This window comes from Blennius ocellaris (genome assembly GCF_963422515.1).
Source record: "Blennius ocellaris genome assembly, chromosome: 18".
NCBI lineage: Eukaryota > Metazoa > Chordata > Actinopteri > Blenniiformes > Blenniidae > Blennius > Blennius ocellaris.
This window is the reverse complement of record NC_137667.1, coordinates 25,629,825-25,774,003: the sequence shown is the minus strand read 5'-3', so window position 1 is coordinate 25,774,003 and position 144,179 is coordinate 25,629,825. Positions and strand designations below refer to the sequence as shown.

Genomic DNA, 144,179 nt, shown 5'->3' with positions numbered 1-144,179 from the left:
TACAACTTTTACCTGGCATAAACTCCTCTGGTACAAATACTAACTGGAAATACGATGTTCCCGGTGGTCAACTGGCCGGCTGGCATCCCGGTACAAATACCAGGAGTCATGACTTTATTGTGATTCCCATTCAATTTGAAATTAGACCATTCCAATTGAGATTTAAAGAATTCAAATTCACTTCCTGCTGGACCGAGGTTTATCCCATATCTATTGAAGGTTGTTTGCCAAACAGAAATGATGCTGCATTCAAATTAAAATAGGAAAGTAGATGAGAAAACAAGGAGGAAGGAAGGAGTCCAGTCTGCTTTCCTTTATTGCCTCCAGCGACAGGACAGTTCACCTGTCAAACATTTTCACCTGCGTGACTGGACGTCCTCTTTTAACACCTCCCCGTCACCGACACAGCCACTCCATTGCAAGAACCTCCGTCCAGGTGCCCACCACAATAAAATATAAAATAATGCTACTCCTCATATGGTCATTAAAAAAATGATAGCATGAGAGTGATTTTTGTTTTTAAAATTTTTATTTACAGGTTTCTGAGGTGGAAGCAGGGCACTATGTGTGTTTGATCTGAGAGCCGACTTGTGGCTGGAACTGTTGGATCCGACCAACATTATCCAGGTAAAAACAAGTGGGCTTTGGACCTGTGGCGTGTTTGTACCCTCATTACTGGTACGACCTTTTTCGTGGTCTCTTCCTCCCCTAAAAACAGAAAATACATTAATAACCAAGTTGATTTTTTTTTAAACAAACTCTTGAGCAGTTTTTGTGACGTCTTGTGAACATTAATGACTTAAAGGTGAGGAGAGAGTTCATACATAATTGGAGGCGGTCGACCAGCCCGGGTACTTGGCCTCATGCAGCTGAGCTTCGGCTCTGGCTGCCTCATAGTACCGCTCCTGCTGATGTCGCGAAAACGACTTCCACTGTGGACAGATGACGACACATTGTCAGCACAGACACACAAAGACAAGCCAGATTCTAAACATGAGTAATGAATTTGTGTCTCTAAAATGTAGGAGCCGACGACTTACCCTCTTTCCCACTTCGGTGTTTATAGTGGCGCTCCCTGTCAGGCCCAGCTCGGTGGCAACGATGGGCCTCTGCTCTTTTAAGAAGAGCATGTATGCATTAGGCGGTTTTTTGATGTAATGGCCTGCATCGCCATCATCGTTGCCCCGCCTTCGTTTTCTGCAGGCACCAAAAACAAATGTTCAGAGAAGCATTCAGGAAGATTTCAAACATAAATCGACATGTAATAGGATGTTATGGTGTTACACCCAAACATGTGATTCACACTCAGGCCTCACTGAGACTCAATAAACAGAGGTTTTCTAGCTGTGCAGTGGCTCAGAGCTTGAAGAAAAGCTCTGGGAAACGAGCTGAATGTCATGATGTTCATGCAGGTACAAACAGCCAGAAGTGTATTTAGAGCCAGAAGTGGAAAGTGAACTCACCTTGAAGGGCTGCTGACAGCAGGAGCAGGAGCGACACTCAGTGAGAGGTTCACAAAACACTGTAGACAAAGGAAAAGTGTTAAATACACAAGTTCCACAAGTTGAGAGAGTGTTAAGATCAACACCAAGAGACACCACATCACTTTGATTGTGAGGCAATACACATGTGTCGTGAGGTGATATTTAAAGGCTAATTGAAGGAGGAAAGGTCAGTTTTTGTGGACTGATTAAAGGGTTAAATAATCCCTTGCATTAAATTCAGTGTAATTTGGATCAAAAGTGTCTTTTTTTAAGCATATTTTGTTGTGTAATTGAAAGATGTATTTTATCGATCGCAATAAACGTTTAAAACTCAATGATCAACCATCAGTTGTGGACATTTAATTTATATTTCGTCTCCTGAACAGTCCCACATTGCTGTACAGCTTTAACATCTTAACAACTGAAATTACAGTCCAGATCAACACCCAGATTTCTGGCCTGATTTGATGTCCTGATGACATGGTGTCCAGATGAGCACTGACCGGACGGAGGACGACTGCAGCAGGTGGTTTGGACGTCGCCTCAGGAGGCTGGAGAGCGACGTCTGCCTGGTTGCCTCCTCCTGTTGTTAGAGTATGACGTTTTCTTTGACCTCCGAACTGTGACGCTTCCCGCATGGACTTATTCAAACTGTTAAAATGGCGGCGGACTGTTTTGTTATTGAGCTGTAGATGGTGGACAAATACCGAAATGCATCATGGGTAGCGTAGTTTGTTCAGTCTGTGTGAAGGTCCGCCAATAGGAGAGCACGTTGCTTACGCCTCCTTCTAGAGGTGGCCAATGGGAAGAGGGGATTTACCGCAGCGCGTGTTTTATATAGCGGAAGCTCCGGCTGCCTCACTCTCTCTGTCTTTTTCCTCCTCGTACTGAGCTCAACTGTTTCATCCTTGGCTGTTTTCCTTCGCGTTTATCGGCTAAGTATAAGACTAATCTTTGTTAGGCCAGTATTTCTGTCTTTTGTAATAAATTACTGTGTTAATCCAATCTCAAGGTTTGTTGAACTATACTTAAAGTTCGCCGTTGCTTCCTTTCATCAAGAGATCTGTCCTCTCTTTCTGTGTGGGTGAAAGACAACAGGACAAAATGGCGCCACGAACACGATTTTTAACGGAAGGGAAGTTTGGACGAATTGGTCCGGTGAGTGAAAAACGATTTTTTTCTGAACGTATTACTGAGCCGCCCGGGTTAAATTGAAAGGTGAGCAGTTTCCTGTTTAATCGAATGACTGTACATTGGACACGCAAAATTGGCTCTGTGGTACGTGAAGTTGAACGCCGTTTGATATTGCTAAATTTTATAGAATTAACGGTAAATATGTTAAAGTTCAAAAACTTGAGAGTGGAATACGCAGTTTTTTATGTATACCAGGTGTCAAAGACACGCTGAGGAAGGTCTGGGACCTTTGAATCTATCAATCCTAAACAAAGAACCGTACTGGGTACGTTAAATAGAGATTTTAAAGCCTCATACTATAAATACAAGTTCCTCGAACTTTAAATAAGGATCTGAAGATCGCTGTAGTCTAAGTTTAAAAAAAACTATAACATGGGTTAAAGGCCCGCAAAGTTTGGAGCTTGATCACTTGCAAACTTTGCCCCGCGTCCGGGACGCATTTGACTAGGAAAGCGCTATTTAAGGGAAACTGCAGTCATTTTTGTAATATTTTATAAGCATGAAGAGATTGTGTGAGTGGTTTGTATGTATTGTGCGTTTGCATCAGGCTCATGTTCTGGTAAAATACACAATTGTGTCGGTGATGCTGTGAGTTGATATAGTTGTGTTGTTGTTTTATCATAAGTGGAAAAAGTAGTTTTCAATCCGAGAATAACACTGTGAATGACTGTGTGAATGAAAAGTGTCCGAATTGAAACACTAGATGACTGATAAACCTTACGGTGCGGTTATTCTAGTGGAGTAAAGACAGCCTTTTATTGGAGATCTTTAGGCAGTTTGAAGTGAGACATTTCTCAGCTTTGAAACTAAAAAAGTGGCATTTTAAAGTATAAAATAAGAAAGAAAAAAAAAATGGACGCTGCGTGCTTTGTTATCTCCATGTGCTTGAATAGGGGGAGGAGAAAAAGTAGGGGAGAAGTAAAGCAGAAACCCCCTCTTCATGTAGAAAGTGGTTTAAGTAAAAGGACGAGAAATAGAAAGTGGTTTAAGTATAAGGACGAGAAATAGAAATGTGATTTATATTGAAGGAGAAGAGGAAGTGTGTTTTGAAGGAAAAGTATGTTATTTTGTTGGCTATTATGGAAAGAAAGGAACAAGGCAGGTAGAAAAAGTTAGCCCAGCAAATGAGAGTAAAGAGTGTTGGTATTGTGGAGAGATGGGATAGTTAGTATGAGAATGAAGGAAAAAAGTGAAGAATTTGAAATGAATTTGAGGGACATTTTAGCGGCATGTGATGAATTTGAATGCCCCTAACTGTCTCTCTGTCTCCAACAACCAGGGTTTGTTCATAGACAACCCCCGCAGCAACATTGGTACAGTTGCTATTGTAATGAGCTCCTTTGTTCTCTGCAGGCAGGCAGACTTGAGCTGCAAGAGCGGGAATTCGATTCCTAAACAAGTAATAGCAAGACACCCTGCTATTAACCTCAGATGGACTTAAAACATCGCTGTCCACTTAACAAGTACACTCGTATTAAATTTTGTGCACAATTTTGTCAGACACATAAATACGTTGAAACACTAGTAAGGATTCTGTATGACTTACACATAGTCATATAAATATACATTCACATACAGTGCTCATTGAGGTGACCCCCCTTCAACTTATTTTAATTACCAACCCTGTGTCTCACTAACATTAACTGGGACACAAGTAGTTATTTAACATCATGCCAGTATTATTGTGGTTTTTCTGAATTGTGTTTCATAACCTGAAGGATTGTTTTGTAGTACTATTGCATAGCAGAGATAGATTGTACCGACAAGGCCTAATTGTTTACCAGGTGTCCAGATGATACCACATGAATGAATTAATATATGAACTTTCTTATCTGTAGACTGAACATGTGTGCCCTCAGAATCATTTGTCGACACTGCTTCTGAGGCCACAGGGGGAATGTTGGGATTTCACAGGATCACAGAAGGATTGTTAATTTGGATTGTTAATCTTTAGCAGAAAAAATCTCCATTTGTCATGAGACGCAGCCATGACATGAAAAAAGACTCAGGAATGTGATTGACTATCGCACCTAGTAGGGGGTTGGAGGAGCTCCGCAGGACCTCCTTCCCCCTTCCTCTTTCTCTGTTTACAACATGTAATTAAGACTGCTTCAGCTCGCAGACTTTTCACACCTCTGGATGCACTCGTGTCACAGGGGGTCCTGGGAGCCTCGCTCAGAGGAGGTGAGTTACAGCAGTTCAACTCACCCAGCATTAACAAAACTAACATGAGGCTTTTAAACCAGCGACCTCCACTCCTCAACTTTGCTGACCCTACCATGAGGGTCAGACCTCCCACATCCAGAGACCAGCGATCCAGAGTCTGCTTTCCAGGGAACCGACCGGTTCTTCCAAGACGGGACCAAGAAAAGACATCTCACATAACTTCTTTGTGTTTTCCTCAAACAAGCAGGAAAACCGTCATAGCTTGGAGCCACCAGGTCTTCAGTCTGGAGGGGACCAACTCGGAGCTGTAAAGGACAGCTCCTGAAACACCAACTTCATTTTCTTCTCCTCAGCCTGCAGAACCAGCAGCCACAGTTAGCAGGAGCTGCTAACTAAAGGAGAAGACACCAGCTTCCCTCCAGCAAGACGACAACTGAACTGCTTTAAGGCAGTGGTAACAATTGGGGTTTAATTGAGATTAGTTAAACTTGATGATATGCATAGAACTGTTTAACTTTCATGAAAATGTGTTAATTCTGTTACAGTGATCGCATTCTTTTGATAATGATATTAGGAGCAGATAATAATGTGTAAACCAACGTTGACTCTGCCACAGACACAGGGTCTCCATGCTTATCTGTTTTACTAACTGGTTAATTCACAATCCTACACATATATCAAAGACAACATCACACTGCGACTGAACACCAGCTGATGACTTATGACGTTTTACAAGATAAATCGCATTCACATAAACTTATTCTAGAAATGGTGCTTTAGCATAGACACATAGGAAGCAGATGCTACGGCAAAGCTTCTATTGTTCCATTGTCATTAACACATGGTGGAGACCAAGGACAGTCCTCCTGCTCTCTGAGAACCGCCATTTGAAATGTAGTTTTTTGTGATCCACCATCTTGTTTTGTATTTCCATCACACATCTCACACAAATGCTCCTTTCAATTCTCTTGTCTCCACACACACACACACACACACACACACACACACACACACACACACACACACACACACACACACACACACACACACACACACACACACATGGTGTATGCAACCCCTTTGAAATAGAGATAACTCCTCAGCAGACGGCCCCGCCAACCACATCAAATAGGGGTAATAAAAGCTGGGTGGGATTGTAAACAACACCAGCTATTTACAAGATAAAAGGAGAATGCCTGTGAACGGTGACGCTTCCTGCTCACAGCAGGTGAGGAAGGACACTTGAGTCTTCCCCCATCTCTGGAGAATTTTTTGTAATGTTTACAGGAATCCGAGGTGATGGAGTCCATTCTGAGTGACGGAGAAAACATCACACGCCGTGAAGTTCGAAGGATATCGAGCGTGGTGCCATCTTCATTACTGCACCAAGGCAGATTCATCCGACAGAGAGATCATCGTTCCTGACAACGACTAGGAATCCAACGACCAGGAGGGGCCAAATGACAACGAGGGAGCATCCTACGCAGAATCGGCACCAGGAGGAAATCATCGCGACGACACCGACGACAAGAGATCCCCAGGGGTGCACTGCAGCAACCCCTGACGATTAAAGAGAAAACATTGTTAGGTTCAAGCCGGTCAGAAGATCGCAAAACATTGTACAACACGAAGAATCAGAGGAGCAGCACTGATATAGAAAGACGGAAAGAATTAATCAAGAATTCATCTTTACAGAAGAACAGAGGATGAAGTGGCTGAAAAAACTGTTTGAAGGTTCTGGTCATAGCCAGAGGTCCTGTATGTGTGAATCATGGAAATGTTTATGTAGATTAATACTTGCATTACTAATTGTCTTATCATCCTGGTTTTTGTACATGTCACTGCCCATCCCGCAGGTAAAGGTATTAGTTCTCTAACGAATGTAAACCAAGTAAACACACTTACATCAGCCACACGCTAAAATCACCAATTTCAAATAGTGAATCAATAGAAATTAAGGTAGATCTAACTAACAACCGTACTACTTTTCCCCCTGTTTTCCCTAAAGGTAATTTTGGAGTGTGTTGGGATTTCCTTCTATGGGAATTGAGAGATAAGGGAGATGTAGCTTTCCCAATAAAATTGTGTGATTACCTCTGCCAAAATAAAATAGGAGCTAAAGCTTGGATGTCTCCAGCAACAAAACGTGTAGGAATTAGGACCATTACTCAAGTTAAAGAAGTAAATGATTATTTCAAAATAACAGGAATTTTAGGTGACGTAAATAATTGGTTGCTAATGGCAGAGCAGGCTGCTAAAATCTCCCAGGACACAATTAAAGGTTCATGTTTGTGTATGCATGCCTGACCTCTACTTAAGGTAGTGCCGACTCCAGTAAACTCAAATTGTATAGTCAACTTAATGAATCAAACTATACCTAGTAACACCTGTAAGAAACTTTTCCCATAACTACAATATCTAAACTTAAAAACCCTATTTCATAGCACAGTGGCTAAACAAAACTTCACCTGTATTAAAGTAAATGCGGATAAAGTTGAACACAAATTAGGAACTCTTGATTCAACTTGGTGTGAAAAAAACACTTCAAGTTCCCATTGATTTCACGCCATTAACTAGGTCAGATGTATGGTGGTGGTGTGGATCAAATAAAATGTATGATGGACTCCCAAGACAGGCTAGAGGTTTATGTGCATTTGTAATTTTGATAATTCCAGTAAAAGTCCTGCCTTTAAACATAGATCACATTTCTACTCTAATACAACGCACTGAGGTGCACCAAAAAGTCATTTTCAAAACGTCACAAAAGAGATTGGAGAAGACAATCAAATCCAACTTGTATAGATGCGATAGGAGTGCCTGATGAATACAAATTAGTCGATCAAGTAGCAGCAGGTTTTGAAAACCTACCAATTATCTCAATGTTTTTCCGGTGACACCTAATAAAAATGTAGACAGGATTAATTATATTCATTAAAATGTTCAACGTTTAGGCAATTGGACAGAAATGGGTTTTGCAGCCGTCCACGAACAGCTTCAAGAAACCTCAACTATGGCTTATCCGACCTGCATAGCCGTTGATATGCTCCTGGCTGAAGGAGGAGTATGTGCTATGTTTGGTGATAAGTGTTGTATTTTCATCCCTAATAACACAACAGCAGATGGCACCTTAACTAGGACTCTAGAAGGTTTGCGTACACTCAATAAAAAAAATTATTCATCAACATTTAGGAGTTGATACATTCATGTGGGACGGTTTGGCTGACATGTTTGGTAATTACAAGGTTTTGGTAATGTCTGTGTTGATTTCTATTGGTTGTTGCATTCCATGTAATAGAGAGCTTCTTACTCGTTTGATTAACACTGCCATCTCCCCTGACAAACGGGATGTAGTAAATATGGCATTGTTAACTTCCACAGGTGAACCAGGTCATTTTGATCCAGAAGATGAAACTAATCTGTTCTCTTTTAATGTTTATTTGTGATGTGATAGAATCACATCAAGAGAGCTATTGTTAGAGTATGACGTTTTCTTTGACCTCCGAACTGTGACGCTTCCCGCATGGACTTATTCAAACTGTTAAAATGGCGGCGGACTGTTTTGTTATTGAGCTGTAGATGGTGGACAAATACCGAAATGCATCATGGGTAGCGTAGTTTGTTCAGTCTGTGTGAAGGTCCGCCAATAGGAGAGCACGTTGCTTACGCCTCCTTCTAGAGGTGGCCAATGGGAAGAGGGGATTTACCGCAGCGCGTGTTTTATATAGCGGAAGCTCCGGCTGCCTCACTCTCTCTGTCTTTTTCCTCCTCGTACTGAGCTCAACTGTTTCATCCTTGGCTGTTTTCCTTCGCGTTTATCGGCTAAGTATAAGACTAATCTTTGTTAGGCCAGTATTTCTGTCTTTTGTAATAAATTACTGTGTTAATCCAATCTCAAGGTTTGTTGAACTATACTTAAAGTTCGCCGCTGCTTCCTTTCATCAAGAGATCTGTCCTCTCTTTCTGTGTGGGTGAAAGACAACAGGACACTGTCAATATGAACTCGAGCAGTTCATCCGGAAACGGTTCTTCCACAATCGCCCTGCATGTGTGGTTAATTCTGGAGATGGAAAGAGCATTGAACATTAGGATGAGTTTCACAGTCACTTTAACGCTAACATGTTAAAGAATAATATGAACACTAATAGTTCTTAACTTCAGAAATGACTGAATTGATTATTTCACAGCAGTATATAAACACAACTGATCAATAGCTGTAGCAACGACGAATGCCGATCAAAAACACTGTGTTAAATGTTACTTGTGAACACATACTGTGGCAGGTGATGGGCCTCCTCCAGGACCTGCATCAGGTCTGGCACCAGTGGACTCTGCTGCTCTTCAACAGCTTTCATTCTAGAGATGGAAAAAGCGTTGAATGTTAGAATGAGGTTCAGTCACTTTAAAGCCAAATGTGTTACAAGAATAATGATATATACACTGGCACTAATATTTTTTAACATCAGAAATGACTGAATTTATGATTTCACAGCAGTATATATCAACACAACTGGCAACATTTCTTAATCAGATAAGTCAAACAAAACGCCGTAAAGCTCCTTGTATATAAACTTCCTCTGACACCTTATAACAGTTCAACCTGCCCTAACCCTAACCCAACCAGACAGCAGCACAAAACCTTTGGAAAATACTCAATCTGTACTCCACTTTTTATAGACAGATGTAGCTGAGTGTTTAAACACAGATAACAAAGGAGATTAAACATAATTTGGACATTAATTAATTTATTTTGAGTGTGGCTACCGCTAGGTGCTGGCTAGCATAGCCTCCATAGGGACACTGCCCAGTGAGTCAAAATAGCAATATCTCTTAATTTTTTCTGAGTGTGTCTGAGAGAGAGAGGTTGATACATATATGTGTATAATAACAACAATATTTGTGGAAAAAGTAATAGTGAGAAAGTAGCTGTAAAACTGCAGGTGTTTATCTGTTGCCTTGGAGACGGCCTCCGTTCATTGCATGTAAGCTTTAGCAGCTAGCATCAAACCTTGATGGATTTGTATTCTCAAACAAATGTTATTCGATAGTCGAGTAACCAATTTTTAAGGATATTTTAACTTACATCAGTTTTATAGTGTGAAATGATACTTTTCCCACTTTCTTAGTTAAAACTTGGATGTTTGCATTAAGTGACATAAGTTTGCATTAAGTGACATAAGTTAAATAAGTTAAAATTAATTGTAAATTTCAGTGCATCATCACTTACTTTGGTTGTTGAAGGCTGGAGGAAAAAACTGTTTGCTGAGAATCAAGTCTCAATAGCCCGTTCCGCACTGGTCGTGTTCTGCACCAAACGTTCCAATGGCTGCAGCGTCACTGAATGCTAGCGGGCTAGCAGTGTCCAAGTCTAACTGTCGCTTCGGCAGCTTCCGGAAGCTTCCGGAAGCTCCATCAGCAGCGATGTCTCGACAGTGAATGTGTCAAAAACATTGGTTTTCTGTAACTGCAAAGTCAAGATTATTTGGGGGAAAATTATGCTTTGAATTATTTATATTTCTGCCATTTTAATGTTTGGTTAAAAATGGAAACAATAAAAAAAAAAAATTCACATTTTTAAAAGTTTGTTGATATATATGTATATATTGATAATTATATGATTTATTTTCATTAATCATTATGCCATTATATTAATTCATTATAAATAATTATTATTAGGTCATATATGCGAGATCGCGCTGTCGGGTAAAGCACGGGCGGGCTGGTGTTTCGGATGAAGTGGTTTTCATGTTAACTGGTTCCCTACACAGGATATTCCACCCCGACAGAACTCGAAGGTCACTAATTAACAGGGACGCCAGATAATCAGAAACACCTGCGACAAGCGTGACTGAACAACTTACAGCGACACGTTATTCCTGTCAATGAGCACAACATCATTAATCCCTATCGGTGGGAAAACAAAAGTAAAATAAAATGGAGGAAGAAGGACAGTCAAAGGATACAGGTAAGACCGTTGTTGGTGATGTTTGCTGGATAGGAGGAGGTTTAACACTGAGTTTTCAGCAAATTAGTTAGTGTGTCCTGCTTGCCTTGTATACATGTTGTCTGGATGGTTGGATTGGTTTGATTAATGGAAGTTGGATTTTTTTAAATGAATATGTTACATGAATAGACAGCCTATGGCCATGAGACCGACTGAGTGCCTGCCTGGGGGGGAGTTGATACTCTTTGATTGTTCACTGTAAATTGTCTCTCAGTATTTTGACTCTAAACATTATTTTGTCAATATTTAGTAGTACTGTGACAATTGTAGTGTGTTTTATATAAGTCTATAATTACACGTGTGAAGTGTAAAGCTTGATGTCAACACACACACACACACACACACACACACACACACACACACACACACACACACACACACACACACACAGAGCTATCTTTGGCATCTCCTCTGCACTGACGGATGCAGTGCCAGTCGACGCAGGCAGTGATGCCATCCGATACAAATTGACACCACCACCAGCCCAGCCTTAGATATTTTAGGAGATGTGTCAATTGTATTTTTTTTAATAATTTTTTTGCATGTGAGAGGATCAGAGAGCTATGCATATTTTTCATGGCTGTCCAGCACTGAATAGATCTAATGTGAACAAGTGAGACAGCCACAGCAGTCATCATTCTCTCACATTTAAACCAGACAAGTCCTGCACATCCAGAAGCACAACACGGCCACTTATTAGGTAAGTTTGACTAAACAACCACCCAAACTGCAGCTTATCTACTGTGCTTTGTCTCATTTGTCTCAGGTGTTATGTGTGAAAGGCTGACACGCACACGCGTTGCTTCAGAACATACACACTTTATTCTCCCGTCTCCTGTGTTTTTCTTACACGTGACGTTGCATCCCATAATCCTCACACCATCTCTTAAAGGGACCGTAACCACTATTAAGCAACATACAGCAACCCATGTATCACTGTGTGACCATGTTATTAGAACATAACATTTTCCTCCCCCCCACGAAAGAGCAAACAGCATACCACCCCAACTAACAACCAACCCAAACAGTCGTCAGAAAACTGAACATCTAAGTACGATATCGAATGTCCTAGAACCGGCAAGAAACTGTGAAGGCAACCGCTAGACTAAGCATGGTAAGTCGCGACATAGTCCTGCAAGGCAACAGGCCGAGCCCTGGCCCGCACCGGCCTCAGGTCCGGCACCACTACCTCCTGGCGTGGCGCCGCGGGGGGCGGGACAGGGGCGGGGGGTGCAACCGGGGCCGGGGGCGGGCCCGGATCAGTGGCCATGTTGTAGGGGAATGGTGACTGGGCTCGTGCCGTGGCCAAGTGCTCAGAGAGGGGTGCTGGGACTTTCCTCAGCCTACTCGCATGCCACCGTGAGCCGTCGTCGAGCAGAAATGTGGCGGGGCCAAGAAGGCGACTGATCTGTCTAGGTTGAAACCAGAACGAGGCCAACTTGTTGTGCCGCTGCGGCCGTCGAGCCCTGACCCAGTCGGAGACCTGAAGGGACGGAGGCCTCGCCCTGCGCTTCCTGTCAACCCTTTCCCTCGTCTCCTGCTGCCGTGCAGCAACAGTCTCTCGGATACGGGCCAGGGAGGGCATGGGAAAGTCACTATTTGGTGCTCGGAGCCTGTGTAATGGCAGTCCCAAGTCTCGTCCGAGCATCAGAGACGCTGGTGACACAAGCGTGGTGGAGTGATGGCTTGCCCTGTAGTGCAGCAAGGTCTGGTTGAGTGCCTCCTCGAATGCACAGCCTTGGGCCAGGTGTGCACGGATCCCGTTCTTCAGTGTTGCATTAAAACGCTCTACTCCACCGTTGGCCTGTGGGTGGTAAAAAGCGGTTCGGATGTGCTTGACACCCCTGCTGGCAAGAAAGTCAGAGAACTCAGCAGATGTCATCTGCGGGCCATTGTCCGTTGTTATGGCCCGAAGCACGCCCCAACGGGCAAAGAGGCCATCCAGTATCCGAACCATGACGTGCGACGTCACCGTCCCCACTGGCACAACCTCCGGCCACTTAGAGTGGAGGTCATAAACGACCACCAGGAAGCGCTGGTGGTGGGGAACACCACGGCCATGGATTTCCCCACAGATGTCCAGCTGTACATGTTCCCAGGGACGTGAAGGCCAGGGGAGCGGTTGCAGGGGAGGGGTTGAAGGGGGTCCGGTTTTCCCACTGAGGAGGCACGCTGAGCAGTCCTGGACCAGATGTTCGATATCGCGGTCGATGGCTGGCCACCACACCAACTCACGGCACCGCTGCTTGAGTTTCACGATTCCCAGGTGACCCTCATGTGCCATTGACAGGACGCGTGCGCGCAAAGTGTTTGGGACGACGGTGCAGAGCCCCCTCGAGACACATGTGTCTGCCCAGCAGGAGAGCTCATCTTTCACCCGAGCAAACGGTTTCAACTCTTCCGGGATGTGGGACGGCCAGCCGTTTCTGATGTAGGTGCACAGCTTGGATAGTATCGGGTCTCTTCCTGATTCAGTGTTCAGTTCCTCCAGTGTGACTACTGGCTGCAATGGTGCATAGAGCGCTTGGATGAGAGCCGGTTCTTCATCGTGTGATGGTACAGAAGGGTTTGGGGCTGCGATGGAGCGAGAGAGGAGATCTGCCACCACGTTTTCCCTGCCCGGCGTGAAGATGAGGTCATAGTGGTACTGGCGGAGGCGTTCTGCCCAGCGATGGAGTCGGAGAGGCTTGTGTCCCGAACCTGACGTGGAGAGCACTGTTGTGAGGGCCTGGTGGTCCGTCCTGATGGTGAAATGACGGCCATAAACATACATGTGCCACCTCTCGCACGCCCACACACAGGCCAACGCTTCACGTTCACCCACGGAGTACCGCTGCTCAGTGGGTGTCAGGGCCTGAGATGCGAAGGCGATTGGCCTCTCCGTGCCGTCATGAAGCTGCGACAGGACAGCTCCAACTGCAGCCGTGGAGGCGTCGCAGGTGATGAAGGTTGGGCTTGAGAGGCTGAAATGGGCGAGGACAGGAGGTGAGGTTAATTGTTTTTTCAACATGGAAAATGACTCAGAGCACTGTGGTGACCAAGCCCACGGCTCCTCCTTCTTCAGGAGCTGGCGGAGGGGTGCTGTCATTTGCGAGTAGTTGGGCAGGAAACGCAAATAATAAGCCGTCATTCCTAGGAACGATGCGACCTGTGTGGTGGAGGTTGGTTCAGGGATGCGTTGTATTGCGTCAACGTTGGAAGAGAGAGGTGCAATGCCATCAGCTGAGAGGCGGAATCCAATAAAGTCCACAGTCGGTACTGAGAAGAGACATTTCTCCCCGTTCAGTGTCAGGTGATGTTTGGTGAGGGCCACAAACACTCTGTGTAAGCGGGCATCATGGGTGGCTTGGTCTGGCCCATGCACCACAATGTCATCCAGGTAAACTGCTGTCCCCGGGACCCCAGCAAGAATTGTAGACATGACCTTTTGGAAGCAGCTGGGGGCAGAGCTAAGACCAAACGGCATGCGTGTGTACCTGAACACCCCAGCGTGTGTCACAAATGCTGTCAGGTCCCGGCTGGCCGGGTGAAGGGGAACTTGTAGGTAGCCCTGGCGTAAATCCAACTTTGTGAAGACCGTTGATCCATGGAAAAGAGAGGTGAGCTCCTCAGCTGTAGGTAAAGGATATTTGTCTGGAATGATAGCTTTGTTGACCTGTCGCAGATCCACACAGACCCGGAGACCCCCTGACTTTTTCTGTGCGACCACCAGGTTTGAGATCCAGGGTGCTGCATTTATTGGCTCGATGATGCCCTCTTCTAGCAGGGAGGTGAGCTCTGCGGTGACACCCTCCCGGAAGGTGAGTGGCAGGCGTCTGAGGGGCTGAATAACTGGTGTCACGGCAGGGTCAACCAGGGGCCGATGAGTGAATGCTGTCAAGCAGCCCAGGCCGTCGAACAGCGCTGGTGCATCACCACTGCTGGTGCATCGTTGGGAAGACCTGCATTATAGCTCTTCCACTATTGTCCATCAGAGAGAAGCCCAGTGCAATGAAGAGATCGAGGCCAAGAAGGTTGGTTCCCCGCTGTGCCACATGAAAAGGGAAGGAGGGAAGGTGCGTCGTACCATAACGGACAGGCAGGTCAATTGTGCCCACAATCTCAATGGCAGAATTTGCATATCCCCGCAAGCTTGTGGATGGGGGTCCCAGTGGCATGCGGGAAAATCATTTCCTATATGTGGCCAAATTGAGGAGCGACGCTGCAGCCGCAGTGTCCAGGATGAGTGGCACGCTTACCTCCCCCAGCTGCACTGTGCAAGTTTTGAATGATACTCGTGTAGAACGGATATTACTAATTTCTGTGTATCCGGAAGTGGACTGGGGAAGCCTGTGCTGCTGTGCTTCATTGGTTGGCGCTGAACGACAGACTTTAGCAAAGTGGTTTAATTTAGAACAGTTTCTGCAGACCTGTCCACGGGCAGGGCACTGTGATGCTCTTGTAGCATGAGAACTGGATCCACAGTTGCCGCAATTGCGCCTGGAGCCCACAGCGGGGCGCTGTCTATTCATTTGTTGCACAGGCAGGCTGTCATCGCTATCAGTGGACGGGGAAAACTGAGACGTTTCTGCGCGCCGCAACTGTTGTGCTAAAGCTGTGTGGTGAGCAGGGCTGGTCAGTAGAGTAGAGCATTCAAGAGCACATTCCACTTGCAACGCTATTTTAATAGCATCAGTCAGTGTCAAATCATCAGGTTCCATAAGCAGTTTTTCGCGTGTCTTGTCACATGACGTGCCTTCTATCAGCTGGTCCCTGATCATTTGGTCATGCAACGCTCCATACTCACAGGCTCGTGCCAGCTCACGTAGGTCAGCTACAAAAGTCTGTATGGACTCGCCGGGTCGTTGGTGGCGCTTCCTGAGCCTGTACCGCCGTATCAGGACACGTTGTTTCCCAGAAAAATGGTCCGTCAGCAGCTTGACTGTAGCCTCGAAGGTTGTTGCTGAGCCGAGCGCTCCAAGAACACGCTGGCCCTCGGTACCGAGGCAGTGGACGAGGATAGCGGTCTTTCGCTTGTCGGGGAGCTCGTCACGGGAGAATCCGAGCGCATCAACATAGGCATTAAAACCTGTCAGCCACCGTGTCCAAGGTACTGCGGGTTCCCCGGGCACCGCGAGAAACACTTCGGGTGGGGGAAGGCTAAATCCAGCCATCCTTGTCGCCAAATGTTATGTGTGAAAGGCTGACACGCACACGCGTTGCTTCAGAACATACACACTTTATTCTCCAGTCTCCTGTGTTTTTCTTACACGTGACGTTGCATCCCATAATCCTCACACCATCTCTTAAAGGGACCGTAACCACTATTAAGCAACATACAGCAACCCATGTATCACTGTGTGACCATGTTATTAGAACATAACATCAGGGTCATATAAAAATACTGTGACCACTATTTTCAGCACTTTCATGCGCTCTCCTGCTTTCATACTAGTGATGATCAAATTTGAACGAATCGTTCAAAACCCGCGAGTCACTTTACTGAACGGTGACTCACGAGTTTTCACGTTCATTAACTCGTTCACTGAGTCATTTTTGCTACAGCCTCCTTGTAGCTGGGCCGCTAAGCACAGCAGCTTCCGGCTCCTGACATTCACATGAGGCTTTCAGCACACTCGAGTCAGCTTGTCGGTGTGGTTCAGCACGAATGACCGACTCACCTCCCCGCAATCGTTCAGCTCACATGCCCGAGTCAGCTCGCTCCAATCGTTCAGCTCACATGACCGACTCACCTCCCTTCAATCGTTCAGCGCACATGACCGACTCCCCTCGAAACTCGAAAGAGTCGTTCACTGAATCGGTCAGTAGCACTTCCGCTGTATCGTTCACCTCATGAGTGGTGAGCGGTGAGCCCTCCCCCCCTCCCTCACCTGAAAATCTGCAGCGGCGCTCCGCTCAGAAAGTTTCTGAGTGACAGCGGAGAAGAAAAAAAAAATACATTGTTTGTTTCACAAAGCTTGAAGAAATAAATACACAATAAATTATGTTAAAAATACGACTTTGTTGCCTTCAATGCTGTCCCCTATAATTAGTTTCACCCTTTGAAAATCACGTTATTTATTAATAGAAGTAAAACTATTTTTGAGAGTTGTGAGAAGAAAATCAAAATGCCGGAAGTGAAAGGTTTCTTATCTGAGCAACTCCTTCCCCGAACGGCCGACCTTCTTGTGTGGTGGAGATCTCGTGCCCCAGTGTTCAAAAACACAGTGGAGGTTATGAAAACCAAACTGTGCATCGTGGCAACATCAGTGCCTTCAGAACGGATCTTTTCCATTTACTTTGGAAGATTGTTTACGAGATTTGCACTAATTTCATAATTTGTGAAACGCCTTCATTTACATTTTGCACATAGTTATTTTATTCGTATTTATTCATTTAAGTGTAAGTTCCAGTTTCTGTTTACTTTCTATTCCAAATTTTCGTTTTTGACGTTTCAATTGTGATGTTTCACATTTACCTTTGAGGTTGTGACAGAAAAAAAAATCAACATTTGCATTTTAAGAATTTTTTATCTTTCTGTCTTTTTTCTGCTAAAAGCAGCTTGTAGCTGTAACGCCAGCTGCAAAGCACAGCAGCTTCCGGCTCCTGACATTCACGTGAGGCTTTCAGCACACTCGAGTCAGCTTGGAGGTGTAGTTCAGCACGAATGACCGACTCCCCTCGCTTCAATCGTTCAGCGCACATGACCGACTCCCCTCGAAACTCGAAAGAGTCGTTCACTGAATCGGTCAGTAGCACTTCCGCTGTGTCGTTCACCTCATGAGCGGTGAGTCCTCCCCTCCTCCCTCACCTGAAAATCTCCGAGTGACGGCGGAGAAAAAAATAATACATTGTTTGTTTCACAAAGCTTGTAGAGATAAATACATGAATAATACATGGATAAATACACAATAAACAATGTTAAAATACCACTGTAGCGTGTATTGTGTTACATTTAATATTGTCCCCTATAATTAGTTCTGCCCTATGAACGTCACATTATTTATTATTAGATTATTTATTAGATACTAGTAAAAAAAAGAAAATCAGAATGTTGGAAGAAAAAAAAACTATAAAAACATATGTATACATTAATATATACTGTATATCTGCCATTCTGGATGCCAGGTATTTATTCAGTTTAATCATTTATCTAATTTATTTTCTGATTCAACTAAACCTCAAAAACAATACACGTAATCTAGAATAAGGAGACCAGGATCACTAAAAACTAATGTGGACTTATTGTTTATTTTCCTCAGAAGTGTTTCATCATTTTACTATGAATACATGATTCTCCCCCTGGTTCATGTCGCAGTTCAGCTGAGCCTCCAGGTCCTGGAGCGGGTGGAAATAGTGCGCATGCGCAACTGAATCAAATGACTCAAATGACTCAAATGACTCAAATGACCGATTCACTTGGGTGAACGACTCAAAAACCCGTGAGTCCGTTCGAGGAGTCGGGTTTCTCATCACTATTTCATACTGAAGCCAAGTCTTTCATTATAGGGCCTCTGCTGCCATCTACTGATGGATGGTAAGAATAGCATTTATTCGTTCATATCAAGTGTAATTTTTTTCTCACAATAGGGCATGGGCAAATAGTAGAAAACATTTACATTTGTTCACATAGTGTCATCATTTGTGTGTATGAGCCCAAATTACATTAATGTCCCTGCAACTTTTCCTGACCGGGTGAATCCAGCATGACTCAACCCCGTCCTTTGTCCCAAATATCTCCAGGAGTTTTGGAGTGTGCGTGTCCAGTTTTGACCAAAAGGTTTGTTCCAGATGAGGTTCACTGCGATTACCCGTGTACGTTTTACTTCCTGGTGTCAGGTAGTAAAACGATATCTACAAACTGACAGCATGACTTTGAGGCAGTATCACCTGTATCTCAGCTCAGGACTGTGTTGCTTTATGTCTGGTACTCTTAAGAAAGCTGTAATAAAAAATAAAATGCTATCACGCATTTTTTTTTAAAATGTGTTTTGTTCTTTATTTTTATTAAGTGGCATGACTGACTAACAAATGTTGCCCTCTCATGGATTAAACAGTGGTGTACAAAATAACAGAATAGGGAGCAAAACAAACGTGTTGCGTTTCTTTTTTTTTTTTTTCTTTTTTTTTTTGTATCATGTATGATGTAACATTTTTTAATTTGACTTATAACCAAATGTATTTTTTATTTTATTTTTTTAATTTATTTTTTTAAAATACTTTACAGTCATTCCAATTTGCTGTTATAGAGAAAATAGAAAAGCCCAACATATCCACATGAGCAAGCAGGTGTGTTTGCGACTGTGGAAAGGAAAAACTCCCTCAACAAGGAGAAACCTTTGTAGAAACCAGAGTCAGAGGTGGCGGCATTCTGCGGACCGGTTGGGGTGAGAGGATAGAGGAGAGGAGAGGAGAGGAGAGGAGAGGAGAGGAGAGGAGAGACAGAGAAAGGCTTGGTGAAACAAAATAAATATAAAAAATACAAAATATAAAATACATACAATACCCTTGTTAGTGCTACATACATTTTTTTTTTTTTTTTTTGATAATACATTAACCACAGTGATCTAAATATTTTCCAACTGCCATGAGATTAAGACCAGCCTGGGCAACAACAGAGCAAAAGACCTAAATAATGACAACAATTATAACAAAAGCAAAAACAAAAAGGACATAGAACAAAAATAAATAAATAAATAAAACAAACAAACAAACACAACAACAACAAAAGCAAACAACAACTTGGTTTTGATAATTAACAGAACAATCTCGTCAATGAGGAGTGGGAGTGTGTGTGTGTGTGTGTGTGTGTGTGTGTGTGTGTGTGTGTGTGTGTGTGTGTGGTTTGTCTTCTGGATGTGAATGGAACTGTTGTGGGGGGGGCCGCAGCACCACCCCGGAGCCCAAGGCCACCAGGGCCGGACGCCGCCACTCCGGCACCCAGCGACCCGCCGGATCCAGGGAGGCCCCGACAAACCCCCCCGGAGAGCCACGCCCCAACCCGGAAGGCACCAGACGGAGCGCGGAGAGAGGACCCCCCCCAGGCCAGAGGGGCCCACAGGAGAAGGATAAAGGGCGCAGAGCCCCGGGCCCCGACCGAGCCGCCAAGCCGGGACCGGCCAGCGCAGCGCCCCCAGGCCACGCGGGCAGGAAGCCCCCCCGGCCCCGACAGCGGAGCCCGCCGCACCCCCGGGGGCCATCCCCCCACCATCCCGCCAACCCCCGGCAGGACAGAGAAGGCCCCAGCCGCCGAGCCCCAGACCAGCCCCCCCCCCCCCAGACCAGGAAGAGTGAAGGCCCAGCCAGGCCCGGCCGGAGGACAGCCACCCCCCCCCCCCCCCCCCCACCCCATCACCTAATCCCAGCCCACCCACACACTCACACCCAAGCATACGCATACACACACACAGACATACATACACACCCACACAGATACACACACCAAGCATACACATACACACACAGACATACATATCTACATATATACAGACATACGTACATACATTTATTTGGTTGGGAGGGGGGTGCCCCCCACTCCCCAGGCCGCCAGCCAGGCCCCCACCAGGCCACTACGGGATCTCGTCCTCCACCAGTCCAACCGTGAATAGGGAGGGAGAACCACTACCCAGCCCCCCCGGAGGTCCCACATGGAAAGAACCTATATAAACATATATGTTTTAATATAGGTTTTGATATAGGTTTGGCATATATGTGACATATATAAAATTGGCCGTTTTCCTATATGTTATATACATATATGTACATATATGTATATATGTATATATGTATATAACATATAGGTTATACCTACACCCCCCGCGCCATCCCGCCCCACCCCGAAGCGGCCGGCCTGGAACACGGGGACCAACACCCACTCCGACAAGGCACCACAAGAGGACCCGGACAGGAAGCCCCCCCACCCCACCCGACGGCCGAAGAGCAGAGTCTAAGACCCGCATGGCCCGGCACGAGTCCGGCCGGAGGCCAGCGGCTAGGGAGCGTACCTAGGGAGCGAACCCCCCCCACACACACTCACATACTCTCATACACATACACACACTCATACTTATATATAAATTACACACCCCCACACGCACATACACTTACGCTCACATTCACCGTCCCCCCACACACACAAACACACGTAGACACTTACACACACCTACCCATACTCGTACCCCCCCCCCCCCCACACACACACACACACACACACCCGGCCCCTGTCCCATAAAAACCCCCCCGGGGGTCATCTCCAGTCAGCTGTCCATCCAAACCCGGAGCCCCTACTGCCCTCCATCTCCCCCTGATCCAGGGGTGAGCGAGACCCGGAGCCCGGCAGCAGGGGCCACCCCTGCCCCAGCGAGGGGAGGGAGGCGGAGGGAGGACCCACCCCCGGCGCCGCAGCGGGCACCCCCACCAGGACCGGGAGGGCACCCAGCCCCCAAGGCCCCGACGCCCAGCACCCCCACCCCACCCCAGCAGAACCACCCCCCACCCAGAGCCGATCCCCCCCACACCCACCCCCCGGCACCCCCCAGCTCAGGCCGCCACCCCCCAGGATAGATGCCAGCACCCCCCCAGATCACAGGGCCGCCAACCACCCAAGCCACAACGCCCCAGCCACAGATGGCTCCTAGAGCCCCGAGGCGGAACTACCACCCCCCCCACAGGGCTACATGGTGTATTCAATTATTGGGGACCATGTCAACTCAAATTGAGCCGACTGATTTTTCCTACAAGCAGACATTCTCTCTAATGTGATGTGGTCTAGGAGTAAGTTTTTAAATAACTTTATATTAAGATTATGGTTTGATTTCCAGTTCATGAGGATTGCCTTCTTTGCGACGCTTAGGGAGACCAGGAGTGTGAAGGATTCATTTTTCTCTCTTTTAATTTCTGTGAGATCACCTAACAGGCAAAGTGCAGGTGAAACTGGAATGGGGAAGTCCAGGCATAATGATAAATCTTCACAGATTTTTTGCCAGAATGTTTGGACTGGTGTACACTGCCAGAGTGCATGTAGGTAGGTATCAGGGAGATCAGCTGTGCAGTTTGAACATATGTTAGATGAAGTGAGACCCATCTTGAACATGCTTTGTCCTGTGTAATGAACTCTGTGTAGGACCTTGTATTGTATAAGCTGTATATTGGTGTTTTTGCTCATTTTGAATGTATTTCTACAGATTTGTGACCAAAGCGTTGGTTCTATGTTAATGTTTAGATCTTCTTCCCATTTGGAGGTGGGAAGGGATATTGTGGTATTGGAACATGACAGGACTGAAACGATTTTAGAAAGTGGTTTTGGTGCTGAGATCTTCAGGAGGTTTGTCACTGTCTGAGGTAAGTTTAGGTTCATCTGTTCTAGTTTGAACTTTGTTTGTATTATTGACTTAAGCTGGAGATATTCCAGATAGTTATTTTGACTGATGCCATACATTTCTATTAGATCTTTAAATGGAATAAAAGAGTTATTAGAGAGAAGGTGTTCCAAGTTTCTTATTCCCTTGTTTTTCCAATTTGTGAAGTTTATTGGTTTCTTTTTTTGCAGGATGTCAGGATTGTTCCAGATGGGTGTGAGTTTGCAGGGAATGAGTGACGATCCATTCATTTGAAGAAATTCCCACCAAGCTGTGAGCGATGTGTTTATATTGATGCTTTTAAAGCAGGTGTGTTTGTTGATGACAGGACTGAAGAAAGGAAGGTCTCTGATTTGGAGATCTTCACAGAAGGTTTTTTCAATGTCCAGCCAGCCTTCATCTAAGGGTTTCTGATTAATCCATTTTATAACGTAAAGTAATTTATTGGCAAGATAATAATTATAGAAGTTTGGAAGTTCTAAGCCTCCTTGGTCCTTGGTGTTCTGCAGTGTTTTTAAACTTATACGCGATGGTTTATTTTTCCATAAGAATTTTGAGATATGGGAATCCAATTTATTAAACCATGTTTTTGGTGGTTTTGTTGGGATCATTGAAAAGATGTAGTTAATTTTAGGCAGGACCATCATTTTAATTGTTGCTACTCTCCCCATAAGTGATATAGGAAGTGTCCTCCACCGAGTGAGGTCCTCTTCTATTGTTTTAATGAGGGGGGTGTAGTTTAAGTGCACCAAGTCTGACAGTTTGGCTGAGATATTAATGCCGAGGTATTTGATGTTCCCTGGTTTTAGTGGGGTATTTGATGTGTGCTGAAAAATAGAGTTAATAGGCAAGACAACTGATTTATTCCAATTTATAGAATATTCTGAAATTGCAGAGAATCTGCCTATTAACTCTATTGTTTGTGGAAGAGAGTTCTGTGCGTTTTGTAAGAACAGTAATACATCATCTGCATAAAGACATATTTTATGGGTTACATTTGCTGTTTGTATTCCTTTTATGTTATTGTTCTGTCTAATGGCTGCTGCTAATGGTTCAATAAAAATTGCAAAGAGAGATGGTGAGAGTGGACACCCCTGCCTGGTACCTCTCTTGAGATTGAACCTTGAGGAAATTTGATCATTTGTTTTAACACAGGCACTGGGTGAAGTGTACAATGTTTTAATCCAGGAGAGGTAATTTTGTTCAAATCCAAATTTCCGTAGTGTAGCGAGTAGGAATTTCCAATTTACCCTATCAAAAGCTTTTTCTGCATCTAAGGAGGTGATAATGGCTTTTTGTTTATTCTGGTGGCAGTGGTCTATAAGATTAATTAATCTGCGTGTGTTGTTAGTGGAGTGTCGTCCTTTAATTACCCCAGTTTGATCAGGGTGTATTATGTGGGGTGTAATTTTTTCTATTCTGCTTGCTAAGGTTTTACTGATTATTTTAAGATCTACATTGATTCGTGATATTGGGCGATAGCTAGATGGTAGTGTAGGATCTTTATCCGGTTTAAGAAGAAGATTGATATTTGCACAGTTCATATGTGGGGGGAGAGATAAAGATTCTTTAATTTCCTCAACTGTTCTAAAAAAAACTGGTGAGAGTAAAGGCCAAAATTCTTTGTAAAATTCAGTGGTGTATCCATCAGGTCCTGGAGCTTTACCATCAGGCATGTGTTGCGTTTCTATTTTTGTTCGTTTGTGTGTAGATTATTATGCTGCCTCTACTGATGAATCAGAGATTAATCTGTTCTTTAACAAAACATCTTGGAAGGACCAGTCCTGCTTTAACAAAGATCCAGTTTTTCAGTGCCTCCACATTAAGCAGAATTAAAGCAACAAGCAGAGTTGTTGTCCCCCAGGTGGCGCTGTCTGTGATCACACATGTGCTTTTTGAGCCTGAGTGGAGCAAGTCCTCCTGATTTGAACTTTGAACACAGATGAATGCATGAATAAAATCTAAACTGTATTTCATTAAATAAATAAAAAAGAGTTCCCAAATTCATTCACTTTTCAGATTCACTTCTCTCCCTTCAAATTCAGTTTTACGATTCAATGTTTTGTGCCTCACATACTGGACTCTGTACTAGGCTAAACTAGTCAAACACAGATGAGAAGAAATGGCTTTTATGACAGTAATTACAACTTTTACCTGGCATAAACTCCTCTGGTACAAATACTAACTGGAAATACGATGTTCCCGGTGGTCAACTGGCCGGCTGGCATCCCGGTACAAATACCAGGAGTCATCATGACTTTATTGTGATTCCCATTCAATAGATTTAATTTGAAATTAGACCATTCCAATTGAGATTTAAAGAATTCAAATTCACTTCCTGCTTTTTCTTTACAGGAGCAATTCTAGAATATGTTGGAGCTCCAGGCATTGAACCAGAGGGATCTTTCCAGCTTCATGGACCATCCCATTCTTCAGGACCTTCTCCTGACCAGGAAGCAGTAGGACCGTCTTCATCTGCAGATTGATTCACTCTCATCCACAATGAACATTTGGAGGAATTGTAAGCCAGTCTGAGGATCGCCCTGAGAATGGCTTGTGACTGTGGCCTCAGCAGAGAAGAGCTTCTCAAAGCTGAAGCTCATCAGGACCTACCAGAGGTCAGAGGTCATCCAGGGACAGGATTTGTTTCTTTGTTTGTTTGTTTGAGCAGTAAACATTCTGCTCAAAAGGAGTGGGCTGAAGCAAGAAGCTTATCAGCGCCTACCCCCAAATTCACTGCAATAATAAGTACATTTTACACTGATATAAAAGAACAAAATATCAACAAAACATCAACAAAAGAGAACTTGTTACATTTCAAATGACAATATCAACATGGAACACACACATACACACTTTTGTCTTTTGTTTGTATTTATATTTGAACAGGTTGATGTTTGGATATCGTTTCAGCTCCATCTCCAGTTTGTTCCACAATTGTACACCATGAACTGTCGGGCTAAAACTTTTCAGGGTTGTACTATGTTTCTGAGTCGTAAAGTTTAATTCCTCACGTGATTCATAAGGACCAGTATGATCTTGGAACCTTTTTTGTATTTGTCTTGGTAACAATCTGTAACTTGCTCTATATAACATATGTACTGCTTGGAACTCAACAATGTCACTAAACTTCATGATCTTTGATTTTAAAAATAATGAGTTTGTGTGGTCCAAAAACCCAGCTTTATGAATTAATGGAATAGCTCTTTTTTGCAACATTACTATTGGTTTTACTGTGTTTTTATAAGTACTACCCCAAACCACAGTACAATAATATAAATAGGGCAAAATCAGAGAACAATATAAGGTGTGTAAAGCTTTGATGTTTAAAATGTGCTTTGCTTTTGCTATTATTGCAATGTTTCTTGAAATCTTTGTAGATATATATTTAATGTGAGATTTCCAAGTAATTCTATCATCTATAAAAACTCCAAGGAATTTGATTTCATGCACCCGCTCTATAACAACACCCTCTATCTGAACTGCTTCCTGCGATTTGGAATTACAGTTGCCGAATATCGTCATTTTGCTTTTAATCAGATTTAGAGATAATTTGTTTTGTTTGAACCACTTGTTGACACTCTTGAGTTCCAAGTTAACAATTTGACACAAGTTGTTTTAAATCATCTCCTGAAGCAAAAATATTTGTATCGTCTGCAAACAAGATGAATCTAAGAATTTGAGAAGTTTTACAAATGTCGTTTATGTATATGTTAAACAATTTTGGGCCCAGAATGGAACCTTGAGGTAATCCACACACAATTTCTAGACAACTCGACTTATAACCATCAATTTTCACACGTTGTTTTCTATTTTTTTAGTAACTGGTGACCCACTGTAGAGCTCCACCCCTGATCCCATAATGTTCTAGCTTATTAATTAATATATCATAGTTTATTGTGTCAAACGCTTAACTCAGGTTAATAAATAACCCTAATGCATAGTTCTTGTCGTCAACAGCATTAGTTATTTCTTCAGCTATATCAAAGAGAAGTGTGAAGTTGAGTGATTGTTCCGAAAGCCAAACTGATTATCAGAGAGTAAATTAAACTGTTCAGTAAAGCTGTCAAGTGTGGAATTGTAAACCTTTTCTAGATTGTAGAGAATTGCGGTAAGAGGGAGACAGGCCTGTAGTTTGTGAAGAGATGTTTACCTCCTGCCTTGAACAGAGGAATCACTTTTAGCTTTCATCCGATCAGGAAATTTGCCAGTTTGTAACGAGAAGTTACTGATGTATGTTAACGGCTTAGAGATACTTTCAATAACACTTTTTAAGGTCTTCATATCCATATCATAATAATCTGTCGAGGTTTTATTTGTACACCCTCTACCAATGTCCAGTAGCTCCTTTTCGTCAACAGGATTGAGGAACAGGGACAGAGGATTTGTGTCTATAAGCTCACAATTATATTTCTCAGCATTTGCTATTTTTGAGCAAGGTTCGGTCCAACATTTACAAAGAATTTATTAAAGATATCAACTACTTCATTCATATTATTTAGAGTTTTAGCCTCATCTTTGAAATAATTTGGATAATTGGTCGTTCTCAGTTTACTTCTAATTCTACTGCTTAAGATATTCCATAAGCCTTTAATATTATTCTTATTGCTATCCAACAACCTATTATAATAATCCTGTTTACATTTTCTAATTATACCCGTCAATTTATTTTTATATTTTTTATATTTGCCCTCTGCTTCTTTTGATCTATTATTTATAAATATTTTGTAAAGTGATTTTTTTCTTTTCTTGGATGCATTCAACAATCCTTTAGACGTCCATGGGTTTTCTTTACACTTTCTCTTTATACAGTATTTTTTTTTTTGGGACAATTTTTATCATATACTTTTTGGAATACTTGCGCAAACTCATCATCCTTATTTGTATCATTCTCTCTGTATACAATACTCCAGTCTTAGCTAATAGCTCCTTTTTAAATGCATCAATAGTTTTCTCTGTTTTTATCCTTCTAAACCAATACTTGTTTTCCTCTTCATTTTTTAAACATCCATTTTTGTGCAATACAAAGACTGGTAGGTGATCAATGATATCATTTATCATTAACCCACTGACTGTATCACATTCTATTTCATCTGAGAAAATGTTAGACAGAACAGATCGATGTTAAAATGTCCCCCCACAAACATGACTTTCTGATTTAAAACTGAAAAGTGTTCCTCCATCCGGTTAGAAAAACATCTATATCAGAGCCAGGTGTTCTATAAATACAACTTTCCACACTATTTGTCTTTTTTTGCCTTGTAATTTCTAGAGTAAGGCATTCAAGTGTGTCATCCACCACCATAGTCTTTTTTCCATCACTTTGTAACTATAATTTCAGTCTATAAACATAGCTACACCCCACCATGCTTGTTTCTTCTGTTCAAACTTGGAGAAATTGAATTTTCTATTGAGGGTTATGAATTTATGTCATCATGAGTCCATGTTTCTGTTATTAAAATTACATTGAATGGTTTTGAAAACTGTTTTAAGAAGTTCTTGATGTGGTCAAAGTTTGCATAGAGGCTTCGACTATTGAAGTGGATTACAGAGAATGCCTTAATGTTCTTAAGTTTATTATAGTAAAGAACCTCTGTATATTATTGACAGTTATTAATAGCTCTAGTAAAGAAGTTATTTTCAGGGTCGATGTCAATCTCAGTGGTCTGTAAATCAAACTGTGAGAATGTAAAGTCCAGGTTATTTGTTTCAGAAATTCTCTTCAATGAAACATCCAAGTCGGTGCTTCCTGTTGTACTATATGTGTTACAGGTCGTGAAATTATGTGCTTCTACATATCCAGCAGTTTTTCTGATGTTTACACTGGTGTACTTTGGTGTAGGGTCGCTTCACTGGTCCTGCAATAATCAGCATCAACCATGAGATGTCTGGTGTCCTGTCGTTTCACTCCCCAGCACAGAAAGAGAGGACAGAGCTCTTGGTTAAGGGAAGCAGCGGCGAACTTTAAATATAGTTCAACAAACCTTGAGATTGGATTAACACAGTAATTTATTATAAAAGACAGAAATACTGGCCTAACAAAGATTAGTCTTATACTTAGCCGATAAACGCGAAGGAAAACAGCCAAGGATGAAACACGTCGGCTCAGCACGAGGAGGAAAAGACAGAGAGCGAGGCAGCCGGAGCGTCCGCTATATATAAAACACGCGCTGCTGTAAATCCCCTCTTCCCATTGGCCACCGCTGGAAGGAGGCGTAAGCAACGTGCTCTCCTATTGGCGGACCTTCACACAGACTGAACAAACTACGCTACCCATGATGCATTTCGGTATTTGTCCACCATCTACAGCTCAATAACAAAACAGTCCGCCGCCATTTTAACAGTTTGAATAAGTCCATGCAGGAAGCGTCACAGTTCGGAGGTCAAAGAAAACGTTATAATTCTAACACTGGCATATGAGGACCTCATTGAGGACTTTGCAAGTACAAAAGCCTGGCAGCAGACATTTTGAAGGCAATACATTGTGACTTTAAATAAAATGTGTTATTATGTTTAGACACATCATGAATTACTTATTCTATGACAAGTAAGCATTAAAGTCTTAAAAACACTCAGTATCTGTTTTATTTATTGAGGTATGAAGGAATGTTGTTTTCCTTGTATTATAGTTTATTTCATCAGTTTAACTTGCCTGAGTGGCTCAAAATGAGCTTTTTTAATTTTAAAATGTGAAGTCATCAAAGGAAAATCTAAAGGATTAGGAATCTCCCCATTATAGTTTGACAAACCAAGAGTGAGATACTAAACAGTATCTCACTCTATGGACGAGTGTTTGCCCTGTCATGGATCACTTCCCTGCCTTCCCTGCAGAGGACATCGTCTAATTGTTGTCCCCGTGTTTCTTCTGTGTGGACTTTACATCTTATTACTGTGCCTGTGTGGAGTTTGTGAGGTTTTTCTTCCACAAACCAAAAATGTAAATTTCAGGTTCAATTAATTTGTTCTCAAAGTGTGTGAGGATGAAATCCCCTCCGGAATTTAAACTTTATTTCACGCCACCAGGCCAAGTGACAGTTTGGGAGCTGGAAGTCAGATCACATCATTGTTGTCGCATTATGAAACATGCTGTAAGTGTTCATGGTAGTTTAAATTCATAAGTGAAAAATCTTACCTATTTGTGTTAGAGGTTTGCACTTGAAGTACTTGGTAAGTCGATATATCTGTAGTGTTTCACCATTGTTACACAGTTTATGCTTGGAATTGATCTCCATTACACTGCTGACAAATTCAGTAATAAGTGTGACTGCTTTAATTTAATTATTCATGGTTTCATCCACCCCGGATTTGGCCTCGGTTCACAACCATGAACTGGATAAAGCAGTATGGAAGACAGATGGAAAGTTTTAACATCCAATTGCTTCTTTTCGTCACAACAATTCCTAATAGAAATGAGTTGATGGGGGGGAAAAATATCAATCTTGCTGGAAAAAGGCATGACTGATAGTCGTCCTGCTGCTTCTCTCCTCTAAACGTCCCTGGCATCCCCTGGGGGGTTTCGCCCACACTTTGAAAACCACAGTGTCAGTGGGGGATTCCAACTTGGCCTTAGTTGTTAACTTATGACCAAATGATTGTTCTTTGGGTTTTGTTTTTTTTTGCAGTGTAAGACCTGTGGTGGACAGATGACCTGCTGCAATACTTATAATACAATTCACAAAACAATGTTTGAGTTCTGGTGCTTCAGTCTCCTTCATTCTGAGTTGGATGTGTCATCCTGTAGAAAGTCTGGTTATACATTATAGAAGCGCAGCTGCACGATTGAGCTTCAGTCTCCCCTGAAACACCTTTTGAAGGTCTTTCTCTCAGCTCCAATCAGCAGTAGATGTTTTTGTTCATGAGAGAGAAACTGCAACCTGGAGACTGAACACTACCCAGGTTTTCTACATAATTTATTTCATTCAAAGGCACCTTGTAGAGAACTGCTAATGAAGCCTGGTGACATGTTCCTAATCGTGGCACTCTGACCTTTGTGCTTTGTCTTCAGTGTCTGTCAGAAGGACACGTTGATGTGGTCCAAGAGAGAGAGAGCAAAAAAGACACACACCAATGATTAAATGGGGTGATGTCTGGTTTGCCAAGCATGAAGAAGGGAAACACTGAAGAAAACACCTCAAGTCTATCCTGTTCTTTTCACTTCAGCTTGGGTCAGATGTAGGGGTAGTGCCACATTTAGACAGGAGATGGAGCCCAACATAAGGGGAGGGCCTGAGCTCTAAGCTCCTCCTGTGCGATTCCTACCCTGATTTAAAACCGATCGCACCTGTGTGGTTAGACACTCAGAGAATGCAGTGGAGGAGCTCAGAGACGTTGTTGGTGATTTGGTGAACTATTTTGATTTACATGTTAGTGATGGGTTGATGAGGCATCATGAAGCGTTTCGACACACTGCCACACTGTATTGATCGTGTCGATATTGTGTCACTGAATACTGCCCCCTGCTGGACCTTTAAAATCCCTACAGGCAACCAAGGAAAAAGATTCAACTAACACTGATTTGATGACCGAGTATATACAATAATATAACTTAAGTCTTTGTATTTTATATTATTTCATGTCTTCAACTTAATTTAAAATATCTTTGATATTTTTAGGCACAGTCAATAAATGATGTGAACATGTATCATAACATGAAAATCTAAGTGAACGCGTTGTGAATGACGATGCTCGGGGACTGGGATTTTTGTTTTTACAATTTTTATTCCAGAAAATAAGTTTTTCCAATGTTTTTTTTTTCCAAAACCAGCGAAGCTCTCATCCAGCTAACTCCTAAATTTCATTTTTTAAGTTTTTAGGAGTCATTTTCAATAAACAAGGACTTTTACTTTGAACGAGTTTAGGGGTGGGGGTATTTTCAAAGTCCAGCCATGCAGCTTGACTGGTCAGGGTTTGATTGACAGCTCCTCTCAGGTGAGTGATAATTCATTTGAATTGTCACTGAGTGGCAGTTACTGCCACCCACTTTGATATAATTACTGCTAATTGCTACTGTTGATAATGCTATGTAAACCAAAAGGGTATCCAGCCTCTCTATTGTTCGTTTGTTCCAAGTTCAATAATTAAAAATCAAAGAGGAGAATCACATGACTTTTATGAAAGAAAATCTGTATCTGCGTGTCTATTCTATAAAAAAATAAAGAAGAAAATAAAATTGAATTCAAATCCATTTTTAATTTCCTTAACAATTCTTAATTCTTTTTCCTTTGTTTTTTCCTTTTTGGTTTTGTATGAGGAGTAAGAAATTATTTTGCCTCTCATGACAGCTTTAGCTGTTGTTGGAATTCGTACCTGTGTTCCCCTGAATTCCTGCATGTTCGTTTGATCCGGGAGAGGCAGAAAGAGAGTTAATTTCTTCAATAATGCATTTAATAATCACACAAACAAGAGTTTACAAAAATGCATATCAGATTATACAATGCTACAAAATTCCATATATCAGAGATTACATCTATACGAGCTCGGACCGTTCTTCCTTGCAGACCCAAGTATATAGGCCAGGTTTACAATGAAGAAGGGCCCCGTTGCAACGCGGGGTTCATATTTATACATTTGCATATGACACCTCAACCTCACATTGGTCAGTTCCTCGTGATGTATGCGTTGCTATGGTGAAGTTGCTATTCCTTTGTCTCCAAAACTGCTTAAAACTGGTTTTACTCAGAGCTTGACGTTCCGTGGGACCAAAGTGACCTCTGACCTCTTATCTGTTCCAATCTTACCTCAACCATGAATTGTGCAGAGTGTAGCACTGAGGAGACATCACCAACCAACTTGGGATGTCCCTGAACATTAATTTACAGCTTTGTTTTTCCCAACTTTAGCAGTGGGAGAAATCCCAGCTGTGTAGGAAGATAACAATACAATGTGTTCAGTTGTCCCACAGAAATCAAATGTTTAACTTGTATATTCCTTCAATTCCCCCTTTTGACCTCTGACCCCAGAGGTCAATAACTAGCATCAATACGCATTACAGCTATTAGGCACTCTTCATATAATAGAGTTCATATGTAAGAAAAAGCAACAATCATATACTCAAATAGCAACATACAAAACTTTTAAATGATTGTGACTTGGCCCGTCACATGACGGAGTGGAGCGCTCTTTCATCTCCTCTCTTGCTGTCGTCTACTTCTCTGTGTTCTTCTTACTTCGGTGTACAGGGGTAGACTGCCCTGACAACCTGACTCTTACACAGGGATTATTCTGCCCTTTCACGTGTGGAGCCGTCTCCTGGATCAGCCGATCCAGGGGAAACTTGTTTCTGATGGTCGGAGGTCTCCTGTAGAGTGCGATGTGGTTCTCCCGCTGGAGTACACTGCGACAGATGGTACCAGGTGTCTCCTTTGCCACTCAGCCGAACAGCGTGAGACGTCCTCTCGACGACCTTAACCGGACCGTGCCACCTGGGCTCGGACCACTTCCTCTTTATCACCTTGAGAAGTACCCAGGGGTTGGGGATCTCAGCTGAGTCCCCCTTGCTGCCGGTCCCGGCAACCTGTGCAGAGAACCTGTAGTCCTCTCTGCAGTTCAAACGGGGTGAAACCTGTCTGGGAATTGACAGAAGATCTGACAGCCATTGATGCAATGGGCAGTGCACTTACCCAGTCCATCTTGGTGTCATGACATATCTTAATTGATGGTTTAACATTAAAAAACTGACATACTTCACAATCCTGTATGTATGTCTGAATTGTTTCCTTTATGTACGGGTGCCACCAGTGTGACAATCGTGAGATTACCTCTGTTTGACCCAGATGTGCTGGTCCATGTGCTTCAGCTATGAGATCTTTTAACAGACCTGCGGGTGGTATTGGTTGGTTCTCCAGTCCGGTCCACAGTCCATCATCCTGCCTCCGTGCTCCATGCTCCAGCCAGCCCCGTCTCTCCTCCGGTGCTGCCGCCTCCTGTTGTGTTTTTACTGACTGGCGGGTAATGTGGTCATGTAACCACATGACCACATTACCCGATTAATCAGTTTGTGGTTGTCAGTACTTACAATAATCTGCAGTTGAGGTGAATATCCTCCTGCATCCTTTGCAGCCTGGTCTGAGTTTTGTTGTCTTGTCTTTTTTTTTTCTTTCTGTGCAACAATGGGGTTCTCCTTCTGTGAGCCCATCTGCCATATTAACTCCTTCATGTGTGTACATTATATGTGGAGCAAAAACAGTTTTAGACATGTTGTTCTGTCTTTGTGATGACATTGTAAACGCATTGCTTGTGACAAATGCTGCTACACTGTGCGATGTAAGGACATGCAAGGTGTGATTTAGAACGATATGTGCAGTTGTCTTAAGGATTTTTGTAAGTCCTGCTGTATATCTGGCACATGGGGGTTGTTTGTCCTCTGTTGAATCTAAAATGACACTTGTGTACATTATTACACAACGTTCTCCCCCTTGTTTCTGAAAAAGCACAGAAGCAACTGAATGTGGTTGTTCAGAAACATCCAGATAAAATGGTTTGCTATAATCAGGAATTGCCATGTCAGATGCCTGGGAGAGAGACTGTTTCAAAGTGACAAATGATTCCTCTGCTTCATATGTCCAATCTAAGCTTAATGCTGTACATTTCACATGAGGGCGAAAAACTCACCATGGGAAGCGTGGTCACCAGAGGCATCTTTGGCTTGACGCATCATAGGACCCAGATCTTTTGCCTGACGTGATGTACCAATTTGATATGCCTCACCTGAGTGTCTGTACCACTCTACTTGTTCTTCAGTGAGGTCTACTCCTAAAGCGACTCCTTGCTTTCCTACATAGTGTTTTTACACTTAATGACCACACATGTTCATTTATTACTTGTTCAAAATGTTCTTCATATGTTAAATCTGAATCTCTGTCATAAAACAATGTGCAATAGTAGGGATCTAAGGGACCTGTATAAGGATTCAAAGATCTAATCCAGGGCGGCCATTCACAATAGGTCTGCATCATTGTTTCAAAACCAGAGTCACCAGGGTCCAGTTCTGCCCAGTAGATGTCAGCGGTCTGTGGCAAGTTCCCCTCATACAGTTCAGGTTGAGCGACTGAAGTCACGACGCCGTTGAAAGGTGTTGGATCAGGACCAACAGAACATCGATGTTCAGTGCCATCTGGAAACATCAATGAAAGACCGTCTGCAGAGCATTTTATCATTACTGCCAGTTTCAACAAGAGATCTCTCCCCAGGAGATTCACGGGACAGTTTTGTGAAAAAAGGAAGTTGTGTCTGTGACACAGCAACATCAGTCAGTTCAGTTAGTGGCAGTCTTTGTGGGATCCCCGAGAAACCAACTAATGGTACAGAGTCTTTGGTCAGCCTGGTGCCCGCTGGTAATTCTCTGATTGATGAAAATCGAGCACCGGTGTCCACCATGAAGCGCATTGGCTGTCCGTTTACCGTAACCATGAGACAAGGGTCTGCCAACGCCCCCTTTCCGGCTTCCCGTGGGCCCCTTCAGAAATTAGGTTGTTGATTCCACCCGAGGACTGGAGCAGCTTCTGGCTTTGGAGCGGCATGGAGCTGAGTGGGTGGAGTTGGAGTCGGCTCACACCCTGTGCCAGGCCATGGTGGTTGAGGGATGTATGGAGGATATCCCATCTGTGCTCCGTTTGTACATGTCCTTGCCCAGTGACCTGGTTGTCCACAAATCAGACAGTTATTGTGAGGTGGTCTGTTACCTGATTGTCTCCCGAATCCTCTTCCTCGACCTCTGGGTCGAGGAGGCCCCAATTTCTTAGCTGTGACCTTGTCGGTGGCGGTGCCATCATTTGCATTGGCGCCTGGAGGGCAGGGACCTGTGGACCTTGAATGCACTTCTCTGTATTTTTTCCTGTTTTACTGCGCTCTGAGTGTGTTTTCTTTTCATTTTCCAGCTGCATGCGCATCAGTTGTAATTTTAACTTTTCTACCTCACCCTTTTTTTCCTCTGCCTGTTTCATGTGTCTCACAAAGTGGTGAGTGAAATGTGTTGTCCATATGGTGTCGTCAGCCGTATGCATGTCAGGATTGGCTTCCATCGCCTCCCGTACAGGTGCTGGTACGCCTCTTAGTACAGCTGATCTGAAAGATAGAAGAAGAATAGGGGTCGAGCTGGGGTCAACTCCCGTTCTATCAATCCAATCCGCTCTGGCCCTTTTAACAAATGCCAGTGCGTCTTCTCCTTCCTTGGGGCGATACTGACACTCTGCAATAGGAGCAAGAGAAACAGGATAAAGTTTACGCAATGCATCACCAACTCGTTTTCCCATTTCACTGGTAATTGGGTGCTCATTTGTTACAACAGTGATATCAGCTTCTTGTTCAAATACATTCATTTCTGACACAGTCATTGTTCCTCCTAATAAAGCGCGCAGATCACCTAACGCCATTACAGCATGACCAGTGGCAGACACAACAGCCTGCATCCACTTGCTCCCACCCTGTGTGGGGGAGTTTCTCCTTGATGCAGTTAAGGTCCATGGGTTTCCAAGGTTTGTAGTCATAAGAGTGTCGATCCTCATTCCAAACCATAGGAAGTTGCAGATTATGCATGTCCCCGACAGCGGCGCTCATATTTACAGGAGATGAGTTCCGGGCTCCTGGTCTATGATGCATGGACCCTGTAGATGGTCCTGCTTCAGTCTGAAACAGAGGCTGAAATGTTAGTGGCTGACCGCAGTCAGAGGGTGTTTTCAGGGTTTTCTGTGTGTGAGAAACATGTTGCCCTCTCCTTTGAGGTGAGCTGCTACTACAGCGGTTGCGGTGTTGTGTGGACTGCCAGATGTTCACATCTGCGCTGCATTGTGAAAGTTGTGGTGGTGAAATACTACGTGTTCTGCGTCTCTGTTGCATCTCTTTCTCATATCTTGCCCCTAAGTTGACTGACTCCCTGTGACCTTCTTCCTGAATGTGTGGACGTGTTGTTGGTGATCTGTGGGAGCTGAGTGGTGCTGTAGAACCTTCATAATCAACATCCAATGTGCCATTGTTAACATAAAGTGTGGGCATTTGTGTAGCTGCAGAGGGTGCAGAGTGAGTGTGCAAATCACTCCGCTGCTCAAGATAAGGAGGAGGGGGAGTAGGAGTCTCCACTCCCTTGAGGGAGGGGGAGAGAGACAGGCTGGTCTGGGTGCCCGGACCTTCCGAATGTGCAGGCTTTTGCAACTGTGGAGCGGATAAATCCATTCTCCCCCTCTCTCCACTGGACGTATCCTGTAAAGACTTACACAAACTCGCATGAACACCCAGAGAATGTGTCAACCCTTGCATTTCTTGCAACTTCTTAATTCTTTTCTTCGATCCCCAATTCCTTTTTTTTTTCTTTTCCCCTTCGTCCTTACACATTCTCTGCACACATTTCTCAACCTCTATCAGTGTTTTAAACACGTCATATTTACTGCTATTAACAGGAAATAAACCTTCTCTCTGCCATTTTTCAACACTTTCCTTAGTCTTCTTTTTCACTTTCTCAGCCTTCTTCCTCGTACTTTCAGAACTTCCCATCTGATTAAATACCCTCTGCAATTGATCCCCCACTGTCATTTCCAATGTAGGCACATTTCCCCAGTCGAACCAATCTCTCTCTCCATCAAACTCACCGTCCATTTTTTACAGTTGTAATGTTTGACCACATGCAGTTCAAACAGACACACTATTCAGATCAGATGTTTGAAAAATTTAAAAGATCTCCCCTGTTTGCTCGCTGTAAGCTGTCCCGAGGAGAAAAGAAAAATGAGGGAGAAAATGCTAATTCTCTCTCTCAGGTCTTTCTCACTACAACCGTGAGCGGGGCAGACCACCAGTTTTATTACCCTTTGGAATGCGTGCCCACACACGCACACACGCATACACACACACACGCACACACACAGTCCAAGCACCAACTGACCCAGACAGCCTGCTGCACAGCCTGTCTGCCCTCAGCCAGAGCTCAATCAGTATGTGTGGATTTGGTACTACTGTAATCACTGAGATTTTGTGCATATAGACAATTATTTCTTCAATGGACACAGACTTGACAGTTTCCTTGAGACAAATTTAACAAACAGACAATAATTGTCTCACTCACTCGTACAGCAGCTTTTAAAATATCCCGGACTTCACACAGTTTTTCATTCGCTCGTCTCTTTCATACTTCTCAACACATGATTAGACAAACAGCAGCGCGTCGAGTGTCCTTCACTCTTTGGTGCGCTCCAGCCTGTTACTATCAGGCGATCCAGCACCGAACCTATACTTTGACATGCCAGTCTGGGTGTCCGAATCCCTATTAGAGAGGCTACAACCTCTGCGGTTGCGAACCGCTTACTTTTAGGTGCTCCGACACCGGACCTTTATTTTGACATGCCAGTCTGGGAGTCCAGATCCCGTTTTGGTGCGCTCCAGCCTGTTACTACCAGGCGATCCAGCACCGAACCTATACTTTGACTTGCCAGTCTGGGTGTCCGAATCCCGTTTTGGTGCGCTCCAGCCTGTTACTACCAGGCGATCCAGCACCGAACCTATACTTTGACTTGCCAGTCTGGGTGTCCGAATCCCATTTCGATGTGCTCCAGCCTTCTACTATAAGGCGATCCAACATCAATTATCTTTATAGTGCTCCAACACTTTTTAATGTCTCTGGTATATGCAATTTTATTTCATGCCAAATATAGCTTCTAAATCTGAGTTAAATTTAACAGTTATTTTATAGTGTAGAATTCAAACAACCGGACTCAAATTGAAGACTTTTCAAAAGGCGTCTTCTTAACTTCAATTGTGTGCACTGTTGAGTCCGGCCACTGGAATCCCCCACCTCTCTACAACCTCTCGTCGGATCACGTCGGGGTCACCAAACTGTTGGAATTCGTACCTGTGTTCCCCTGAATTCCTGCATGTTCGTTTGATCCGGGAGAGGCAGAAAGAGAGTTAATTTCTTCAATAATGCATTTAATAATCACACAAACAAGAGTTTACAAAAATGCATATCAGATTATACAATGCTACAAAATTCCATATATCAGAGATTACATCTATACGAGCTCGGACCGTTCTTCCTTGCAGACCCAAGTATATAGGCCAGGTTTACAATGAAGAAGGGCCCCGTTGCAACGCGGGGTTCATATTTATACATTTGCATATGACACCTCAACCTCATATTGGTCAGTTCCTCGTGATGTATGCGTTGCTATGGTGAAGTTGCTATTCCTTTGTCTCCAAAACTGCTTAAAACTGGTTTTACTCAGAGCTTGACGTTCCGTGGGACCAAAGTGACCTCTGACCTCTTATCTGTTCCAATCTTACCTCAACCATGAATTGTGCAGAGTGTAGCACTGAGGAGACATCGCCAACCAACTTGGGATGTCCCTGAACATTAATTTACAGCTTTGTTTTTCCCAACTTTAGCAGTGGGAGAAATCCCAGCTGTGTAGGAAGATAACAATACAATGTGTTCAGTTGTCTCACAGAAATCAAATGTTTAACTTGTATATTCCTTCACTGTCTCCCAGAGGACACAGGGAGAGGACACAGGGAGAGACACCAGGCAGATCATTTGTTTCTAGAAAAAGTGTCCATTGTTCTTTAAAGAATGTGAGGAAGTCTAGATCCTTGAGCAGTGAAGTGTTAAATCTCCATTGTCTACTAGGAGGGTGATTGTTCTATTAGTGACAGGTCATAGTGACAGGTCATGGGCACTGATAGTCATGGGGTGAATCTGTGTGTCCGAGGCGTCTTTAATCACCGATTTACTCTCCAGAAAGTAATCTAAGCGTGAATAGGATTGGTGCACTGCTGAGTAGAAGGTGTACTCTTTAAGAGTAGGATGAGAGGTGCGCCAAGCGTCGCAAAGACCGCAGTCACTCATGTACTTCTGGATTATATCTGGGGATTCCCAGTGTCTGGTGTTTGTGCTTTACTAACTCTGTCCTTTATGATAGAATTGTTTATTATTGCTGATTAATATAGCTACACCTCTCTTCTTGGAGTTCTAACCAGCTGAGTATGTGTGAGGGAATTGGGGTGAGATCAATTTGTGATGTCCTGTGGAAGGTGTGTGTGTCTCTGGTAATAAGACAATGTCTGCCTGTAGTTTGTCCAAGTGTTCGAAAACTTTTTGTCTTTTTGTTTGTGTGTCCATTCCAGGTGACAAATCTGAACATGTTTCAAGGATTCAAGGATTCAAGGATTCTTTATTGTCATATCAAAAGAAATGGTACGAAATTTGGACTCAGGTCCCGGTAAGCCAGTAATAAAATTAAAATATATAGAGCGTAAAAATATATACAAATATACAAGAGCAGAAATGTAAAGTGTAAAGTGTTGTAGTGCAAAATTGTGAGGGAGTCTATGGAACATGGCTCGAGTTCACTAGTCTCACAGCTTCGGGGAAGAAGCTGTTCCTGAGCCTGGTGGTTTTGCTCCGAATGCTCCTCAGCCGCTTTCCTGAGGGGAGGGGCTGAAACAGTCCATGTGCTGGGTGGGTGGAGTCCTTCATGATGCGGAGAGCCCTCCCCCTGCATCGTGCTGTGTAGAGGTCCGAGGTGGTGGGGAGGCCGCTCCCGACAGTCCTCTGAGCGGCCTTTACCACCCTCTGCAGAGCCTTCCTCTCAGCGGCGGTGCATCCGCCATGCCACACAGTGATGCAGCTGCAGAGGACGCTCTCCACCGCACAGTGGTAGAAGCTCCTCAGGACGGAGCCTCCCAGACCCGCCCTCCGCAACTTCCTGAGGAAGTAGAGGCGTTGGTGGGCCTTCTTGACCAGACGGGAAGTGTTGGCGCTCCAGGTGAGGTCCTTGGACAAGTGTACCCCCAGGTACTTGTAGCTGGAAACCACTTCCACAGCTGCTCCTCCGATGTGCAGGGGAGCGGGGGGGCACCTGACCCTCCTGAAGTCCACCACCATCTCCTTGGTCTTTTCCCCGTTGATGCAGAGGTTGTTTACACTGCACCACTGCATCAGGTGTTCCACCTCCTCTCTGTATTTGGACTCATCGTTATTTGTGATGCGTCCCACTACTGCTGTGTCGTCCGCAAACTTCACTATATGACAGCTGGGGTGTATTGCCGTGCAGTCATATGTCAGCAGAGTGAACAGGAGGGGGCTCAGCACACAGCCCTGAGGTGAGCCGGTGCTGAGGATGATGGGGGAGGAGACGGTGTCGTTGATCCTGACAGTTTGTGGTCTGTTGGTCAGGAAGTCCAGGATCCAGTTCCCCAGTGTGGGGCTCAGTCCCAGGGAGTGGAGCTTCTGCACCAGGGTCTGCGGGATGATGGTGTTGAAGGCTGAGGAGAAGTCCAGGAAGAGCAGACGGACGTAGGAGTTTTTGCTCTCCAGGTGGGTAAGGGTTGTGTGGACCACCGATGAGATGGCGTCATCAGTGGATTGGTTTTTCTTATATGCGTATTGGTGGGGGTCCACAGTGACGTCGATGGAGTCCTTGATCTGAGTCATGACCAGCCTCTCGAAGCACTTCATAACTACCGGGGTTAGGGCGACCGGCCGGTAGTCGTTTAGGCCTGTCACTGTGGAGCATTTGGGGACGGGGACAATTGTGGCAGTCTTTAGGCAGGTGGGGACAGATGACAGTGAGAGTGAGGTGTTGAAGATGTCTGCCAGCACCTCGGACAGCTGGTGGGCACAGTCCTTCAGTACCCGCCCCGGGATGTTATCCGGGCCAGCAGCTTTGCGGGGGTTAATTCCCTGTAGGGTCTTCCTCACATCTGCTGTGGTCACAGTGAGGGGTGTGTCACCAGGCGGTGGTGTGAGTCTAGTGCTGGGGGGGTGTCTGGATCTTCGAATCGGGCGTAGAAATTGTTGAGTGTGTCTGGCAGGGAGGGGTCACTTGGGCATTGTGCATTCCTGGTGTTGTAGTCTGTGATGCACTTGATGCCCTTCCACATGCGCCGTGGGTCGTTGGTGGTGAAGTGACCCTCAATCTTTTGGGAGTATGTGGCTTTGGCCCTCGCGATGCCTGCATTCAGCTCTTTCCTTGCCTCTCTGAGTGCTGGTGCCTCTCCTGCCCTGAATGCAGCATCCCTAGCCTTCAGTAAGGTTTTCACCTCAGCGTTCAGCCAGGGTTTCTAGCTACACTCAGCTTCGAGGTGTGTGTGTGTGTGTGTGTGTGTGTGTGTGTGTGTGTGTGTGTGTGTGTGTGTGTGTGTGTGTGTGTGTGTGTGTGTGTGTGTGTGTGTGTGTGTGTGGCTGTAACATTGTAGGTAGGTAATGTTATTAGTATGAATTATTGTGACTTCATCTGTACCGACACATACTCTAGTCACACAACAAAAACTTCTGACACTCCAGAAGAAAGCTATAAGAATAATTTCATGGTTGATAACAAACTCCCCAACAAATGCTGTCCAATAAACATGGTCTCCTAAAGCTTCCTGAAATTAATCTTTATCACATTGCATGTATTATGTATAATGTTGTTAACACCAACATGATATCAGAAAACTAAAATGTACCAGTTTTAGTATATTTCATAGAGGTCCAAACTTATGGAATGAGCTGGAAAGTAACTTAAAACAATCAGACACACGATCCACATTGGAAAAGAAACTACAGAATCAACTACTGGAGTTATGTTTACATGGTTTACATGGCTTCGTACTCACAGGGTTCAAAGTTTTTCTCTCTGTACATGGATCAAATCAATGTATATGATTTGCTGTTACATGCACGTAAATATAGTCATTTATTGTCTTTTGATTATAGGGCTGCACTTGTTGGGGAATGGGTTAGTTTTTATATCTATGTGTGTTTCATTTAGCCTTTATTTAATCAGGAGAACCACATTAAGATTAGAAATCTCTTGTATGAGGTCCCTGTAGGAGCTCAGGGACCTACAGTGCATGTTTTTTTTTGTGACTGGAGGGGGAAACATGCAAACTCCACACAGAAACATGCTGGATTTGAACCCACAACCTTCTTGCTGTGAGGTGAGTGCAAACCACTGCACCACCATGCTGCTAAGCATCAGGTTACAACAATGAATATATAATGTAAAACAATGCTACTCATCGTATGGGAATTAAAACAGATGATAGAACGGGAGTGAATTTTTTCATTTACAGAAGTTTGGTTGCTGTGGGGCAGCAGTAGGGGACTGTGTCGGGGTGAACCGAGAGCCGGGTTGAGGCTGGAAGTAATGCAGCCGGCCAAAGTTGTCAAGCCAGTAGTAGGCGGGGTCTCTTTTATGTAACTGGGGTGGAGGTGAGAAAGTGGGTAAATAAAATGGTCTGTATTCTGTTATATGGTATGTTTCTGAGCCATAGTCACAAACAATGGGTCAGTTAGGGTGAGGGTACCATCCGCCAGTGTTTACAATGGATTCACGCTCAGGCTTGTAGAAATGCTGTCTTAAAAAAAGTTTGAAGCAGAATCTGACCCTGAAGGAGAAGTGTGTTTTCCATCACCTTCAAAAAGTCTGTCCATTGACCTTTGAACTCTTCTTGTCCCAGGGAACTGCTGCTCACTGTTCATCTCCATTCTCTGGTATGCTTATGTAGGGATTTATTTCCTCATATGGATCACTATTTATGTTATGGTTGGGTATCGATAATGATTAATAATTATCCAAGATAGTAATTAATAATGTTGTTGAAATTTAATCTGATCTGTATCAGATACCTCGGAGCTCCACCAGTCTTAACAGGAAATGATAGCCAATTCATTTATAACAGTCTCATAAGATATACTAAACCGTTAATCAGGAATTTGAATTAATAGTTAAATTAATTACAATTACCAGAATTAACAGTAAAGCTTGAAGGATTTTGGAGTTCTTGACACAGAAGACGTCGACATTCCATTCACCTTTGTGCTCATTAATAAAACAGCAAGTATGATTCCAAAAATTATATTTATTTACAAGGAAAACAAATAAAACACAGATTCTAACTACCTATATACAGCTTGGTGTGTGTAGGTGCATGTGTGTGTGTGGAGAGAGAAAGAGAGAGAGAGAGTTGGAGGGAGTGTGTGTGTGTGAGACGTGTGATGGAACTACAAAACAAGATGGCGGATCACAAGAAACTACATTCCAAATGGAGGTTATCAGAGAGCAGGAAGTCTGTCCTGGGTCTCCACCATGTGCTGGGAAGCAATGGAAGCTCCTGTGTGTCTCTGCTAAAGGACCATTTCTAGAATGAGTTTATGTGACTGCGACTTGTCTTGTAAAACGTCAGGAGTCGTCAGATGGTGTTCAGTTACTGTGTGATGTTGTCTTTGATGTGATTAGGATTGTGAGTTAACTAGTTAGTAAAGCAAAGATTAGCATGCAGCCCCTGTGTCTGTGGCAGAGCTAACGTTGGTTTACAGGTTGATCACTGCTCCTAATATCATTATCTATAGAACTCAATCACTGTAACAGAACCAACACATCTTCATAAAAGTTAAACAGTTCTATGCATAGCATTAGGTTTAACTAATCTCGAGTAATGCCCAGTTGTTGTTACCACTTCCTTGAAGGAGTTTGGTTGTTGTCCTGCTGGAGGGAAGCTGGTGTCTTCTCCTGTAGTTAGCACCTCCTGCTAACTGTGGTTGCTGGTTCTGCAGGCTGAGGAGAAGAAGATGAAGTTGATGTTTCAGGAGTCCTTCTTTGCAGCTCCTGGTTGCCCCATTGTTCAGACTGAGGAGCGGGTCACTCAGGTCTGTGATGGTTTCCCTGCTCGGAGGAAAACACAAAGAAGTTCTGTGAGGCGTCGTTTCCCTGGTCCGTCCTGGAGGAACCGGTTGGTTTTCCTTGGAGAGCAGACTCTGGGTGCTGGTCTCTGGATCAAGGGAAGGTCTGACCCTTGTGGTTGGGTCAGCAGAAGAGTTGAGGAGTGAAGGCCCCTCGCTGCAGGCCTCTGGTGTTAGCTGTATGCTAACGCTGGGTGAGTTGAGCTGCTGGGAAGCAGCTCTTCAGCAACTCACCTCCGGAGTCTTCTTTGCAAGAGAGCTAGTGGAGGCTGGCTGAAAGCCTTTTGTTTCACGTGTGGATTTGGAGGTGACAAAACCTGGGAGCTTCAACCAATCAGTGACTGGCTAAATGCATGGGGGGAAGAGTCTTGTGAGCAGAAAGGGGGGGAGTAAGGTCCTGTAGAGACCCCCCCTCCCCCACTGGGTGTGAAAGGCAATCACATTCCTGGGTCAGAATTCAGGTCATGACTGCGTATCATGACAAATGAATATTGTCTTTCCCCAGAAATGAACAAACTTTCTGTGGTCCTGTGAGATCCCAACACTTAGAGATGGTTGTGTGTGAAAATGGAGCAGAACAGCAGTTGACATCAACAACCAAGAAGTCACTTCAATCACCATTCTTCATAATCCTCGTGGTCAGTTTGAGCTTCACCAGCTCATCTTCATCATGTAGAAACACTGCTGCTGACAGGAGACTGGCTGATCACAAATTTTTGTTGGTGGACCTAATAAAGTGGCCAGTGAGTGTTCATGAGTATATTTTAAAGAGGAATGTTTAAAGAATTCAGAAGTGCTTTGGGGAACCAGTGTATAACACTAACGTTTGGCTTCACTGGTGTTGGGATCTCACAAAACCACAGAAAAAGTAGATCATTTCTAAGAAAAGAAATCTTCATTTATCATGATAGTCATGACATGTGAAGTCTGATTCAGGAATCTGCCTGAGCATCACACCCAGCAGGGGTCCTGCAAAACACTGGAGTCCCATTCAAATAGCCCGCCCGCTCACAGGAGACTCTATGAGACTCTAGGAGATTTTATGGGCCATTGGGGTTCTGTATCTTCTGCCTGATCAACCAGGGAATACCAACCAGTTTCCTCAGGATGAGACCAGGGAAACGACAACTCACAGAACCTTTTTGTCTTTTCCTCAACAAGCAGGAAAACCATCACAGACCTGAGCGACTAGCTCCTCAGTCTGGGGAGGGGAACAATCAGGACACAAGACACAATCCTACACATATCACATCAAAGACAACATCACACGGACGTTTTACAAAGCAAGTCGCATTCACATAAACTCATTCTTGAAATGGTCCTTTTACAGAGACACACAGGAAGCAGACGCTAAAGACTAGCTTCCATGTTCCATTGTTCTCCAGCATATGGTGGAGACCCAGGACAGACTTCCTGTTCTCTGATCACCTCCATTTGGGTTGGGGTTAATAGTTTTTTGTGATCCGCCATCTTGTCTCACACACTCCCTTTAACCCCCCCCCCCCCCCACACACACACACACACATACACACACACACACACACCAAGCTGTATATAAGTAGCTAGAATCAGTGCTTTATTTGTTTTCATTGTAAATAAATATAATCTTTGGAATCATACTTGCTGTTTTATTAATGAGCACAATGGTAAATGAAATGTCGACCTCTTCTGTGTCAAGAACTCCAAAATCCTTCAAGCTTTTATTGTTAATTCTGGTAATTGTAATTAATCTTGCTATTAATTCAAATTCCTAATTAACTGTTTAGTATATCTTATGAGACCGATAGAACTGGATTGGCTATCATCTCCTGTTAAACAGGTGGTGCTCCTGAGGGAGATCAGATTAAATTTTCAATAACATAATTAGGAATCATGAAGTTGATGTTTCAGGAGCTGTCCTTCTTTGCATTATCGAACAACATAAATGACACCACCTGCTTGAACTCACTACGTAAAAGGTAACGGGTGATCCTTATGAGGTAGGAATACTACACTGGTGTGTTTTGATGAATTGGGAGACAGATGGAGTCCACAGTCATTCTTAAAGACAAACTGAGCCATCAGAAAGAAGCTTCTGGAACCACCACTGTGGGATTTTAAGAAAAAGAATCATATATGATATATTTCATCCTTTCACTGCAAGTAAGATGTAATGCTAAAGCAATAGCACAAAACATACCAATTATAATCCCAAGAAGAGTGAACACATTGCAGGTTCATCAAGCCCCTGTAATAAACAATGAAGACTTTAGTCTTCATCTTTTAAATAATTAGTCTGAGACAACAATGGCAAACAACTCTATGTGGTTGACATGTCATATTACAGCTTTAATTCAATAATGGGAACAAGCAGCAGCCGTGGGGTAGATGATAGTTATGTGAAAGAGGGCATGTGGAAGTATATGTGTGTGCTGAACTGATTACAAACAACAAAGCTTCCTCTTCTTTAAAATTCCATGATGCTCTGTACAGGAAAATTCACATCGATTAAAAGACCCCTGGAGGTGTTGTGGAAAGTGGAGTGCCTCCTCTGCTGGAATGAAAGTTCCCCCTCAGTGGACTGACGGGAAGAGAGGAACAGAGTCAGTGTGTGCCACTCCCTTGCTCCGCAATCCTATGGGGGGGGGGGGGGGGGGGGCAGTTAGCAGGAGGGGCGACTCGGGCACGGGTTAGCAGGTGGGGCACTTGGGCTGGGGCAGGTCACAAGTCGTAGTCGAACCTGTACTCGTTGGCCAGGTAGATGCGGCGGAAGATGAGCGCAGCCAGGGCCAGTGTGAGCAGCACAATGAGGACCACTGAGCCAGCGTGGCTTTCATCTTGTTGGGGCCGAGGGGCTGGGACCAAAGCTGGTCTGTTGGAGGGTGGCTCCCTCACCACATTTTCACCACGCTGCTGGGCACGGCGCTGACGAGGGCTGAGGGGTTGGCCGGTGGTACGGGGTCCATCTGCTCTGGTGGCTGGAGGTGTTTCTGTCTGTAAAGTGGAAAAAATATGAAAATGTAATGACTTTCTTTCCGAAATGGATCATTCCCCTCTGGGTTATTTAGAATCCCTGCAACCCTGCACAGAAAAGAAAAGAACTTTATTGTCTGTTCAACAGAGCAGAAATTTGTCTTTGAACATGGCTCATAAAACTCATCCTGTAAAAACACACACAACATCATTAAAGAACTAGAAAATTCCTGCAGGAAATGTTATTGTGCTCGGCACCTGCTGCCGACCAATGCCCGCGGTTCCTAAAGGGTACTATGGGGTTGGTTGTTAGGTGAAAAACCTGAAAGAATGAGAAAAAAGAGACAACCTCAGTATCAAGAGCAATAATAGTCACAACAATCAACATTTCTTGCGCAAGGGCAGAGAGTGAAGTCACCTCACAGCTCGTTAATCGATCTGCCAAGTTCTTCCCTCCGTTGCCCGTTTTTATTCACACCGTTGAAGTAGGCGGTTACATTCTTATTCCATGATACAACAAAGCAAGGTTAACACTGGTTCTCTGGCCTGTGTATGTGTGTGTGTGTGTGTGTATGTAAGTACATTTCTATGTGAGCTGAGAAGGTAGGAATGCCCCAATATATGATATTCGACCCGGAAATCACACAGATTACTTCCCAAGTGTTCCTGACCCGGAATCTGGTCTCATCTCACATACTAATCTACTAAGCCCACTAGCCTAGCATTAGCATCAGCATTAAAAAACATGCTATCAAGGATACTGTGTGTGTGTGTGTGTGTGTGTGTGTGTGTGTGTGTGTGTGTGTGTGTGTGTGTGTGTGTGTGTGTGTGTGTGTGTGTGTGTGTGTGTGTGTGTGTGTGTGTGTGTGTGTGTGTGTGTGAGAGCACAGTCTGGTCAACCATCATATCACAAGTCCACCTATCAATGGAACAGTTTGTAAGTAGGCAGAGTCAGTGCTGCAGTCTCTGATGGCAGCCTGTTTAGATGCAGCTGTGTCTGTTGCCATGGAGATGGAGCCTGACACAGGCTCTGCACCTGTTACTAAGTGGAGGAGGCTATGTCAACCAGGAGGAAAAGGTGACACATAGGTCCCGGACAACTGCTTATACTTCAAGCACTGTGACACATGGTTGAAAAATACATGGGAGCGGATGGGAGGAAATCCTGCATTTGCTGCCAATTAAGTCTTTTTGTGGGAGAACTGTGTCTTTCCCAGACAAAAGTGTCCCCTCTTGGGAAGTACAAGGCCTGTAGCTATGTTTTCATGCACAATATGTTCAGAAAGACGAAGAAATGTGGCTGTAGCGATGAGAGAGTAGATTTTTTTTGTAATCTGGCAGCTTCTGCCACTCTGAAAATGTCTCCACTCTGCAGTGGAGTTTCCAATGCACACCCATGTTAAACTAAAAAAAAAACAGGTGAAAACTTTATGAAGCTCACAGTTTAAAATTGGTGAGAGATAGAAAAAAAAGCACACATCTGAATAGAGCACAAGAGCGGCAACATTTTAAAATTAAAATCAAGTCTCTCGCTGAAAATTTGGTGACGTAATGTGGCGTGTGCACTATTTAGTACAGCGGCTGCAGATGGAATGAATGATTTATGGTAAATAGTTTTATGGGCCATTGGGGTTCTGTATCTTCTGCCCGATGGCAACAGAGAGAAGGAGTGATGCAGAAGGTGAGTGATGTCCTCAGTGATGAGGATTGCTTTCCTCTACACTGATCGACTGTACAGGATCACAGAGTGGGGTTTCAGGGGTTTGAGTGATCTTACTGGCCTGGTTTACTATTCTCGTGAGTTTTGTTTTGTGTTTGAGGGTGAGAAAGTTAAACCGGGAAGAGATATTGTATGCGAGGGTGGATTCAATGAGTGAAGTGTACACTAAAGATAAAATATCCTTGTTAATATTAAAAGATCTCCGCTTTCTGAGGAGGTGGAGGCACGGTTGCACCTTTTTAAAAACAGGATCTGCATGATATCCAAAGGCCGTGCATTTCTGACCTCGGCCTTCACTAGTGCTGGGTCAATCCACCCCTACCCCTCAATAACTTTTTATGGCTACACAAACCATGTTATGCAGAAATGCAGTAAAAAGAGACATTGCATCACAGATAGATACTTGTGTAGCCAGAATAAATACCTTCACTGATGAAAAAATATTGAGTTCACAAGCTGCAGCTACATTAAAAAAGTGGCTGCTATTTACAAAGATCGAGGAGGGTGACAAACGTCAGCTTTTCATGGTCTTGAAAATAATATGATGGCAAATAATATAATCCTGAATCCTGCCATGGCGTTTGTAGTGAGCGCAGGTAAATTGCACTGGACCTCCGTGCGCTCAGAGTGCTGCGATGCATTCAATGACCTCTTGGAAAAGTCTGTCTTGAAACTTGTTTTGACACGAAATCTGCAATCAAATGTCTTTATCTTTTCCTTTAGTCATGGTTGACAAAACCGCTATCAAATAAACACAACTATGTTTTTGTTTGTGCAGCTTGCTCCAGATGCAGCTAGCTAGCGTTGGAGAGGGAACTCTCTGACGATTCAATTAGAGTGCTTGAATATATTGATGTCACACGAGGCCTTCTAGGAGGCTCTGAGTCGCCAATGTCAAAATCTGATTGTTTGAAGCAGCAGCATGACCGACACTAGTTTTACACTGCAGACACCTGCAGAACAGAAAGTGAAGGCTTAAGACAGATTTCTTTACCGGGCAACAGGGGATGGCTGAAATATGATTAGTTAAAAATGTTGCCGGGGGAGAAGCTCTGAGAAGAAGCGGGCAGACCATTTGGAATTATTTAAAAAGCATTCATGGACATAATATAATCAATATCAATCTGTGATTCAGATATTTTTCTTAGGCCTGTAGAGAAGACTTTGAAGGACCTGACGTCCCGCCACTGGAAATGACAATGTCTGTGTGCAGTGAACCAACATAGGTATTACACAATTTGGAGTGAGACTGGGTGGTTTTTGTGAATCTTTCTCCCACAGATTCCAGCAACAGATGGTGAGCTCTCTGGCACTCCCGAGTTCATCCAAATGTGGAGGACTCTAATCTGAGTCCAGCCTCCTCTTCGCTCCTTCAGACTTTGACTTGGTGCTTCAGTGGGCATGGAAATCAATCTCTTAAGCCACAAAGGTTGACGGTATCATCAGAAGCATGGAAACACAGGCTCTAAGCACCGTAACATCCACTATGATGTGAAGACAGAGCTGATACATGTCGCATACTCAGGCAAAGCTCATAACGGATGTCAGGTTCAAACTGAAGTTGAAAAGAAAAACAACCTGTACAAGTGTCAATTGTGTTCAAACTCACATCCTCGTCAGAGTAACCACGAAAGAAAAGTAATTTAAGTGACATGACATGGCATGGATGTTGGTCTCTGTGTCTCACAAACTGCTGATCTGCTGGATTTGCACACACAACCATCTCCTGGATTTCCAGAGAAGACACCTTATTGATGCCCAAGGTCAGTGTGAAAACATTGTGGTGGGATTTTCCCCAAATGTTTGATAAATGTGTCAAAGATTCCAAAAAAGGAAAAGTAAAGACTGAAGCAAAGAAAGCATGCTTGGAACGCCATGTATCTGGTCCAAAACGACTGTTGGATCGACCTGAGCAGATCCAAAATGATCCAAAAGGTGTTGAAGACATGATGTTCCAGACACAATTTCTTGCCAGTTCACATCTTTTCTGTGTCTTATTTTTTTACCCGTATTAGTGATGAGAAACCCAACTCCTTAAACTGACTCAAGGGTTTTTGAGTCGTTCATCCAAGAGAACCAGTTGTTTGAGTCATTTGATTCAGTTGTGCATGCACACCATTTCCGCCAACTCCAGGACCTGTCGGCTCAGCATCTGAAACAGATGCCCTTGGGTCAGCTCCTTTTTTTAACATGACAGACCGATACAATGTCCTGCTAACTTCTGACGCTGCACTGATCCACCTGTGGATGTCACACTCCATCCCCCCCGCTCGTGAACAACACCCTGAGATACGTAAACTCCTCCACTTGGGGCAAGGGCACTCCACCAACCTGAACGGGCAAGCCACCTTTTGCTGGTCAAGAGCCATGGCCTCAGATTTAGAGGTGCTAATCCTCATGCCAGTTGCTTCACGCTCGGCTGTGAACTGCACCAGTGCACACTGATGGTCCAGGTTCGATGAAGCCAACAGAACCACATCATCTACTAAAAGATCCTATGGTCCCCAAAACAGACGCCCTCAAGCCCCTGGCTGTGCCTACAAATTCTGTCCATGTCAGTAATGAACAGAACCAGTGACAAAGGAAAGCTCTGCCGGAGGCCAAAGTGCACTGGGAACAGGTCCGACTTACTGCTGGCAATGCCGAACCAAGCTTGGGCGTACAGGGACCGGACAGCCCATAACAAAGAATCTGCTATATATAGTTAAAAGACAAGTTCCATTAGAAATGATTAAAATGAAGAAAAAGCTTTTAACTTTATTAGTCTAGACTATTTTAGCAGTTTAACTTTGCACTTTAGACTGTTTTATTATTTTATGATGCTTTTGTTATTCTTCATCTACTTTCAGTGGCGTCTTTCATCACAACTTTGCTCTCAGCTCATTTCTCTCTGTATATCAGATCAGGTACCTGCATCAACACATGTTACAGAAAGCTGAAATTTCTACGTCGTTTGATTTTTGAGAAGTGCAGTTAAAAAAAAAATGAATATGTGAAAAGTAGCTGGTCGGAGATCAAAAACTATTTAATGGTCTAACATTCTTCCGGTCATTGTGATGAAGTGAACACTCATGAGAATTGCTCCCTCATACATAAGCCTTTTTTTTTTTCAATTACACACCAAGTTCTGTTACAACTGCTGTGAGCAAGTCTCACAGCAGTCGTTGTAAAAGTCATCTTCAGTTCATGCAGCATTTCAGCCATCAAGAGAAGGATGCAAGCAAGAAGGCTACTACACGTGCTGCCGTAGCTAGCATGGAGCCGCTAACACTGGATATGCTTGTCGGTGAGCTGGACAAACTGTGCAAAGACGTTACAAGTGAGCTCACTGCTTCCCTGAACACCGCTGTGGCTTCAATCTAAGTATCCCTCAAAACGATTACCGAGACGGTAACTTCACACACTCACCCTCTCCACTATGGAGATGACTCTCACTGCTCACTCCGATGGAATCACCATTTTGGAGAAAGACGTGGCCACGCTGAAGTCGCTGCTGGAGACCGCCACGCAGGTGAACGAGAAACTTCAGCTGGCTGTGGAGCGACTGATCTCGCGCTCCAAAAGCAAGAACCTCCATGTGATTGTATGAATTCAACCAACATACCTTTTTACTTAAAAACACTTTTCCACTCTTCTCACGGAAGGCTTATCTCTTTATACTCTTCAATCTGAAGGAATAATATAGATTTTAAGTTTGTTCTTCACAGCAAAAAGCCCAGAGTTGAATTAACTCCTACCATGTTCAGAGGCAGATCTGTGGGCTTTTTGCTGTGCTGGTCTGAAATATATTTGATAATATTATATAGCTGTCACAGCCTACTACTACATACTGCATACTGTCACACCTTATTTATTGTATTAGTCACTTTTTATCCATATACATTTTTTTTTTAATAACATGGTAAATGTGTGTCATGTATTTTTATTATATTGTGGAAACAGTCCCGTTTGGGAGGTCTGCACACCCAACCATAACGGCTGCGTAGCATCACCACAGGAGAAGGTGCAGGTACTGGCACCGGGGTTAATGCAGGGGCCACGGACCCAGTGGCAGCTGACACCTTTGGGGGGTGCCAACGTCTTGGGGATTGCGCCACTTCCACTAGTTTCTCTGGCATGACATGGGCAGGTTTCAGCCAGTCCACTGAAACCTGGACCTGTTAACTCCCCATGTCCACAAAGTTCTTCGGCTCTGCCTCCAGGACATGAAACGGGCCATCACACAGTGGCTGAAGTGGTGAATGGTGAGCGTCATACCGAATAAACACGTACTCAGCTTCCATCAGGTTCTTTGGGACATAGGACCAGGGCAGGCAGTGATGTGCTGGAACTGGGTCGAACCTGCGGGGCACCTCCTTGAAGACTGGCTGCCTTGCTGTAACCAACCAGGGTTCGGATGGTTCTGGCAGGAAAACTCCGGGGACCCGCAAGGGCTCACCAAACACCAGCTCTGCAGACAATGAGTGTGGATCCTGCTTTGTGGCTGAATGCAGGCCCAACATGACCCGTGGCAGTCAGTCAACCCAGTTGCTGTCCAGAAGGGTGGCTTAGAGAGTGGCCTTCATCGTGCGATGGAAACGCTCACATAGTCCATTGGGTTGAGGGTTGAAAACTGTCGTCCGGTGCTACACCCACAGACCTTTAGCCACCTCTATCCACAGCTTCGAGGTGAACTGGGATGCAAGTGACATCCAATGGCATACCAAAATAGGCCACCAAGGTGGATATGAAGGCTTATGCTACCTCTGCAGATGACGTAGATGCAAGAGGAACCATCTGGGGCCACATTGTGATCCTATCCACCATGGCAATGAGATGAATGAAGCCTTGGGAGGGAGGGAGTGGACCCACCAAGTCCAGGTGCACATGATCGAACCTCCTCTCGGGAATAAGGAACGGCTCCAGGGGGCCTTGGTGTGATGGTGTACCTTGGACAGCTGACACGCCACACAGGAGGCCGCCCAGCTCCTGACGTCCTTCCTGAGGCCCGGCCAGACAAACTTTGCCCCCACCAGTTTCACTGATGCCCTCATGCCCGGATGTGATCAGAAATCTCCCGTCGCCAGTCAGCAGGTACCATAAAGAGGGGCTGCCCTGTAGACACGTCACAGAGGAATGTGGCGCCATTGTCCTAGAAGACCACATCCTGCAGCCTGTGGTGGCCTGGATGTCGGAGTTAGTCTGCTGGTCGCTGGCCATGGCAACATAGTCCACTCCAAGGTGCACAGTGGCCACATGGGCCTGGGAGATGCAGTCAGCCACAGCATTGTTTTTGCCGGCCACATGCTGAATATGTGTTGTGAACCCTGAAATATCCGAGAGGTGGCGCAGCTGCCGCCTAGACCAGTGGTTCCCAACCTTTTTTGACCAGTGTACCCCTTGAGCTGGTTTCCATGTGAAAAGTACCCCCTCTCTCGTGTGTGATTATTCGCCTTAATGTGTACTTATATTTAACCCTTTGTCTTTCTATCTATCCAACTGCTCATTTAAATAAAACAATTATTGTGAGTGTAAAAACATACCTTTTAATGAGACACTTGCGCTTGCTTGTCTTTCATAAGTCTTTCATAATTCCTTTTTTCACTGGGCTCCCCTGTGCCTGCGTCCGAGGCGACGGGAGCAGTAGCGGTAGCTGGACGTTGACTCCTGCCTAGCCATGCATCCATGTTTACAGTCGGCATGCAGCTAGAGCTAGCTAGCTTCGCGAATCGTGCGCGCCCGCAGCAAGAACGTGAACCTTTTTTTTTTTTTTTTTTTTAAAGCGCGATATACGCGCCACGTATGGCCTTACTAAAATTCATGATATAATACAATATAATATAGTATAATTTTTTTTTTTTGTGTGTGGATACTGTAGGCTAATTTATAATCTTTCTGCGTACCCCCTGCAATACCCTCGCGTACCCCTAGGGGTCCGCGTACCCCCGGTTGGGAATCACTGGCCTAGACCATTGCTCCGAGGTCTTGGACACGGCGAAGGTGAGGGGCTTATGGTCCACAAAAGCAGTAAACTGCTGGCCTTCCAATAAAAATCTAAAATGATGGGTGGCGAGGAAAAGAGCCAAGAGTTCTCTGGTTGGGAGTGCTACCGGTGCTGTTGAAGATGGGTGCGCAAGCATGGCGGTGTTGGAGAGCACAACCTTGGCCTTCTCGAAAGCCAAGATCCTTTCTACGGACCAGTCAACGTCCGGTTTGGCCTTTCCGCCCCTCAGCGCTTCATACAGGGGACGCATCAGGTGAACTGCGTGTGCGATGGAACAGTTGTAAAAGTAAACCATGCCCAGGAATTTCTGCAGTGACTTTGTGGCCTGTGTGTGTGGAAAATCAGCAATCGCTTCTACCTTAGCTGGTAAGGGCACCACTCCCCGTGAGGATACATGGCCCAAAAACTCCATTTCTGACAGCCCAAAACAGCACTTGGCTGGATTTACGATCAACCCATGCTCATTGAGTCTCACAAAAAACTGCTGCAGGTGTAACAAGTGCTCCTCAGGTGAGGCACTGGCCACCAAGATGTCATCCAGATATACGAATAGAAAGGGCAAGTGTTAAGTAAATTTGTACTTTATATGAATTATTAGTACTTAATATAAAGAGAATTAATACTTTGTAAGTCATCGTTGATTCATGCATGTTTGTGCTGAACACTGCTCACGACTGCAAGGTTACGAGCTGCGCTCACAAGAAGATATTTTGACTGTTATTACTCTGACATGTCTTCAAGGTATACACACACACACACACACACACACACACACACACACACACACACACACACACACACACACACACACACACACACACACACACACACACACACACACACACACACACACACACACACACACACACACACACACACACAGGCCTGAGAACCAATGTTAACCTGCTTTGTTGCATCTCTGAATGAAAATGTAACCGCCTACTTCAACTGTCCATCCATCCATCCATTTTCTGCCGCTTATCCGGGGCTGGGTCGCGGAGGCAGCAGTCTGAGCAGTTTCCCAGACTTCCCTCACCCCAGACACTTCCTCCAGCTCTTCCGGTGGCACCCCAAGGCGTTCCCAGGCCAGCCGAGAGACATAGTCCCTCCAGCGTGTCTTGGGTCTGCCCTGAGGCCTCCTACTCGAGGGACATGCCCGGAACACATCCCTAGGCAGGCGTCCGGGGGGCATCCGAAACAGGTGCCCGAGCTGGCTCCTCTTGATGTGGAGGAGCAGCAGCTCTACTCCGAGCTCCTCCCTGGTGGCTGAGCTCCTCACTCTATCTCTAAGGGTGCGCCCAGCCGGACACAGAATCTGGCCTACTTCAAATGTGTGAATAAAATTGGGCAACAGAGGGAAGGAACTTTGGAGATCGATGAAGGAGCTGTGAGGTGATTTCATTTCTCTGCCCTTGCAAGAATATCAATTTTGTTGTTATTTCTCTCGATACTGGAGTTTGTCTCTTTCTCTCATTCTTCCACGTTTTATACCCAACATAAATTGGTCCTTCGAGCCAGATCCCAACATAACCCGTTCCCTGGAAGGAGTTCAAATGGACGGCCGAAAACGTGCACGGCAAAGGACCAGTCCTTTGAAACAAAGACCTGCGGGTTTCCATTACCTGGCAGGCCGGCTCAGTTAGGGCCAGAACGTCCTCCCAGAGGTGGGCTCGATGGGATCCGAGGGCAACCCAGTGAGAGTAAGTGACTGACGTCTACACGACGACAAGTGTGAATGAATATTGCGGATGCTGACTTAGTGAAGGCGTTTTAAAAATTTTAGAACATGTGATGAACCAAGTCAATATTTGGCGGAGGAGTATTGGCGGGGTTGTGAGCTGATTTGGTGAAGGTACAGGAAATTAAACAACCAGAAACAAAATAAAATTATAATCAGAGGAATAGTTATGCGATGAACCAAATCATTACAGGCAAGATCTAATATTCAGAAGAGAAGTGTCCGCGGGTAAGCGTCATATAAATACAGGAGTCTGCGAGTTAGCGCCATATAAATAGAGGAGTCCAGGGGTAAGCGCTATATAAATAAAGACAAAAAGAGTGACTGTGAATGACGAATGGACTGTGTGTATGAAGAGTAATTATTTTCAAAACCCAGATGTTTGGTAAACCTAACGGTGCCAACTGAGATCTATCTGGGGAGTAAAAGATAACCTCTTACTGCTGACTCATTAGGCGAAATTGTGGGAGAATCTAAAACTGCTCTTACTCCTGTGACAGAACACCCAGTGGAAGACCGGAGCAAATAACAAGTTTGCCTAAGAAGCTTGTGTTTCAAGGAAGAAGTAGGGGGTCCATGAGACAGTTTCTCTCCATGAAATCGCACTGGCAAAATAAATTAAAAATGGGAAGCTGTTGTACAAAAACTAATGAGAGTAATGAAGTTGGTGACGCAAAATCTATGAGTAAAAGTCACCCTCGCTTGACTCAATATCTAAACTAATCTAACATGGTGACCAAACTAAACTAAACATTTAGATGAAGCTTGGAAACAGCCGGCTTACAAAAAAACTGTTAGAAGTTATGACGTTTTCTTTGACCTCCGAACTGTGACGCTTCCCGCATAGACTTACTTAAAACTGTTAAAATGGCGGCGGACTGTTTTGTTATTGAGCTGTAGATGGTGGACAAATACTGAAATGCATCATGGGTAGCGTAGTTTGTTCTGTCTGTGTGAAGGTCCACCAATAGGAGATTACGTTGCTTACGCCTCCTTCTAGCGGTGGCCAATGGGAAGAGGGGATTTACCGCAGCGCGTGTTTTATATAGCGGAAGCTCCGGCTGCCTCACACTCTCTGTCCTTTCCTCCTGTAAGCTGGACCCGTGTGCTACTTTGTGCCGTTTCGACGACTTTAGAATTGCACAATTCTTTGGAAGGCCAGTATTTCTGTCTTTTGTAATAAATTACTGTGTTAATCCAATCTCAAGGTTTGTTGAACTATACTTAATGTTCGCCGCTGCTTCCCTTCATCAAGAGATCTGTCCTCTCTTTCTGTGTGGGCGAAAAACGACAGGACAAAACAAAAAACAAAACCTCAAACAAGAGACTAAAAATAAGAAACTAATAAGATGATTCTCAATAATTTATTAGATAATGGACAGTTACAGTTGCAGAAACAAAATGATTATCAGACATAATCTGGCTAGTTTATGATGTGCTGCTATAACGGGACATGGAAGAGCTCATGTCTCAACAGGAGGGAAGACACACATCATAAACGGATTTCTAAACACTCGAAAACATTTACCCAAAACATAAATGATTTTATGACCTAATGTTGATTCAAAAACATGGAGATATGGAAGGGCCTGGAACATTCTACCCAACTAAACTTGATAGCGTATTACGTGCACTGCCTGTCTGTGTACAAGCGGTGAGAGCAGCCTCGGTGGTGCACTGCAGGCTTTATTGGTGCTGTTTCACCCACTAACATTGAAAGTACTGCACGCAGTGTCTGTGATATTACTTCAAAACAAACTATCTTATCATGCGAGATATGACAGTTCTACTGTCTACCCAAAACGTACAGCCTCGACCAGATTTAAAAGACGAGCCTCTGACAAAATCAGATTTAACAATGTTTGTAGATCATGTAAAAAGAACACAGATGATTAAAATGTCAAAAGGTAGATAAAACAGCGAGGTGGCAAAACAAAACCAGGAGCTAGATATTTATCTTCAGAATACAGAAGTAGATGAAGAAGTATTAAAAGATATGCAAAACTCAGCGCCAAAAACAGATAAACAATATTGGATAAAGAAAAATGGAGCACAACAGAAAGACAGTATCTATTTTTGACCAGAAGGAAAACCTACTCTCCCCAAATCACTATATATATATATAGGCAGCAATAATGAGCCATGGGCTTCGCCATGCCTCAACTGGAAGGATGGTACACCAAGATTATCAATTCTTACTCAAAACATTTTTGAGCAGTATGTCAAAATACTATAATCTGTATAAAACATAAGACTAAAAAGGAGGTAACTTTCTACACCCAGAATAGTAATAATAGACACATTCCCTAAATGTTGTAGAAATAATACCAACAAAACATCCAGATGCTACAACCGAAGCAAAAGCACTTTGCAAAACAATAATCCCAACATATGGAATACCAAAAACAATTTACAGCAATAATGGAAGCCATTTGATAAACAAATTCGTATAGAAGGAATCAGAAAATTTAGGAACAAAATAAAAAAATTGTTGTGCTTTTCATCCGCAAAGTGCTGATTTAGTGGAAAGACATAATGGTGTTGTTAAAAATAAACTTGAAAAAAACAATGGAAGAAACGGTCTTGGATTAATCTTTCCCAGGGTAAAATATTTAAATCACTACAACAGGCCGGCATACTTTAGGAAGGGAAAGGTAGTTAAGCACCAACGTCTGCTCCTGGCTGAGTCCAGCTACAAAGGGGATCCTTCCTGATAGTGGTCGGGTCGTCTGAACCCTGGTGAGGGTCAGCAGCAGACACTAGGGGGACTAAATAGGAGGACAGGGATAGCTATGGATGCCTTTGAGATAGAAGAATGTGAAAGACAAAGACCCTGGCACCCTTTCGGATAACTGGATATGGACTCAGATCAAACAGACTGCCAGCCATTACTCTAAAATATTGTTTTTAACTGATGTAGATTTGATCTAACAAGTAAAACAAATGAAAGAAATATGGTTAATATAAATTGATTAAATTAAATTAAATAAAATTAGAGTTATAACTTTCAACATGTTGGTTTAATTAAAAGAACTAACAGAACAGGTATTAGTTAATACTTAGTAAATAGGAGTAGAAGTCTCAGAAAGAGATCCTGTGGGTCTCATAACAATTAATATCAAAGACCTGAACTAAAAGTCCAAAAATAAAACCATCAGATGCAATTTAAACAGACCACCACTGGGGCAATACTTTCAAACTCCAAATTTAGTGATTTACCTGAACTTTCTACAGAGAAAGATAAGTGTGGGAACAAAGTTAATCAACCAATAAATAAACCAACCAGGAAAGAAGAAAATAACTACTCTTACGGTTTTATACCTGTTAAAAGTCAAACTAATGCGACGGACAATGAATTCTAATGATGATAATTGAAACTATTGATGCATCCTAGAAATGTCACCTCACCCTCTCATCCTGCTGACTATCGTTCTCCAGTCCCTCAACAGACTTAGACGTTGTTTGTGGTACGAAGGGAAACCACCTGCCTGAAAAGAAGGTTCAGGACAGAACGTGGGTTCTCTGCAGAGATTGATGCGAGGCATCGGAAATATCACAGACGAGGAGCATGAGGTGGAAACATGACCTTCTCACGAGACGATGTTTTTGTCGAGGAAAGGTCTCATGGGAGACGCTGACACAGGAAAACAGGAGGTGCACAGTGACCCAACCAGAGATGCTCTTATGTGTTGATATAAAATAGAAGATAAATGGAAAATACTTCAAATTAAAAGTAATGTTGAATTAAAGGAAAAAGATTATTTAATGTTTTCTATTTCTTTTATAAAAGGGTGAATGGCAATAAATAGATATAACAGCAATAAAAACATGATGAGAGTTAAAAGGTAATCTTCAAAGGACACATTTGATAATAAGGAGCACATGAAATAAATTCTGATAACAATAATTAAGTTTAAAGTCAGTATTTCTTTGGTGGTCGATCATTAATAAAATTATTTGACTATCTATAATCTGATGTGAGATGTTGCAGGTGGAGCCTGAACTGATGTTGCTGCACCGCCAACAAGATCAACTTAAATTGTTTAATGTTAAAAAATTCAGTTTCAATAACTGCTTAGAAAAAATAGATACTTAGTTTGCATTTAAATTTTAGGGAAAATAATTGTCGAGGCAGGAACAGTTGCCATAGGTAGGAAGTACTTTTGACATTTTATTTCTTTTTAAACATTGTCTCCTGGGCAGCATATGACAATGTGTTATGCTTGAACCTTTAAGAAATTTAGTTAATGAGTATGAGAATAATGCCAAGCGGTGAAACCGGACTGACACCTTTTGACATAATTCATGGCAGACAGTTTCAATTACCTCAGCTGCAGATGTTGAGACTACAAGATGAGACTGAGATAACACTTGCAGATTGCATGAGAAAGGCGTTCCAACAGAAGGAGGTGAAACAATCTAACGATATGCCGGACTCTCCATTCTCTCCCCAAGCAGGTGCAGAACCGATAAGAGTTGGAAACTGGGTGTTCATTAAAACAATCAAACTAAAGACCTGGTCCAGCCCTTGTTGGGAGGGACCGTTTCAAGTGCTGCTAACCACACCCGCAGCAGTTAAAGATCGCTGAAAGAGTCACACTGCAAAAAACAAAGATTCCTCAAGAACAGTTCTAGCCGAGGGGAACCTGACTACAAAGGGGCGCAGGGTAATCTAGAGCCTGCGCTTCTCAAACGTCAGTGAATAGAGGAGACCCCTGAAGATATGAGAGAACCTGACATCTGAGGAACCCACCAGGACAAGTACACTGTTAATTATAGAACCCCAATGACACACACACTTTGGGGTTTGGAGGTGATATGCTGGCAACCTCTCCCTTCAAGATAGATCATGACTGCCTGAGATGACACTGACAAAGAAGAGAGGTCGACTCCCACTGGGAGTCCCCCCCGGATGCTCACTTAGACTATGGGTAACTTTTGGAATGGTGATTTGTTGCTTGATGGTGCTTCATCTGCTGAGTGTAAAATGATGAAGATGCTATGAAAATGACCATGTTGTAGAAAATCTGACAAAGTTACAGCATGTGATGGAGCGAATTTTGGCATTCACCAACGATACACAGGAGGGAATGTTAAGTAAATTTGTACTTTATATTAATTATTAGTACTTAATACAAAGATAATTAATACTTTGTAAGTTATTGTTGATTCATGCATGTTTGTGCTGAACACTGCTCACGACTGCAAGGTTATGAGCTGCACTCACAGGAAGACATTTTGACCTAAAAATATCTACCGCACATTTTTCCAAAGAGCTTTAAATGTAATACAAAAAACAAGAAACTTATCAATTTTTGTTTGGTGCAGACAAAATATGTTATTGCTTTGAAATGGAGGGACACAGAAAGACCTGGAGTGAAACAGTGGATTAAAATGATGTCCAGTAACTTGGCCTTGGAGAAACTGACATATATTGCCAAAGGTAAACTGGAGGACTTTAAAGACATTTGGTTGCCCTTTCTACGCGTTGTAAAAGACTTTGATTTGTAGAAAATAATTTTGTTGTAATTGAGTGAAGGGTGGGTTTTAGGGTGGGGGGAGGGATTTTATTTCATTTTGTTGTATTTGTGTGTGTGTGTGCTTCATATGTTTTGTTCTTAAACTGAAAAAATTCAATAAACATATTTGTGAAAAAAATAAATAAATATCTACCTAAAAATTTTACCTAACAGCAAGCCCCTTAACACAGATTCCATCAAGTGCTGGAATGTTTGTGCTCCACCGTTCAGACCAAATGGCATCCACAGATACTCAAACAGCTTCCCAGTCTTTCCAGCACTCACAGCTGCTACCGAGCGCCAAGTCTGGCATTTCCCGAAACAGAGAAAGAGCAGGGCGGCATGTAGCGCTTAGCTCTGCGCCCGAAATGCCAATGGAAAAAGGACAGCTGCCCGTCATTCTTGTGGCGATCCACAACTGCCCCGACTGTAGCTGGTGCTGCACTGGGGCTGCACCGTCAGGACGGCATGCACTCTGTACAGCCGTGAAGCGAGTAGTATCCTATCTGCCTCTTCCGCCAGGCCACGATAATCTTTCCTGAGCACGAGTGGAGTTGGCCAGAATCGTGCACACCTGAGCAGGTAGTTGACACAGGAACAGCTGGATGAACAGGAACTCCACGTCACTTGAGCGCCACAGCGCCAACATGTTCTCCATCAGCTCCGTGAGTTTGCTGTCTCCCAAGTCCTTGAGAGATGGAAGGCAGTTCGCTCGCTCGCCGTCGGACAGCCGGCGGAGGTGAGTTTTGAATGCGCTGTATTTCCTGTGTGCCGGCGGGTCATAAAGCAGCCCCATTACTCGGCGGGTGGTGGAAGAATCCAGTACTGTACACAGTAGTATTTCGTGTCATCTGCCATAAAACCTCGGAGATAGAACTGAGCCTCTCTGTGTTGGCACCATGGCCCTGGATCGTGCGGCCAAAACTCTGGCAGAGCTCCCGCGCCACCGGCGATTGCACCACTTGTGGATTCGATGGACCAGTTCAGATGTCAAGGTCACCAATATGAAGGCAGAGTCAGAAGAAATGGACAAAGGAGTTGCTCGTTTTTTTTCTTTATTGCCTCCAAACAGCATGACAGTTCACGTGTCAAACATCTAACCTGTGCTTCACCGCACTTCCTCTTTTTAACACCTCCCAGTCACCAACATACCCCCACACGTCATCGACACACCCACTACATTCTGGGTGCGAGAACCTCACTCCAGGTGCACACCACAATATTAACAAATCGCTTCCGTCAGTCTGCCCATGGGCAGCTGTGGCTGCAGACGTAGTTTACCACCATCCAGTATGGAATAAATGAATAATGCAATGCAATGTAAAGCGTCTTTGAGTGCCTAGAAAAGCACTATATAAAACCAATGCACTATTAAATCAAATCCTGTCCCTGTTCCTCTTCCTGCTCAGTCAACTTTTCTTCTGAACCATAAAAAGTTATGAAACTTTGGGATTAGAAAGTAAAAATAATCAAAAATACGTCATTTTAGTTTATTTTTGTGTTGAATTCAAGTGAGTTTTTAATATGTTCCAATGACGATCTGAATGTTGACAAAAGTGAAAAATTCAAAATGGCGGACGGCAGGGAGTTTCCCCGACTACGTAATTCAACGGATTCCCGAGGAATAATGCGATGAGATCCAATCAAAATGCATGTTTTCCAGGTAAGAAGCAGCGTCACTGACCAGAATGGGGAACACGAATCAAGAAGAAAATAGCGGCCACAATCTTCACATGCATACGAAAAAACGTCAAAATATTGCCAAAAAAACACTATCCTTTTCGGGAAAGCTGGGTGGATGATTCACTTTCCCGAGCAAAGCATTTACTCGCACTGGACGTTTTGGAAAGCCTTATTGTCAAGCCCTGGTCTTATTTGGTCTAATTTTTGTACCAAGGTACACCTCTGGACGAGACCGAACGTGCCTGGACCGAGCGGTACGGGTACCAGTACGTACATCCTTACACCCTTACTGGAAACCCAATAAAAATTACATGGGAAGAAATTGCTCAAACTTAAGTGTTGAGGAGTTTCTTTGAAAGTTTGTAGGTGCTATTTGTAGTTTAAAACAATATATTTTGTATGAGAGGATTATTACCATCACATCAATGTGGAGTTTGCATGCTATCCATTGGCATGCATGGACTTTCGCTTCGGGACTTCGTTTTCGTCTGTTTCAAGTTAGTCTGAGACTCTAAACTGCCCATATGTTTGCTTTATGGGGGGCTGGTGGGTGGTGTATAGCAGTCGCTACACTGACCTGCTCAAACCGGGGCTGCTCAGTGTCTTCCTGGACTGTAGCTGAGGACGGCTCGCTCTCTGCAGTTCCACTCTCACTGGCATGTCTGGAAGCGCTGGACTCCGCCTGAAGAGAAACAACTGCTATCATAAACCACAAACTACTCATCAGAGCCCTGAGGGCGATTATCTGGATAAACAACAATAATAATTATTAAGGCTGTCAAAATTTACCCGTTAATGTTGATTAATTCATCATCTGAATAAAAATGTAATTAATCTCTCTGCAGTGCTAAATTAAAGTACACGTCCACAGGATTTACCACTTTCCATTTATTGTCTATGTGAAACGCACTGTGGTGCACGCCGAGTGCGGTGCAATGCATTTCGAGCTGCGTTGCATTGCCCTGGATCTCCACCAGCTAATTTGCAAAAAGCTGAATGCAACCACATTTATGCAAATGAGGCACAAAGAGAAGGCTGCAAAAGCTAGCTTCCACTGTGGTGTGTTTGCTGGTGGTGTGGGTCTCCTTCAATCCGCGACTCTGGGGTGCAGCCAACACGCCCGGGTTGCCGCTGCCAGCTTTTTTAATTTTGCACCTTACTGCACTATAACACATTATTCCATGGGTGTATTTTTATGTATTTTATGTATCCATGCATATTTATAGGTGTAAACCCATCATCCTACTGAGGTCACCCGCAACATGTACCCACAACACACAATATACCCACAGCACACAGCACAGCCCCAACAGAGAGCTTTAAACCTGCTGCAAGGTTAGTCTTCCTTTCATGGTTTGCAGTCTTTCGAGCCAGGCTGTAACAGTAAACAAATTGGACACAAGTGAAAATGTTCTGAAAATTCTGAATAACACCTTGAAGGACAAAGACCACATTTGATATGCAGTTATGCATATCAAATGCACGATCCAAATGTCGGCATGTCACCGCCGGGTTACCCACAGAGGCACGGAGTCAGGAGTTCCCAAAACCATAATTCTTTTATTTAAATAAACAAAAAACACAAACTCTAACTGTCACATGCAGACTCTGTAGTCCTGCCCGTCTCTCTTCTGCCTGTCACACCAGTGTCCGGGCGGCTCCTTCTTTATGGGCAGAGAGGTGAGGCAGCGGGAGGCTGGTTACAGGGGCAGCCCCACCACGATTGGGTCCCCCGGAGGAGGGGATGGAGCAAGCTGTGGACCACTCCATCTCTCCACATCTCCACCCATGTGGTGTGCGCCACCCTCTTGGACTCGGTCATCGCCCCCGCACTCTGGCGTGTCTTCACCTTCGTGGATTTAGCCAGCCATCTTGGTCTTGGGCTCGGCCGTCGCCTCCACCTTCTGAATTGACTCTGCACTCTTGGACTCGGCCACAGCCTGCGCCCTTTGGCGTGTCTTTACCTTTGTGGATTCAGCCACCCTGCGCTGCCCTCTCGGACTCGGCCGTCACCTCCGCCCTCTGGATGGACTCTATCAGGCACCTGGTCTGGGCTGGTCGCTGTCACCCCCGCTGTCGCAGCTGTTGGTGTGCGAGGGAACCGCCTCTGTGCCGTCTCGCTGAGGCCCAACCTTTCGCCGCGGAGCCGGAACTGGCGCTGAACCTGCCCGGCTCTCATCCTCCACTCCAAAGCGCCATCCATGGAATGGAACGGCACCACCAGCGTGTCAGTGGGTGAACTGTGAACCACTAGGTTACAGCCACCATTTAAAACGACAGGAAAGTAAGTAGTGGGCTGACGTGGATGCACAGGCAAGAATTCTCCACCTGAAAGGGTTGAAGTGAGAATTACCACGATCAGTAAAAAATTGACCACTACCCTGTTGAAAGGTTGACCAACGGAACCATAGACTACCCCACGTAGTGTGGTCCGTCCAAATTTAAAAACAAAATGGGACAAGGGAACACCAAAAAACCTAAACCACGCGATAAATTAACTTGTAAAGATTGTAAATATATAGAACGCTGCAGCAAAGAAAATTTTAAACATTTGGATAACTGGATTATAAAATACGGCTTCGACGGGAGCCTCAATACACAAAAAATAAGTTTTACAAGATGCCATTAAAGAAAAAACTAAAAAGGATCCTAAAAAGATGCAAAAAGGTTATGACAGCACACAAAAATGGGAAGCGCTATATAAATAAAAACAAAAAGTACTCGAGTGACTGTGACTGACCAAAAGACTGTGTGTATGAAGAGAAATTATTTTCGAAACCCAGATGATCAGTAAAACCTCACGGAGTCAACTGAGCTCTATCTGGGGAGTAAAAATAGTCTCTTATTGCTGACTCATCAGGTGAAATTGTGGGAAAACAGTAAAGCAAAAGAAATACGGATTTAAACGAAAACTGCAATCAGAAGAGTCTGTAAAAGTAGTTATACAACTTAAAGTACAAGTGTGTGTGTGTGTGTATGTGTGTGTTTGTGTTTTTGAGTGTGTTCAGTGTGTGTGCAGGAGACACGTCTCCACACTGAACGGCTTTAGACGAGATAACACAAAAACAAAACAAAGCTGCTCTAAGTAATGTGTCGGGACTACTTTTAATGTGTTTAGTGAGGAAATAAACTTATCTAAAGTAAACTTATCAAGTTATTTTGAATTTAAACTTAAAAAATCTATAAATAAAAATTGCTAAATTAACTGAATAAAATAAATGGATGAAATAAAGGAATCAATAAAGGAATCCTTGAACAAATACTTTGGGTGTATATGCATGAAGCAGAGCTCCTCCTTATCAAACAGCTGTTATGGAGACCAAGGACATTGAATGAAAACAGAATCCACAGCTCCGATCCCATTCTGCTTCTACCAGACGTTGCTGGTGGAGGAATGAGAGGCTGTGGAGGCAGTAGATTGGACTACAAACATGGAAACTCTCAACGTAATGACGAACATGCCGTGTCGCGACGTAAAATACACTTCAGCGTGCCAAGGTCGTACCATGAGAACGCACACACACACACACACACACACATAGTGGGAGAATGAAGGGATTCAAATACACAGTGTTGAACATTTCAGTAGGAACAAGTAGATACGAGTTTAAACTTGAGAGTTAGAGGATCAAAATTAGAATTTGATGTGTGTAATGAAATTCAAGACCTTTTACAGAGATCCAGGAATTAAATGGTTTATAAAAATCAACAATAGATTAGTGAAACTAAACTAAACTAACATGGTGACTAAAACTAGACTAAACATTTAGATGAAGTGTGGAAAGAGTCAGTTTACAAAAAAACAAAACCTCAAACAAGAAATTAAAAAATAAGAAACTGATCAAATTATTCTCAATTTTTTAAGATAATAGATTGTTACCTTTGCAGAAACAAAAGAATCTGGCTAGTATTTGTCTGTGATATTACGTCAAAACAAACTATCTTATCATGCGAGACATGACAGTTTGACTGTTTACCAAAAACGTACATCCTTGACCAGATTTAAAAGGTGCATCTAACAAAATCAGATTTAACAATATTGGATGAGAAAATAGAATGAAAAATAAATAAAAAATGTAGCACAGCAGAAAGAGATTTTCTATTTCTGACCAAAAGGAAAACATACTCTACCAAAACCACTATATAAATAGGCAGCAATAATGAGCCATGGGCTTCGCCTTGCCTCAACAGGAGGGATGGTACACTAATAATATCATCAATTCTTACTAAATAAAAAAATAGTTTTTTTTTTGGAGCAGTATGTATAATCTGTATAAAACAGAAAACAAAAAAGGAGGTACATTTCCAAAACCAGAATAGTGATAATAGATGCATTTTCTAAATGGATAGAACTATTTCCAACATAACATCCAGATACTGGAACATTAGCAAAAGCACTTTGCAAAAAATTATAATCCCAACATACGGAATAGCAAAAACTATTTACAGCGATAATGGAAGCCATTCGGTAAACAAATTCACATAGAAGGTATCAGAAAATTTAGGAACAAAATAAAATAAAATAAAAAATCGTTGTGCTTTTGTCCAGAAAGAGCTGGTTTAGTGGAAAAATATTCAAAAAAGCAGAAAGCCAAACTTAGATACATTTATCACATTGTAAAAAGTCATCATTGCTGAGTCTCCGACCCCACCTAGCGAGCAAAAGACTGATAATAGGGTGGATTCAGACGTTTAGAGCCTGGGTAGACCTGAAAGTCAGCAGAAGAACCATTACAAGCCGTGAAGTGACTTAGCGGAAGCCGAACTGAGCAGTAATGAAAAAGTCCTCCGGACCCTAACCGTCGTAGCAATCGAAATAATGCTTTTTTTTTTGCCTCAACACAGCGAAAGAAACCAAACCAGATCAAACACACTACCAGCCATTATTCTAAAATAATGTTTTTTAACTGATGTAGATTTAATCTAACAAGTAAAATAAATGAAAAGAAACAAGGTTAATATAAATTGATTAAATTAAACTAAATTAAATTAAATTAAAGTTATCACTTCCAACCAGCAGGTTTAGTTAAAAGAACTAACAGAACAGGTTCTAGTTAATACTGTCTACCTGGCAGACTCTGTCGTCTCATTTAAAAATGATTTGAAAACATGTTTATTTAGAAGAGCTTTTGGTTGATGGGTATTTTTTCACTATCAATCAATCAATCAATCAATCTTTATTTCTATAGCACTTTTTATACATTAAGCAACACAAAGTGCTTCCACAAAAATTAAAAACAGTGCAAAGATAAAATAGATGAATAAAAAGCAGGTGAACACACACGCACACATGCAGACACACACCATAGGTGAAGACATACCGAGTGATATGGAGACATGGCAGGACACTGAGGACTAAGGTGAGGAAAGGGACATATTTGGGCCGTCGACACTGGGGGCGGCACAACTTCCGACCACAGGGGGCGCCGCCCCACAGATCCCCCCCCAACCGGGCAGACAAGCCAATCCCACCGCATACGCGGGGGACCTGCCAGGTGCCCGGGCAGGGAAACCCATGGGACGGCTCCACCAGCGGCAAAAACCGGCCACCACCAGTGTAGCGCCCCCTAGAGGAACCACTGGAGATAAAAAAGAAAATTAGATAATTATCTGAAATAAATAAATAGAAGTAGATAAATACATTGATCAAATACATAACTATATACACACATACGTATAAAATCAGTTAAAAGCCTGATTAAAAAGGTGTAATTTAAGTGACACTAGTGTCACTTAAATTTTACACATGTATATACATTTTATATTGTTGTTTTTACCTTTTCTCCTGTACAGCACTTTGTGATTTTTATCTGTGAAAAGCGCTTTATAAATACATTTTGCTTAATTACTTACTTACCAGGAGTAAAAGTTTCAGAAAGAGATCTTGTGGGTCTCATAACAATTAATATCAAAAGAACTGAACTAAAAGTCCAAATAACAAACCATCAGATGCAATTTAAACAGACCACCACCAGGGCAATACTTTCAAACTCCAAATTTAGTGATTAAACTTTCTACAGGAAAAAGTGTATGAACAAACCAATAAATGAACCAACCAGGAGATAAATGGAAAATACTTTAAATTAAAAGTAATGTTGAATTAAAGGTAGAAGATTATTTAATGTTTTCTATTTCTGTTATAAAGGGGGGAATGACAATAAATATATATAAAAGCAATAAAAAACATGATGAGAGTTAAAAGATAATCTTCAAAAGACACATTTTATAATAAAGAGCACCTAGAATACATTTTTAATAACAGTATTGAGGTTTAAAGTCAGTATTTCTTTGGTGGTTGATCATTAATAAAATTATCGAACTGTCTAATCTGATGTGAGATGTTGCAGGTGGATCCTGAACTGATGTTGCTGCACCGCCAACAAGATCAACTTCTATTGTTTAATATTAATAAATTCAGTTTAAATAACTGTTTAAGGAAAAACAAATACTTAGTTTGCGTTAAAAATTTTGGGGAAAATAATTTTCGAGACAGGAACAGATGCCTTAGATAGGAGGTACTTTTGATTTTTTTTTTCTTTTCTTTTCTTTTTAGACATTGTCTCATTGTCAACATATGAAAATGTGCTGTACTGTTATTCCAAACAGACTTACTGACTACTTAACTAATGACATAAAAGATACACCGTAGCACCTCAGAACTTCACCTGCATAAACATCACGAGCACAAACCCTAAACATTTCCTTGGAAGCCTAAACAACTCCTGGTGCCTTGAAACAGTTCAAGCTCCAGCCAAATTCACACCATGAGCACGAGCAGACGTGTGGTGGTGGTGTGGCCCAAACAAAATCTATGATGGCCTTCCTAAGCCAGCTCAAGGATTATGTGCGCTGGTAACTTTAATCATTCCAGTAGAAGTCCATCCCCTGCATGTAACTCAAATCTCTGAGAAATTGTTGCAGACTGATGTTTACATGATTTTTCCTATCACTCCTTAAAAATGTTGACAGAATAAACTACATTCACTATAATGTTCAGCGTTTGGGGAATTGGACAGAAGTGGGTTTTTCAGCAGTTCATGCGCAGCTTTCAGCAACATCGACGACGGCTTTCCAGACGTGTATAGCAGTTGATATGTTGTTGGCGGAGAAGGGGGGTGTGTGTTCGATGTTTGGTGACAAATGTTGTACCTTTATTCCGAACAACACAGCAGCAGATGGAACGCTCACACGCGCCGTGGAGGGTCTTCGTACTTTGAATAAAAAGATGAAAGATCACTCTGGCGTTGACACATCTATGTGGGATGGTTGGGTTGATATGTTTGGGAGATACAAAGCTCTAGTAATGTCTGTTTTGATCTCCTTGGCAATCTTCACCGCCATCCTCACCCTGTGTGGCTGCTGCTGTATTCCATGTATCCGCGCCCTTCTCATCCGCCTAATCAATACTGCTATCTCTCCCATGAAACAGGACTTGGCGCGGGCTTATCCGTTGTTGGGGGGTGCTGACCATGACTCTGAAATTAGCGAGGATGATGACTTTCCATCCAGCCCGACCTTTTTTTTCAGACCCTGAAGATTACGAGTAACAGTAAAACATTAGAAACCTGAGTGTAAATGTTTGTGTTCTTGCGAAAATGATCTTGCAACTGAAAATCAATATTGAAGTGGTTGGTTACAAGTGGTGTGAGAAATTAAGCATAAGATATGACAAACAGGGGGAATATGTCAGAGTAATTTTATATATAGTTGCCATATTCGTGCTTAATTATATTCATATTCAAGTTCTATCTTATTTCGCTGTATTCTCTCTTAGCAGCGCCTCTCAGGCACTGCTCACTAATCATATGTTCTGAGCAGGTCAACCTGACCGAGGCTGATAAACAAGATGAGCCGCGTCTTCCACACAGCTGCCATCTCGACGTCCCATGCGCGGGATGTCCTTTGATTGTATTCATAGTTGATAAACTGTTAAAACTCACAGAATGTTTTGTTACTATGATGTGTATCCTGTAAACCCTCCCCTTTGTTTAATGAAATAAAAACGCAGGAGAATGGTCTGAAGCTCAGAGTGGGTAGGAGGTGTAGTCTGAACATGCTCCTAGGCCATTCTCCTCGCGAGTAACCAAAGCTCATTCGTGTTGTCTTCTTCTTTCTTGCAGATTTAATAAATGTCTGTAGCCTAAACCTGACACAGCGCAAGGGCAGCCCCCCCCCCCATGACAGCAGTGACTCGAGGTTGGATTGCTTTCCTTTCTGCATTAGGAGAGCCTCCATCAGCTGCTGATCATGAGTAGCTTGCTCCTGCTGTAACCGGGTGAAGTCCGTGAGCAGCTGAGTGAACGCCTCCTCCGCCATCTTCTCTGGGGACATTGCTCCAGGAGCACTCTTCCACGCTCTGTGGGTCTGATAGGAAGCCAGTGTGGCAGTAGAGCACATCACCATGGATTCCCCCACAGAAGCATGGAGTCAGGAGTTCCCAAAACCATAATTCTTTTATTTAAATAAATAAAAACCTCAAACTCACATGCTGACTCTGCAGTCCTGCATGTGTCTCATCTGTCTGTCACACCAGTGTCCTTTTTGGGCAGAGAGGTGAGGCAGCACACCTGTGCCCGTATTCATGAAGTGTCTCAGGGAATTCCTATCTTAGCAAGTTATTCTTAGCTTAAAAGTGACTCAGGAAGTGTTTAAGAGTCACTCTCAGCAAGGAGTTGACAGCAACATTTATCTTAGTGAGGAGGTGTGGTTGACACTGTTGCTATGTATAATGTAGTCTGCTGAAAGCTGTGATTGGTCGTTAGAGAGAGGAAGACACCCTGTGCTTCTTGCCTGTATTCACAAATGCTGGAGGATGTTGCAGGCAGCAGAACGTTCTCCACGGCATCTCCAGACTCTGTCACCTCTGTCACATGTGCTCAGTGTGAACCTGCTTTCATCTGCGAAGAACACAGGGCGCCAGTGGCAAATTTGCCAATCTTGGTGTTCTCTGGCAAATGCCAAACGTTCTGCTCGGTGTTGGGCTGTAAGCACAACCACCACCTGTGGACGTCAGGTCCTCATATTACCCTCATGGAGTCTGTTTCTGTCCGTTTGAGCAGACACATGCACATTTGTGGCCTACTGGAGGTCATTTTGCAGGGCTCTGGCAGTGCTCCTCTTGGTCCTCCTTACACAAAGGTGGAGGTAGCGGTCCTGCTGCTGGGTTGTTGCCCTCCTGTGGCCTCCTCCACGTCTCCTGATGTACTGGCCTGTCTCCTGGTAATGCCTCCATGCTCTGGACACTACGCTGACAGACACAGCAAACCTTCTTGCCACAACTCGGATTGATGTGCCATCCTGGATGAGCTGCACCACCTGAGCCACTTGTGTAGGTTGTAGACTCCGTCTCATGCCACCACTAGGGTGAACCAGCATTCAAAAGTGAACAAAACATCAGCCAGAAAGCATAGGATCTGAGAAGTGGTCTGTGGTCACCACCTGCAGAACCACTCCTTTATTGGGGGTGTCTTGCTAATTGCCTATAATTTCCACCCATTGTCTATTCCATTTGCACAACAGCAGGTGAAATTGATTGTCAATCATTGTTGCTTCCTAAGTGGACAGTTTGATTTCACAGAAATGTGATTGACTTGGAGTTGCATTGTGTTCCCTTTATTTTTTTGAGCAGTGTATATAAAAACATACACATATATAAAAATCAGTTAAAAGCCTGATTAAAAAGGTGAGTTTTTCTAACCTCAATGGACTGCAGCCCTGAGGTTACCCGGCAGGCTGTTCCACAAACAGGGGCCGTAGGAGCTAAAAGCAGCCTCCCCATGTGTCTTGGTTCTCGCTCGAGAGGCAATTAAAAGGCCAGTGCTGGAGGACCTCAGGGTCTGTGAGGGTCGATATGGTAAAAGTAGGTCCAGAATGAGGGTCCAGAACACTAACACCTACAGAACGGCGTTATCACCTACATTTAGGGAAACTTGAATTTCTAGCTTTAAGTGGGCAGTCTGTGAAAAGTTGAGACTATATTTTTTCTGCACCACACTTTACAGTGTACACGGATAACAAGCCGTTGACATATGTGATGAGTACAGCCAAAGTAAACACTGTTGGTCATAGATGGGTGGGTGAACTTGCCGACTTCCGCTTTGAAATCAGATAAAGACCAGGCAGAGCAAATATATACGCTGACACATTGTCTAGGCCAGCAGTCCCCAACCTTTTTTTGCTCAGCAGACCGGTTTAATGTCAGACAATATTATCACGGACCGGTCTTTAAGGTGCCGTGGATAAATACTACAAAATAAAATGATACGACAAACAGAAAAACTGTGGTATTTGGTAAATATAATAATAAATGTGAATCCACTGTTTACTTGTATGTCTTTCTACTTACTTGTACATCATTCTTCTGTCTCCTCATTGTTCAGACTCGGATAATAAATAAAACATAAATAATATATGGTATTTATGCTTCGTGTGCGGCCCGGTACCAGATGGCCCATGGACCAGTACCGATCCACGGCCTGGGGGTTGGAGACCGCTGGTTTAGGCTACCATTGGGTATTAACACATTTGTTGACGCATGCACCAAAGAGCTCTCCAGACACCATTCAGACTCTGGGATGGAAGCAAAGTGGCTAAGTTGAAAGAAGTTGCTTATGTTGCTGCCTTGGATATTTCACAGAATAGGCTGGCGTCTCATGTACAAAGCCCACTTCCTACCATAAGCTATGACGAGCTTGTGAAGTCCCAGCGGGATGGTCCAACTATCAGCCAAGTTGTTAAACTGAAGGAGACAACTGACACACTAACCCGTGACATGAGGAACAAAGTGAGTGGGCCATGAAGAAAACTTCTGTATCACTGGGATAAACTGCACTAAAAAGGTCCCTGCTCTACAGGAAGACAAGTCAAAGGTCTCAACTGGTCTTACCAGAATGTTATCGGCCAATGGCCCTGAAACTCATCCACAATGTCATGTGGGAATGGAAAAAGTCCTAACCCTGGTCAGAGACAGATTTTACTGGCCATACATGAAACAGGATGTTGAGGCTTACGTGACAAGAAGCCTGCCTCACACGTCAGAGCACCCATGGGGAGCATTACAACAAATTCCCCTCTAGAGCTTGTGTCTATCTACTACCTTCACTGGGAGGAGAGCAAGAGAGGTTTTGAATACATTTTGATTGTTGTCGATCATTTTACAATTAAGTAAAAATTATTTCTATAGCGCTTTTCAGGGTCACAAAGTGCTTCACATTTTACAATAAAAAAAAAAACCAAGAACACAGTAACATGCAAGTACAGTACAATGCCAGTAGAATGTACAAAAGGGTACATACAAAGGGTAGCTAGAAAGCCTCCCTAAAAAAGTGTCTTCAGTTGATTTTTGAAATCATCCAATAGCATGCAGAGTGTGTGTGGTAGATCATTCCAGAGAAGAGGAGCAACCACCTTGTTAGGCCTGGAATCCATGCTCTCCTTCAAGCAGTTCTCCCAAAGAGAACAGGCTACAAGAACAATGTAATAAAACAGCATGGTGGCGAGGACAGGGCCACAAGCCCCCAGTTGGAAAAGTCCATCATTGGTCGAACCCGACCCGGACACTGCAGGTGTCCGAAATGCAACTTGGTCAAACCCAGCTTGCAACCAACTGCCCTCTGCTTCTCAAACTGGTCTCCAAGCAGAGAGGACGTCTCAAAGTGAGTCACAAGAACCAAACCACGGTTCAGCCAGCTGGTGCCCAGAACACACTGTTGGACTATCCTTTTTCTCTTTTCCTTTTTTTCATTTTGTGGATCCTGGGAACCAGATGCAAAGCGTATCCCGCCGTCACGTGGGTTAATTGATTTGAGATAAGCTCGCCACATAGTCACATTTAGCATCCGAACTGCTAACTTGTGCTGCCGTGATACATCCATATCGCCACCAGAGTTTGGCTGCATGTCTCAACATCCAGGTAAACTCCGGCGTAGCAGTAATGGTTCGGCCCCGGTGAGACCACTTGCTCCAAGCGTCCCCCGCACCTACGCACGACGGCCATGTTGTTTACCTGGTCGCCGAGCCACCGCCGCTTCCCTAGAAATAGTGAGTCAAAGGCCTCGAGTGGCTGCATGGGTCATCACAATTTCTCCTTACGTCCACCTGGTGGTCGCATCGAGTCATTGTGCTCTCCCTCCGCGCACCTGCGCATTCCCCGAGTGGTCGTCACGGACACCGCCCCGAACCAGACGCCTGCCTCCCTCTGTCGTCTGTTCGAGATCAATACACCCACTCACACTGACCCTCCATCGCTGCATATATATATATATATATATATATATATATATATATATATATATATATATATATATATATATATATATATATATATTTTTTTTTTTTTTTTTATTAAATTTTTTTTTAAAACATACAATTTTGTTAATTGTATGTTCACATTTTTTGTGAGATGTTGTATGAATCTGAATCCATACTCCTGTGGGATACAGATCATTTCGATAGTTGAACAGATTCAGATAGTGGTGTACTCGCTCATCCTTAGCACGCACGCACGCACGCACGCACGCACGCACAAAACATTGAAAAACAGCACATATATCCAGGCCCGCCCCTCCCTACACGCCGAACACGCGCTGTGCGTAGGGCCCCGCGATCCATGGGGGGCCCCATTTTGCGCAAGTGAATTGAATTTCCCTCAATAAAGTACAATCATTCTCTGCAAATGCGCAAAGGATGCGCGTGCATTTTGCCGAGAGGGGCGTAGAGCACCGCCACCAAGTCAGCCCGGGGGAGGGGGGGGGTAGAGAGAGAGAGAGAGAGAGAGAGAGAGCTTCCAAACGTCAATACAATTCAGGAGCTAGCAAAAGAAAGAAAAAGTCCAAACAAGAAGAGGCTCGTGGTGGGTATGTTGTTTAAATAAAAAAGAAAAGACTTATGTCACAAAGTGTTTTCAGACATGTGCATCTGTAAAGTTATTGTTCCACTGTTGATCTACAAAGTTCTTGTTCCACTGTTGATAGAGGCTGTTCATTTGATTCGTTAGTAATTGTAATTTATTATTATTATTATTATTATCATTATTATTATTATTATGTTATTGGAAGGGGGCCCCCCCAAAAAAATCCTGCTTAGGGCCCCCATTTGGCCAGGGGCGGCCCTGCATATATCCACAGGGCTGCATTTTTATTCATTATTTATATACCTCATTTTTTCACCATCTGTCCAAGCGGATAGAGGGAAATGAGCTCATCAAGGGAGGAGAGTTCATCCCGGGTAGCCAGTTGGTCCTTGAGTCTCTCCGAGAGACCCTTGGGCTGCTGACATGGTGCTCTGGGAGAAGGAGAGAAGCTGCCGTGCTGCCTCCCTTTTCTTTACCGGTTGATCAAACGCCTCCTTAAGCTCCTCGGTAAAGTGGACCCAAGTCTGAATATCCGGGGAGTTGTGGTTTCAGTGTCGTCACCCGCCGAGCTGCCTTCCCTTGCAGGAGGTTGGTGGTGTTGGCTATCTTGGCCCGATCAGAGGGAAACTTGGAAGGCTAGAAGTCGAAGACGAGGCAGCACTTCAGCAGGAACTGATGACAGGAGCCCAGTTCCCGGCGTATGGTTCCGGTGGGGGAAACAAAGGGCTCCTTGCCGGGACAAGAGTTGTCCAGGTACCTTGGGGAGTGAGTGGCGCGGGAATTTGACGCAGAAGCGGCGGTAGAAGTCTGCTGGACCAGCCGCTGGTGAATGTCCTGGATGGAGGCAGCGAGCTCCTGCAGCAGATGTTCATGCCAACCGAGTAATGCTCCCTGGGAGGAGAGGGCTTCTCCCACCGAGATGAGGTCTGCTGGGTTCATTTTTGGGCCAGAAGATTCTGTTACGGCTGGGAGCCGGTGTGTAATGTTGTGAAACCCAGAAGCAGACCAGGAGGCATAGCAGGTGCAATTAGTAACAGTTTATTTCTATTGTAAAACCTGGTGAGAGGACCGCAGCAGGGAGGCACGCTGCACCGGGAGGAGGTGCACCGATGACACAAGAATCGATTAGTAAATCACCTGCAGGTGTCAGTGAGCGAGGATCCGGTGCTGGAGCGAGGTGTGTGTGTGTGTGTGTGTGTGTGTGTGTGTGTGTGTGTGTGTGTGTGTGTGTGTGTGTGTGTGTGTGTGTGTGTGTGTGTGTGTGTGTGTGTGTGTGTGTGTGTGTGTGTGTGTGTGTGTGTGTGTGTGTGTGTGTGTGTGTGTGTGTGTGTGTGTGTGTGTGTGTGTGTGTGTGTGTGTGTGTGTGTGCGCGCGTGAGTGAAAGAAAAATGTAGAAAATGCATTTAAGGAATTTGATGAGACCCCAGGAAGAATAGCGACTGAGATTTCCGAAGCTCATGGGGATCTTAATAAAATGAAATGAAATTGCCAATGGGCTGTCCACATCTACTCCATGTCCGTTTTCCGGTAGAGTTTGCATGGAGAAGAAAATGGCCATGTGTAATATTAGAGTAGAGCACTCATCTACTTGTGTGAAGGTCAAAGAGAGTATCCACCACCAGAGGGAGTGGTTATTTCACCACATGAGGTCATGAAGAGAAAATCTCTGATTCACCTAACGATGAGGACGCATCGTTAAAGAGTGGAGAAAGCAGGTCTGGGAGATGACAGATGTTCTTCACTTCTGGGGTCTCATACACAGGCTATCAAGATACGTATCACTGTTGGAAAAGCCGTAGAAAGTTTAATTTTTCATAATATAAAACCTTGAACACATTTTGTAATAATTACACAGATCATCTAAATGAAGATGAACTTGAAGCTGATTTTTAGATACGACATGCAGTAAAAGGAGCCTCCAGTGATCTCTGAGCTTGCCTTAACTTCAGCTGACCCAAACTGCTGACTGAAGCTCTGTGATGTAAAAACACACACAAATCATTTCATCACACGTCATTTCATCCACAGCTTGGTGTACCACTGGGCGTCAAGAAGAGATATGAAATAATTCTGCATGAAAATAAGAATATTTCACTGATATCGTATTTAGAATGGGAAAGCTGTGTGGGGAAAGACCAGTAGAAGGTAGTTGAACTCCTCAAAGTGAATTGATTTGGTTCAATGTGGTGTCTGCGGACAGTGATGATGCTATGAGAAGAAACAGTGGCTGTACCCTGGTTGTGACTGCAGTCATATTTAATATCTCACAGTGTAGTCCGCTGAATTACATAGCATTTGTAGAATCATGTAAAAATTGAAATAAGTGTCCATCTTTTGGATGCTGCAGAGCGAGGCAGTGACCGTAAACAAACTCTTCACGGTTAAACAGCTTACTGAACCCTTCGACTCACACAGCAGACAGTGAGTGTACCTTGAAGTTGATTTGCTGAGCCAGTTCTTTGGCCTGGTGGTCTTCAGCGCTGGGGTTGCTATTAGGGGTGAGGGCCATAAGGGCGGTGTGCATGGAGCAGCCGCATGTCTCGCAGCAGAAGTCCTGGGACCTGCCAAAGAACAGAGGAGGAATATCAGGTCCACTTTATTGGTTTCAATCTCCGGTTGAATAACAGAAGAAATGACCTGATGGAAAGCTCTACAGATGCTTGGCCTTCAGACCAGGCTACTTTAAAAAGGTGGAAGCTATTCCAGCTGATTTTAGAAGAAGGATGAACCGAACGGCTGCAATTACTGAGTATAACACATTGAGCTGCAGCACATGGAAGCTACCAGTTAATATGCAGTTTCAGTGATTAATAAATACTGCAGAACTTTAATCACAAAGTTTTGTGTTTCTGTTTGGCAATGAGAGGGCAGCAGTCAAACTACTACTGCACAGAAATGTTGGTAAAACATATTTCACATTCCCTATATTTGGTATTGAATTTATTTATTTTTTTGTTCACATTTAATTACACTGAATTTTACCAGAGCATTATTTCAACATATTTATTGAGGCCTCCTGGTTCAAAGTGCTGTGAAATGCAAAAGGAAAAAGAAATAAGTGTTATGAAGCATTCGACTGGAAGGTTTTTACAAACCCTCATAGGATGTTGGATTTGCTGGATTTGACCACTGCATTACTGATTGACTGGCTCATGGTAATAAATCTAAAATGCAGACTTCTCCAGCGAATTTCCCCATTGACCATAAACCATTATAATGATTAGTATGTGATAAGATAAAAACAATGAGACAATGTCTTATCCAACATGCTAATCTGCTAAGCTAACTAGCCTAGCAGGAACCAGCTCATTAGCTACTGATCCGTAACCCCCCCCAACATCAGCTCAATTGACTCAACAGACTTTGTTACTGTGCCAAATTACTGTTACATTATATTAACTTGAATTTTTCTATGATGTCTGCCATTTTGGCTTCACCGTTAGAGAGAAAAAAGCTTTGAATTCTGCCATGAGTTCTACCTCCATTTTCTACCATATGCCTTCAATGATACTCAAGCCTGTTGGGTGTCATCCCAGATAGACAATTCCCAGTTTGACGACAGTGTTTTTTTCCCCAGATAGCCGATTCCCAGATAGACAAATCCCAGACAGGGGACTTGGTTAAAAAAAAGTAAGACAAAATGAAAAATAAAAAGCCATCAATGAGAATAAAAACCTTTAGACAACTTATTTGTAATGTTTCAGTTTGGGGTCAGCTGGTAAGGATAAAGGGTTTTTGATGAGTACAAGCACGATATGAGTAAAACTCATCAATATCTGTGTTCGTGCTGAAGGAAAATCCTCATTTGGTAACTGACTGTCTTCACGGTCTGTGATTGGCCAGTCACACACAGAGCCCACCCCTCTTGACACACACACATCTGCAGCAGCTCTGCTCCACTGTCTCGCACACACACACAGTGACTGAACTCTCTATGCTTGGCTTGACTCTAGCTCAACTCCATTTCAGTTTGTATGATATTTAAAGTTACTTGGTGAAGTTGTTCCGTAAAGTACGCGGTGCATTTGACAAGACAGAGCTGAAAACGCCTCGTGTCTCGTCGGTCACTGCCTCCACTCCGGTCGCGTTTTTTTTTTTGTTTTTTTTTACCCGTCTGCTTACTCTTAGTTTGACTGGTGGTGTAAAGTCAGTTGAAAACTTTGCTCGTACTGAACATTGTGCTTTTGAAAAGAACACAGTGAACAAGGCTGACATATTATTTCCCTGTTTGTCTCCACTGGATGTTTACATGAATCACCAGGTTCACACATTAAAAAATAAAGTCTTACAGACCACTTACACACATACACACATATAGCTGAACACATAAAGTCGCCTATATCAATATGTTTATTGTATATGGCTGTTCATAAAATAAATATATTATAAATACTACAAATTAAGCTTTATACACTGTATATCGTATATAGTTTTTTTTATATACAAAACATCAAATCTCAATTCTGAGGCTGTTCTGTAGTAGTTATATAATAATAATAGTTTTCAAATAAACAATAAATAAAGCAGCTTCTGATCAATCCATATCTTTTTTTTTATTAATAAAAGACATTTTTAAATATATTACAGTCATTCCAATGTGCTTTTCAATTCAAAATCTTTTTATTAACATTTTCTCATTGTAACAAATGTGCAGTGCTGAATAGTCATTACAGAGACATGAGATAGACGTGGGTGTATATCAATCACATCATGCACAAATAGGATATATAAAAACAAAGACAAAAAAAGAAAAGAAAGAAATGTTTTAAAAGAAAAAAAAAAAAAAAAAAGGACCCCGAACAGAGCAGTCAATGGGTTTGGTTCCAGTTTGATGTTTAACACCCGAGAAAGTGTATGAAAAACCTCCCTCCAATATTTCTCAAGGCCTGAGCAGGACCAGTACATGTGAATAAGAGAAGCTTCCGCATGTTTGCATTTGACACAGTATGGACTAATATCCGGGTACATGGAGGACAGTTTTGCTTTTGAAATATGAGCCCTATGTACCACCTTAAACTGAATTAAACATTGACGTGCACAGAGGGAGGTTGAATTAACCAGTTTAAGAATGGAAAGCCAAGTATCCTCTGGTAAAGGAAAACCCAAGTCCTCCTCCCATGCTGTTTTGAGCTTCTCTGTGGGGGCACTCCTAAAATCTAGTAGCTTGCCATAAAGAGCCGAAATTAGCCTCTTTTTAAGTGGGTCTATAGAGAGGACAGTGTCAACGATGGTCAAATCCGGTGCTGTTATAGATCTGGTCGCCTGGGAGAGAAGAAAATGTCTTGCCTGAAGATACCTGAAGAAATTTGACTTTGGGAGGCTGAATTTTCTACTAAGCTGCTCAAATGATGCCAAATAGTTATCCATAAACAGATCCTTGAAACGTACAATCCCCTTCCTGTGCCATTCTTGAAAGACTGAGTCCTGACAGGATGGTTTGAAAAGATGGTTTGATGCAATGGGGCTTAGCAGGGAGAAGCTATGAAGACCAAAATACTTCCTAAATTGGGCCCAGATTTTTAGAGAGTGTTTAACCACTGGATTTCCGATTGATCTAAGTGGGGGAAGTGGAAGTGAGGATCCAAGGAGTGCAAGAATTGACAAATTGTTATTTGACTGTAACTCCATCGCCACCCAGTCAGGACAGTCAGGCTGGCCATAACAGGAGGACCAGAATGCAAGGCAGCGTAAATTAGCAGCCCAGTAATAGAAGCGAAAATTTGGAAGGGCCAGACCCCCCGTCGCCTTGGTCTTTTGAAGATGAATCCTGTTCAAACGTGGTCGCTTACCCTGCCATAAATATGAGGAAATAACTGAGTCAAGAAGTTGAAAAAAGGATCCGGGGATAAAGAGTGGTAAGGCCTGGAAGAGGTACAGAAATTTAGGTAGAATGGTCATTTTGATTGAATTGATACGGCCCACAAGCGACATCGACAGGGGCGACCATTGTGTTAGGATTTGTTTAGTTTGATTTAACAATGTGATAAGGTTCTCCTGGAAAAGATCTTTATGCTTCCTTGTCACAGATATGCCTAAATAGGAAAATTTGTTGTTCTCAATTTTAAAAGGAAAACTGCTGAGGTCTAAGGCACATGCTTCATTATTGATGGGAAAAAGCTCACTTTTACTGAGATTTAATTTGTAGCCTGAAAGTTTACCGAACTGACTAAGCAGCGACAGAACAGGGGGCAATGAAGCTGCTGGATAGGAAATGAAGAGCAGCAGGTCGTCCGCATAAAGTGAAACTTTATGCTCAATGTGACCTCTCCAGACACCAGATACATCCTTACAAGAGCGAAGTGCTATGGCAAGTGGTTCAATAACCATGTTGAAAAGCATGGGACTGAGGGGACACCCCTGACGGGTTCCACGATGCAAACTAAAGGGTCCTGACCGTTGAGAGTTGGTGCGAATTGAGGCTGTGGGATGCAAATATAATAGTTTAATCCATGAAGTAAAATTTGGACCAAAGCCAAATTTACTCAGCACAGTAAGGTAGATCCATTCAACGCGATCGAATGCTTTCTCCGCATCAAGGGAAACAATGCATTCAGGGACATCTTCAGAGGCAGAGTAAATAATGTTAAGCAGTCGTCTTATGTTGAAGTAGGACTGCCTGCCTTTAACAAAGCCTGTTTGGTCTTTGGATATGATTGTAGGGAGGACATTCTCCAATCTATGGGCCAGGACCTTGGCTAAAACTTTAGCATCTGTGTTTAGGAGGGAGATAGGCCTGTACGAGGCGCATTCCATCGGGTCTTTACCTTTTTTAGCAATGAGAGTAATACAGGCCTCAGAAAATGAAGAAGGGAGGGAGCCTTGTCTGCAGGATTCTGAGAGAACTGAACATAGTGATGGGGAAAGCAGCAAGGAGAATTTCTTTTAAAATTCTGCCGGGAAGCCGTCAGGGCCTGGACACTTACCAGACTGCATTGAGGAAATGGCTAGTGCTATTTCTGCCTGGGATATAGGTTCCTCTAATTTCTTCCTTAGGTCCGGTGAGAGACTGGGAATACCAAGACCGTTTAGAAAATCAGAAATATCATCGCAATCAGTCTGAGATTCCGAGGTGTATAGCTGGGTATAGAAGTCCCTGAATGCATCATTAATTTGTAAGTGATCTGTAGTTACATGGCCGCTTGGTAACCGGATTTCTGAGATATTTTGTTTAGCCTGGGAGCCTTTAAGTTGGTTAGCTAATAATTTGTCTGATTTGTCTCCATATATATAAAACATGGTTTTACTTTTTAAGAGTGATTGTTCTATTGAATGAGTGGTAAGGAGGTCAAATCTGGTCTTAAGTTCCAGCCGCTTTTTGTATAGATCTGGAGACTTTGTCTGAGCGTATTGTTTATCGATCTCTTTAATTTGGTGGGCATGGTCTGAGCGCTCCTTATAGGACTCTCGCCTCACTTGCGCAGTGTAAGATATAATCTGTCCCCGGATATAAGCCTTGAGGGAATCCCAAACAATTAGACTGGATATGTCCGGAGACAGATTAGTAGTAAGAAAAAAAGCTATTTCCTTTTCCATGAATTTAACAAAATTATCATCAGACAGCAAAGTTGAATTAAATCGCCACTGTCTGCCTCTTTGTGGCAGGTCAGGAAGGGACATGGTTAGGGCAATAGGAGCATGGTCAGAGATGACAATGCTCTGATAGGCACAGGAGTGAACCAGGGGAATCAATTTATTATCAATGAAAAAATAGTCGATCCTCGAGTATGTGTGATGAACATGTGAGAAAAAGGAGTATTCTCTGTCGCATGGATGCAGAGAGCGCCACACATCGCAGACACCAAAGTCAGAAAGAAAAGCCTGAATAAAACGGGCTGACCTACTCGCTGTGCTGGGGTTCGTAGAGGATCGGTCCAAAACCGGGTCAAGCCAACAGTTAAAGTCGCCACCAAGTATGAGAGAATATGTATTAAGATCTGGGAGCAGGGAGAACAATCGTTCAAAAAAGACTACGTCATCTATATTAGGGGCGTAAACATTTACAAGTACGACTGGTGTATTGTATAATTTACCGGAGATAATCACATATCGACCAAATTTATCAGAGATCACACTATGCAGTTCAAATGATACATCTTGACTGATAAGGATTGAAACTCCTCGGGCTTTGGCTTGAAATGAGGAATGGAATCCCTGTCCCGACCATCTTGAAAGTAGACGGTTATTGTCTGAACTGCGAATATGGGTTTCTTGTAGAAAGGCTATTTCTGTTTTAAGTTGTTTTAGATGTGAAAAGACCTTTCTTCTTTTAACAGGGTGATTTAAGCCCTTAACATTCCAGCTCGCCAGCTTCAAATGTCTACTCATAGCATTTGACATGAAAAGTTATGGTGTGAGCACAGTGACCTGGACAAAAAACTGAAAAGTGTTAGAGTTATGACGTTTTCTTTGACCTCCGAACTGTGACGCTTCCCGCATGGACTTATTCAAACTGTTAAAATGGCGTCGGACTGTTTTGTTATTGAGCTGTAGATGGTGGAAGAATACTGAAATGCATCATGGGTAGCGTAGTTTGTTCAGTCTGTGTGAAGGTCCGCCAATAGGAGAGCACGTTGCTTACGCCGCCTTCTAGCGGTGGCCAATGGGAAGAGGGGATTTACCGGAGCACGTGTTTTATCTAGTGGAAGGTCCTGCTGGCTCACTCTCTCTGTCCATTCCTACTCGTACTGATCTGACCTGTTTCATCCTCGGCTGTTTTCCTTCGCGTTTATCGGCTAAGTATAAGACAAATCTTTGGAAGGCCAGTATTTCTGTCTTTTGTAATAAATTACTGTGTTAATCCAATCTCAAGGTTTGTGGAACTGTGACTTAATGTTCGCTGCTGCTTCCCTTCAAAAGAGATCTGTCCTCTCTTCTGTGCTGGGGAGAAACACGACAGGACAAAAGAAATATATAGAACTAGTGTAAAGTATTAATTTCAAAAGAATAATTGAAACGTTTCTGGCAATGACATATCTCCCCACCCCGCCCTCCCCGACCAAGACAGCTGCTAAAAAAAAAAGCAGCAAGCTCTTCAGAACCAACATTATACAACAACACATCTTCCTAACTAGCACTAAACTAACTATTGCTCCTATATTGTGAACATTTATGGACTTAGAACCTCAAAACCAACGTGTATACTTAAGAGGAATAGTAAAAAGTAAGTTAGTAAAAGAAGGGATTCCCTTTCCAAAATAGGACTTTGACACCCTGATTTGAGCTCTGAAATATAATTACAGAAAGATAAAGCAGATACAAATTCCTGGCCCAAATAATGTAGTATTCAAATTGTCAATCAAAATTATTACAGAGCCAGCAGGCAAAGTGGTAGAACTTATGATACTCTCAGAAGGTGCACGTTATGGCAGAGTCAAAACAAATCAAGCTTCAAGCACAATGTCAATGCAGATTGTCCAAACAGCACAAGATTTTTTTCGCAAATTTGAAGAAAAGAAAAAGAGAGAAAGAAAAAAAGAAAAAAGTAAATAAAAAATTATCGGTGATAGTTGTCCGCAAAGGGGAGCGGGGAATAGATACTCACGTACTAACCAGATGAGTGAACATGCCCACCTATGTAATGTAAACAAACCACACCAACTAAAATGGCGCTGAACCTGCAGAGTGGCAGGGTCGCGAACAGTAGTGAGTTGTTAAACCGTGCTATTATGGCGACTTCGGAGACTTGCGGGGGGTCTCGATGTATTTCTGCGCCTCGTCCACGGAGCTGATCCACTTTCTGGCCCCACCGGACAGCGTAAGACGGAGCCGGGCGGGGTAGAGGAGAGCGGGCTTCAGACCCAGTTTGTAAAGTTCTGCCATTACTCCAAAGTATTCTGATCGCTGACTGAGAACTTCGGGGCTGTAGTCCTCCACAACGCGAACCGGCTGGCCGTGATATTCAAGTTTCCCTCTCCGCCGTGCCTCTCTGATGAGAAGATCCTTCGTCTGGTACCGGTGTAGGCGGAGGATTACTGGCCGTGGTCGCTGTCCAGGGGCCGGCTTGGATGCTAGAGAGCGATGGGCTCTGTCGATTTCTGGTGGTGAGGGCAGTGTGTTATTCCCAAATACCTCGCACAGCAGCTTCGAGAAGAACTCGGTAGGAGATCCACTTTCAATGGACTCCGGTAGACCCAGGATTCGTATGTTCTGCCTCCTGCTTCGGCTCTCCAAATCGTTAACTTTAGCCTTTAGCCTAGCATTATCATTGCGTAGAGTCGAGCAAATGCCTTCAAGGTCGACGACTCTTTGACTGAGGTCTTCTGTAGCAAGTTCGAGGGACGAGACACGTTGGCCATGGTCCTCCACTGCAAGCCGCGTTTGGTCAAGTTTCGAGTCGAGCTGACTGAATGATGTCTTGAACTCGGTGGCTAACGCTGCACGATGTTCCTCAAGCAGCTCGGTGATGGCTGCTAGTGTTAAGCTAGCGCTAGCTTCTTCTTTTCTGCTGGACTTGCCGCTTTTCGCAGTCATTTCAGAGGTAGCGGGACTTGTTTTGGCGAAACAAAAAGAGAAAAGAAAGAAAAGGAAGAGGGAATTCCGTTTGTCTTAAAAGTTTGAGGGCTAGGTGGTTTAAAAAGTTAGATATTCATGGGAGCACTCGCACAACACGTCTACGCCATCAACTCGCTAACCGGAAGTCATTCCAATGTGCTTTTATAAAGAAAATAGAAAAGCCCAACATATCCACATGAGCAGCAAGTTTGTTTGCGACTGTGGAAAGAAAAAACTCCCCCCAACAGGGAGAAACCTTTGTAGAAGCCAGACTCAGAGGTGGCGGCATTCTGCTGACCGGTTGGGGTGAGAGGATAGAGGAGAGGAGAGGAGAGGAGAGGAGAGACAGAGATAGACTTGGTGGGGAGATACATACAATACCCTTGTTAGTGCTACATGTATTTCTTTTTTTTTTTTTCATTATAATACAGTAATCACAGTGATCCAGATATTTTCCAACTGCCATGAGATTAAACCAGCCTGAGCAACAACAGAGCAAAAACCAAATTAATCACAATAATGATAACAAAAGCAAAAACAAAAGGTGTTGATAATTGACAGAACAATAGCAGAAAATAAGAAAAATCAGCAGCAAATCTCATCAATGAGGAGTGGAAGTGTGTGTGTGTGTGTGTGTGTGTGTGTGTGTGTGTGTGTGTGTGTGTGTGTGTGTGTGTGTGTGTGTGTGTGTGTGTGTGTAAGTACGCTTCTATGTGAGCTGAGAAGGTAGGAATGCCCTAAGATAAGATGTTCCTCCGGCCCGGCGGCCAGATAGCTTGAAGACATGTCAGAGTAATAACAGTCAAAATATCTTCTTGTGAGCGCAGCTCGTAACCTTGCAGTCGTGAGCAGTGTTCAACACAAACATGCATGAATCAACGATAACTTACAAAGTATTAATTCTCTTTATATTAAGAACAAATAATTCATATAATGTACAAATTTACTTAACACTTGCCCTTTCTATTCGTATATCTGGATGACATCTTGGTGGCCAGTGCCTCACCTGAGGAGCACTTGTTACACCTGCGGCAGTTTTTTGTGAGACTCCTGCAGGTAATCAACTAATTGATTGCTCCCAGCTCTTAAGCCCTGCAGTGAGGCGGGTCCGGTGCCAGAAGATTGTCTCTTGTACGAGTAACATGTGTGATGGCACTCCACGGCTTCCCTCTTGAAGCGTCCTCAGCCAGCCTCCTCGCCGTGCAGCTCTCCCTGCTGCGCTCCTCGTGTGCCCTCAGCACTCCTCCTCGTGGTGCAGCGCACCTCCCTGCTGCCATCCTTCCGCCTGCGTACTCTGCATCCCGGAGTCTCCGCTACCTCGTCTCCCAGGTCCTGGTTCGCAATAAAATCTCTGCCAATTGCACCTGTTCTGCCTCCTGGTCTGCTTTTGGGTTCGAGACACTCCACACACCGGCTTTCAGACGTAACAATTTATCCCCTCATCAAGAGCCCCCGGTAAACGAAAAACAGTACAGAAGTGTGTGCCACAATGGGGTCCCCCCCAAAAAAAAGATCTGGATGACTGCTTTCAGGCTACAGTTGAAAACTTTCATGGATGATTGGATTGATGGAGGAGGTAAAGGCCCTGAATGTCCAGAATGCTAAGAAGAAGGAGCACGCAGCACAAAGAGCAATCTTTCCAGCTCTAACGTAGCGGAAATGATTGGGACTATTTTCAGGGAGTTTTGTGTGAAGTCGGATGCAGCTTCACAGAGGTCTGAAGCTTGTCATTGTTTTGATGCTGCTCTCAGTGCTGATCCGTGAATTGTGGTGGTGTCGGAACCCGATACGGATACTGGATCGGATCAGCTCCGTCCCAACTATTGACTATGGCAAGAGTGTGTATTCCAAATTTAAATATTCACTTTTGTGACAATTATAATTTAATCGTAAATGTGCAAGAGAAGATATATTAATACTTAGGTTTTGTGTATTTAATACACTGGTTTTGCCCTTTGTACCAAATGAAAGAATTTTTCGTTTCTGGGTTTTATTTTCCTTGTAACCCCACGAAGGAATAGGGGCAGAGATATGTCTTCTGCTTTGACTGGAGTCCCAGAAATGGTAAAGGCCATAGCACAGGAAGTTCACCATTCATTTCCTGACTCATTAATCTGCGCCTCATTGAGACTCGCCTCCCTACAGGAAATCCAGTCCACAGTTTGCAGACAGCGAACAGAGCAGCGGCAGGAAAACACTTGTGGAGTCATTTCAGCAACAGTAAAGCAGACGAGTCTTCATGAATCAGAAATCTCCACAGGTTGGATCGGAAATTTTCCATCCACGTTGATATCAGAATCCGATACCGGTACTGGATCGGATCGGCCCCATCCCTAATGGCAGCTCAATGTTTTTGTCTCATCTACAAAACTACCATAAAACCTAACAAACAATGCTGCTATCAGGATATTAAAGTGGGAACACGTGAAAACTTAGCTGGGATGATCAGACAAGGCATCATGTTGCATCATCCTTCCTTCATTTTGACCTGAGAGGACGACATGAGAAAGTGAACTCTACTAACTTCCTATGACGTCTTCATCCTGTCATTAGCAAATCATGGAGCAGCTATGCTAAACTTTAAGAGTATTGAGGTGTACCAATATCGAGACAGTGGAAAGGTAGGCCGTGTGCTGTCACCCAGAGATGGAGAATTCACACTTTGAAGGCAGATGTGAGTCCATGCTTGTCAGCTAGTGCAATCCACCATGCGAACCACCATTCTACCCACAATGCTAACCGCCACGCTAACCACTCAGTGGGTGAAGCAGAGCAACCAGCTGCTCCTGCAGCGTCAATATAGTGGAAGGTTCATATCTCAGTGTATGTAATAAACCAAGATGAAACCCATTCACATTCAAACTTGTTATTTTTTTAATACAACCATGAGGTTGTAACGCCACTAATACTAAGTGATTAAATCAGTCATGGAGCGTGAGCTCAAGACCTTTAAAGGACAAGTGGAGATACTGATAACGCTGAGCAGCAGGAAAATATTTTCATCAAATAAATCTCACTTTATGGCCAGGGTCCTCCTCTCCTCTGGAGTATAATCAAGCGATCCGATTGCCCCCTCTCCTTTTGTTGGCATGAATCCGATGATGGCTATGAGGGCGGTGCGGACTAGAAGAGAGGAGAGAAACAAAGAAGAATAAACATGAACATGGTTTAACTTTGATGAAACTAAGGTTAAATTCCACATGTGGCTGTGTTACATAAGAAGGAATCATCATTTCTTTTCAGAGCAGAAAGCCCCTGTGTGGATATCTGTACTTCACAGATCCCCAGCTGATTTCTACAATGTGTCCAGGTCAGGGATTTGATGGTGTCTATGTTGTATTGTGACTGGGTCTGTGTTTGGTCTGCGCTCCAGTCCATCCTGCAGTGAGGAAAGCTCCCGTCTTCAGGAGATAACTCCACTTTAAACATTATACATATTGGGGAGGGGTCAATTGTGGCACAGGTGGCAGAAAGGGGTTGTCCTCATATTTCAAACTGGCTGTGTTTGTACCAGAAGCAAGTCCCTGCAGTACTCCAGTGCATTCAGAGCACAGGATTGATGTGTTCTGGTTGGTCACATTTAAACAAAAATCCTAATTTGGTACTGTTGGGATTTAGGTTTGGTCATAAACAGTAAATTACCCTAAGTACTAGATGACTGAAAGTAATAAATCGCTGGAAGTAATTTATGAAACATTGAAATTATTAATTGAAGGAAACTGTCATTTACTCATGAACAATTACAAAAGTAATTGATTCATTATTTAACGTTAATAAATTACTACAAATAATGTCTTTTTTAACAATTATTAATTTGAATAAATTTGATCTTTATTCATTAATAATTAAAGTGGGCATGACTTTGAAATCAGACTTCCGGTGCTGCACCGTGTTAGGGAAGACGGAAGGTAGCAGAGCTTAACATCAGAAACTTGTAAAAAGAGGCTTTTGCTCAATCTCATAACCGCTTTAATACGGCTCCTGTACTTTCCAAAGCCACCAGTCGACTGACATAGCCATATAAACTGACTGAGTTTAAAAAGCTAGAACGCCGCAATGCCTGACAAATGCAGGGCCACCAGCAGACAAGTTAATGGTAACGATAGGTCCCAGGCTAACTCAACCCTGAGTAACACTAAGTCCGCCTCTGATCAAGCTTCAATTATACAAGCCATACGTGATTTGAGAGACGAATTGATCAACAAGATCGACCAGAAGGCAGAAGCACAGAGTATGGAACTGCGCACTCAAATTGAGCCACTGCAGAGCGAGTTTAAGAAGGGTAATGAGCTATCCGAGGTCCGGAGTGCAGCACTAGAAGGATGCGTCGCTCAGCTGGAGACAGCGGCCAGCCAGCAGTCGGACACAATGACTTCGCTGGAACAGGAGGTGAAGATAAAGCTGAGGACTTATGGCGGGTTTCCACCGCACAAAAAGTGCAGGGACGGAACAGAGCGTTACGGAGCAGTCAGGCAAAGCGTAACTGGAGCCAAATCTGGTGCGTGTTTACACTGCAGAAAGTAGGTTAAAAAGTAGGCGGGGCTTAGAGCTCCACAGATATGTGACGTTACAAAAGTAATCTCAGCCAGGCAGTAAATCTGGACCTTATGAATCCTCCGTTGTTGTTTACATCCACTGCTTTGCACTAGTTGTTTAGCTAACTTTTACTTTTTGCAGCCACAGGGCTGCAGCTGCAACATCTGTGTTGGTCCTGAGAGAGCGAACACTCTGGTGACTCGCCTTGCAACCGAGCGCGCCCGGTGTGCACAGAGGTGAACCGGTGCACAGCGCCTGAACACGGCAACCACCCCAATCACCCAAGTCCTACCCGCACTGCGGGTCCACCCAAACACAGAAGCCAAGGTAGCCACATCCAGCGGCTCTCCACTACTCCCGTGGTCAGTGCCGCCGAATGCGATTGCGATGCAAAGAGAGATCCTGGGACTCGGAGCAGCCCCCGTGTCCAGGGGGCGCTGTCGGAACACACCCAGGTGCCACTGACCGGTCACATCCAGCAGCGCTGATCACCAGACTGGCTGCTCCAGTGTTTGAGCAGAAAGTGCGGATGCGATGTAAAGACAGACCCCGGTGCTCCTCGTAGCACCTGCTTCCGAGCCCCGGTCTCCCCCTGCCTCACGTCCACTCTTTCGTGACCAACACGAAAGTTGCACAGCGAAGAAAAAAACCAAAACAATCAGTGCAAAGCTGAATAGCTAACAACAGAGGATTCATACAGCCGACATATAAAAATATTGAGGGCGTGCAGTAAATCACTGACCAATCAGCAGATGGCTCCTCAAACTCAGACCCGTTCCATAGTCCCGGGTACCCCGACAGAGGGGTAGTGGAAAAGCGGCCACCTTTGGAGGGGTTGTTTCCGGAAAATCACAAATTCTCGCGGTGGACACCCGAACTGTAATGGACTAAACCTGTCCTGGGGCTTTAGAAGCAAGGTCACGTCTATGTAACATCCGAGCAGTCAGAATGAGAGAGGGTTGAGAGAGCGGAAAGAGGCTGGCCCGGTTCATCGTCGACATGCTCCAGGAGTTATGACGTCACCGGTCTATGATCGGGGTCATCGCGCTGTGGAGTGAGCAAAGTCTGGAGACTAGTTAGCACCTCTCGTACCCCACGGACCTCAGGATCACTCTGAAAGATGGAACGAGGATGAGCTTCAAAGATCCCGACAAAGCCAAAACTTATGTCCTGGAAAAAGGTACAACAGCCAACTGATTGGACAATGGTGAGATCGTACCCACCTCTTTACATGTTGTGAATATATGACACAAGCGGCACTAACAATGACACCCTATGGCTAAAACTAATATGAAGGCTATTCTATATTAGTTGCAACATGTGTGCACAGCCCTACTTTACTTGATTTTTTTGGAAGTGTTACAATAATTCCTCATAAATAGTTCTGGTTATAGCTCTAATAGACATAGTAAGCTCGTTAGTATAATTTGGAAGTCAATAGTGAAAAGAGTAGAACGTTCTTATCGATCTGCATTGCTGTTCAGTTATATGTTTGAACTTTTTGTATTCTATAGCAGTGTTTTTCAACCACTGTGCCGCGGCACACTGGTGTTCCGTGAGAGTCAGATGTGCCGTGGGAAATTATCCAATTTCACATTTTTTCCTAAAAAACACAGTGCTCTCACAGCCGACAGCGGCCAGCCAATAGATGGCAGCGCAGAAGTTTGCCGGTGAAATCGAAACTTGACCGACGTCAGTCTCGTTAATCACCACCACCTGCGGCTGCTCCCATCTTGTATCAGCGACAGTGATGGAGAGGTTTTTGAAAAGGAAGAATGCTCACTCCGATTTGGACCTTGGACAAAATTAGCCCGGGCCTTCAACTGAGCCAGATGACGGCCCCAGTATGAGTGGAGTTAAAAAAAAGCAAAGATGGCAAGCTCGAGCAAAGCCTCTGGCGCAAGGCAATACGACGAAAGCTATCTTTCATTTGGATTTACTTTCACCGGGGTTGCAACTACACCGTTACCATTGTGCCTGGTGTGTGGTGAAAAGTTCTCCAACAGCTGTATGGTCCCAAGTAAACTTAAACGCCATCTCCAAACAAAACATCCGTCGCTTCAAAACAAGAATGTGGACCATTCTCTTCGCCTGCGTGAACACACAGAGAAACAGGCAACTTTCATGAGAAAAACCACAAAGGTAATGAGAGAGCCCTTAAAGCTAGCTACCACATTGCTGAACTTGTTGCTAAAACAAAAAAATCCCACACTGTGGCAGAGACATTAATACTACCTGCCTGCAAAGCCATTGTGAATGAGATGCTAGGACCTGAAGCAGCTAAAGAAATAGCCAAAGTTCCTCTCTCAGATAACACAATTTCCAGATGTATTGATGATCTGTCTGCAGACATTGAAAGTGTGGTTTTGAAAAAAGATCTGTATCAGTGATAAATTTGCATTGCAACTTGATGAATCCACTGACATTAGTGGGTCCGATGGTTGTCGCGTGGCAAAGTGCTCGCCTGGGTGTACGAGCTGCGAGAGGAACTTAAAACGTTTCTGACAAATGAGAAGTCCGATTACACAATGCTGCTTACAAGTGATGAGTGGTGTGCAAAGCTGGCATACCTGGCAGATATATTTCATCATACATGAAATATATCTGAACACACAAGGCGAAATGAAAACATGCTTACAAGTACAGATAAAATAAATGGATTCCGTTCAAAGGTGCACCTCTGGCAACAACATGTGGAAAATGGCAACCTTGACATGTTCCCACTCACCAAGAAAGTGCAAGCTGACGTTCAACACTGCTGCATTGTGTGAGGTTAAACATTTGAAAACTCTTGAGTAGAGGATGTCATTTTATTTCTCTTCAACCTCAACTGAGACCCTTGACTGGGTCAGGGACCCATACAGCTCAGTATCAGTTGGAAAGGACATGACTTTACAGGAGCAGGAGGAACTAACTGAACTGAGACAAAATGGTGGTTTAAAGCTAAGCTTTGATCTGCCTTTGAACAGTTTTTGGTTGGCTACTGCCAAGGCGTACCCCATTCTGGCAAACAAAGCAATTTTGAGATTGCTCCTATTTTCCACAACATACCTGTGTGAGGTGAGCTTTTCAAGCCTGACTGCTATAAAAACTAAAAGAAAAGAGAGACTGAGAGCTGTTGAGGAAGAGCTTCGTGTTTGTCTGTCTTCTATTCCTGCCAGGATCTCAGCTCTTCATCCATCAGGTCCAGGTTTCACACTGAGATCGCAGTGTCCACTATTTCTCTGAGGGAAACTGAAAGCCCATGAGAGATGACAAGGTCAAGGGTGTGCCCGTGCTCATGTGTTGGTGCATTTACAGACTGAGTGAGACCAAAGGAGTCCAGGAGACCTTTAAACTCATTAGCTTGTTGATTTGCTGCACAACAAACATGAATATTAAAGTCTCCACAGATCAATAAATTATCAAATTTTGAGATTGAATCAGACAAGAACTCGGAGAACTCTTGAATAAAGTCCTTATTATATTTGGGAGGGTGATAGACTGTGGCACACAACACGGGGAAGGCAAAGTCGATCACAAACAGTTGCAGTTCGAAGCTGGAATAATTATTAGCAGTTATCATTTGGCATCTGAAGCTCTCCTTAAATATTTCAGCAAGACCGCCGCCACGACCAGCAGCTCGCGGGGTGCTAAAGAAGGAACAGCCGGGGGGGGGGGGGGGAGCTTGGAGAAGGCGCTGTTATCACCTGGTTTCAACCAGGTCTCTGTCAGCAGGCGGAAATCCAGGTCATGTGTTGTAAAAAAGTCATTCAAAATAAATGACTTATTTGTGAGAGATCTGGAATTAATCAGCGCCATATGAGCTGAGCATCGACCAGTCTGGTGAGAGAAGCGGGTGAGCGAGCGAAGATTCCCCGGCACACAGACCCGCTGGGAGGTCCGTACAGGCCGACAACACTGGAGCAGCTCCCCGGTGTCCCAGAGAACCGGTAGGAGCCACCGGCATCTGTACTCCGTAGAACTCTGCAGATTGTAGCCCCTATAATCCGTGGAGGAACTAGCTCGTAGGAAAAAGGGCTCGCGACGGGAGGAAGCCAGGTAGGATTTGAGTTTATTGAGGATTCCTCCTCGCTCTCCGCATCTTCTGCGGCGACTGTTGTGGGGTATCCAGCAGGAGAGACACCGTAGATGTGGTGGTATGGACGCCAGGAAAGGCGGAGGCATTTTTGAGTAATCATCAGAGCCGCAGATTGTCAGTTTTTCCAGAGACTCGCGAATATTAAGAAGTGTCAGGCGATCGTACACCTGCAGCGATGACACACTCCATAAAACAGACAGCAGACACAACAACAACACACTTAGCAGAGGGAGACGGCCAGCCGAACACAGAGGCGCCATCTTGGATATCCAGTAAGCAAAAGAACACCATACCTACAGTGAAGCATGGTGGTGGCAGCATCATGCTTTGGGGGCTGTTTTTCTTCAGCTGGAACTGGGGCCTTAGCCAGGATGGACAGAATTATGAAAAGTTCCAAATATCAGTCAGTGCTGGCATAAAACCTTTGGGCTTCTGTGAAAAAGCTGAAGATGAAGAGGAACTTCTTCTTTGAGCATGACAATGACCCAAAGCGCACAGCCAAATCAACAAAAGAATGGCTTCACCCGAATAAGATTGAGGTTTTGGAATGGCCCAGCCAGAGTCCTGACCTAAATCCCATCAAACCTCTGTGGGGTGACTTGAAGAGGGCTGTGCACAAGAGATGCCCTCATAATCTGTCAGATTTGAAGCAGTTTTACAAAGAAGCGTGGGCAAATATTGCCACATTGAGATGTGTCACACTGATAGACCCCTACCCAACAAGACTGGGTGCTGTAATAAAAGTCAAAAGTGCTGCAACAAAGTATTACTTTAACGGTGTGCATATTTATGCAACCAGGTTGTTTTTTTTTCTCCTTTAAAGGTTTTAGTTTGTTTTTCAATTGCACTGTACATGGTATAGTTCACATTAAAGGTGGAAAATGTTATGAAATTATTTATCTTGGAGTCATTTATTTACATCACAAAAACTTGGCATCACAACAGGAGTGTGTAGACTTTTTCAACCTTTAGGCATTACATTGCGCATTTCTGCTCCTTTCACTTTATTTCTGGATGTGTCAATCAAAATGCTTCAACATTTTGGAGGAATGGAGGTGTAGAATGATAGAACGCAGCCAGAGAACCGTTTCAATGGCAACTCGCATAAACACACTATGATTGACAATAAAGGTTCTCTTTCACATGCAGCACCATTAAAAGGCACATTTTATGGCAAACAAATCCAAGCTTTCATTTACAGTAGTATGTAATTTGTTTTTTAGTTGCTGATGAACTAAAAGTATGGCTTCACTGTAAAATTCTGCAGGTGGAAAATAATAATAGAGCATCTCGTATTGGAGCACAATGCAGCCTGCAGACCTCAGCCTGCGGTCATAACGCCATACAGGACATGAAAGTGAAGTTAGTGTCAATGATACCACAAAAAGCATGAAAAAAACGACAATGGAAAAATGGTTCGAAATTATATATCCGATGCAGCTGACAGGGCACCACCAGAGCACTGCAGCATCTTGAGAGCCACGGCTCCACAATTGCGGATTAAATTATCTCGTTCCCTCGTATTATTAACTTGAAGGAGCAACATATTATCTCGTTCCCACACATTTTTTTATATAATTTTCTCGATAACCACTCCGGGGCTTTGTATTCACTTTAGATTTCAGAGAGCCGGTTCAGTGTCTCTTCCTCCTCATTGGTAGCGATAACTCCAGTGATAACTCCGCCCCCAACTGATGACGTGTCAGGCTTTGCTCTAGCCCCGTAATGATGTGGGGCCAGCTAAACACCCGTTTAGCCCTTGATGGGCCAGGGCTTTGTGGTTGGAAAGACAAAGAACTGGTGCTAAGTCTGGCCCTGGCCCCAAACGAGCACCTGATTCTTTCCAGTGGAAAAGCCCCAAGTGAGAGTGTTTGAAGATACTCACTGCTCCAAGATGGCTGCCAGGTCTCTGGGTGGTGGCCTGAGATGCTCAAGCAAATCTTCTTCCCGACTTCAAACCTTCCATTGGGCTAAAGAGAGGAAAGGCACAGAGAAGGTGTTGGTGCAGATAAATTCATAAAAACAAACAAAAGTTCTCACACGATGGCTGAAGTGAGTTTCTAAAATCTACCAAAGATTCAGAAAGAAAGAGGAGAAACAGTATGAGCAAAGGTGTCATAAAGTTGCTCGGGGTTCACTGTGGTGGGCCAGACCTCTCCCCGACGTGCCGGGCCTCATCCCGATGGACCAGGCCTCACCCTAACAGGCCACACCTCACAACGACAGGCCCGGCCTCACAACGACCGGCCCGGCCTCACAATGACCGGCCTCACAACGACATGCCAGGCTTCACAACGAAATGTCAGGCTTCACAACGAAATGTCAGGCCTCACAACGACAGGCCTGGTCACACACCGAAAGATCAGACCCAACGCCGACGGGCCAAACTTCACCCTGATGTACCTACACACTGCGCTGTGATGGACTTGACTGCGGCCCGACAGACCTGACACAGCCAGCGATAGCCGTGAGCCGAATAACATAAAATCCTGTAGTCATCTGATCTGATGCTGTCTTGTAATGAGACGTGACTTACTGTGAGGAGAATGATGCTGGGGGGCTTCATGGGGTACTCCGGGGGGAGCACGATCCTGCCATGGTAGACCCCACCATCGAAATCTGAGTCCGGAGGCCCACGGACTGAGAAGTGCCATTCAAAGAGGTTGTCCTGTGGAAGGAAGAAGCAATCACTTTGAACACGTGTTGATAAAGCGTGTGCTGGTGTAATGAGCTCCACCCTCAGTGTGCTGGTGTAATGAGCTCCACCCTCAGTGTGCTGGTGTAATGAGCTCCACCCTCAGTGTGTTCATCTAATGAGCTCCACCCTCAGGGTGATGGTGTAATGTGCTCCACCCTCAGCAATCTGGATGAGCTGCAGTTGTCTGACAGATTTTTAACTGAGGCCTGTAAACACACCATTACAATAATCCAACCTACTGAAAATCAATGCAGAACAAGTTTCTCAGAATCTTGTCGGTCAGAAATCCTTTGATTCTTCAATATTGTTCAGACGGTAGGAAGCTGATTTTGTACTAGTCTTAATGTGGTTGTGGACTTTCAGGTGTGAGTCCAGAGCACCACCCAGATTTCTACCTGATTTTATGTCCTGAGTAACCTGGAATCAAGATAAGCACTGACCTTTAAACTTTCTTCTTGAAAGTGCAATTTTTTCTCTGGGAGGAGACATATCCACTCATTAATTTCATTTATGCATTTCCTCAGCCGGTATAAGGGGGCATGGTCATTCACTGACACTGATACAGTATATAGAGATGTGTGTTGCCTGTAATTATGATCAGAGATGTTGTAATGTTCCTTGAGGAACCCCACAAATGATTTTAATTTGCTCTCATTCATAATTAACTATTGACAGAATAGTCACGATGTTGCAAGTATGAGTTAAATCAACTTAGTGCAGTGCCAGAAATACGCACGATCGTTCCAGTGGGTCCAACCATATGTTGTGGTCAACTGTGTCGAAAGCAGCACTAAGATCCAGGAACAGCAAAACTGAGACTCTGGAAGTGACACTGCTCATGTGACACTTCAATAAGAATTTTTTAGAAGAGCTGTTTCAATGCTGTGGTTTGACTTAAATTCAGAGTGGAAAACATTTAGCTCATTGTTTTGTGCCGTAAAAGCATTAAGTTGTGTAAATAAAAACCTTTTCAATAATATAACTTAGGAAAGACAGGTTTGATATGGGCCTGTATTTACTAACTACTGAAGCGTCCAGATTACTCTTTTTTTAAAAGAGTGTTGATAACGGCTGTCTTTATAGATTTTTGAAAAACACCCGTCTGAGGAGAGCTGTTGACTCTGTAGTACATCTGGAGTTAAACTGTTAAATATACAACTTCTCGAAGTCTTACAATATCTGCACACCAAAAGAGGTCTTCTTCTGTTAAAAAAGTATTTGTTAAGGTTAATTATACAACCTGAAACAACAGAGAAATTGTTTGAAAATCAAGTAATTTCAAGCCTGGATGAATCATATTTCACATGAAATTCAAGTACAGAACTATTTTACATTTGAAATCATTGTCGGTGTCCACAAAGTGGTGAGTTGAAAAGAAGCTGTTTGAACTCCAAAAATAGGTCTGAAGTGAAATGCATCAGTCTTTTGTCATATTTCTGAGAGCGAGTACAAGCTTCTTTGTTATTGTTGAATATATTCAAACATTCAGATTGTGGCAGATGGGAGAACGACCTTGACAGGATAACAAATAACTCCCATGTCCTGTGTTATGATGAGAGTAGGACTAATGACACTGCTGTGAGAACAAATATTTGTTTCTCATGATGTTTTTAATTACTGCTCTGTGAAGGTTCAATAAATATTAGCCGTTTCTAAACTGGAGGACCTTTTGGAAGTTCTAGAAAAGGTTGGAAGAACTACTCTTGATATCGGGAAAGTAGAACCTTTTCAAGCTCAACCGCACAGTTTGACCTTTAGCGTATATATTTAAAATGTTCTATATGTCTCTGCATCACCAGAAAGACCAAGAGAGCACAAAGTGGACCACAGAACCAAACCAAGGTTCAGCTGGCAGAGCACACCGCGGACTATCCTTTTTCTCTTTCCCTTTATCTTTTTTCCGGATCCTTTCTGAGAGCCAGACGTGAAGCCGCAACCCCTCCCAAGCTGCAACACTCTCCACACGGACCTGCAGAAAGACCAGGCCGTGCCTGCGCTCCTACACATGTGCAAACCTGAATCTCACTTAAAGCAGAGCAAGGCCCTATGGAGCCCAGCCCAGGGACGGTGCTGTACCACACAGTGCAACAGAACCATAGGAGAGCTTTTGTATGGGTAGCGTTGCCAGATTAGCCTGAAGCTAACTTGCAATTGTGTGTCAGGTGCCACTGATAAGCATCTGTGGTGTATGCGCATTCACGCACACCATCAAAAGTTCTGGACTTCGTTTTTCAAACTCAGAACAAGAGTTCCACTTGAGCCTCTGGCCGACTAGATCTTTGTGTGGAGAACTGAGTCTCGGAACCGAGCTTCACTGTTGGCGGAATTGATCGATTCCTGGTAATTATTTTGTATTTACTGTTGACAATTCACTGGTTTGTAACAGTCTGTGCTGGAATCTCCCACCTTCCCTTTTATTTAAGATTTTTATATTTTGCTCAGGAATATTAACTTAAATAACCCTTTTTACAAACAAGACTGATATTTTGGTATTAGCTATTTCCAGTTTAGCTGGTGGTGCCCCAATTTCATTATTATTTGATAAATAACCAATTTATTCAAATTGATTATTTTTCATTAATAAATTATTTTTGATAATTTATGAACTTTTAAGTAATTACTCAATTACTCTAGGAGTTGGTAGTGAGTAAATGACAGTTTACTTCCATTCATAAATTACTTCCAGTGATCTACTACTTTCAGTAATCTATTACTTACAGTAATTTTAATGCCAATAACCAACCATAAATCCCAAGAGGACCGAGCCCAAAAGGCCAGGACCCTATTATATTTGTAGTGTTTCTTATTATGATTAGGCAACAAGCCTGAAAGGCCAGGAACCTATTGTATTTTGTATGTTCCTTATTGTTTTTCTTTGACTCCTGATACCTGTGTTGGGATCTCACAGGACCACAGAAAGTTTGTTCATTTCTGACCCAGGAATGTGATTGTCTTTCACACTGAGTGGGGGGTGGACCTTTCGTAGGAATTTCCTCCCCCCCTTTCTGCTCACAAGACTCTTCCCCCAGGCATTCAGCCAGTCACTGATTGGTTGAAGCTCCCAGGTTTTGTCACCTCCGAATCCACACGTGGAACAAAAGGCATTCAGCCAGCCTCCACTCTCTCTCTTGCAAGACTACACTCTGAGTAGGTGAGTTGCTGGAGGCAGCTCATCCAGTGTTAGCACACAGCTAACACCAGAGGCCTGCAACCAGGGGCCTCCAATCCTCTCCTCTCTTGCAACGAAGACTCCGAGGAGGTGAGTTGCTGAAGAGCTGCTTCCCAGCAGCTCAACTCACCCAGCGTTAGCATACAGCTAACACCAGAGGCCTGCAACCAGGGGCCTTCACTCCTCAACTCTTCTGCTGACCCGACCACGAGGGTCAGACCTTCCCTTGATCCAGAGACCAGCGCCCAGAGTCTGATCTCCAAGGAAAACCAACCGGTTTCTCCAGGATGGGACCAGAGAAACGACGCCTCACAGAACTTCTTTGTGTTTTCCTCAACCAGCAGGAAAACCATCACAGACCTGAGTGACCAGCTCCTCAGTCTGGACAAAAGGACAACCAGGAGCTGCAAAGAAGGACTCCTGAAACACCAACTTCATCTTCTTCTCCTCGGCCTGCAGAACCAGCAACCACAGTTAGCAGGAGGTGCTAACTACAGGAGAAGACACCAGCTTCCCTCCAGCAGGACAACAACCAAACTCCTTCAAGGAAGTGGTAACAACAACTGGGCTTTACCTGAGATTAGTTCAACCTGATGCTATGATAGAACTGTTTAACTTTATGAAGATGTGTTTATTCTGTTACAGTGATTGAGTTCTATAGATAATGATATTAGGAGCCGTTATCAACTTGTAAACCACTGTTAGCTCTGCCACAGACACAGGGTCTGCATGCTAATCTTTGCTTTACTAACTTGTTAACGACTAACTTGACATTGATCAAAGACGACATCACACCGTAACTGAAGACTATCTGATGACTCCTGACGTTTTACAGAGCAAGTCGCATCCACATAAACTCATTCTAAAAATGGTCTTTTAGCAGAGACACACCGGAAGCAAATGCTAAGGCTAGCTTCCATGTTCCATTGTTCCCCGCACATGGTCGAGACCTATGGCAGACTTCCTGCTCTCTGATAACCTCCATTTGGAATGTAGTTTCTTGTGATCCGCCATCTTGTTTTGTAGTTCCATCACACGTCTCACACACACACACTCCCTCCACCTCTCTCTCTCTCTCCACACACACACGCACACCTACACACACGAGTTGTATATAGGTATTTAGAATCTGTGTTTTATTTGTTTTCATTGTAAATAAATATAATGTTTGGAATCATACTTGCTGTTTTATTAATGTGCACAAAGGTGAATGAAATGTCGACCTCTTCTGTGTCAAGAACTCCAAAATCCTTCAAGCTTTACTGTTAATTCTGCTAATTGTAATTAATTTAACTATTAATTAAAATTGCTGATTAACTGTTTAGTAAATCTTATGAGACTGATATAACTGAATTGGCTATCATTTCCTGTTAAGACAGGTGGAGCTCCGAGGTTCTGATACAGATCAGATTAAATTTCAATAACATTATTAATAACTATCTTTGATAATTATTAATCATTATCGATAGCCAACCATAACATAAATAGTGATCCATATGAGGTAACAAATCCCTACACCTGTTTGAGCCAAAATTGGACCAACTAAACACGCTCAAATATTGACCAAATTTAGCACATTCATCAAGATTGCCAAAAAATTTAAGGCAATGTAAAAATGAACCCCCAGAGTGCCAAAATGTGCTCTCTAGCACCACCTCGAAACACTAAAACCACCACAGCCACCACGGCCTGTAGGAATGTCGTAGGGAGATCAAACTAAAACACAAATTGTTCATCACATCAAGGCCTAAAAATCACACGCCGATACCCCAGACCTAAATCCAACAGGAAGTCTGCAATTTGCCTTTCAAAATAACATTTGCAAACGCTATCTCCTCTGAAAGCGAATATCATATCGGCTTCAAAATACTACTGAAACACTACTAAACACTACTAAAATACCATGAAAGACCTTGTTTATGAGCTTGTTTATAAACAAGCTACCATGGTAATGTGTTATTTGTAGACTTGCTAACATGGTAATGTGTGCTTTGTGGACTAGCTAAAATGCGACGGTGCACTTTGTGGTCTTTGTGAACATGCAGTTAGTGGACTAGCTAACGTGTAGTTAGTGGAAGAGCTGACATGCTAACAAGGGGTTTGTGGACTTGCAAACATGAAACATGTCAAAGCTCCAAGCTCCTTCAAAATAAAAGTCCTTGTTTATTAAAAACGCCACCACATCCCTAAAATTTTTTACAATTTTCATTTGTCATGATACGCTATCATGACATGTGAATTCTGACTCAGGAATGCGACTGAGCATCACTCACCTTTTAACACTGCAGACCCAGGCAAATCCTCCCCCGCTTTATGCTCAAAACACACTACCCCCATGCACTCACCCAGTTACCGATTCAGTGAGGCTCTCAGGATTTCACACCTTCGAACCCCCAACCTTCACCGAAAGCCTTTGGAAGAGACTCATCAAGGCAGTCTTAACAGAGTCTTCTGCTGAGTCATCCCCCTGTCAACACCCGGGAAAGAAGCTGCATCACAGCAGCTCAGCTGTAGCCTGGGCTAACAGCTAACACCAGAGGCCTGAAACCAGAGGCCTTCACACCTACTCCTCTGCTGACCAGACCACGAGGAGCAGACCTTCCGCTGATCCAGAGACCAGCATGCAGAGTCTGATCGCCTATCAACCAGGAAAACCATCACAGACCTGAGCAACCAGCTCCTCAGTCTGGACAAAAGGAACAACCAGGAGGCTGCAAAAAAGGACGGCTTCTTAATCATCAACTTCATCCTCTTCTCCTCAGCCTGCAGACGCAGCCAACCAAAGTTAGCAGGAGGTGCTAACTACAAGAGAAGACACCAGCTTCCCTCCAGCCTGGACAACAACCGAACTCCTCCTTCGAAAACATCAAGGAAGTGGAAACCAACTGGGCATTACCTGAGATTACTTAAACCTGATGCTATGCATAGAACTGTTTAACTTTTAGCAAGATGTGTTGATTCTATTACAGTGATTGAGTTGTATTGATAATGATAGTAAGAGCAGTTACAAAGTTGTAAACCAGCGTTAGCTCTAATTGCAGCATTAATTATTATTATATTTATTTTAAGATGTTTCAGGTCTTTCTCATATTTTGTAGACCGACTACAAACATAAGTAATTACATTGTGTGACTCAGACATTTACGATAAAGTTACTAAAGTTTTTCAACATGGTTAACTTACCAACAACATTGAGTAGGCAAACTGACATATTGAACATACAGATATAGGACAGATTACTACAACACTATGTGGAACTGGAAGCTTGCTCTGTTGGACTCAAGGCCTTCTCACAACAACAGAACTGGACTAACTGCAGAGACAAGCAAACCGTACCTGTCACCATCTTCGCTGCACCCCCCCACCCCCAACTCAAAGCAGAGGCTGTAGGGGGAGATATGGCTGCGCGCCTGATGGGCTGCTGCGCTGAGACACCTCCTCCTAGTGGCAGGCTGCAAAACTACCCTTCCAAAATCCTCCATGCTGTCTCGAGAATATGTTGTAATTTGTCTGTGTTGACACTTAAATGTGCCTGAGGTGGATTTCTTTCCCCAATTACAGACTGTGCTACTTAGAGCACAGTCTGTAATCCATATTTTTTCCCTCCTCTCCTCACCTCTTATTGTGCTTCTTTCCCCCAACTTTCTATGCAATTTAGTTGTACTTGTTACGATGACAATAAAGACGATTCTGATTCTGATTCTGGTGGTGTAGTCATTAGCTTTGGGCCTAGCCTTTCTGTGTATGATCTGTGTGTTCTCCCTATGTATGTGGGGTTTTTCTACTACAGACCAAACACATGAATTTTAGGCTCCTTGGCAAATTCGAAACTGTAAAGAGTGTGCATGTCATCCACTGTTAACTGGGATCACCTCAGGCATCCCTTACGGTACGTTTATACTATGTTCCCGGCAGCCATGGCAGCCACCTTTGCCTGAAACGTAGTGTGCTGTGGGATTTGGGGGAATTCTTAGGGAGGTCTGGCAAGTTTTTCAAGTTCTGTCACGGCTTTCTGTGGATTTAATGTGGATGCCATGCAATTTTGAAGCACGTTTATGCTCCACGTTTATGATCTTCTTCTTCCGGCTCTCGGCGAAGGCGGACGCTTCTCTCTTCTCTCCTCCCCCTCGTCTTCCCTGCTTGCTGCTCCCGTCCTGTACCGTCTCGCATCAGATCTAACAACAGCCTCTCTTCACACCCCCATAAGAATTTAACCGGAACCATGGAATTGATCAACTGGTCTCTCAATGCGATCGACCAAATTTTTACGGCACGACGATCAGCAAAGGAGAGCCCGCGTGTCCCGATGGGACGTTTGCAGCCAGATACATGCTGGATTCCTGGGGTTCCTGGAGGTCCCTGTGTTTGGCCATTCTTTCCATGGAGGATGTGCAGGACCTCTACATATTGGGATTCATGATATGCTATGCTGGTATGCTGCTGATTGGGGCTGGCAGCTTTCTGATCAATCGCAAAGTTGAGAAGAAGCGGGCAGCTGTATTGGGAAGGCTGCCTATCGTCACTCAAGGACTGTACTGAGCTTTTAATGCTCAGACTCATGTGATAAACGAACTCAAGAGTACGCAAGTCACGACTGTTGAACGTTTACGCGTATTTGAAACCACCTTGGAGAATATTAGAACTCGCTTGGGAAGTTAAAATTCTGCCAATATTGGAGCAGCACGAAGACCAGAGACACTCAAGGTCGACAGATAAAGCTGAATCGCCTGAACGAAAACAAACCTAATCTACATTTCGGATTCCCAGACACCCAGTCGTCAAAGCTGGTGTTTTGTCTTCAACTCTCCTGGATGTGAGCGTGGAACGAAGGCTCTGCCCCCCCCTTCCTCCCCTTCCCTGATGCTTGGCCCACTGGATTTCACCGCCTTTGCTGCCCCCCCTCCTCAACTCCACTCAGAGGCCGTGGGATGAGGATGGCTGCACGCCTGTTGTGCTGTGCGCCGAGACACCTCCTCCTAGCGGCGGGCTGCAAAACTACCCTTCCTATGACCAACGTGCCTTGTCTTGAGATATGTTGTTGAGATATGTTGTAAACTGTCTGTGCTGATGCTTCAATGTGCCTCTTTTTGTCCTTCTTTCCCCCAAACTTCTAAGTAATTTCATTGTACCTGTTACAATGACAATAAATGTCATTCATTCATTCATTCAAAGGGCCACCAAAAGTGAAGGTAATCATTGTATCCTGAGATACATACTGTACCTCTTGATTTCTTTTTCGGTGGCACAGCTCGAAGAAGGTGTTCTGTTGTTCGCTGCTCAGACTTGAATGAAACTCCCCTACTGGGCCCGGCTCCTCCCAGATTAAACGTGATGAAACGGCTACCATACACCATAATTATACTGTGAAAACCGTGATGAAGCGCAGCGTGACATGATAAAATGCGAAGCAACCGTGAAACAACTATGATAGAACATGCACTAAATGTCACTTCCCGTCCCATTACGGACCTCATCCAAGTACTACTACGGTGCTGCCACGTTTTGGGACGTTGAGCCCGTTTTGCTACAGGCTACTAAGTTTCTTATCTGTACCGTGGCCACTGTGGCAAATTTTTTGACAGTTTAATAATCTGGCACGACACCCACGGCAATCACGACCTGTTACGTTTGCCCATCCAGTCCCCCTGCGTTGTTTCATGTCCATCCTGTTATGTCCATGGTGGCTTGAGACGGGAATGCCATGGCTACCGGGAACATAGTGTAAATGTACCCTTAGCTGGAGAGAATGGGTATAGGAAGAGAGAGGGATTGATGGTTACTGCTATTTTGTGGTAAACTTACCTCCAGTGGCTGGGCGTGGTAGTGCTCCGTGGGATCCCTCAGTTCGGCAGCTTCTTTCATCAGTCTCTTCACCGCTGGTCATTTCAATGAAACAAAGACAGAAAAACACATTCAGAGATTGACAAAAAAGCATTGAGAGACATTGGACCGTGCATAAATCTGGTCTACGAGAAGAATCAATGTGATGCACTGACTAACTGAACTAAAAGATGCTTTGAAGAAGAGATTTATGCATTTATGTGTGAGAAGTCTGGGAATGCTTCAGGTTCGTTGAGTAATTGTCGCATCCGGGTTAAGGCTGTGGGTTGGTTCAGGTTTCAGTAATTAGAACATTTACTGTACTACCATTATCACTTGCATTCCCATACTTCCACCACTCAAACGTTTTAGCACAAATACTTTTCACAACCATAACAGAAGGTAAAGAAACAGATCACCATTAACTTATCCCCCCAAGGATTTTTTTCCACCTGCATCTCACAATTTTCTCACAGACACAGCCAAAAATACCCCAAAACAAAGAACTCTCAGATGTTGAAAATTAAAAAGTGACACAAGTGTCACTGTGTATGGAGTGTCAGTCCGTGCAATGTTTTTGGAATACTATACAATCTGAAAAATATCTCAGGGTTCTTGAGGTGAAAATGTATTGTTGATGTTTTGGTTCCTGGTTAAGCTACAGTGCCATACATTAGACTACTTGTAGCTGTCATCAAAGTCAGTTATGCAATTTAAGTTCATTTAATTAGTTTTGAGTTAAAAACAGGAATAATTTAGTTAATACAATTATATTTGTTGTTTTATAAATACGTTAAAAGGGTTAAGAAACACAAGGGTGAATATTGTTTGAAGTGGAACCTTTCTGTGGAACAAATGTTGTTACCTTGTTGTGGTCAGGTAATTTATGTAAGATGCACTATAACAGTCACCGCATCTGTTTACATGATGAAAGACTAAGAGTGCTGAAGAAGAGTGCATATTTTCCTTTGGAAGTTTTCTTCCCCAAGTTTATGCGGCCAATGAGGTATGAAACTTCTGCCTATGTTTATATTGTGCTGTTGTTTTGTTTATTACGCATTTCTTGTAATTGTAATTTTCTGAATATGTGTTTAAACTTGTGTATGTTTGTATATTTATTTATTCAGTTCTCACGGCATTGACAGCGGCATTTCGTCACTTCAACCTGACGCCTGGAATAAATGTCTGTACGAAAAGGAACACCTTGTCGTCCGTGATTAAACTTGAGGGGAGCTACAGTGAGAACTCAGCCTGCCCGGCGCGAGGACTGCCGTCAGTGCGCGAGGTGAGGAGATGAGGATTTACGTGAGCCGACGACGGAGCTGCAACCAAGTTTCCTAGCGTTTCGTCGCTCTCAAACGTCAAGAAGATAAGACTGTGCATACACCAGAGACTCCAGCAAGCGGCAAAACGGGAGTTCGGGAGCATAGCGTGGTCGAGCCAACAAGAAGGTCAGATTCAAACAAGTGAATGTGAAAAAGTGGAACGACTTCGCCAACTGCTTTAAGGGACTCTATAAGTGCCAAAGGGATAATCTTCTGGTGTTGTGTACATGTTTTATGTGTTATAGTAATTACTTATGCTGTAGTTATTTACTGTCAAGCTATGTTAAGGTGTTAAAAACATTTGAAGGGGTGGTATAACCAATATTGGTATAACTTGTGTTAAAGAGAAGTGCTCTCCAATTCATTAAGTTAAAAAATAAGTTAATTAGCACATTGAACAGTTGTAATTACATAGTAAGGTATTCTAAGACAGGTATTTAAGACTAAAGGCTACAAAGTTAGTTAAATATTGTTACAGCTTATGCAACAAATTAGTAAGGTTCAAGATAAACTAGTCAATTACCTGGTTTGACTTAATTTAAGTTTCAACTTCTAAACTGTGGACAAGTAAGGCCAATGTAGACAATACCAAAGATGGCTGAATTTGAGTCTGAAGCTAATAAGTGTGATTTAGACAGTAATGTTGAAAATGCAGAGTTACAAAATCAGCAGTTTGATGAACCTTTAGACACAAGCCAACCTAAAGACACTGAGATAAGTTTAGAGACCCAAGCTGCTACAGAAGAAGGACTAAGAAGAAGTCAAAGAACTCGAACACTCACAGTAAAGGGTCAAGAACTCCATGATAGCAAATCTCTAGTGCTTCAAAATCGCTTCACAATTAGTTATGGCAAATGGAAAGTGTATGCCAAGGAAGCTAAAAAAGCACTCAAGAAATCTTCCTCTTTGGAGATGCTACAAGATCTCATGAGCAACATCCAAGATGCTTCAGTGAGTGTAAAACAAGCTTATGAAGATTTGCGTCAACAGATGACCCCTAGTGGTGAAACCCGCCGCAGAGTAGACACTTGTGATGCTGTATCAAGACACATTTTGGAACAAGCAGATAATTATCTGGAAGGTGAAACCTCTTATAAGGAAGAACCATGCTGGCCTGAAACTGGCTCAGTATTTTCATCTGCAACATCTCAGCGGTCCAGATTAAGTTCTGTAAGCAGTTCAAGCATAAGATCACAGCGTTCAAATCAGTCCTCTACAACGATAAAAGAAGCTGCAGCAGAGTTAGCTGCAACACAAGCTACTTTAAAGGTCTTGAAAGACATAGAATATTAGAAACAAGAGCTTGAATCATTAGAAGCTGCAAATAGACAGAAACTTGCACTACAAGAAGCTGACAATGCTACAAGGAAAAAGGCTTTAGAAGAAAAGCGCAGAGAGATAGAGCGCTTAGAGACAGTTAAGACAATGAATGCTGCAAAGGCACGACTCCGAGTCTATGAACAAGAAGTGAAGTCAGACAAAGAAATATCACATTTGCTGTATGACTGCAAGCTACTGCAGGATACACCTGCACATAACTCAAGGAGTCCTCCAGTGCATTACATGGCATCAACTCAAGATGTCACAAATGCACAACCTGCTACTAGTGCCCATCGAGATAGCACCATAGCACTAGCTGAAGCAATAGCAGAGTCCATTAATGCAAGTCGTCTTCCAGTACCAGAACCTTCTGTTTTCACTGGCGACCCATTAAAGTACAAAGACTGGAAAATGTCTTTTCAAACATTGATAGGAAGAAAGAACATTCCAGTAAATGAAAAAGTTTACTACCTTCGCAAGTATGTTGGTGGTCCTGCAAAGAAAGCCATTGAAGGTTATTTCCTGCTAGGTACAGATGCAGCTTACCATTCAACATGGAACATCCTGGAAGACAGGTATGGGAGTTCCTTTGTGATTGCTAAGGCATTCAGGGATAAGCTCACTTCCTGGCCAAAGATAGCACCCAAAGACAGCATTGAACTAAGAGAATTCTCTGACTTCCTCCAATGACTGGGATGCATTTGGGGCTGCTTCTGACAACCTGGACGAGTACACGGAAACTGTGACCTCATACATCCAGTTCAATGAGGAGCGCATCATACCAACGCGCACCAGGGTTTGCTACAACAACGACAAGCCCTGGTTCACACCCAGACTCCGACAGCTACGAAAGGAGAAGGAGGCAGCGCACAGGAGTGGAGACAGGAACTTGTACAGAGAGGCCAAATACCGCTTTGGCAGGGAAGTGGGAAAAGCCAAATCTGCATATTCAGCCCGACTCCAAAAACAATTATCCTGCAACGACTCTGGGGCAGTGTGGCGGGGGCTTCGGGCTATTACCAACTACAAGCCCAAGGCCCCCAGGGCTCTGAACGACCTGTCCCTCGCGCAGGGCCTGAATACACATTACTGCCGCCACGAGCAACCATCAGCTCTTCACACCTCTGCAGACACTCCCCCCATCACCACCCCCACCGTCAACAACCCCAGCACTTCATCAAAGGCCGCCATGGACCCCCCCTCCCCCTCTGCCCTCTCCATCCGCGAGGAGGACGTGCACCGGCAATTCCTAAGACTGAACCCGCGGAAGGCCCCCGGGCCGGATGGGGTCTCCCTCTCCACCCTGAGACTCTGCGCGGAACAGCTGGCTCCCGTCTTCACAGACATTTTCAACACCTCTCTGGAGTCATGCCACGTGCCGTCCTGCTTCAAATCGTCCACCATCGTCCCTGTTCCCAAGAAATCACGGATCACAGGACTTAATGACTACAGGCCGGTGGCGCTGACGTCTGTGGTCATGAAGTCCTTTGAGCGCTTGGTCCTGCCACACCTCAAGGACATCACCGCCCCCCTCCTGGACCCGCTGCAGTTCGCCTACAGAGCCAACAGGTCTGTGGACGACGCAGTGAACCTGGCCCTCCACTTCATCCTGGAGCATCTGGACTCCCCAGGAACCTACGCCAGGATCCTGTTTGCGGACTTCAGCTCCGCCTTCAATACCATCCTCCCTGGACTACTACGAGACAAGCTCTACCAGCTCAACGTGCCCGACTCCCTCTGCAGGTGGATCACCGACTTCCTGACGGATCGGAGACAGCACGTGCGGCTGGGGAAGATCGTCTCGGACACTCGGACTACAAACACTGGGACTCCTCAGGGCTGTGTACTTTCCCCCTGGCTCTTCTCCCTGTATACAAACTGCTGCACCTCCAGTCACCAGTCCGTTAAACTGATCAAGTTTGCGGACGACACCACCCTCATCGGGCTCATCTCTGACGGTGATGAGTCCACCTACAGGAGAGAGGTGGACCGGCTGGCGTCCTGGTGCAGCCACAACAACCTGGAGCTGAACGCCCAGAAGACAGTGGAGATGATCGTGGACTTCAGGAAAGACACAGCCCCTCCGTCCCCCCTCACCCTGACAGACTCCCCCACCCCCATCTCCATTGTGGACTCCTTCCGTTTCCTGGGTACCACCATCACCCAGGACCTCAAATGGGAGCCAACCATCAGCTCCCTCATCAAGAAGGCCCAGCAGAGGATGTTCTTCCTGCGGCAGCTGAGGAAACTTAAGCTGCCGACCAAGATGCTGGTGCAGTTCTACACGGCCATCATCGAGTCCATCCTCACCTCCTCCATCACAGTGTGGTACCCCGGGGCCACAGACCGGGACAAGTACCGACTGCAGCGCATTGTGCGTGCTGCTGAGAAGGTGATTGGCTGTCAGCTCCCATCTCTCCAAGTCCTGTTCATCTCCAGGACCCGGAGGCGTGTGGGTCGGATCACTGCTGACCCTTCTCACCCTGGACACGGACTATTCACCCCTCTCCCCTCAGGCAGGAGGCTGCGGTCTATCAAGACCCAGAGATCCCGCCACTTGAACAGTTTTTTCCCCACCGCTGTCAGACTCATGAACAATACAGAGACTTAATGACTCAGCACAGACTGTAACCTGCTCTATTGCACTAAGATCCACTGCACCACTTATCACTGTATCACTTTTTATCACTCCATCACCTTATGCACCGTAAGTAATTCCATCCTGTTGTTCCTGTTGTTCTATGTCCATTGTTGCCGTGTACCATATTTTATATTTTACCTCTTATTTTTAGCTTATTTATTTTTATATTCCTAAAGCCTTATAGCTTAAAGTTTTTAGCTTTTCTTTTATCTAAAACCAAGTGTATGTTTTTATGTTTAATGCACATCTCACCAAGAAAAATTCCTAGTTTGTGAACCTGTTTACAAGCAATGGCAATAAAAAGGATTCTGATTCTGATTCTGATTCTGATTCTGATTCTGAAGGCTGTCAAGCAGCAATGTCTCAGATTACAAGCCTCCAAGTCCTCAATGACTGCAGCGAAAACCAAAAGATGCTAGCCAAGCTTCCTGACTGGTTAATAGCCATGTGGAACAGAAAAGTCATCGAAATTGAAGAAACAACGAAGACATTCCCTAGCTTCAGTCAGTTTGTGGTGTTTGTAACAAAGGAGTCCAAAATAGCTTGTAATCCTGTTACCTCTCTTCATGCTCTGAAATCTAGTGATGATGAAAGGATGAAGACACCAAAAACTCGAAATATTGGTGCAAAGGTTCTAGCAAGCAGCTCTCAAGAAAGATCTGAGGTTAAAGTGTGTTTCTTCTGTGACAAGTCAAACCATGGGATTCATAACTGCAGAAAGTTCATGGATAAGTCAATCACAGAACGAGTCAACTTTGTACAAACAAAAAGGTTATGTTTTGGATGTTTGAAACCAGGACATCATTCAAAGAACTGTGATAGAAGGAGTGTCTGCGAAACATGTAAAAGGAAACATCCAACATGTTTACATGAAGACCGCATTAAGAAAGACGAAAGGAAAGAAGAACAGGATAAGGATCAAAATAAGAACGGTAAACACTCAAAGGAGAAGGAGAGGCCAAGGGAAGGTATTGAGTCTAAACAGGCTACCGAAACACCAAATGAAGCAACATCTAATCGGGTGGTGCAACACATGAACAATACCTACACCTCCACAGTTATTCCAGTGTGGTTGTCAACAACAAGTAGCCCAGAGAACGAAGTTCTTGTATATGCTCTTCTGGATAACCAAAGTGACACTACTTTCATCCTGCAAGAAAAGGCAGAAAGTCTGGACACACTGAAAGAACCTGTGCAGCTAAAGCTCTCCACATTGGCATCCAGAAGTACCGTCATTCCAAGTCAGAAGTTAACTGGCCTGCAGGTCAGAGGCTTTTATTCAGCAAAGAAAATTCCTCTCCCAGTTACTTACTCAAGAGAGTTTATTCCTGCTAATCTAAGTCATATTCCTACACCAAAGACAGCAAGAGCATGGCCTCACCTAGAGCACCTTGCTGAAGAGATTGCACCCTTAATTGAGACATTGGTCTGCTCATAGGCTACAACTGTTCACAAGCCCTGTTACCTAGAGAAGTTGTGTCAGGTAAAGACAATGAGCCATTTGCTCAAAAGACCGACCTTGGCTGGAGTATAGTTGGTTGTGTTGATCCATGTGTTGAGTATGGGGATGCAATTGGAAGCAGCCATAGGATCGTTGTGAGACAAGTGGAACCCCATCTTCAGTCGTCTGCTGATCTCACAAGTGAAGTTCAGTATATATGCCGAACACAAGTCAAAGAAGTAGTCACTTCACCAGATGTAATAAAGGTACTTGAGTCCGACTTCAATGAAAGGACCACTGAAGACGCTCACTTCTCTCAAGAGGATCTGCGTTTTATATCAACAATGGAGGCAGGAATCAGAATCAAGACGAATGGTCACTATGAAATGCCTCTTCCTTTTAAGGAAGACAGACCAAATCTGCCAAACAACAGGACCTGTGCAGAGCACCGTCTCAATTGTTTGAAAAGGAGATTTGAGAAATACAAGCAATACCACAAGGACTACATAGCCTTTATGAGTGAAACAATTGCTCGAGGAGATGCTGAGAAGGTTCCCGAAGATGAAATCGATAGGAATGTGGCCTGGTACATCCCACACCATGGAGTGTATCATCCACAGAAACCTGGAAAGATTAGAGTTGTGTCTGACTGTTCAGCAAAATTTCAAGGCATGTCACTCAACGATTACCTGCTCACAGGGCCAGAGTTAACAAACACTTTGGTTGGTGTTTTATGTCGGTTTCGTAAGGGTCCAGTTGCAATAATGTGCGACATAGAACGTATGTTCCATCAATTTCATGTGCGAGCAGAAGACCAAGATTCCATCCATCCATCCATCCATTGGCTACCGCTTTATCCGGGGCCGGGTCGCGGAGGCAGCAGTCTGAGCAGAGTTGCCCAGACTTCCCTCGCCCCAGACACTTCCTCCAGCTCCTCCGGTGGCACCCCAAGGCGTTCCCAGGCCAGCCGAGAGACATAGTCCCTCCAGCGTGTCCTGGGTCTGCCCCGAGGCCTCCTACCGGAGGGACATGCCCGAAACACCTCCCTCGGGAGGCGTCCGGGGGGCATCCGAAATAGATGCCCGAGCCACCTCAGCTGGCTCCTCTCGATGTGGAGGAGCAGCGGCTCTACTCCGAGCTCCTCCCTGGTGACTGAGCTCCTCACCCTATCTCTAAGGGTACGCCCAGCCACCCTACGGAGGAAGCTCATTTCAGCCGCTTGTATCCGAGATCTCGTTCTTTCGGTCATGACCCATAGTTCATGACCATAGGTGAGGGTAGGAACGAAGATCGACCGGTAAATCGAGAGCTTCGCTTTTTGGCTCAGCTCCTTCTTCACCACGACGGACCGATACAACGTCCGCATGACTGCAGACGCTGCACCGATCCGCCTGTCGATCTCACGCTCCATCTTTCCCCCACTCGTGAACAAGACCCCAAGATACTTGAACTCCTCCACCTGGGACAAGGGCACTCCACCGACCTGGAGGGGGCAAGCCACCTTTTTCCGGTCGAGAACCATGGCCTCGGATTTAGAGGTGCTGATCCTCATCCCAGCTGCTTCACACTCGGCTGCGAACCGTGTCAGTGCACGCTGGAGATCCAGGCTTGATGGGGCCAACAGAACCACATCATCCGCAAATAGCAGAGATGAGATTCTGTGGTCCCCAAACCGGACCCCCTCTGGCCCCCGGCTGTGCCTAGAAATTCTGTCCATATATATGATGAACAGAACCGGTGACAAAGGACACCCCTGCCGGAGGCCAACGTGCACTGGGAACAGGTCCGACTTACTGCCGGCAATGCGAACCAGACTCCTGCTCCGGGAATACAAGGACCGAACAGCCCTCAACAAGGGACCCCGGACTCCGTACTCCCGGAGCACCCCCCACAGGACATCTCGGGGGACGCGGTCGAACGCCTTCTCCAGATCCACAAAACACATGTGGACTGGTTGGGCGAACTCCCACGAACCCTCAAGCACCTGGTGGAGGGTATAGAGCTGGTCCAGTGTTCCACGACCAGGACGAAAACCGCATTGTTCCTCTTGGATCCGAGGTTCGACTAACGGCCGGACCCTCCTCTCCAGTACCCTGGAATAGACTTTCCCGGGGAGGCTGAGGAGTGTGATCCCTCTGTAGTTGGAACACACCCTCCGATCCCCCTTCTTAAAGAGAGGGACCACCACCCCGGTCTGCCAGTCCAGAGGTACTGTCCCCGCCCGCCACGCGATGTTGCAGAGACGAGTCAGCCACGACAGTCCCTGCACATCCAGAGACTTAAGGAACTCTGGGCGAATCTCATCCACTCCCGGTGCCTTGCCACCGAGGAGCTTCACAACAACCTCGGTGACTTCAGCTTGGGAAATGGACGAGTCCACCTCTGAGAACCCAGTCTCTGCTTCCTCAATGGAAGACGTGGTGGTGGGATTGAGGAGGTCCTCGAAGTATTCCTTCCACCGCCCGACAATGTCCCCAGTTGAGGTCAACAGCTCCCCACTTCCACTGTAAACAGTGTTGGTGGAGAACTGCTTCCCCCGCCTGAGGCGCCGGACGGTTTGCCAGAATTTCCTCGAGGCCAACCGAAAGTCCTCCTCCATGGCCTCTCCGAACTCCTCCCAGACCCGAGTTTTTGCCTCCACCACAGCCCGGGCTGCGGCTCGCTTGGCCTGCCGGTACCTGTCGATTGCCTCGGGAGTCCTATGAGCTAACAGTGCCCGGTAGGACTCCTTCTTCAGCTTGACGGCATCCCTTACTTCCGGTGTCCACCACCGGGTTCGGGGATTGCCGCCACGACAGGCGCCAGAGACCCTGCGGCCACAGCTCCGAGCAGCAGCTTCGACAATGGAAGTTGAGAACATGGTCCACTCGGACTCAATGTCTCCAACCTCCCTCGGGATCTGTGAGAAGCTCTCCCGGAGGTGGGAGTTGAAGGCTGCGCGGACGGAAGGCTCGGCCAGATGTTCCCAGCAGACCCTCACAACACGTTTGGGCCTGCCGAGTCTATCCGGCCTCCTCCCAGTCCAGCGCATCCAACTCACCACCAGGTGGTGATCAGTTGACAGCTCTGCCCCTCTCTTTACCCGAGTGTCCAAGACACGCGGCCAGAGATCAGATGACACGACCACAAAGTCTATCATTGACCTCCGGCCTAGGGTGTCCTGGTGCCATGTGCACTTATGGACACCCCTGTGCTCGAACATGGTGTTCGTTATGGACAAGCTGTGACTGGCACAGAAGTCCAATAACAGAACACCACTCGGGTTCAGATCGGGGAGGCCGTTCCTCCCAATCACCCCCTTCCAAGTCTCGCTGTCATTGCCCACGTGGGCGTTGAAGTCCCCCAGGAGAACAATGGAGTCCCCAGTTGGGGCACTATCCAGCACCCCTCCCAGGGACTCCAAGAAGGTTGGGTACTCTGAACTGCTGTTCGGTGCATAGGCCGAAACAACAGTCAGAGACCTGTCCCCTACTTGTAGGCGTAGGGACGCAACCCTCTCGTTCACCGGGGTGAACTCCAACACATGGCGGCTGAGCTGTGGGGCAATAAGCAAGCCCACTCCAGCCCGCCGCCTTACACCGCGGGCAACTCCAGAGAAGTGGAGTATCCAGCCCCTGTCGAGGAGCTGGGTTCCAGAGTCCAAGCTGTGAGTGGAGGTGAGCCCGACTATATCTAGCCGGTATCTCTCAACCTCCCTCACAAGCTCGGGCTCCTTCCCCCCCAGCGAGGTCACATTCCATGTCCCAAAAGCCAGAGTCCGTGTCCGGGGATCGGGTCGTCGAGGCCCCTGCCGTCGACTGCCACCCAATCCACATTGCACCCGACCCCTACGGCAGCCTCTGTGGGTGGTGGGTCCACAGGAGGATGAGGAAGAGGGGCCCGCGTCGTCCCTTCGGGCTGAGCCCGGCCGAGTCCCGCGGGCAAGAACGCGGCCACCAGGCGCTCGCGTGCGAGCCTCCACCCCGGGCCTGGCTCCAGGGTGTGGCCCCGGCTGCGCCAAACCGGGCGACGTCACCTTTTTCCTCGTGAGTGTGTCCATGGGGTCTTGTGAACTGCTTTTAGTCTGACCCGTCGCCTCGGACCTGTTTGCCTTGGGAGACCCTACTGGGGGGGCAAGCCCCCCGGCAACATAGCTCCGAGGGTCATTCGGGTGCTCAAACTCCCCCACCACGATAAGGTTGCAGTTCAAGGGGGAGAAGACCAAGATTACTTGAGATTTCTCTGGTGGGACAATGGAGATTTTCAATCTCAACCATCAGTTTACCGTATGAGAGTGCACCTGTTTGGAGCAGCCTCATCGCCTGGTTGTGCAAACTACGGCCTCAGACACATCGCAGCTCAAGGACAAGGTCATTTCAGTGAAGCATCCATTCGTTTTATTGAAAGACACTTTTATGTTGATGATGGTCTGATAAGTGCAGCAACGAAGGATGAAGCAATTCAGTTGGTCAGCGAAGCAAGACAGCTTTGCAGCGCTGGTAAGCTACGAATCCACAAGTTTGTTTCGAACTGCAAGGAAGTGCTTGCCTCAATTCCCAAGGAAGAGTGTGCCGAAACGGTACAAAATCAAGACTTAGCTTTGGGTGAGCTACAGATGGAGAGAGCCTTAGGTGTTAAATGGTGTGTCACTTCAGATCAGTTTGGATTCAGAGTAGTGGTGAATGAACGCCCACTCTCTAGAAGAGGAGTTTTGTCAACTGTAGCCTCCATCTATGACCCCCTCGGCTTTGTAGTGCCGTTCATTTTGATTGGCAAGCAAATACTTCAACAAATGTGCAGGGATAAAACTGGATGGGATGAACCACTGTCTGATGAACTTCGGTCACGATGGGAATCTTGGTTATTGGACCTTCAAAACCTAGCTGAAGTAAAGATTCAGCGATGTTACATTCCAGCAGATTCCAAAGAAGTTCAAGACTATGAACTTCATCACTTCGCAGATGCAAGTGTCACCGGTTATGGTCAGTGTACCTACCTGAGAGCTATCAGTGCATCAAGACAAGTCAGTTGCTCTTTAGTTATGGGAAAAGCAAGAGTGGCTCCCACAAAGGTCACCACGGTGCCAAGACTCGAGCTGTCAGCGGCAGTTGTTGCTGTGCGTACAAGTGACATGCTGAGAAAGGAGTTGGATGTAAAAGCACAGGAGTTCTTCTGGACGGACTCAAAGGTTGTCCTCGGCTACGTTAATAATGATGCTAGAAGGTTTCATGTCTTTGTAGCAAACCGCGTTCAGCGGATCAAAGACAGTACAAATCCCAGTCAATGGAGACATGTTACCTCTGAAGAAAATCCTGCTGATCATGCATCCAGAGGCCTCACAGCAAAGGAGCTCATTGCATCTAACTGGTTTACTGGTCCAGATTTTCTCTGGCATGACAAGCTTCCCAGTGGAGATATCAAGGTGGGAGACGTTGCAGTTGAAGATCCAGAAATTCGCAAGGCCTTTACGAACAAGACCATGACAGCAGAAGATTCACTGCTCGATCGCTTCCTAAAGTTTTCCAGCTGGTTGAGGTTAGTCAAAGCTATTGCTAGACTCATGAGGCGAGTCAAAGAGCTTAAGGGTTTAATACCAAGGAACAATGAGAGTACAAGTATCAAAGAGAGACAAGATGCAGAACTAACGATAATACGTATTGTGCAAAGAGCAACCTTCTCTGAAGAAATCCAAAGTCTTCAAAACAAGAAAAACTTACCAACTAAGGATAAGTCGAGCAGACTATACAAACTAAATCCCTTCTTGGATGAGCAAGGCATCCTGAGGGTGGGAGGTCGGCTAGAACATGCTGCTCTGCATCCACACATCAAGCATCCAGCAGTCTTGTCAAAGACTAGCCACATATCCACTCTCATAATCAAGCACCATCACGAACGAGTGCAACACCAAGGGCGTGGCTTAACGACGAATGAGCTACGATCGAATGGCATTTGGATACTTGGGTGTAGTCATGCTGTGTCATCATACATCCATAAATGTGTAAAGTGTCGCAAGTTCAGAAGGTGCACTGAGCAACAAAGAATGGCAGACTTGCCTAGTGAGCGCATGGAAACAACTCCTCCCTTCACATACAGCGGGATGGATTGTTTCGGCCCATTCTATGTCAAGGAGGGAAGAAAGGAACTGAAGCGCTATGGTCTGCTGTTCACTTGTCTGTGTTCTCGTGCTGTGCACATAGAACTACTCGACGACTTAACGACTGATGCTTTCATCAATTCTCTTCGTGCTTTCATTGCGCTACGCGGAAACGTTCGACAACTTCGATCTGACCAAGGCACTAACTTTGTTGGCGCCAGACGTGAGTTCATGGAAGCTGTGAAGGAAATGAACCAAGAACGCCTACAACAGCTTGGCTGTGAGTTTGTCATGAACACTCCATCTGCAAGTCATATGGGTGGAGCATGGGAAAGGCAAATTAGGACCATAAGAAGTGTGTTGACATCCATTCTGGATCAGTCATCCAGAAGACTTAATGGTTCCTCTTTGCGAACTTACTTCTACGAAGTTATGGCAATCATAAATAGTAGACCTTTAACATCACACCTACTCAATGACCCAGCTGGGCCACAGCCTCTTACGCCTAATCACATCCTGACAATGAAGTCTTCGATAATCTTGCCTCCACCTGGAGACTTTGTGAAGGAAGACCTCTATCTTCGCAAAAGATGGCGTAAAGTGCAATACTTAACCAATGAGTTCTGGTCCAGATGGAAGAAAGAGTACTTGTTAAACCTGCAGCAGAGGCAAAAATGGCACAAGACGCACAGAAATGCAAAAATTGGTGATATAGTGATTGTGCAAGACGACACTGCACCACGAAATGAGTGGAAGTTGGCTAAGGTCACAAACGTGTACCCTGGTGAAGATGGCTGTGTAAGAAAGCTGAAACTACTGATCAGTGATTCAGCACTGGACAACCAAGGAAAGCGACTCAGTAAGTTAGTCTACCTAGAGAGGCCTATCCACAAAACAGTTACTCTGCTTGAGGCTGAGTAATTTAACTTTGCTATCACTACCTTACTACAGGTCTTATGAAACCTTTGAGTTTAGATTAGGAGTTAATTAGGAAATCACCAGTGATTTGGTGGGAGTGTAGCTGTCATCAAAGTCAGTTATGCAATTTAAGTTCATTTAATTAGTTTTGAGTTAAAAACAGGAATAATTTAGTTAATACAATTATATTTGTTGTTTTATAAATACGTTAAAAGGGTTAAGAAACACAAGGGTGAATATTGTTTGAAGTGGAACCTTTCTGTGGAACAAATGTTGTTACCTTGTTGTGGTCAGGTAATTTATGTAAGATGCACTATAACAGTCACCGCATGGAGCAGCGTATCTGTTTACATGATGAAAGACTAAAGCCCCGTCTCTACCGCACACAAGTGCCGGGCTGGAGCGGAGCGGTACGGAGCAGTTCGGAAGCACAACCCCGACCGAAATTTTGGGCCGTGTCTCCACTGCAGAGAGGAACATGAAAAGTGGGCGGGGCTTATGAGCTCCGCAGAAATGTGACATTATAACAGAAAAAAACGTCGTCAGATGTAGATCTTATGAATCCTCTGTTGTTGTTTAAATTCTCCACTTTGCACTGTTATTTTTTGCAGCGGAAAAAAAAAAAAGTTACTTTTTGCAGCAGTCATTTTTTGCAGTGGAGAGCTGCAGCGCAACTTCCGTGTTTGTTTTGAGAGAGCGAGTCGCTCGGCCACTTGCCGGGCGACGTGCCCCGCACTGAGCGCTCGGGTGCGGGGCAAGTGGCCGGAGCGTTCCCTCCGGTTGGCTGAGGCACAGACACGGGAGTCTGAGCTTTCTGCAGGAGGTTCTCCACTCCGGCGCCTCCGTGTTCCGGCAGCACAGCACCGGAACACGGAGGCGCCGAGCTCCGAGCTCCGAGCTCCGAGCTCCTTTTCATCGCTTCCGCGGTCTGTCCCCATGATAAAGCGCCACTGACCGCGGCTGAACAGAACGCTGACCGCCTCTGGAAAGCGGAGCAGCCGGAGCGCGGTCAGCGCCGGAGACGAAAGCTCCAGACTCCGGTGTCCCGGGCGTGCATCAGCGCCACGGCCAGCGCTATGCTGCAAACAGAAAACTCCACCGCGATGCAAAGTCCCCCCCCCCCCCCCGGTCTCCCCCTGCCTCAAGTCGCTCTTTCACAACAAACACTAAAGTTGAGCAGCAAAGAAAAGAAAATGAAAATAAAAACAACCAGAGCACAGCTGACCACACTGACAGCAGAGGCTTCATCCAGCCAGCACATTAAAATATTGAGGGCGTGTAGTAAATCACTGACCAATCAGCAGACAGCAGCTCAACCTCAGACCCGTTCCATGGTCCCCGGCACCCCAATGGATGGGTAGCGGAAAAGCGGTCGCCTTTGGAGCGGTCTAGAGTGGTTTAGACTGCATTACATGTCGTGAGACGCGAGCCGGAGCGGTTTAAACCCGTCTAGGCTGGTACTTTCTGTGCGGTGGAGACGGGGCTTTTGAGTGCTGAAGAAGAGTGCATATTTTCCTTTGGAAGTTTTCTTCCCCAAGTTTATGCGGCCAATGAGGTATGAAACTTCTGCCTATGTTTATATTGTGCTGTTGTTTTGTTTATTACGCATTTCTTGTAATTGTCATTTTCTGAATATGTGTTTAAACTCGTGTATGTTTGTATATTTATTTATTCAGTTCTCACGGCATTGACAGCGGCATTTCGTCACTTCAACCTGACGCCTGGAATAAATGTCTGTATGAAAAGGAACACCTTGTCGTCCGTGATTAAACTTGAGGGGAGCTACACTACTGTAATCCTTGAAATTAACACTTGAAATTAACACAGGTTTAGCCATTTGGGCACCTCTTGGTTTTCTAGTCAACTAACTGAAGGAAATCATACGGTCAACAGGACTGGCGAAAAATGTAAGAAATGTAAGAAAATGTAAAAATGAACCCCCAGAATGCCAAAATGTGCACCACGCCCTGTAGAACTGTCATAGAAAAATCTAACCAAAAGCGTCTTGTTTGTCTCATCAAGACCAAAAAAACACACGCCGATACCCCTGACCAAAGTCAAACAGGAAGTTGGAAGAATTTGTCTCGTGCCCTCGCAAATGATATCGCCTCTAAAAGCCAGTCCATTCCCTGGATGTTCACCGGTGTGGGGGAAGTGTGCCTCTGCCTGCAAAAGTTCACCACCAGCTCTTTAGTTTTACCTGCGTTGATCTGGAGGCAGTTCTGCTGGCACCAGTCCACAAAGTCCAGGTTGAGTTCTTTGTACTCCCCCTCCTCCCCATTGGTGATGAGGCCGACAATGGCAGAGTCATCAGAGAACTTCTGCAGGTGACAATTGTGTAGGGTGAAGAGGAAGGGAGTCAGGCCAGTCCTCTGTGGGGCCCCTGTACTGCAGATGACCAGGTCAGAGACACAGTCTCATGTCCTCACAAACTATGGCCGGTTGGTCAGGTAGTCCAGGAGCCACGATATGAGTTGCAGGTTGATGTGTGCTTTGCAGCTTGTTCCTCAGGAGTGTGGGCTGTATGGTGTTCAAAACACTGGAGAAATCATAGAACATGATCTTCACAGTGCTCGCAGCCCTCTTTAGGTGAGAGAGAGATTGCTGCATGAGGTAGTTGACAGCATCCTCCACCCTGATGCCTGGCTGGTAGGTGAACTGCATTGAGGAGATCATCAGGGGGCGTCGATGGTGAAGGACCAACCTCTCCAGGGTCTTCATCAGGTGTGATGTCAGAGCCATCGGCCTGTAGTGGTTGAAGTCCTTGGGGTGGGAGATCTTTGGCACCAGTACCACTCAGGATGTCCTCCTCGATCAGGGGTGGGCAATCCTGGTCCTCGAGGGCCGCAGTCCTGCACGTTTTAGATGTTTCCCTGCTCAAACACACCTGTTATCATGATGAGGCTCTGCAGAAAGCTTGACAAGGAGCCACTAATTGCTGTCAGCTGTATTGATGTGAGGAGACGTCTAAAACGTGCAGGGCTGCGGCCCTCGAGGATCAGGATTGCCCACCCCTGTCCTAGATTGTAGAACTCCCTCATAACATCTCGGTGCATGGTCCGCTGTTCCAACACTTCAGGGCAGTAGTCCTCGAAAAATGTGGATCGGGGAGTCCTTGTATTTCAGTTTGCCTCTAAGTTTCCAAGCTTCCTACACCACCAGCTGCCTCGTCTGGAACCCGTGGAAACAAATCACGACTGCTCGAGGCCTCTCGCCCGGGCTTGGCTTAGCTGTTAGCGAGCAGTGAGCACAGTCCAGCTCCGGAGCCGACGTCAGCGTATGTTCACCAAAAACCTCGACCAGGTGTTGAGAGAAGAACGTTGTTGGGTGTGGACCTTTGATGTTTTCAGGTGAACCGACAATTCTTATGTTGTTCCAACGGCTTCCACTTTCTAAATCTATGAGTTTAGCTTTAAGCCTAGCATTCTCCTCAGCTACGGATGTTAGCTTGGTGTCCATGGCTAGCACATCTTGGCTTGTCGTATCAGCGGATAACTCCAGCTAAGAGAGATGCTTCTGGTGATCCAGAAGTGTGGTCTAATGCTGTCTACCTTATTCTCCAGTTTGGAAAAGGTGGTGTTAAATTCCGATGAGAGCGACATCTTGTGATCCACTAGCATTGTTGTTAGCATAGCCATGATGGCGCTCGCAGCCGGGTCCTCCTCCTTTTGCTCCTCTCTCTTGGCTCTGCTCGACATTTTCTCATTCAGCGCGAGGAGTTATTAATATTGTTCAGTGTCAGCAGCAGTTAATGCTCTCAGTCGAGCTATACAAAATAGTAGGAGTTAATTTAGCGGGAGCATGGAAAAATGCGACTACTCCATCTTGTCGCCCAACCGGAAGCGAGCAGCTACATTTTGGATGGTTTGAAGGCAGTTATAAGATGACTGATTTAAACAGGTAAAAGGGAGTTACAATAGTCTAAACGAGAAGAGAAAAAAGCATGTAAAATAATTTCTCGCTCCACCTTGGATACCATCCCTTTTAGTTTGGTGATGCTACGCAGGTGGGAAAAGCAGGAAGGTGTCAACAGGCTGACATGGCTGTCTAGTGACAAAGACTGGTCAAAAGACACACCCAGGTTACAGAAACAGGTTTTGATATAATCATTTAATGGCCTAATATGCAGTCTAATGGGTGGTATTTTGGGGGGCAACTATAAGAGCATCTGTTTTGCTTGTGTTAAGCTGAAGGCAATTGTCAGTCATCTCCATTTTAATGGCCTGGAATGTTTATTGCTCTCTATTGGTTTAAAATAATTATATAACTGAATGTCATCTGCATACATATGGTAAGAAATCCCACTAAAACTGCTAATTATCTGCGCCAGAGGCAATAAAATCAATAAAAATAGTAATGGGCCCAGGACAGATCCCTAAGGTACACCACAGGACCAAGGGACTGTGTAAGACATGAGCTTCCCAATGAAACAGACACCCTCCTGTGGATGAAGTAGGACGAGAACCAGTCCAAATCAGAACCTGAGATACCCACAATCTGCTTTAGCCTGTCCAGCAGAATACTGTGATCCTCAGTATCAAAAGCAGAGCTGAGGTCCAGAAGTACCAATACAGAGTATTTCCCATCATCTGCTTCCATCAAAAGTTCATTAGTGACTTTAGTCAGAGCAACATTCTGTGGAGTGTAGTTTACGGAAGCCAGATTGGAACAGGTCATACATACCATGTGTCTCGAGAGCAGATGGAAGCTGCATGACGACAACTATTTCAAGTATTTTTGCGACAAAGGGCAGTTTGGAAATAGGCCTATCGTTCATAAAAAGGGTGGAGTCCAGCTTTGGGGGGTTATTTTTAGCAGAGGCTGAATTATAGCATGCTTAAAAAGTGTAGGGACAGAGTCTGTGACAGACTTATTACATCAGCAATGGTTGGATCAATTGATTTAAAAACATTAAACAAATAAGAACGGAGGGTGAAAATCGAAGGGGCCAGAGAGATAAAGACCATGCTATATGTCAAAAATACTGCTTTATGACCCCTAAACGTTTGATGTCCGGCTCAAAAAGGGGCAGCGCTAAAGGGTGGGGGGTCATAAAAATAAAAAAAAGTCGCGGCTGTAAGCTGCCATCGTTGTCGTTGTTGTTGTTTGACGTTAGAATTAAATCTAACATTAAATCTTGTATTCAGAGAATTAAACAACTACAAACCTACTACTACCCCTGAATTAAACATTTAAACTAAACCTTACATTAAAAGCCCGCGTCTGTTCACTTAGGAAGTTGTATTTAAGAGTTAAATTTAAATTCTTCAAAGCTTCCGTGATGGAGCAGCAGATAGAAGAGCGAGCATGAGGAGAGAGAGAGTGCAGAGGATCGAACTTAAGTGCCCCTGAACCCATCACTCATGGCAGCATGTGATGGCTACAATAGCGAGACAAGGCCAGAATTTCACCCTTTTAGGTGAAATTCTAGAGGAGTAAAGGTGCTCAAAACTGCACAGAGACAGGCAGAAGTAGGATCTGATGCTCATTTCAGAGCTTGGCCCTCCTTGTCTGAGGGGGCTTCAGCCTTCAGCCCCCCTCAACAAAACAACAAATATTTTAAGTTTGGCATTCATCTATTATGCAAAGCTGATTTTTATTGTACCATTTAATTTCATACAACATATGTGTATAACATGTATAATCACAGCTGCATATAATGCACACCCAGCATAACACGCACGACATAACGTGCATCACTCGTAACGTAAACAGCACATTGAATCCAGCCACCCAGAAAGAAAAAAAAAAATCATGGCCACGGCCTTGAAGTGGAAGGAGTGGAAGAACAGGAGAGAGGGCAGAAGAAACAGAACATGGAGAATGACAGCAATATATAAGTTTGGAGAATGTACAACATTTTTGGGGGGGTTTGTCTCGTAAAAGAGATGGAGCAGAGAAGCCAAAGAAGAAACAAAGTATAGTTCATGGAAACAAGAGACAAGAAGGTAATACCAAAAGTACAACCAAAGAACACTGATGCAGAATAAAGACATACACACGAGAGGAGGACAAAGAGCCAACCAAATTAAAGTAATGTATATAGTTCAGAGAATGCAGAGAGAAGAAGAAAGAAACACTATTTGCTGTGTCCATCGGATACCTTTTGATCATATTAACGCTGTGTGTTAATATTATGTCCTGCATAATTTCCAGGCTCACAAATATGTTGTTGCTTTCATCTCTGGGTATATATTTTGAAAGAAGTGAAGCACAGGAGACAAGACAGGGGAAGACGAGAGCAGAGGTCCTCAATAGGCGGCCCGTGGTCTGGAGCCAACTCTCTGGCCCGCGGCGGCCCATTAGCTGCATATCAACGTCAAATAAAATGCAATTTGTGGGGGGGAAAAATAGGCTGGTCTACCTTGTTTAGACCTCATCCCACACTGTAGCCGGAGCCAGAGTCTGAACGCATCTGTGCAAGTAACTATGTCAATGCGTGTTCCACTCAGACGTCCACGCCCACGAATTTCAATTTCACGACCCGCCAAACTACCGATCATCGAGTAGAAAGTCAGTAAGTCAAAATTAAACAAAGAAACATGACCTGCAGCGTGAAAAAGCACAGAATCAACCAGGAAAAGCGTCAGTTCAACTCTGACTGGACTGAACAGTTTAGTTTAATATTATTGGACCATGCTTGATCTGCATGCAGACCGGAGTTGTCAGCAAAGTGGATCATCACTTCAACTTTCTGCATGCCACCAGCTTTAATGCAAACTACCCTCCAAAATCCCACAGCCGCAAAACAGAAATTGTCATACAAGTCCTCCATGTCTACGATCTCGGCATTGGTACAAGAAAGCGCAAAAGCAGCATCATTCTCTTGTTTCACAGAACCTTGCCAAAGCTAAGAAACAATTTGCTGATGCAGAGTTAATTAAAAAAAAAGGGCAATTAATATGGTTCATGAAGTTTTAAGTCACGATGAGAAAAGCAAGAAAATGGTTGTGGAGCTGTTAAAGGTGTGTTTACACATAATGACGACAAGTTTGGCACAAACCTCAATTCCTGACTGAGCTGCTTTGCGCCTTTGTATATCATCACTCTCTATCATTAATCTGTCAGGAATGTGGCAAATCAGGAGAATTTATTATATTCAGTTGTGGATGTTGCTATGAGAGATTCAGCTACATTCAGCGAGGCGAACAACATCTATAACCGGCATGAACTTCTTAAGATCGGTTTCAACAACGAGAGAAGCGTTACAACAGAGTTTCTCCATTTTCACGACTTCCCGGCAAACATAGCAAGTAGTCCCGGCTCCCCATGGATTACCATCCCCGCAGGCAGGCGACAGAGATGGCGAAGGGAGAGGAGCAAAAGTGAGGCTATGGAGGCAGCCTGCTAAACCACCGCTTCCAAGTGCCTTCCTCACCAATGCCAGATCGCTGGTCAACAAAGTCAATGAACTGAGGCTGCAGGTGGCGACGAACAACATTGTCAAGAACAGCAGCATTCTGTTGATCAGAGAATCCTGGCTCCACTCATCGATTCCGGACTCCGGTATTGAGCTAGCAGGCTACATGGTACAGCGCCGCAACAGGACTAGCAACTCCGGGAAAAGCAGAGGTGGGGGAGTGCGTTTGTGTGTTTGAACAACTGGTGTACAAACACAGTGACTGTGGACAGTTACTGCTCTCCTGACTTGGAGTACGTGACTGTAAAATGCAGACCCATTTATCTCCCCAGAGAGTTTACCTTATCGCCGTTGTTTGCATAGCACCAGATGCTAATGCTAGCACAGCCACTGGACTGCTCCACCACGGCGTTAACACCCAGCAGACCAGGCACCCTGACGCCGCACATCGTCACATGGGACTTTAACCAGGTGGATTTAAAACCAGTGCTCCCCAAATTCCACCAGCACGTGAAGTGTGCCATCAGAGGACCCAACACATTGGACAAAGTCTTCACAAACATTAAGCACGGCTACAGGGCTAAGCCATTACCGCACCTAGGCCAGTCTGATCACGTATCACACTTCCTGATTCCAGCAAACACCCCACTCAGGAAAACTGCCCCCACCACCACAAAGACAGTAAAAACCTGGCCAGAGGGAGCCTCCCAGCAGCTACAGGATTGTTTCAGGAGGACCGACTGGGGTATTTCTGAACACCCAGGTGTTCAGTGACAGTGTGCTGAGCTACATTAAACACTGCACAGACACCATTACAGAGAAACACATCCGGGTCTGCACCAATCAGAAACCCTGGATGACCAGTGAGGTCCATAAGCTGCTGAAGGAGAGAAAAACAGCCTTCAGGTCTGGTGACGTGGTCCTCTACAGCACAGCCCGTGCCAACCTGAAGAGGGGCATCCGAGAGGCCAAGTTGGACTATAAAGGGAGGGTTGAGGACCACCTGGAGAGCAACAACAACAGGCAGGTGTGGTTGGGCATCCAGCACATCACTAACTACAGGACCAACCTGGGGCCTGTGGTCGGTGATGCATAGCGATGCCAGTGGAACTTAACAATTACTTTGCCCGGTTTGAGGTGTAAAAGCCGGAGGCTTCCGGACCTCACCCAGGAAACGACAACTCCACCTTCAGGGTGGAGGAGCATGAGGTGAGGCACACACTGCGGTCCATAAACCCACGGAAAGCAGCTGGACCTGATGGCATCTCAGGACGTGTGCTGAAGGACTGCGCTGACCAACTGGCTTGGGTCCTCAGCAGGATTTGTAATCAGTCTCTGTGCAGTCCATCATCCCGACCCATCTTAAATCCTCCATTATAGTCCCTCTCACCAAAAAACAGACTATTGACAGTCTCAATGACTCCAGGCCAGTAGCATTGACCCCTGTGGTAATGAAGTGGCATCATCATCATGGCATTCATTCCCCCTTTGTTCGACCCACACCAGTTTGCTTACAGAGCTAACAGGTCTACAGAGGACGCTGTGACCACTGCTCTCCATGCTGTCCTGTCCCACCTGGAACATCAGTGGAGCTATGCACGGATGCTCTTTATCGACTTCACCTCTGCCTTCAATACCATCCTCCCCCACAGACTGGTGTCTAAGATGTTGGACATTGGATTCCCACACTCCACCTGCCTCGGGATTAAAGACTTTTTCACAGAGCATATCCAGAGGGTTAGAGTGGGCCCCCACCTCTCCACAGCCACCAGTCTCAGCACTGGCTCACCACAGGGCTGTGTACTGAGCACCCTCCTTTACACTCTAACAGATGTGTATACTCAACTTCTTCGTTTTCCAGCAAATCAAACTTGAAATAAAGAATTACAGTCGTTTCCCAAATTGTGTTTAACAAATGCAAAACAGGAAACAGGAAACTACAGGATTTCTGTTTTTCGATTTTCAATTTCCAAATGAGAAACAGGAGATGAACAGTCTCCTGTTTTTTGTCTCCCATTATGAAATGGGAAAATGAAAATCGGACGGTTTCCCGTTTTCCGACAAGGAAAATCGAACGACTGAAAGGCATGTGGACCCTGAGATGCATCTCATGGAGGCACGGGTGTTCGCCCTAGATTGCTCAGCATCCAGACAAAATCCATACAGTTGATCAGAGAGGAGCATGCTGCAGGTAGCGAATGCTGTCACGCTGTATAATGGATCAACACGCATCACAACTAATCCACACACTCAGTTGCAAACTTCATGAAAACAGGTGATTCTTGATATTCTTGGAAGATTTATTGGCAGCCAAATATATGTTCTAGGACTATCAGGACTGTCAGGCCCATTTAAGAAACTATATTCAGATGCATGAGGTCATATAAAGAATGTCAGGAATGATGGGAAAATTATATTGGTCACTCATCGTGCTGATGTGTAAATGCGCCTCAAAGCAAGTGCCGCTGTCGGATAATACTGTGACAAGAAGAGCGAAGGATTTAGCGGATGAGTGTTGTTCACCTCTGACCACTAACTTAAAGAAATGGAATCAAGAAACAGACTTTCTGATGAACATCTTGGCCTCAGGACTGAGACATGAGGGAATTTCCTCATCCCATCGCTGTCCTTTTTCTCACTGACTGGTGAGTGAATTCATTCATTATTGGTTATTTGGCATCGAACTGGTGTATTATAACAACAATTACAACAATATAACTAATAAGTTAATTTATGTAGTAGCATTTTATACTTCATATACAACAGACCACAATTAAAAACAATAAATAGATGAAACGAGAGAATCGAAACAAATCAAAGGTAACAAAGTGTAAATCTCTCCCTGTATTTCTCTCGGCGTGTAAATAATTAGATATTTGGTTTTTCACTTCCTTTTTTGGTTTTACACTTGCTTTTTTTCAAGAGCGCTTTTTTATGTGACCCTGAACACAAGTTTTGAAAACCCCAGGCTTAAATTATTACTACAACCACCTTGCCTACCATTACTCACAACAATAATGACAATAACAACAATAACAATAGTAATAATGGTCATGTCAGCTAAAACATCTGCAATTAAAACAACTTTTACTGATATATGGTACATCCACATGACAAAAAAAGTCTTTTTGCCATGTCCCCAGCCTTCTCCCAAAAAATTCTGTCCACACGGCACTATGAACATGGCACAACACAAGGCTTCGGGGCATGTAGTACACATGCCAGGCCTTTAGGGACACTGTGACTCACCAAACACACCAAAAATGCAGAAGACAGAGCACATAGAAATTAAGTAGTAGATTCCAGCAGATAAACCTGTATATATATCTCTAGTTCTATAGGTCGACGGCCACACTCGTCATGCTGCTGGCTTCTTCAGCTCCACCAGCACTTGTAGTCCATGATTGTTACTGCTGTCAAGTGAGTCCACACTTGATTTTTGCTGCACTATTAGTAGCACCTTTACGGTAAAACACAGGAGAGCCACAATCCCCTTTAGCCTGTCCTCCAAATATCAGCTCAATTGAACGTACTTTGTTAGCATGATAACTAACATGCTAGGATGTGCGGGAATAATCTATTTATGGGATCGTTACATTACATTATTGAGTGCGCATGGAAGTGAAGCCAGAGTGTAGTGTGGAGGCAAACGTGTGTCACCCCTGGCCTGAATATTCTCATAATCTGGTCCAGCCCAAGTATTTTGACCATCTAAGTGTCCTTTCAGCTTGAAATTTTCCAGGAAAACCTGCCCGTGTGTGTATTTGTGTGTGTGTGTGTGTGTGTGTGTGTGTGTGTGTGTGTGTGTGTGTGTGTGTGTGTGTGTGTGTGTGTGTGTGTGTGTGTGTGTGTGTGTGTCACTCCTTTCGTCTCAGCAGTGTGTGTGTGTGTGTGTGTATACTTAAATATAGATGATCTATTTTCTGAATATATTTTCACAAGGTATCATTTATTCATATTATCATCATAGGCTGTGTGTGTATATATACATTATATAGACTATATGGATATTGGCAAGTATGTCAGGTGAAGTGCCATATGCATATCCACTTGGACCTGTGGGAACTGTAAGCTCTTCACCCGAGACCAAAATCTTGTTTCTGTTATTGTTTAATAGGTTTTTTGTTCTTTGTTAATAAAGTTTCCTGAATCTGACAAGAGTTCTTCATACTTTTTCAGAAATGTTGAGTGACACTTCTTCTTATGGTTATGCATAGGTTATGCATGCAAGTAAGGCTGTGTTCAGCTTGCATGTGAAAGATAAGAAATCACTTTACCGATCCCCAAAGGGGAAATATAGGAATGGAAGCAACAAGAGGAAGAAGTAGGTAATATGAAAATCAAAAGTATTAAGATGAAGTGACATTAGGAGAACCTATGAAGACTTTTATTATGGCTAATTGAAAACAAGCGACAGACCATAAATCGCCACCATGCGATGTGAAGCAGGTGGGGAGGCGAATCATCATCACCCCCCACCCCCCGCCCCATTCTGTAAAATGAAATTCAAGCGCAGAATAATATAAATGTCTCTGAATCTGATCAGACATTTGTACACGGGTCCTTAATGAAGACACCGCGCAGGACATCTGAGGTACGATGCGTCTGTACCGAAAACAAAGTCTGGGTGTGACCTAAAGTTGTGATTACAGGTGAATAAACAGGTCGAAGAAGTGTTGACGAGTAAACAACGTTATCCAGACATCAGCAGCTAAGGAGGAACTGGATCTCCGCATGTCAATACCGAGGTCTTGGACTCTAGTCGAACAACAGTTCAAAGATGGGCAGCGGGACAGAAAGCCATGGAAAACCATCTTACCGGGGCTCTTCAGGTTGTATTTGCTCTCCATATTGACAGAAGCCGCTCTTTGTAACTCCTGGACTTTATTAAGCTAACAGGCTAACAGGTTAGGTAAAGCTGACGCTTCCAGCTGTTTAGCAGCCCGGGCTGAGGCTCTCGTGAGGCGGTCACAAGACGGTCTGAAAGTGGTGATACCACAGACACTTGGAGGAGGTTTCTCAAGTTATTCCAGCTTTTAAAATCGTTTTTAAACCGATTCCTAACTGTTGGTCAAATGTTATCGGAGAGACGTCACTCCTGGAACGTAAACAGGAAATGTGACTGCTTCTTCTTCTTCTTCTTCTCTTTCGTCTTCTTCTTCTTCTTCCATTTATTGGTGGGTTGCAAACCGCTTTCAGGTGCATACCGCCATCTACTGTACATGAGTGTGTAGCGTCACATCCCCTCTATATTCTACCTATTGAATGAGTCGCTCTCTGAAAGTTGAACAGTGCCTTCCTGACATTAGATACGTTGTCTTTCTCCCCTTCCGTTCCAATAAATGTGACTTCTTCTTCTTCTTCTTCTTCTTCTTCTTCTTCTTCGGTTTTACAGCAGTTTGCCCACATGGAAAGAACCTATACGAGGATATATGCGCATATATGAAACCTATAAGCAGTTTAAAAAAAATAACAGTTAAAATCTTTAAATTGTTATTTTTTTGATATATTGTTACATGCCTTTTGCACTGTGGGTCTGAGAGGACTGAAATTTCATCTGTGCTGTATGTTATGCATATTAGCACACTTGACAATAAAGCTGACTTTGACTTTGACTTTGACTTTATATGCACATATCTGCTGTATATATCAAATCAAATCAAATCAACTTTATTTCTATAGCCCTTTTATAATCACCCGGTGACATCCAAAGTGCTTTACAAAGCTAAAACAATACTGTAATGCTCTGGCAGCTAGACGCAGTCTTCTCTCTTTTATCCAGCACTTTATTAGCAAGAACAGGACATGCTCATCCTACAACACATGCTCAACCTCCTCAAAACTTCCGGCAACAACCCTCTCTCCTTCCGTTTCCGCCAACACCGCCGCCTCCCACACCCACGAACAGTAACACAATAAACACAGTCATTACAATACATTAGGAAGTAAATACGAGAATAAATACATAAAAACAAAAAATTAAATAGAACACAGGTGCTGTCTGTATGAGGTGCGGTGGTGCTGCAGTTTGTTGAAGCCATCAGAAAATCATAAAACAGAGCATACAGAGTAAAATAAAATACACTGCCCGAGGCAGAGTTAAAAGCCAACTTAAAAAGGTGAGTCTTCAGTCTTGATTTAAAAAGGCCGAGATCAGTGATGGCGCGAATGTCGGGGGGCAGTCTGTTCCACAGTCTCGGAGCAGTGACTGCAAAAGAGCGATCGCCCCACTGTTTGTATCTCCACCTTGGGATGTCTAAAAGAAGCTGACCTGAAGAACGCAGGGCCCTCCAGGGTCACGTAGGGTTAAAATGTCAGACAGGTAAGAGGGACCCTGGCCATTGATGGCATTAAAAACAAACAACAGAAGTTTAAAATCGATTCTAAAACATATATGCGTATATATGCCACATATAGGCAAAATTGAGGTGCATACATGTGAATATACAGGCCATATAGGTCTCCTGTACTGCTTCTTTATTTCCACATATATATAGCCCATATCTCACTTTGGCAGCTGTCATACATTATCAAGGCAATAACTAAGAACTAACTAAAAAACTATTATGTAAGAAGAACATATAGGTGCATATATGTACCTATATAGGTGCCTGTATGCACGTATAGGTGTACATATATGTGCATTTATGTACATATAATATAGGAAAACGTCCATTTTTATATCTGTCACATATATTAAAAATATATCAAAACCTATATTAAAACATATATGTTTATATAGGTTCTTTCCATGTAGGTGCATACACTACCCTTGGTCTATCGGGACAGTATCATGATTTTCAAGCAAGAGTATAAAATATGCAGGTAGGCAATACAAAAACAATAACAACAACCAAAAATATGATTTTGATAATTGAAAGAACAATAGCAGAAAACAAGAAAAATCAGCAGCAAATCTCATCAATGAGTGTGTGTGTGTGTGTGTGTGTGTGTGTGTGTGTGTGTGTGTGCGTGTGTGTGTGTGTGTGTGCCCCATTGCTTTGCAAGAGACGTCAGTGGGGAAATCCAAGATGGCGGTGTTGCGGGCGCCGCCATACTCATTTACAGGTCGCCGCCATCTTGAAATCGTGCGAGGCGGAAGCATGACCGGAAATGACGCACAGGAAGTGAGGTTCACATAAGCGACATACAGGAAAGGACGTTTGGACTGAAAACGTGAGAAGCCGTCGGTGGGGAATCCACCGCCGCCATCTTGTTCGGCCATTTTGATCCGAATCACCACCCCAGCGCCACTGTTGGTGGGAGGCAGTACTACATGCAATATGTTTTGTTCCGACGCACAATTACAGCGTCACTGTCGGTGGGAGGCAAGAGTACATGATCTGCAATGCAACCGCGCTCCTCCAGACTTGAAACCTCGCCAGTGCGGTATAAAAATGGCGGTGTACGGCCGCTGACATGCTTGTTTGTGGACGCCGCCATACGTGTTTGTGGACGCCGCCATTATTGCTCACGGTCAGCGCCAGACTACTCTCAAAACGCAAACCTCGCCACTGCGGTATCACAATGGTGGCTTATGGGCACCGACATACTCGTTTGTGGTTGTCGACATACTTGTTTTTGGCCGCCGCCATGCGTGTTTGTGGTCGCCGCCATATTTAAAAGGACAACTGACGTCACTGCTTCAGTTACGTCACGGTTTCATGGATCATGTTCAGTTTGAAGAAGCACAAGAACACTGGAGGAACATCCAGGTGGATATAATGTGATATAAGGTCCAGAGCCAAGTGGATTGAAGAGGGAGAATCCCCCCCCCCATCATATTCCATATTCAATATCTCTTTGAACCTATTTCAGCAAGACACTGCAGCTGGAACCACATCTGTAGAGTTCAGCTACTAAACTGATCTGCCTGCTTGTCAGAGTAATTTTATATATAGTTGCCATATTCGTGCTTAATTATATTCATATTCAAGTTCTATCTTATTTCGCTGTATTCTCTCTTAGCAGCGCCTCTCAGGCACTGCTCACTAATCACATGTTCTGAGCAGGTCAACCTGACCGAGGCTGATAAACAAGATGAGCCGCGTCTTCCACACAGCTGCCATCTCGACGTCCCATGTGCGGGATGTCCTTTGATTGTATTCATAGTTGATAAACTGTTAAAACTCACAGAATGTTTTGTTACTATGATGTGTATCCTGTAAACCCTCCCCTTTGTTTAATGAAATAAAACCGCAGGAGAAATGGTCTGAAGCTCAGAGTGGGTAGGAGGTGTAATCTGAACACGCTCCTAGGCCATTCTCCTCGCGAGTAACCAAAGCTCATTCGTGTTGTCTTCTTCTTTCTTGCAGATTTAATAAATGTCTGTAGCCTAAACCTGACACTGCTTCATTCATGCAGTGACAATGTGTGGTGCATTAAGCAAAACTAACTACAAGAATGGAGAGTAACTGTAGTTACTTCAGAGTAAATGTCCATGACAAACCTTCAAAAAGTACCTCTGACAACTTTAAAAGAATAAAACCATCCATGAATCATGTCATTGTTCTTTATTATATATACAAGCACTTTTAAAGAGAAAACCCAACAAATCCACATGAGCAAGCGTGAGCGACTGTGGAAAGGGAAAAAGTCCCTCTAACAGGAAGAAGTCTTTGCAGAAACCAGACTCAGAGGTGGAGACATTCTGCTGGCCGGTTGGGGTGAGAGGATAGAGGAGAGGACAGACAGATAGATAAAAGATACACTCTGAAAATTGGGACAGGAGACTTCAAACCACGATATTGATAGACATCCGGCAGGGAGGATGAGAGCACAGACGACAGGAGCTTGTTAGAACTTTCTCCCACTGGCTATGATGACCTCTGCTTGAAGCCTTGTGTGACCTTCAGCCATCAGGATGTTGATGATGATCTGAAAAAGCTCGACAAGGTGCATGCAGATAGGTTTCAAACGACACAAAATATTGACCACTACTTCTATGATGTCCTCCATTGATTGATCATCTTAATTCTGGAAGCATAACATCAAAAATGTAATGGATGAGTCTCAGGTCCCCCTTCTTGATTTCTGTGACCTCCTCCATCTCTTTCAGCATCTCGAAGATCTGTTGCAATACAGACGAATAAAAATAAACAAACTGAGCTTATGTTACATAAAAAATCTCAAACTTGATTGATGAGTCATAGGAGTGTTCTGCATGCAGACATGGACACTCAATTCCTTTACGGTCTCTGGATCCGTGGTCAGCACAGATGCTGTGTGCATTGTTGGGTGTGCATATGAATGCTCCATCCCCAAGCATTCGGTGCTACGATGACGTGACATTCTGATTGAACACTGCATCTGAAAAAATATTTAAATCAGAATCATTAGTATTTGTTCAAATGTACTGATCTCTCATTGATGAATGCAAACTGACAAGCATCCAAGTGATTCATTGCAGTATGTTATATATAAGATATTCGATCTCCCTCATAACCATAAAACTTTCTCTAATTTGGATGCACTGATAATAACACAGAAATCCCAGTCAGGTTGTAAAAATCCAGTAATGCAGTATGATTAAAAATACCAGTATGGGTCTAAATAAACCAACACATGGAACAAAGATTAAAAAAAAGAGCAACATAAACTTTGAGCTGTTCTTACTTGAATTGCTCCCAACATAACTATACAACAACTCTTCCTCTCACTAATACTGATATAATGACACCTATCAACCATGTCCTACTTATTAGTGCAGGCTGATGCACACCGTTTTGAGGCTTTTCACCCACGTGACAAAATTCAGCCATTTAGGACGTAAACGCAACTAAATGTTATGATGAAACTGCAGTTAAAAAAACAGTAAACTGTGAGTTGTCTGGACGGAGAAATAAAGCAGCAGATATGTGGACAGACTGACACAGTTGGGGAGAGATGAACATGGAAGGTTGTGAAGCTGATCTGGCTCCGGTCTTCCAGTGCGAGTATAAACATAGTCTCTAAATACTGGTAGAACTCCACCTACCATTTCATTCTTATTAGTGCAGGCTGATACTTTACACAGAGAAAAAAATGCAATTATCTACCTTAGCAGAAGACAATCCTTTACTCTGTTGAGCTTCGAGTAGACGTGTGAAGAAAACAATGCAATGGGAACAAATGTGCGTTTGAACAGCGCGGCGCACAGTGTTTTTCCGGCGAGTGGGTCCTCCTACGTCACTTTCGGTGGGGCGGCCTCTGAAAACGTAATTCCAGACATTCGCGGTCTGAAACGTCACTTCCTGTATGTCGTGTCTGTGAACGTCACTTCCAGTACGCACTATTTCAAAATGGCGGCGACCGGTAAATAAGTATGGCGGCGCCCACAACACCGCCATTTTTGATTCCCCACCGACATTTCTTGGAAAACGTAGGGAATTATGTTCACGGAGGCCGACCCAAGCCCCGTTTCCACCGCACAAAAAGTACCGGCCTAGACCGGTCTAAACCGCTCCGGTTCGCGTGTCACGACAGGAATGTGGTCTAAACCGCTCCAAAGGCGACCGCCTTTCCGCTCCCCTTCCGTTGGGGTGCCGGGGACCAGGGAACGGGTCTGAGTTTGAGCTGCTGTCTGCTGATTGGTCAGTGATTTACGACACGCCCTCAATATTTTAATGTGCTGGCTGAATCCTCTGCTGTCAGTGTGGTCAGCTGTGCTCTGGTTGTTTTTATTTTCATTTTTTTTTCTTTGCTGCTCAACTTTAGTGTTTGTTGTGAAAGAGCGACTTGAGGCAGGGGGAGACCGGGGGGAGGGACTTTGCATCGCGTTGGAGTTTTCTGTTTGCAGCATAGCGCTGGCCGTGGCGTGGATGTGCTTCCGGGACACCGGAGTCTGGAGCTTTCGTCTCCGGCGCTGACCGCGCTCCGGCAGCTCCGCTTTCCAGAGGCGGTCAGCGTTCTGTTCAGCCGCGGTCAGTGGCGCTTTATCGCGGGGACGGACCGCGGAAGCGATGAAAAGGAGCTCGGCGCCTCCGTGTTCCAACGCTGAGCTGCCGCGATCAGCGCCGGAGTGGAGTGCCTCCTGCGTTTGAGCAGAAAGCTCAGACTCCCGTGTCTGTGCCTCAGCCAACCGGGTGGAACGCTCCGGCCACTTGCCCCGCACCCGAGCGCTCGAGTGCGGGGCATGTCGCCTCAAGTCGCCGGAGCGCTCGCTCTCTCACAACAAACACGGAAGTTGCGCTGCGGCTCTCCGCTGCAAAAAATGACTGCTGCAAAAAGTAACTTTTTTTTTTCCGCTGCAAAAAATAACAGTGCAAAGTGGAGAATTTAAACAACAACAGAGGATTCATAAGATCTACATCTGTTATAATGTCACATTTCTGCGGAGCTCATAAGCCCCGCCCACTTTTAACGTTCCTCTCTGCAATGGGGACGCGACCCAAAATTTCGGTCGGGTTCTCTATTCCGTACCGCTCCGTACCGCTCCGCTCCGTCCCGGCACTTGTGTGCGGTGGAACCGGGGCTTTTGTTACGTTCCGACCGAACATGCAGGAGGTACGTAGACGACATGAACACTTGGGAAGTGGCGTAGCGGGACCCACTCGCCAGATATGACGCCAAAAAAAAGTCATTTGCTGAAAAGACGCACATTTATGGTTTCTTTTTTCCAGTCTTTCGTATGTCAACAGAAGGAGGATTGTCTTCTCATAAGGTAAAGATTTGCCTTGTTGTCTATGTAGAAACGATCATCCTGCTCTGCTAAGAAGCGGTAGTTTATCAGTTTTAATAAGAGTAGGAGGCGTTATGTGGTTATGTTAGGAGCAATGAACGTTTAAGTTGCTCTTTCTATCCTCGTGCCTTGTTTTGGTGTATTAACTGTCATTTCCTGCCTTGTAAAAACTTTCTCTAGTAACTTTTGGTGTGTTAAGAGACGAATGTACCGATATTGAACTGCACCAGTAATCATATCATACTGTATTAATGGATGTATACAACGAGCTTGCTTCTGTTTTTATCCCAGATATAGGTACGTATAGGTACGGAAAGTATTCAGACCCCCTTAAAGTTTCTCACTCTTTGTTAAATTGCAGCCATTTGCTCAAATCCTTTAAGTTCATTTTTTTTCCTTTTAATGTACACACAGCACCCCATATTGACAGAAAAACACAGAATTGTAGACATTTTTACAGATTTATTAAAAAAGAAAAACTGAAATATCACATGGCCATAAGTATTCAGACCCTTTGCTGTGACACTTGTATATTTACCTCAGGTACCGTCCATTTCTTCTGATCATCAGAATCAGAATCAGAATCAGAATCAGAATCAGAATCAGAATCAGAATCCGAATCCTTTTTATTGCCATTGCTTGTAAACAGGTTCACAAACTAGGAATTTTTCTTGGTGAGATGTGCAACATTAAACATAAAAACATACACTTGGTTTTAGATAAAAAAAGCTAAAAACTTTAAGCTATAAGGCTTTAGGAATATAAAAATAAATAAGCTAAAAATAAGAGGTAAAATATGGTACACGGCAACAATGGACATAGAACAACAGGAACAACAGGATGGATTTACTTATGGTGCATAAGGTGATGGAGTGATAAAAAGTGATACAGTGATAAGTGGTGCAGTGGATCTTAGTGCAATAGAGCCGGTTACAGTCTGTGCTGAGTCATTAAGTCTCTGTATTGTTCATGAGTCTGACGGCGGTGGGGAAAAAACTGTTCAAGTGGCGGGATCTCTGGGTCTTGATAGACCGCAGCCTCCTGCCTGAGGGGAGAGGGGTGAATAGTCCGTGTCCAGGGTGAGAAGGGTCAGCAGTGATCCGACCCACACGCCTCCGGGTCCTGGAGATGAACAGGACTTGGAGAGATGGGAGCTGACAGCCAATCACCTTCTCAGCAGCATGCACAATGCGCTGCAGTCGGTACTTGTCCCGGTCTGTGGCTCCGGGGTACCACACTGTGATGGAGGAGGTGAGGATGGACTCGATGATGGCCGTGTAGAACTGCACCAGCATCTTGGTCGGCAGCTTAAGTTTCCTCAGCTGCCGCAGGAAGAACATCCTCTGCTGGGCCTTCTTGATGAGGGAGCTGATGGTTGGCTCCCATTTGAGGTCCTGGGTGATGGTGGTACCCAGGAAACGGAAGGAGTCCACAATGGAGATGGGGGTGGGGGAGTCTGTCAGGGTGAGGGGGGACGGAGGGGCTGTGTCTTTCCTGAAGTCCACGATCATCTCCACTGTCTTCTGGGCGTTCAGCTCCAGGTTGTTGTGGCTGCACCAGGACGCCAGCCGGTCCACCTCTCTCCTGTAGGTGGACTCATCACCGTCAGAGATGAGCCCGATGAGGGTGGTGTCGTCCGCAAACTTGTTCAGTTTAACGGACTGGTGACTGGAGGTGCAGCAGTTTGTATACAGGGAGAAGAGCCAGGGGGAAAGTACACAGCCCTGAGGAGTCCCAGTGTTTGTAGTCCGAGTGTCCGAGACGATCTTCCCCAGCCGCACGTGCTGTCTCCGATCCGTCAGGAAGTCGGTGATCCACCTGCAGAGGGAGTCGGGCACGTTGAGCTGGTAGAGCTTGTCTCGTAGCAGTCCAGGGAGGATGGTATTGAAGGCGGAGCTGAAGTCCACAAACAGGATCCTGGCGTAGGTTCCTGGGGAGTCCAGATGCTCCAGGATGAAGTGGAGGGCCAGGTTCACTGCGTCGTCCACAGACCTGTTGGCTCTGTAGGCGAACTGCAGCGGGTCCAGGAGGGGGGCGGTGATGTCCTTGAGGTGTGGCAGGACCAAGCGCTCAAAGGACTTCATGACCACAGACGTCAGCGCCACCGGCCTGTAGTCATTAAGTCCTGTGAATCCGTGATTTCTTGGGAACAGGGACGATGGTGGACGATTTGAAGCAGGACGGCACGTGGCATGACTCCAGAGAGGTGTTGAAAATGTCTGTGAAGACGGGAACCAGCTGTTCTGCGCAGAGTCTCAGGGTGGAGGGGGAGACCCCATCCGGCCCGGGGGCCTTCCGCGGGTTCAGTCTTAGGAATTGCCGGTGCACGTCCTCCTCGCGGATGGATAGGGCAGAGGGGGAGGGAGGGTCCATGGCGGCCTTTGATGAAGTGCTGGGGTTGTTGATGGTGGTGGTGGTGATGGGGGGAGTGTCTGCAGAGGTGTGAAGAGCTGATGGTTGCTCGTGGCGGCAGTAATGTGTATTCAGGCCCTGCGCGAGGGACAGGTCGTTTAGAGCCCTGGGGGCCTTGGGCTTGTAGTTGGTAATAGCCCGAAGCCCCCGCCACACTGCCCCAGAGTCGTTGCAGGAGAATTGTTTTTGGAGTCGGGCTGAATATGCAGATTTGGCTTTTCCCACTTCCCTGCCAAAGCGGTATTTGGCCTCTCTGTACAAGTTCCTGAGAACATCATCCATGAGATGGTTCTACACCTTCATTGGAGTCCAGCTGTGTTTAATTCTAATGATTGGACTTGATTAAGGAAGCCACACACCTGTCTATATAAGACCTTACAGCTCACAGTGCATGTCAGAGCAGATGAGAATCATGAGGTCGAAGGAACTGCCTGAAGAGCTCAGAGACAGAATTGTGGCAAGGCACAGATCTGGCCATGGATACAAAAAAATTTCTGCTGCACTTAAAGTTCCCAAGAGCACAGTGGCCTCCATAATCCTTAAATGGAAGACGTATGGGATGACAAGAACTCTTCCAAGAGCTGGCCGTCCAACCAAACTGAGCAATCGGGGGAGAAGAGCCTTGGTGAGAGAGGTAAAGAAGAACCCAAAGATCACAGTGGCTGAACTCCAGAGATGCAGTGAGGAGATGGGAGAAAGTTCAAGAAAGTCAACCATCACTGCAGCCCTCCACCAGTCAGGGCTTTATGGCAGAGTGGCCCGACGGAAGCCTCTCCTCAGAGTAAGACACATGAAAGCCCGCATAGAATTTGCCAAAAAACACATAAAGGACTCCCAGAATATGATAAATAAGATTCTCTGGTCTGATGAGACAAAGATAGAACTTGTTGGCCTTAATTCTAAGTGGTATGTGTGGAGAAAACCAGGCACCGCTCATCACCTGCCCAACACCATCCCTACAGTCAAGTGTGGTGGTGGGAGCTTCATGCTGTGGGGGTGTTTTGCAGCTGCAGGGACAGGACGACTCGTTGCAATTGAAGGAAAGATGAATGCGGCCAAGTACAGAGATATCCTGGACGAAAACCTTTTCCAGAGTGCTATGGACCTCAGACTGGGCCGACGGTTCATCTTCCAACAAGACAATGACCCTAAGCACACAGCTAAAATGACGAAGGAGTGGCTTGGGAACAACTCTGTGACTGTTCTTGAATGGCCCAGCCAGAGCCCTGACTTGAACCCAATTGAGCATCTCTGGAGAGACCTCAAAATGGCTGTCCACCAACGTTCACCATCCAACCTGACAGAACTGGAGAGGATCTGCAAGGAGGAATGGCAGAGGATCCCCAAATCCAGGTGTGAAAAACGAGTTGCATCATTCCCAAGAAGACTCACGGCTGTATTAGCTCAAAAGGGTGCTTCCACTCAATACTGAGCAAAGGGTCTGAATACTTATGTCCATGTGATATTTCAGTTTTTCTTTTTTAATAAATCTGTAAAAATGTCTACAATTCTGTGTTTTTCTGTCAATATGGGGTGCTGTGTGTACATTAATGAGGAAAAAAATGAACTTAAATGATTTTAGCACATGGCTGCAATTTAACAAAGAGTAAAAAATTTAAGGGGGTCTGAATACTTTCCGTACCCACTGTATATGTATATGTCACTATGTGTCTTTATGTGTAAAATTACATTACTATTCACCCTCTGTCACTAAAATGTGACTAATAATTAATTTATTATAATCAGGCATCTTAATAGGAAGCATCTATCTGGGATGAAACTTTTTATCAGTGCATTCACATGAGAAAATTATTAAAAGTTATGAGAGAAATTTTAAATCAAATGTATAACATAATGCAACAAATAATTTTGATGTTTGTCAATAAAGTTAAATGTTTGTCTGTGCCACACATATAGAGAACTGAAATTGCATTTCTCTTCACATCTGCATTTAAAAAAGAAT

The 144,179-nt window shown here is 44.5% G+C and overlaps 1 protein-coding gene across 3 annotated transcripts; it reads right to left on the bottom strand.

Annotated features, from left to right (window-relative positions):
• Window positions 1–43,067: 43,067 nt before the first annotated feature.
• ube2j1 (ubiquitin-conjugating enzyme E2, J1) lies at window positions 43,068–133,241 on the bottom strand. Of its 3 annotated transcripts, XM_080514603.1 has the most exons (9): window positions 132,965–133,241; window positions 107,050–107,123; window positions 97,917–98,048; window positions 97,266–97,350; window positions 89,781–89,886; window positions 78,704–78,833; window positions 64,000–64,104; window positions 46,547–46,800; window positions 43,068–43,702 (listed from the first exon to the last, which is right to left on the bottom strand). In XM_080514603.1, exons 1-9 carry the CDS (start codon window positions 132,993–132,995, stop codon window positions 43,567–43,569), a joined length of 1,053 nt encoding a protein of 350 aa, XP_080370729.1. In that variant the 5' UTR covers window positions 132,996–133,241; the 3' UTR covers window positions 43,068–43,566. The 3 variants fall into 3 exon arrangements, with proteins under 3 accessions (XP_080370729.1, XP_080370730.1, XP_080370731.1); XM_080514604.1 differs by lacking the exon at window positions 64,000–64,104; XM_080514605.1 differs by lacking the exon at window positions 43,068–43,702 and having other exon boundaries at window positions 45,578–46,800.
• Between the last annotated feature and the right edge of the window lie 10,938 nt (window positions 133,242–144,179).

Bases quoted from the DNA above. Each gene is read 5' to 3' on its own strand.
- ube2j1 (XM_080514603.1), bottom strand. From the start codon at position 132,995: ATGGAGAGCAAATACAACCTGAAGAGCCCCG. The intron at 89,887-97,265 runs GTGAGTATCTTC...CCTCTCTTCTAG, and splicing joins CTGGCAGCCATCTTGGAGCA to TCCGCACCGCCCTCATAGCC. The intron at 64,105-78,703 runs GTACACTCACTG...GTTTCTCTTCAG, and splicing joins CTCAGCAAATCAACTTCAAG to GCGGAGTCCAGCGCTTCCAG.